Source organism: Plectropomus leopardus, chromosome 21 (genome assembly GCF_026936395.1).
Source record: "Plectropomus leopardus strain MGB_pleo_1.0 chromosome 21, ASM2693639v1, whole genome shotgun sequence".
In the NCBI taxonomy this organism is placed as follows: Eukaryota; Metazoa; Chordata; class Actinopteri; order Perciformes; family Serranidae; genus Plectropomus; species Plectropomus leopardus.
In genome coordinates, this window is record NC_142196.1 from 17,433,670 (window position 1) to 17,558,422 (window position 124,753).

General features: G+C 40.7%; 3 protein-coding genes and 1 long non-coding RNA gene across 5 annotated transcripts in view; 2 read left to right on the forward strand and 2 right to left on the reverse strand.

Annotated features, from left to right (window-relative positions):
- zic1 (zic family member 1 (odd-paired homolog, Drosophila)) overlaps positions 1 to 3,251 on the reverse strand; it is a 4,570-nt gene extending 1,319 nt beyond the window's left edge. The window contains exons 1-2 of the mRNA XM_042510152.2: positions 736 to 3,251; positions 142 to 305 (exon numbers count right to left, since the gene is read on the reverse strand). Coding sequence (XP_042366086.1) covers positions 142 to 305; positions 736 to 1,696 — 1,125 coding nt within the window. The 5' untranslated portion in view covers positions 1,697 to 3,251. The remainder of the gene's footprint in view (positions 1 to 141; positions 306 to 735) is intronic.
- A 2,132-nt stretch (positions 3,252 to 5,383) lies between these two features.
- zic4 (zic family member 4) lies at positions 5,384 to 10,312 on the forward strand. 2 transcript variants are annotated; one of them, XM_042510150.2, is made up of 3 exons: positions 5,384 to 6,173; positions 6,282 to 6,911; positions 9,049 to 10,312. In XM_042510150.2, the coding sequence occupies exons 1-3, from the start codon at positions 5,747 to 5,749 to the stop codon at positions 9,486 to 9,488; spliced, it is 1,497 nt and encodes a 498-aa protein (XP_042366084.1). In that variant the 5' UTR covers positions 5,384 to 5,746; the 3' UTR covers positions 9,489 to 10,312. The 2 variants fall into 2 exon arrangements, with proteins under 2 accessions (XP_042366084.1, XP_042366083.1); XM_042510149.2 differs by having other exon boundaries at positions 5,384 to 6,911.
- A 54,898-nt stretch (positions 10,313 to 65,210) lies between these two features.
- Positions 65,211 to 111,561, reverse strand: LOC148186048 (uncharacterized). Its single transcript, XR_015775405.1, has 3 exons — positions 110,622 to 111,561; positions 110,030 to 110,108; positions 65,211 to 65,363 (listed from the first exon to the last, which is right to left on the reverse strand). It is a non-coding gene; the product is annotated as an uncharacterized LOC148186048 (long non-coding RNA).
- On the forward strand, positions 108,366 to 118,221 carry LOC121960458 (phospholipid scramblase 1). Its single transcript, XM_042510153.2, has 7 exons — positions 108,366 to 108,459; positions 109,083 to 109,172; positions 112,487 to 112,529; positions 112,641 to 112,861; positions 113,030 to 113,191; positions 113,689 to 113,850; positions 115,567 to 118,221. The coding sequence occupies exons 2-7, from the start codon at positions 109,104 to 109,106 to the stop codon at positions 115,594 to 115,596; spliced, it is 687 nt and encodes a 228-aa protein (XP_042366087.2). The 5' UTR covers positions 108,366 to 108,459; positions 109,083 to 109,103; the 3' UTR covers positions 115,597 to 118,221.
- The last annotated feature ends 6,532 nt before the right edge of the window (positions 118,222 to 124,753 follow it).

A 124,753-nucleotide genomic window follows, 5' to 3' on the forward strand; every position in this document is an offset into this window, starting at 1 on the left:
GAAAAAAAGCTTTTCTCGTAACATGACACAATATGGATATTTTTATTCTAATTTCCAGCAATGCTACAAAAATATATTGAAGCTAAAAAAGCAGTTATGACATTTTATAATTTTGTCAAACAAACCAAATCTTTCTTTTACCTTCATGTGTTTTCGGAGGGAGCTGGGGTGTGTGTATGACTTGTCGCACATTTTGCACAGATAGGGCTTGTCCGACGTGTGGACGTGCATGTGTTTCTTGCGGTCACTGCTGTTTGCAAATCGCCTGTCGCAGCCTTCAAACTCACACTTAAAAGGCTTCTCACCTAAATCGAGGAAAAAAATAAATGCAATGTTTAACACTGGATGCCTAAATTCCACAGTATACATTATTGTATTTAAGTATTTTAACGTGTGGAAACAGTCGGTTATAAATTATAAGAAATAAAAAGGCAGTCTTTTTTATTTTTAAATTTGACACATTTCAAATTACTTACAGACTGCAACTTAATTTAACTTAATTCACTTAGGATTACGTATAAATACATTAAATTTAAATATGTATCATCATTAGGACTTTTGGCATAAAATAGCAAGACTTAAAAAAAAAAACATGAGATATTTTCTGTTGACAACTGCACTGAATCACATGCCAGCAAAGAGACTGCAGCTGCCCAATAAATAATAAGCCGGATCGCATGCATATTTTGGATGTGATATTGTCAACATGGCAGTAAAAAAAGCGGTGAGCCTTACCGGTGTGAGTCCTTTTGTGAATTTTTAGATTTTCCGATCGAGCAAATACTTTGCCACAGCCGGGGAACGGACACGGAAAGGGCTTTTCTCCGGTGTGAACTCTGATATGATTCACAAGTTTGTATTTGGCTTTGAATGGCTTTCCTTCTCTGGCGCAGTCCTCCCAGAAGCAGATGTGGTTGGTCTGCTCTGGTCCCCCCACATGCTCCACCGTCAGATGGGTCACGAGCTCGTGCATCGTGCTAAAAGTTTTGTTGCACGACTTTTTGGGGTTCGTCAGCTGCTCCGGCTCGATCCACTTGCAGATGAGCTCTTGTTTAATCGGCTGCCGCATGTATCGAAAGAAGGCCCCTGCTCCGTGGTGTGCGGCCATATTCATGTTCATGGGGCCATAGCCGTGCAGCTGGGTCGAAGCATAGTGGTCGGAGCGCGGGCTCGTAACGTGGCCGTACTGGTCGGCCCGTCCGTACATGTCCCCCGAGAAGCCCAGCCGCATCTGGCTGTTGACCACGTTGGAAGACGCATGGCTCGCCGCTTGCTCGTGCAGCCCTGGGAAGAGCAGGTGCCCCGCTGCATCTGAGTGTCCATGTGGCCCTGCGAAACTTCCGGAGGCGAACAAACTGTGCTGCGCCCCGGTGGCGTCCCCGAAACCCCGATTTCTGAAGAGAAAGTCCCTGGTGGAGTTGAAAGCCGCCGTGGAGTAAGAGCCAACGTGGGTCGGGTGGTGATGGTGTCCCAGGGCGGCTGCTGCGTAGCCGGGCGCCTGGGAGGAAAACGCCGTCTGTCCGGAGCCAATGTCGTGGGAGCTGTGGTTTATTTTGAAGGCGCCCATCCCATCCGCGAACGGATTTATCCCCAACGCCACTTCTCTCTCTGTGACTTCGCCTGTTGAGTGATGCCGCGAGGAGCCGAAAGTAGTGACTCCTATGGTGGGATACTGCGGTCCTGCGTCCAAGAGCATCTTCAGTCTAGACTCGCCGAGACGACTGAGAGCAGAAATCAAAAAATCACGCACAGATATTCTTCCTCCCCCTCTCTCTATCTCTTGGACCTCACTCGACTGAGCAAACTCTCAAATCCACCGATTTTTCTGTTTACTTTTTAAGACGCGAGGAATTCCCCTATACCGCTCATCCGATGCGCACGCAAAATCATGTATACATGCAATATTGTCTTTTGCGGTTTATCTTCCTGTGGCGCAACTTTCACCTCCTCAGTCAGGCGGTGAGCTCTAGACTGATAGTCGCAATCATTCCTGCAGATAAATGAATTGAAAAGACAACACAGTCCAGCCCTGATGAATGGGAGAGGAGGGGGGTAGTCATGTGGGCACGGAGCCGCGCGCTCATTGGCGGAACACCTTTCCCCCCAATAACATCCACTCACCAAATAACAATCCACGGTGCAGGGCCCACACTTCTATTGGCCTCTTTGCATCATCAATCCCAGATATTGTGAGATTGCTGACTGTGGATTTGGTTAAAAGGCTGAATAACAGCAAAACAAAAGTTGTGGAACACAAGGCGACAAACTGGCCTTGTAGAAAGTCAAAGCACGTTTTGCAGCCACATAGTGCATGAACGCTTTATAAAGCAACTGTGTCACATTGTCTTTGTTAACCTGAGGGCATTAGATCACCAAGCACAGCGCTTTGGTGGTGTAATTGGTAACGTTTTTACGCAATTACGCACTCAGATATTGTCTTTGTGTGTATATGTGTCTGTTTATCTGTCACAAACTTGACAGATAAACAAACACAATGCCAGATGCACTAAATTAAACATAATATCAGCCATAATTTAGTCAACTATAGACTGACAGGATTGTAAACACAACTTATTGCGTTCAAACCTTCATGACGTGCGTCAGGAACAGGTATGGAGACACAAGTTTACGTATTTTGACCCCCATGGGAAACCTTGAGGTTTTTGATATGAAGTCTGCTCACTGTCACCACTTTCTTTATGACTCTGTTATTGTAAACTTATCTTTTTGAGTTTGAAAGGAATCCACACTTTGTTGTGTGACTCTCACTCTGCGTTGAACCCAAAGTGTGCGCGTCCACTGGAGCTCACACTAGTGGAACATCTGTGCTTTAGATTTCCACATCATCACGCTCACCAGCGCACCCCACGTTCACAAAGGTTACCTTGCACATATAGGCCAGTATTTAACTTGGATCCACCACTATGCCTAATGTATCCATCACGGTTTTTGGCTGTGCTTGTGCAACGTACTCATTTCTTTGCAGGGCCAGTGATGCATAGCCTGTGTGTAAAACGTTGTGGGTTGTCGAAGTTATCAAGTGGGATTTGCGGCGCTCTCTGCAGGAACCTCCGGCTGCTAGAGTTCAAAGCCACATGCACAGACGTGCCATGCGAACCATTAAAATATCTTCTTGGCTACTGGGCTAGTTTCTTACAAGGCTTTTTCCAAGTCAGTCTTTGGAGACCAAGGGAAGAGGTTTTGTTGTTCTCAACTTAACAAGTAGCTACACCTTCAACCTGATCCGGCGTTTTAGGTAGCCCACTTCTCTACTATGCAAAATTTGGAGGGATCTTTCAACAGGTGGAAAACGGTAAGAATGCATTGGAAAAAGAAGGGGGAGAGTCAAGCCTGGAGGTCATTTGCTCAAACTTGCAACATGTGAGGATAACGTGGAAATTGTGTGCAAAAAAAAGTTTGAATTATACATAACTTTGCGAGTTAACGTTTCTTATGTGCATAATTAAAATCTGTTTAACTTACATGCGTAAAAGATGCGCCCTAATCAAAACGCCATTAACCGTTCAGTGTCATGATCCTAATGCGCTGGAGTCATACAGTAGAATTTAAGATGGCTACCTGGAGCTCCTCAGGATTTACAGTGAAAGCAGTTAAGCCAAAGCAGCAAAAAAAACAGTGTTTTATGAGACCACTCTACAATATTCAGCTTTTTTTTTTAGTTTGGGATCTCATACAACTCCCCTGCTTACTTGTCTCTGAGAGTGAGTGCATGCACAACTTGGACCAGAAATAGCACTTCAAAGTTTAGCATTACGCTGGTGCTGTGATGCCTCTGAAGGCTACAGCTGTGAGCCTCATGAAACCCCACGCGTAAAGGCCATTTAATAAACATCTTTTGGATCCGTCATGTCTCAAAATATTGACTCAATTTTGAAACGTGCTGGATATGACGCTGTCAGCAACGATTTTGACAAGTCAATTCAGAGAAATAACTAATGGGAGTATAGTTTTTAAATTATTGTTATATTAAAAAATATATTGGGCAAGTGAGTGGGTGTCCTATATTTTAGTTAATCACATTCTATCTGAAAACAAAGAAATATCACATTATGTCCAGCTGATTTTCTTATCAACGAAAATTTAAAAAAAAGGTGTGAGGAGGGAGAGATACTCACGAGCGCCTGTGACAATAAATTTAGGTCGTCCTTCACAACTTAGAATCATCTCAAAAGTTAAATAACACATTTCGCATCAAAGTGATCAACACTGTATGAGACCTTCTTTAAGGTCGCTTCACGCAGCAATTTATTTTTCTCTGTAACTACAAAGATAAAGCGTTCAGTCTAAAATCCACCCCCAAAATTTAAAGCGTTCGGCAACACAATTTTAGGTGAAGTTACAACGCACTCAAAACAATAAAGTCGCAACTGTTAATTATAGAAGTACAAATACAGCAAAATAAGAAATATATGCTAAAATAAGTTGTGATATTAAAATCGATGTTACATTTTTAGCTAAACATTTTTGCCACACTGACAAAAAGCTCCACCGTGCTAAAAACTATAATCCGTGTACAGTAACAACTAAACATTACTCAACATTTTAGTGACTACACATTGAATTTTTAAGAAAGTCCTGTTTGTTATGTGATGGTTAAAAAAGTCTCTGTGAAAACATAATAAACAGATACAATACACAGCGTGTTGTTATGATCCATAACTAATACTTTTAAATATTCACACACAAAAAAAAGGCTAATAACCACTAAGTCTGAGGATAATATTGCAGTAACCAATACTTACAGTAGACACACGTTTTATTTTGAACTTAAGTCTGCAACGGCACCACCTCCTGTGACCCTCATCTGCTGCCGTCCTGGGTCTAAAGCAAAATTACCCCGGATCATAACAACAGGTCCCGTCCATTACATTTTCCCCCCTCGGGACAATGGCCGCAGCTCGCCCTATTCACACTTACTACACACACGGATCCCACCGAGCAGAGCACGGACTGCAGTGCGCGCTGAAGGGCGAACGACTGGATATGTAAATATATCAAAGCGCATATTAATGGTACGTACTCCGGACTATTTTAAACTTCCACGTGGAGTTTTCCTTTGATTAAAGTTTTTCTCCGCTGACGCCGATCTATTACGCGCGTAAAGTTGTGCGTAATTTGTGCGTAAAGTTGTCCTTCACACGATGCAGGGCGAAATGAAGATATCACTGCATTATTTATGATCCTTGCAACTTTTATACTGGCAATATGCACACTGTAGCGAAGCAGTCTGTTTTGTAATAGCAGGATCAAAGTGGGGAAATTGCAGTTTCATAGCCGCGCAGCTTTTGTTCGCTGCGACAAAAGAGAGACGACTGTATATCTAGATCAACTTTTTGGGACTTTTATTGTACAATAACCTTTGCATAACAACTATTTTTCTCAAGCGTTGCCTGAGGCACTGCGCATGCGCGCTGGCTGCTTGCTGTCACTAAAGACATTTTTCTTCACGTTGGAAACTGTCACTGGTGACGTCAATCACCGAGCTCTGACCAATTAGAGCGCAGGGTGATTGTTTAGCTCCACGGGCTGCAGCGCCTACCATGAATCTCTATTCAGTATCAAAGCGTCCTGCTGCTGCCTCTCAACCGAATGGGATTCCATGTAGTCTGCAGATAGACTTAACTTTATAAAGTCTTTTTTCTTTATTTTTCATTGCGATTAAAATATATTTGTCATCATCATTATTATTTTGCCTGCTGTCAAGTTATTCTAAAATTAGGAAGTAATGAGCGTGGATGCATTGGGAAGCCCCGTGATGGACCCTACGTTTTCCAAACGGAACACGGCGCTGAGATTAGTTGACTTGGCAGGGGCTCACCACCATCACCATCATCACCACCATACCCCTCAGAGCGTGACAGGCTTCCCGGGGTTCAGCAGCCATCCACACTCAATGGCTCACTCGCACCCTGGGGAGATTACTGCGGAACCCCGCCTGGGGCCGAGTCCATTCGGGCCAGAACACATGGGGCACTCCGCGGCCCTCAAAATCAGCCCAGCCCATCATTATCCCCACCACCATCACCACCACCACAATCATCATATGGCAGGCCACAGTGAAGTGGTCTCCAGTCAAACGGGAGCTTTTGGCCCGGTTCAGGCGACATCGGTCCCCTATTCTATGTCTCACACGGCCCAGGCTTTATCCGCAGGTAGGGATTTCCTCATCCGGAGAGATCTGACAGCTCAAGCCATGCCAGTACTGACTGACCAGACTGCTGGTTCAGCCTCTCACCACGGAATGTTTGTCTCAACAACAGGTAGCTACCCCGGACACTATGGTCATCACCCTGACGCTGGGAACCATACCCTCTTCTCCGGACTCCATCACGACCAGCCTTCTAGCGGATCACCGGGTGGCCAAGCGTTGAATGGACAAATAAGGTTAGGACTACCTGGAGAAATGTACGTTAGGTCTGATCACTTGAGTCAAGTGGCAAGCTCCAGGGCTGATCCGTTCTCCGCCTCGCCGTTGCACGGCTACGGTGGTCTGAATCTGAACATGAATCTTAGCGCTCACCACCACCACCACCACCACGGAGCCGGTGCCTTTTTCCGCTACATGAGGCAGCCGATAAAGCAAGAGCTGATTTGCAAATGGCTGGAGCCGGAGCACTCGCCGAAGAAACTTTGCTCCAAAACTTACAGCACCATGCACGAGCTCGTAACGCATGTGACGGTGGAGCACGTCGGAGGACCGGAGCAGGCGAACCATATATGTTTTTGGGAAGAGTGTCCGAGGGAAGGCAAACCATTTAAAGCCAAGTACAAACTTGTAAATCACATTCGAGTGCACACCGGGGAGAAACCGTTTCCATGCCCGTTCCCTGGCTGTGGCAAAGTGTTCGCAAGATCCGAGAATCTAAAGATTCACAAAAGGACGCACACAGGTCAGTGGCTATATAAAGATATATATATATATATGAATTTTAAAAATGTTGAAGAAACGCTCTATAATATGTTAAATAAAAATGATGGAGTTGCATGTTCAAATTCAAATATATTGCAAGGTATAAAGACGCAAGTGTTATTTTGCATAATTTTCTGGATGATTTTTATTTTCTCTTTCTTTAATTTTACGCATTGAAAATATCATCTGATGGGCAATAAATGAATCTGTGCTGCTGATACGATGAGCACGCAGCAGCCCACCTGTTTGTTATGAGTTGCATCGTAAGTTTTTGCACAGGGTTTGAGCTTTGGGGGATTATGGTACAGCTCACTCAGGCGTTTGACGGTTCGACCTCTTGTTTACACCACAGCACAAAAGACTGAGGCCCACGTCAGGACCTGTCCATGTAGTTTAGAGCATGCCAGACATGACTGGCAGCAAAGTTGTGCATCTTCACATTCAGTGTGACTGATATGATGATGCTGTTTGTTTGTTTTTTACATCCACTTGTTGCTGTGTTTATTACCTGTTTTATATCTTTATTTCAACTAATAATAACAGTTGCTTGGGTTGCATGATTAGATTTAAAGCTGCAGAGGTGGGGGGAAAGTTTTTTTTTACACATATGTATTTGAGTTGAAGGCTGATATTATTTTCCAGCAGAGTGATATGACATGTGTGCATGGTGAAATTGTAAGCCTGCTCCTGGAATGATCAGCTCTTGATAGCCTTTAGCCAAAGCAACAAGTTGACAAGTGCAGACGGCTGAAATAATTCACCAACAGGTTGGCAGAGCGTATACCTACTGACTGACGTGTGCACAAAGCTCTGATTTAACTTTTTTTTAAACACATATAATGCTATAACATGGCTGCTTGCCTGTGTGACCCAATGACGTGCTGTGGAGCCAGTGAGGGGGTAAAAGGCCTCAAAATGTCGAGTCAGACTTGTAAATGAATACAATGACTACATTCCTTTTTTTTCCCTTCCTGTTGGCTGCATGGCACTCCCCCCTCTGCTCCATTTCTGCACCCTATGTATTATTCATATAATTTGCTCACATTACCTAAGTACAAATCTGTTAAATTATTTCTGTGTGTTGACTCCCAAGGGGCCTGGTCTTTGGTATCATGTTTAAAACCTATCCGAAAGTGTGGTTATGACTGGGGCTGCCCCTGGGGTCTGTTCCTAGACGGTTTCTTGTACTACACTAATATCCTTGATTGGCTCTCTCAACCCAACAGCTGAAGGTCAAATTGATATTCAACCCGCAAGTGTAATTAGACAGAGGCAATTACATATTCTCAAAAGCTTTAATCGGAGGGAGAAAAATCAGCAGTGGATGATTTCCGTGTAATTTATTCAGACCGTCTTTTTTTTTTTTTTTTTTTTTTCTTGTCATAATCAGGTAGAAATACTTATTATTAAGATGCAAAATTAGACCCAGGTCCATAACCATTTGCTAGATTCAAATAGCAGGCAGGCTGCGTTAGCACTCAGTAGGTGTAGCCTGGCTGTGGCAATACTTTCATTTATCATGATTTTCAGTTGGTTTTAGGCCTGCTATGTCTGTGCTCATAGCTTGTCTGTTTTGACGTATGCCTTGATGCATGTAGACGCCAGGTATAGACCCAGGACAGTGGGGGTTCAGCCCTCCTGTTTACACCAGACTGAGGCTCGTGCATGAGTGTAATGTCTGGTGTAAACAGGAGGCATGTCTGGCCAAGTAGGTTCACTTTTTAAAGTGTATAGGGGGAGAAGTGTATTTGGTGTAAAAACCAAAAAAATAATATGTACAATTATATATGGACATTTCTGGGGAAAAATAAAGTGTATGTAATTAGATCTGCTTTAAAAAAATATATTTTATTTTATTTTATTTCTTGGGTCACAGATACTTGGATACTTGTTGCTTAATTTATTTTAAGCCTTGGTATGCCCATTAACATTTAACATTAGATATTTGAAGTAGTTGGAGGATAATACTAATATAATAAATAAACATAAACAAATAAATAATTAATTAAATAAATACCATGATGCCTTATGGTGAACATTAAACGTTTTTGGGTTTTTTTTTATGTATGTTATTGATTTACAATTCATTGTGCCACTGTTACTGTCACTGTTAACAGGTGAGAAACCCTTCAAGTGTGAGTTTGACGGCTGCGACAGACGCTTCGCCAACAGCAGTGACCGAAAAAAGCACTCCCACGTCCACACCAGCGATAAGCCCTACAACTGCAAAGTGAGAGGCTGCGATAAGTCCTACACACACCCCAGCTCCCTGAGGAAACACATGAAGGTGCACTGCAAGTCCCCCCCGCCCAGCTCAGGCTACGAGTCATCCACCCCGTCCCTGGTCTCCCCCTCCTCAGACTTGGGCCGGGAGCCAGGAGGCTCCTCGGTGCTGTCGGAGCCGGTGGGAGCCTCCCAGCCCGCGAATTTAAGTGAATGGTACGTGTGCCACAGTTCAGGTGCCAGCGGCGCCCAAACACCACCCAGCGGGCCCTCCACGCCCGACCCCACAGACGAACCACCTTACAGAAACCCAGAACCGAGGGACGCGTTTTAATCCAATTGGACTCAAACACGGTGCCAGAAGTGACAGAACACATTTTCACAAGCTTAACTATTAAAATGGTTTGGCTTCGGTGCCTATATGCCTGTAAGGGCCCACTGGTCCCCTTTTGGATGAGCCACCAAACAAGACACCCAGAGCCAAGAGACGCATTTTAACCACATTGGAAGGAAAAAGTGCAAACCTTAAAGACGTGCTAATTTCCAGGCACAGTTAAAAGAATATATTTTCAAACCTCAGCTAAATGGTTGGCTCAGTGCCTATGCGCCCTGACGGCCCACTGGTCCACTTGTGGAGAGTCGTGTAAATCCGTTAGACTATGTGGTACATTATTGTAGGGTAGGCATGTTGGTGTAAAATTATTTTGTAAATTCGAGTTTCAATATGTTTTTATTTATTTTTCAATCTGATATTTTGTATTATCGAACCAAAGTGCATGTTTCAATTAGGACGAAAAAATTGTACATTTGTAAATTTTGTAACTTTCGATGTGTTGATGTTGATAGTTTTGTAAGGATCTGCCTCACGGCAGTTTCTTACCGTTTACTGCAGTTATTTGTACAAACATTTTATGTTTACAGCGTTTTTCTTTTCCATTTGTGCAGAGGGTCAACAATTGAACTGTTTCATAAGCCTGCAGTATTTGATATACGACCGTGAAATTATAAATGTTTTATCAAAGTGGGCATTTTGTGATTTTGTATCATTGTCGTCATTTTTTTTTCTTTTTAAATATCTGAAATCGAGCGGCACTCAAAATGCGTACCGAATTGCCTTGTAATTTGTGAGTATTTTGAATAAATCTTGTATGACTAAAGTGAAAACTCTGCTGAGAGATTCGGGTTTATGTGGAATCTGCAGCCGGTTATTAATTATCTTGGAAGTGGTTACTTTTAGAGGGAAATATGGAAAATGTATGCATTGTTTATGTCTTTAAAAATAATATTTTAATTAAAAAAAAATGATGTCTCTTTTACACACTACTTGTAGGAAAGGTGCAGTAAAAATAGCCTAAACGTTTACTAGTTTCGGATAAAACTGCTCAAACACAAAGAAACAAAATATCATTTAAAAATATTATTTTCTAACGTGTTTCTCGGTGAAGTTAAACTGCGCTCCACTTGCGTAAAGTCTTACTTTCTCAGCTTTTGGTTTGATGCAGACGTGGGCAGAGTGTGATGAAGGGCTACAATATTCTCATCCAGACTTCAAAGAGCATTTCGCACAAAAGAGCCATTTTTTTCACGACGGTGAATCCTCATGGTGAATTAAGATTTCTATAGCAATAGCCAAGTCAAACTCAAATGATATGGGGCCAAGTCCGTGGACTCAAAAGCGCGCTCTAAAGAATGTAATATTTGCTTCCCATGGGGTCGGAAACGGTAATCTATGTCCTTTATATTGCAGACGAGGGCAGTATAAAGAAGAAAAATATATTCTTTTGCTCCAAGCCTACTTTACGACAATCAAAGGAGAAGCCGCTAAAACGCAGTTGTCCCACACCATAATAGACTTGCATTGCGAGAGGGCCGAATGGATAAATTTAACCATAATCATATTTTAGGCTCTGTACACGAAAAAAAAGCTTAACAGCTTAAAACTTTGAATTAATTCTTTAAGCTTTGGGCACCGTTTGCAGATTTTTTTTAAATTTTTTTATTTAAAAAAAAGTGTAAAGTACGCTTAAGAGGAGTGAAAACGTGCAGTTAACCAGGAACCTGAAGAGCTCTGCTGCGTTGGGAAAACTTTTGGCTGAGCGGTAAAATGTTTTACTCTCGGCCTCAGGCAGAAGTGGGTGGAAACAACACAAGTCTCTGATACGTTTATAGGGTTTGGTTAAGTGCATGACAGTTTGCTCTGTGGAAGAAGCCCAGCTCAGAGAAAAGAATAAACACTAAATAGAAGAAGAAGAAGATGATGATGCCTCTTTTGGCACCAGCTCTTGTGCGTAAAAGGAAAAAAAGGAGGAAGGAAGAAAGAAAAACAACAAGATAGTTGGATCTCAATTGAAAGTGGGAGGCTTTGAAGTGGAAGTTGATATCAGAGGGATTCTTCTAGGTCGTCTGAACGAAGTTGATGACACGGAAAGCCTTTTGTCACCGATTTGTTGGGCTCCTCTCTATTGGGCTCCTCTCTATTGGGCCGTCTAAAGCTTTTAGTTCCAGTCGTCAATATGGACAAGAACTAACTGAGTCGCGTAAAAACATTTTCCATTCAGCTGCTGAAAGTGAAGGATAGGCACCATTTAAAGGGCTGTTTCGTTAGAAAAAAGAAAAAAGTGAGAGTTAAAACATGAGTATTTCTGAATTTGATCTTTAGTGCACTATCAGATCAAAGGAAAAAATATGCCTTGAATTCATTTAGAAGCCACAAAGAGAAATAAAACCATGCACCAGTGCTGCACGTCTGCTCTGCTACACTCCACTGACCTTTACATATATTGTGACCTTTATAATTTATGGTTGAAACCAAACACAAACACACTGCTCCCAGTCAGAAATTACAAGTTTGGCTGCAAAATAACTTGGACCCTAAGAGTTAACTCTGCGTGCTTGTACAACAGCAGAGATAAAATGTGATGACTGTTTGCTTTTATTGTAAAAGTTAAATTCCCAGCGTGCAGACACTGGATACCGCAGGCACTTCGAGCTGTTAGAGAGGATCTTTAACAACTGATCCCGTTGGGTTCACTCATCGGGGCTTCCCACCTTCAGCTGAGCGACAACCTCTGATCTGATATCAGCTATGGGGTCAGGAATCAAGAACAGGTGTGTGTGTGTGTGTGTGCGCGCATGGCTGGGAATTGTGCGAGAGTGTGTGTAAGAGAGAGAGAGAGAGAGAGAGAGAGAGAGAGAGAGAGAGAGAGAGACTGAGCAGGAATGAAAGCCCAGAACAGGAAACTGATAGGGATAGGAAACACCAGAAGCCCCACGATATGATATTATCACGATATTTTGATACAATACGATTGCATTTATTTCATGTAAGTATCGCAACAACCTAGAATGTGATATATTGCAATTTATTACTTTTTTTTCAAGTTATGAGAAACTATGTCAGCATCTGTTTTCTTTTTTTTTTTTTTCTTTTTTTTTTTTGCAAAATGTAACACTGTAAAATCTGAGATCTTACTGAAAATAATCCTGGAAACCAATTTCCTTAAAAAAGGAAAGTAAATATAACTATAAATCATAATTTATGTTTACATTGTTATCTAAGTGTTAAGTATACTTGGAATGTGGCTGTATTTACTTAAGATTGTGAAGTTGTTGCAACTTTAAAATAACAAATGAAGTCACCTTGTTATTTTTAAGTGTAAGCAACTTCAGTAAATCAAGTTTGTCTGACTTAACTTGATCTGAAAGTTCTGTTTTGTTGACATGTTTAAGAAAATACAAATAGGATTGACTTGTTTGGAATCAGCAGAATACGGATATATAGCCTAATACAGTAAACTTAGTTTACTGAAGTTGCTAACACTTAGAACACTTGATTTAATTAAACTCGATATTTTTAAGTTGCAACAACTTCACAAAATTCAGTAAATATAACTACATTTTAAGTAAGCTCAATAATTATATATAAAGTTAACTTAAGTTATGATTAATACTTACATTTAGCTACTAACATTTTTTCAAGGGAGTTGGTTTCCTAGATTTTTTTTTTTTTAAATCACCTTGTCAGGGTTGGCTGAAAAAGCTTTTTTCCTTCTTTTTTTAAATTGTAGTAGGTTACCATTTTTTTGTTTGCAATATTAAAACATTTAATTCAATGTTGTCCATGCATTGATACAATATTGCCACACAAAATATCGCAACACTATGCTGTATCAATTTTTCCTCCCACCCCTAGAAACTCATGGCAGCACGGCACTTTCACAAGAAATGTGCATTAATTACAGAGTAGATGATGCTAGCAAAAGAAAATAAAAAGGGAGGTTTTGAATCTCCAACGTGCAACAAAAAAAATAAAATGAATCCATTTCTTTCCCAGCAAGGCCCTCTTACCACCACTGCTGCATCCTAAGGCTCATTTGAGTGTGAAATATCATTTCTTTGTAAAATAATGGAGGCGGTAATCCTACTTCCGGAAACTGTCCGGCATTATTGAACAAAACCCTTTTAATAGGGGGATTAGCAGTCTAGGAGTAAAAGCCTCACTCACCCCCTCCACCACACCATGCACCCTCATCACCCCCCCTTCTCCCTCCACGCCCACCCCACGCTCCAACACCACCGCCATCAGCACCTCCAACACCATCCAGGTCATAATTATCAGGAATGAAGTGGCCGAAATTGGCATCTAAAATAAAGAGGAAGACAGGTGCAATAGAGCCACCAGACGCAGACCGGAAAAGCAGGATAGTGTTGTTATAATGGAGCCCGGAAACACCAGCGAAGACAAAGATGCCTTGATTTTATTATTTATTATAGTAATTAAACACAAATAGTTTAGATGTATACATTTTAGCTAAATTATTTTTTTTAATTTTTATTTTTGTGACTGTAAAATCTAATGAGTTGATTTTACTTTAAAAAATGCTAGGAAACCAACTGTCTTGAAATGTCAGTAAATATACCTACTTAATTTATGTGTTTGTTGTTTTTTAGATGTAATTTCTAAATTTACTTAAAATGTAGTTTATACACTTGTGTTATTTTTTTTTTTAAGTTGTTACAACTTAATAATGACAAGTTTAATTAAATCAATCTTTATAAGTTTTGGGCAACTTCAGTAAACCAAGTTTATTGTGCTCTATATCTGTATACTGCTGCAAACTCACTCATATTTGCATTTTCTTAACCATGTTAGTGAGACAGAACCTGCAGACACTTAAAAAGAAAAAAAACAACATATGTCTACTTGTCTTTTTTGAGGTTGCAACAACTTCACAAAATTAAGTAAACTACATTTTGAATAAACTGGACAACTAGATATAAATTAAACATAAATTAAGATTAAGATTAAGATTAGTTTTTCATGGTAATCGGTTTCCAAGATTATTTTAAGTGAGATCAGCTTGTCACATTTTACAGTGCAAATATTTTACAGGATTATTCTGTGTTTCTTTGTAAAGGACCATTCCACTTTATTTCTCAGACTTTGATCGAGTGTGCGGAGAAGCAGGTCAAACGGCAAACCACACAAACCCACGAGTTAAGTACAACCATAAAGCTTGTCATGAATATTGAATATTTTTATTCTGATAACGTCCAAGGTTAGTTTCCGAGGGGATTTACAAGATCACATGGCTGTGATGTATAGCCTACGAGCTTCCGTCATAAAGATTTATGACAACCCTTTAAAGCTAAATTAACTGTATTCCGCATATAAAAAGGTGAGCAAGCAGAGTTAAGGCAGGTTTAAGGCTACACCCCTGCGGTAGCTTTTGTATATAGCAGGCAAACCTCACATAAGTCACCTGGAGAAAAAAAAAATCTGTGCCAGTAAGAGCTTATACACCGCCCCCAGTCTCCACCTCCACCAACACCACACTCCCCAGGTTTTCGGATTACCGTCATCCAAAGATTTCGAGTTATTTTACTCCCATAGATGAGCGGGCTCCCTCCAAAGCGAATCAGCCCCCTAGTAGCCTATATGGACCCGAACACGGATTTCTAACAACCGCCACATTATATGGCAGAATGTGCCACATACTTCACACCTGCACTCTGAATAGCAGCTCCCTTTCAGTGTATGATACGCCTGTTGGCCTTGGACTCAATGCAGCTGCATGAATGAATCAGCGACCCGCTTATTTGGTCTCTTTTGATCTGAGATCTCCTTCTCATTTGATCTCGCAGTCTGAACTATCTAGTTAGCGCGAGCTGTGATAACTTCCTTCCTTAATGCACGCGATTTTACATAGACCTTGTTGCAGCAACTGGAGCAAAACATATAGGTATTGTTGAGTCTGCGAAACATTGTGCATAAAAAAAGAGAATCGCGCAATTATTTTTGCAGCAGCACAAACAGTAATCTGCACGGATTTCTTCCTGCATGAGTCGTTTTTAAAATATATTTATAATTTTTTTCACATGACATCAAACTAACATTTATTTAATTATTATTTTTTAAACTGCATGCAGGCTCGTGCAAACTCCAGATTCCCAAAAGTGGGCCATGCATCATGCAGTATAAATGATTCTGAATTTGAGGACTTGCCCTTTAGCGAGAGTCGATCTGACCTACAGTAATTTATCATAACTCGAATTTATCATCTTCTGCTGACCCCTGTGTGATATTACTGATGTTATGTTAATGTTACAAAAGCAGCGAACAGGTGTGCTCAGTCCAACAAAAATACTGAATCCAACCAAATGTTCCAGAGGCCTACAAAGTTTCAGCACTGCACATAAAGACATGTATGTGCTGTGAGAAGTTGAGATAGCCAGAGCTGCAGAAATAAAAAATAAAACAACGATTTTCTTGGAAGTGGTTCACAAACAAGGAAATGGACCGTTTTAGGACACAAAAACCCTCCTACTGATTTAGTTCATGCCATAATGGCAAAAGTGCGTTTATACACTCGATAAAAGAGACAGTATATCATCATATATCAAAATAATACAGAGTATTAGGAGATGCAAATGCTGCCAGCATTATGAATCATTGGTTTATCTGCACTATTTCACACGTCAGATGGAAAATATGTTCTGAACAGACAAGCAAACGCACAGTTTGAGAAGAAACATAATGCACGTGATCAGTGTAGCAGTATCGAAGACTTTGGGTCATTTCGCCATCTCCCGCAGGAAAGACATTATGCCTCTCATATTTACATACTCTTTAATATTTGTCAAACATTCATAAATTACAAACTAATGAAATGTTCGACGGTCCTTGGAGATGGAGCTAATGAAGACATAGACTTTTGCTTTTGACGTATCTTTGTTAGGTCTAATACCATTCTCTCTATCACGCTCTATTAACTATTATTATACTTATGTCAGGCCACCGCTGACACGTTACGACATCAGGATCACCTGCTGGAGGTGGGCACGCCATGGGATATAAATGGCCTCCATCTATAATGCCACTAGCCAGTATATTAAATGTTAGTGAGATTATAAAAAAATGAATTTAAAATTTGTAGGAATTACACTGCGCAAAATTACCAAAGAAATATATTATTTATTTAAAAAAATAAATCGAATTAAAAAAATGAGTTTTTGTTTGAAATGTTTAGATCAAGTTTTAAGAGTGCGTAATTATCTTGCTTTGATATTTTCCACGAAATAATAATAATAATAATAATAATAATTCAACACTGTAATGAACGATTTGTTCAAATTGATATTTTTTGCAGTGCACGCAGCTTGTGTGACCACCATCAAGAGGCACTTAAAGGACTGAACCTGTGCAACGGAGAAAGAGAGAAAGAGGAAGAGGAGGGGGAGATATTAATTATGAAGCCAACGTAGAGTTCATTTCCGCTCGGGCCAAGCATTTCTTTATTCATTCATTCGTCCTTATTATTTTTCTTCCTTTGACCCAACATTTGCTAGTGGCGCACATCCCCGCACAGCACACTTGATCAAAACGATACACGAACTCGAAACACTTTGAAATTCAATGAATGGGACGTATTGTCAGCGTAACAATATAGATCCTTGGAGACGTGTTTATTTGACAGAGCAAATCCCCAGCGTGTCAAGGTTGTCATATTCCCCTCAATGTCCGATGCAAATGCCGCGGCATAATCAGATGCAGCAGCATGACGCGTTTATTACTTTGTCAATCATTTTGATACGACAGTATTGAAACAAAGCGAGCCCACGTCCGGTAATAGAATTAAAGAAACCCCTTTCAGCGGCAGGCAATTTCAGTTTGACGTGTAAACCATATGTAGGCTAAAGTCCCTCTCAGAGGGGTCAGCGGGTCTTTATCTGTCCCTGAAAACTTTATTGACACTGTTATAATAATAATAATAATAATAATAACAATAATAATAATAATAATAATAATAATAATAATAATAATAATAACAATAATAATAATAATAATAATAATAATAATAATAATACCGTGTTGAAATTAATAATACATCCTACGCAATAAATTAACGCAAAAATAATATATATTTTATTTTTGGAGAGTCCCCAAAAACTCAAAATTAAAGGCACTTGATTCTGTCCAAAGCAACACAAAGCAGGACTTTCTTTTAAATTATTCCTACTTCAGCGCAGAAGGCGCTATGCGAGGCTTATCCTCCTTGTCCATGAGTTAATTCATCAAAAGGAAAAGTTTCAATAAGATTTTTTTTCTTGCTTTCAATAATAAGTCGACCACTGCGACATTCTTTGAGCTTAGGCTATCTTCATAATACTGATTTGTGTAGCCTAGGAAACTACTCAGACCAGCGCAGAGCCAAGCCCAAGGGATTTTTTTGCCCATTTATTTCTCCAAAATTCACTATTAAGGCTGGATAAAATCACCCACTACTAGAGCTACATTTTTTATTCTAAGGAATATATATGCTAAAAAAAAATATGCACACGAGCAGACAAGGTAAGTGTCGTTTTCCTTCACATTATTGCACATATTGTAAAAAAAAACCAAACATAAAAAAACCAAAACGCACATGCGTGAATGATATGTGAGAGTGTGTTAAGAGCTGTCAGGAAATCAACCTCTGAGTCCTTACCCAACGTTAAGGCTGTCTAATTTCTAGGCATAATTAACTTTATGCTCAAAATCAATTGTTTCCTGTACACAGCCAGGGTCCAGGACGGCAAGCAGTGAGAGGCCTATTTGAGCATGTGAGAAAGCAGGAAGCAGCCCTACCTGCCACTCATTAAGCCCACAAAAACTCAATACAAAGAGGGGGGAAGAAGGATTAGACCTGCTCGTTATACCTGCCGCGCAATTAACACTACTTATTCTTCTAATCCCTCTGTTCTAGAAATAATTGAACTTCCAATAATAATAACACCAAAAAAGCAAGCACGGCCCAATGCTTAAATTGTAGAAAATGCATATTTTGGGGGCATGATAATTATTATAATAATAAAATGTTTATTATAGCAGGAATTCAGCTTTCTTTCAGTGTGCGTGAGGAGAGAGTGTGGAGGGGTGGGGGTGCCTTTAAGGAGCCCAAAGATTCCTGCTGCTGATTTGTGGAGAATACTCTTCCTCTTAATTTCATCTGAATCAAGGTTGAGAATCAGCATCTTCCTCCTCCTCCTCCTCCGCCATAAAGCGAGGGTAATCACATCCCCTTTAGAAACGGAGGTAGCTGCAACTCTTTGTCCCCGTTGTGTTGTAGTTGAATCGGAGCACACTTGAACTGAAAGAGGACTTGACCTTTGCCTTTATGTTTTCCCCCCAATGTTTGTCTAAATCACAATTGTCTTTTGTGAGGGGACATGCGCTGCCGTGACACGTCCTATTGAGCGGATGGATGTTCGCAGTCAGACGGGCTGGAGAGGACGTCAGTGGCTCATAGGTGTTTGTAAACTTTATTTTTTGGTGATCTGCTTACGTAAAAAAATAGCCGAATGGAAAGAAAAGATGGAAAAAATGTGCTGCAAGTGTCAAAACAAACCGAAACTAGTTCCATAGCTGATTAATTTCTCGCTTCTTTGTACCCCCAAACGTGTTTAAAACGCAGTGGAGGGCCCCCGTGAAGCTTCTGCGCGCACATGCTTCATATTGCGGGGAGGGATAAACTTGTTACCATTCATGTCACCGCATAGGTCTACCTGCATCTCTGCTGGATGGACATACGGGTCAGTGGAGCTCTCGGAGGTGGGATTCCTCCAGGTTTTCTGTCATTGTTCTCTCATGAGTCCACAGTAAACAAACAGTGGCCTACATGCAGTGAGGTGGTGCGGATTTAAAGGTGTAGAGTCACTACAAGCCAAAATAATAATAATAATAATAATAATAATAATAATAATAATAATAATAATAATAATAATAATAATAATAATAATACTTAACAAAGATTTTTAAAAAATCTAAAATAATCTTCAATAACACTTAATGGAAAACTCAAATTTTCAAATAAAATAATTAACTTATTTTTATCTAAATAGGGTACTAACCTATTTTGCCAGAATTTATATTAAAGGCGCAGTCAGAAGTCAAATTTTTGACCTCTTCCGTGAATTAACCACGCTATACTGTGTAAAGAAAGTATATAAAATGGCATACAAATATTTTCATTTTAATTTATCATTTTGTTTTTCTTTTTTTGGTTGTTGTTTTAGTTTTGCTGTTTTCTTGTTGTTTTTCGTTTCTTTTTTTGTTATGGATTTTAAATTGCTTTTGCTTTATTTTATGACTTAGTGTTCACTTGTGTGAACCCCAGGAGGAGCAGCTGGTACCATGGTAGTGGCTAATGGAAATACAAATAAATAAACAAATAACTATAACTTTAAATGTTTTTTTTTTTAAAATAACTTTGATCGATTTACTCAAAGCAAGGCTTGTCAATCACCCAGACCCCAAATCTTTCCACATGTTTTACATTTAGCTTGGACTTGACATTATAGCGCGATTAAACCGTGCAAGAAATACGACTCATGTCAATACCTTAAATACAGTAAATCAGTCAAAGAAGAGAAATGCGTGCACGCAGATATGCGCAGCATCACCAGAGGACTTATTTAGATGCACGCAACAACAGCCCAGCGCGTCTGAGCCTCCTTTCCAACCGGCATTTGACGCGTTGCAACACTCAAGTTGTCAATTTTCACAGTATCTTTATTTCTGTGCTGCTGTTACTCTCAGCACTCACTCAGTAAACTGCGGGAAAGTTGCTTGGGAGCGATAGAAATACTAACGGAGCCAGTAAACGACTGCTGTTTATGACAGGAGGGACATGATGGCGTTGCTCGCAGCCTATAGGGGAGCAGGAATGTGTTCATTTATCATGAGTGGCAGCTTGCGATACGACATGGAAAACAGAGACAGCAGAGCCACCTCCCCTTTCCCCCCCTCTTCATCATAAAGCTTCATCAAACGGCTCTATATGATGATAATTACACTGCTGAGTGTTGGAGATGTCTTTTGTGATTTTGCTCATACGTGCATGGATTTACACAATATACATGATGCAGCGTTGAAGTATATGTGATGTTAATTTGTGTCTTTGAGATTCAAGGGGGTGTGCTGCACCACAAGAGTGAGGCTCATCCAACTTTTTGGTGAAACTAAACTGTTATGGGCAGATAAGGGTTAACTGGTTGCAGCAATATAGCAGTTTTAAGGTATACCATGAAAATTGGGGGTATAGTCGTGTCTAGCCGGACTAATTTTACAAGTACATTGACACAACTGTTGAAAAGTTTGTCCACACAGAGTTATTCATTTTTATTTTTTTGCACTTAAATATTGTTGACACTTCATACTTGCTATTGTAGTACTTTTGGAGTAAACATTTCTTCAACTGAGTATCTATGTGTTATTTTACATTTGTCTGGTGTCACTCTGTTGTGATTGGTAGGTGTTTTTCTCTTTTCATGTAAGACACTATAATGTAATTAAAGGTAGTGGAAACAAAAATGGTAAATTAAAGCTATGCCAGTGCCCACAGCAGCACTTATACTCCATGCCATTCCTGCACAAGTCAGTGCCCTACTTGGGCCAACCCCCAAAAAGGACACACCACTGTCACACCGACAATATTTACTTATCTACAATACTGAAGAAAAAACCCCCCCCAAAAAACAAACAAAAAAACAACAAGTGGGCTGAGAATAACCATTATTTTAGTTATTTTACTTTTTACGTAAAATACTTTCTACGTGTCATTGTAACTGATAGCAAAAAATGATTCTGTAATATTTCCTGAGAAGGTTATCATTCTGTGAAAATCTCGTACTGTTCATTCCCATTGGTACAAATGCATGCTTCAATACGCAGTTCTACAAATTCACACTGAGCGGTTCTTAAAGGTTCCCTACATCCCTGAATTATGAAGAAATACAGACCTATATCCAAGAATAAATTAGTAAGATATCTCAAGTTAAAAAAAAAAAAGTCTGAAAATCACAAAAATCAAAACATGCAACTAATAATTTTCCATCTTTAAATGCATGTTTAGGCTCTCACCACTCCATCTAATAAGTGTGCAGAGTAACTTTTAAATCATGACCTCAGAGCACTTAAACCGTCATCTAAGGATGTGATTTGCCACTTCACATCCCATTGATACAGTGACTTCAAACGTTAAATTTGGAATATTTTGCCACCAATAATCTGTCACTAATACACACACTACTTTAGCTTTACAACAGCAGCCCTCCAACACATTTCAGGGGTATGAGTGTTGCCCCAATGAGGAGCTATAGCACCCCTTACAGTACTCACTTCCGCATGTTCTTATAGTTTGGCTCAGATGTGAAGATCAGAGGGTGAAAACAAGGATTACACAGACTGTGTCAAATGTAAAAGCCCCCGCGAGACTTGCAGAATATCATAATTAATGTTTGGGGCAGATTTGAAATGTAGACTCTGACGGCCTTAAGGGCAGAAAGGGAATGTGTGGAATTTCATATGCCTGCAGAAAGACCTGCAAATTGAGTTACCGCTCGAGGCCCACACTTCCTCTGTAATATTTTCCCTCTATGCACAATAATTACAGGCTACAGTCTTTTATACCTCGTTCAGAAGATGAAGATGTGAAAACACTAGATGTAGTTGTTGGAATCTCTGCAAAGAAACAGTGCCATTGGACTAAATAGTGAGTTTACTGTAAACATTGTGCATCTCCTGCAGGACTTTTTCATTGCATATAGCAGCAGCTTGATGCAGATGAAGAATTTAATATATTTAACGCACAATAATATTGGCACATCATCGGTATTGGCTGATATTGGTTGATATTGGTTTTTAAAAATTAAATATCAAAATTGGCCAGCATGCTGATTTTTGCTAACATCACAAACTGATTTATTTATTTATTTATTTATTCATTCATTCATTCATTTGTGTAATTTACAAAGTGAACGTGTACAAAACATTAACCCTAAGCTAAAGTATTTTTCTTATTGTGCGCAATTAATATTGATTACATTAAAAAGTATTGCATTCCATGTCTGCATCTGGAGGGCCCTTACAATAAGAGTATGCATAAAATGATGTTAATTTCACAACAGAAGAGACTTAATTATCACTAAAAATAGGTATGGAAAAAGTGTGTACATCATATTGGTATTTGTTATCGGCCAATGAGTTGTTATATATCGGCTTATCAGTTATCGGCAAAAAAAATATATATATATATATTTTTTTAATCCAATATCGCGTTACATAATATGTGGGCTGCATAAAATGATTAATTTGCATGAGAGATGAGAGTCCTTGCAAACGTTTTATTTATTCTTTATGGCTTGTACTGATAATCAATTTCTGTCTTTCCGCTTTTATCAAACTAATGGGGGGAGGGAAAAAGTAGTCCTCCTCCATCATCTCCCTCTCTCCATAACTTTGTTCCTTTCGGTCTGCAGATCAAAGGGACTCTAAAATTGGTGTCCCGAAGATGTACATTGTTGAGATGACAAGGCGACAATGCGGAGAGAAAGCGTGGTCTATCAGACATGTCAGCCCGCAGAAAGGAGAGGGAGGAGAGGGGCTGAGAAAGGCCTGGGTGTCGATTTAATATCCCAACTGGAGGAATTTGAAGCTTTTAGCTGTGGCCAAGTCTCTCCGCTTAGTTAGCATCTGTGATCCATGTCGGTGGGGTATTTGCAAAAACATGGGTGACAACAGGGTGCTAATGTACAATAGGATATGTGAGAGTAAATACAATTTATTATTATTTTTTTTAGGAGAGACTGATTTGGAAGTCATATGTTACAGAGAAATATTCATTATCAATATTTTCTCCAAAAACGTGCAGGTCATTTTGGTGACGCAGCAATAAGTGCAGGAACTTTGGCCATGAAGTGAAGCGCCAAAAGCCGAAAAAAAGGAGGCCTGGAGTCAAATCGTGCGGGAGTGAATGTGAGAGAGAGAGAAACACACACACACACACACACACACACACACACACACACACACACACACACAGAGAGAGAGAGACAGAGACAGAGAGAGAGAGAGAGAGAGAGAGAGAGAGAGACATGTCTGTGGAGCGTCTTGCAACCTGCTGCTCCGACAAAGACTTTAATAGTTTGAAAAGCATCCGAAGTGACTGCAGCTCACACACTCACAGAATAAATATTTGTATTCATTTGAGAAATGAGGATTTGAACAAGGACACAAAAACCCGACAAAAGGCACACAAAAAAAACAAGCATGAATGCGAGTATTGTCCCCCCGGCTTTGAAATTCTGATTCACCATATCATAACCCCTGCGAGGAAAAAAACATCAATATCCCCGCGGAAAGGACACGTTTCTATGGGAAACTAAAGAATTTTAGCGCATAACAGATCTGGCGCAGGAAAAGGGGGGAAATCAAAGGGATCAAAGGCTCGGCTCAAGGAGGCTTTTTGCGTGAAGAAAAGATGGACGATGTTGACTTTTAAGTGTTGGCAAGATTTTGGAGACCGTTTTTTCTGCAGCCTGTCTCTCTGAAAGTGGCATTAAAAGCACTTTGCACCATAGTTTCTTCATGGAAAACTTATTTTTGAATTGATAAATCTTGATCAGCGATATATTTTATTGCAAAGTTACACTGTAAAATCTGACAGGTTGATCTTACTTAAAATAATCTCGGAAACCGATTGCCCTGAAAAAGTTACGTAAATATAATTTATCTTAATTTATGTTTACTTTATATCTAACTGTTAAATTTAGCTAAACTGTATCTGTTGCCAATAATGAAGTTATGAGATCTGTGAGTTTTATTTTGTTAACATGTTTAAGAATATATGACTGACCTGCTTGCAGCCAGGAGAATAATGATACAGTAAACTTGGTTTACTGAAGTTGCTACAAGTTCAATTCAATTTCTAATTTTTAAGCTACAATAACAGAATTTTAAGTAAACTTAACAGTTTCATCTAAAATAAATATAAATGTAGAGTTATTATAATATTTAGCCTGCTTACGTTTTTCAAGGCAGTTGGTTTCCTAGATAGAAAATGAAACTCAGATTTTACAGTGTATTAGTGCTTTAAAACAAGTAGATCTATTCATTTTGTGTTCAATCAAAGAATAAAAAAGTGATATTTGTGACAATTAGACCCAAATCTAAAGAAGATTTACGCACTGAAATGGTTATATTCTGCTCCCTTTAATCGTACTTTTACAAATCAAGAGTCGATGACGCGCGGATGAGGACGCATCGTTATCTCAGGAAAAAAGGTGCATTTTCGCCCTTTTATTATACACAAACTATTTTTAAAATGGCCTAAGAACACTCGGAATAAAATATATTCATCTAAACTTCTCTTTTCTCCCGATAATAAACCCGACAGCACTCAGGAAGCTTGTGGCTGAAATGTCTCAATTGTAAAGCCTACGCACATTTTTCTCCATACGCCCTTTCAGGTACCCTGACACGCAGGCGGCATAGAAACAACACTAAAGTAAACAGGACTAACAGGAGACTAGTCCCTTTGTTGTGCCAAAGGCAGCTGCCCAGCCCTCTATTATCCCGGAGCAGACTGACCGCATCCTTCCCACTGCCCCTCACCAACCCACTGCACAAAAAGAGAGGGATGTTCTGCTTGCATGGGTAACACTGTCGTTCCAGCCCTTAGCAGTCCTCTTACTCTCTATTGAAAAGAGTGGGAGTAGTGGACACAGCCTGATCTGCGGAGTACAAAGGCGCTCCGTAGAGTCCCATTGGAGTGAAAGGAATGAAGGGGCTGGAGATTTCTGAAAGAGGGGTCGGAAGATTTAGAGAAAGAACGGAAGTTTTGTTGTTGTGCTTGATTTCCCTTCCTAACTAGGGATGGAGTGGCTGGATAAAGCCACTTAAACTCAGTTTACTCACCTTTTAATACGCAGTGAGGAGTTTGTTCACCTGTTTAGATACACAGGGCCGAATTTTATGTTGCATTATAATATTTAATAGAGCTCAAGCCATGTTACTGCTTAATTATTAACACCTGATATGATATAAAAAATGTGTCACTGGAACTACAACACAGTTCAGGTGAAGTCAGGTAGATTGCCAAACCATCAGCGAAATCACTACATATTCTGCAGACTTTAAGTGTCACTTTTAGAACTTGTTATGGATCTTTGTTTTATTTCTATCATGGAAATTTGTTGTTTGAGTACAATTATTTAGAAACTTCAAGCACATCAAAAACCCCTTCCTCACTCCAATGTGTTCAGGTAAAATGGGACAACCGGTGAGGTAAAATGGGACGATCATGTTTGTTTTTATAAAAAAATTAAATCCATTTATCAGTTTAGTTATTAATTTATGAAATCATTAATTTGACCTTACTATTCATTAAAAAAAGATCATCAAACTTTTCTGCCATGCTTTCCTTGTTCTTGTGTACATATTGTCTCTGGCAGGTGTGTAACACTGATGGCTAGTTCTACACTACTGTGGCTTACACAGTCACTTCATCATATTTAATATTTTTTTAAGTGACAAAAATATAATGTGACACAGTGGCACACAAGAACATTATTAGTCATACTTTTATGACACCTGGTAGCTTAAAAACAGGCTGATTTCTCTGTAGGAAAATGTCCTACTTTTGTTTAATTGTATTTTACCCAAATCCATTCACAACTTGCTAAAAAACTTTTTTTTTTTTATAAAAACATAGGTGTATTTAAAAAAATATTTTGATCATAAGTCACACCTTTAATAAAATGCAACATCCCACAACCATTCTCATTGTTTTAGTTGCAGTACTGTAATTACCAAAAAGAAAAAATCAACATGCCACATGGCAACTCCTGGGATCACTAGTTTATTGACTCTTTGCTCTGCCCATTACTACAGAAAATGACTACTTCACATGAAGTACATTTGCAGCAATAATATAACATGTTTGGTGGTTGGCTGCAAATATTAAAAGCACCCATTTATAAAACCTTATTTGTTCAATTTTACTCGATGTCCCACATTACTTGACTTTACCCTATATTTGTCATTTTTTTTACTGCAAATCTAAGCTGTCTTAATAGCAGTGGTCAGGACCCAAAACAACAAATATATTTTCCCTCTATTTCCTCTCTTATAAGTCAGATTTCTGTATATAAATGCTTCAGTCCAAAAATACAATTCCTCAAAGTTGAGCATAAACAGCAGAAATAAGCTTAAAGCATTTTAATCAACAGTAATGAGGTAATATTGGACACAATTAGAAGAATTTGATATTAAACTGCTGCCTGGCAGAGATGGGAAGGGGAGGCCGGCGTGCCCTCGGGGAGTCCCATGCTGGCAGGGTTTATGTGGACACACACACTTTCAACAGGGATTGAATATGACCCTGTTGTTTCAAAATGGCCTCCTGATTTATATCCATCAAGCTTTAAAGGGCCTGTCATGTCTGCTGAAATAGAGGTGTTGACAGCCACACTTGACAGCTTCTCCCTCATACTGTTTTAATGTTACGGCATTGCTGTCTCATGCGCTGTGTACTCGCCATGTCCAAGTGTTTTGGGCTGAGCGACAATACAGTTGTGGCTTCCTGTCTTGGCTATTGTGCATGCTTTGTGTGAAAGTTTACAAGTTTTTGCAAAACATGAAACGACTGCTACTTTTCAGGGCCTTGAATGGGGACCAGGACACACTGAAAAGGCACAAGAGGGACTTTATGCAGCTTCCTTGTGCAAGAAAAGGCAGCACAGACCAGGTATGACATTTCATATTGCAGTATCCGTGTCACAGTCTGCTATAAATTGCAGGGTAAACTCAAGTGAATAAACGCTGGTTTAACACAGTGTCAAGGGAGTGAAATCCTCTGAGAAATTCAGCCTGAGAATCCTCTTTGCAGGCACATTCCATAGGTCACAGTGCACACACCGCACAGTCGAGCCGTTTCATCCTCATCAACATTTGTGTGGGCCGCACAGCCGCCCTGAGGCCAAAAGAAACGCGCTCGGGATTTCTCATTCTATAGTTAGCAAAAGGCCAGCTCCTCTGGCTCCAGCGAGCAGGGACGGGGCTGACATCAGCAGGAGCCGCTCTCTGATTGGTGCAGGGACTGAGCAGGAAAACAAAAAGCTGCCTGATTATGTTTCAATTTATCCTTTGTGCACTATTTAAACTGTAATTGAGACTCAATGTTAGGGTACCTACACTATGCACAGCAGGTCTGGCACGCATTGCGTACTTAAAGGCGACCCTATGTTTTGCTAACAGGTTACTCCGGACTCAAACGTGTGCTATTTTAACTGTGTGCATACTGTGACGGTTCACGCACTTATAAAGCCTCTTGTGTTATAATTACATCATCTTGAGCCTTGTCATTCAGACACTAGCATGTGAAGCATGTAAACCCCATGGCCGGCTATATATCAGCCTGCTTTGTTTGACATTTATACACAGCCATGGTCTTGTGTAATTATGAGCTTACTGTTCTGTCAAATATTTAATGCCTTGTAAAACAGCTAGCTATTTATAATGTACAGTGAACGGGGCAATGCTATTTGTGAGAGAGAGGACGAGGCAGAGGGGGGAATATAATCTTTGACACATGGACTGTAAACATGATTAGAGTCGTAACTGTGTGTACATGTTTAAGATGCCAGTGGACAACTATAACTCATCAAATTTAAGTTTACACTCAAAAAATAACACCCGTATATTATGGAGCTCAGCTGAATGATACACGCTGCATTTAGCAAATGTAAAGAATGCTATGTCACATATTTTGGAAGCATTTCCAGACTGTTGCTGCCATAACTGACCCTGGAAAATGATATACAGAGGAGCCCACTTCCATTACTTCAGAAAAGCAGCAATGTTTAATATTATTAATTATTAATATTGTCATTTAATGCAGGTATCAGGCTTATAAGTAAATATAAATTAATATAAAAATATATCTGATTCCAAAGGACCTACTACTATATCAAACATTGTTGCAATGCATTTATGATCTTTTCATATGTTGCAATGTGCATTTTTCTTTATAAAGTAACTATCGTTCCCTGCAGATGTCAGGTTAAAACGCAATAGTTTGCCCTCAAATCAGTCACACAGAAGCATGCATAATGAAAAGCCTACATTTTACATGAAGTAGAGGTGGGTATCTTTTCATTTTTTTTATACAACGCCGGTACGATATCTGATTTAAGCACCGATTCCATAACTTCTTATGTATGTCTTTCCAAACCTTACACTGAGGAACAAGCGGGGCAATAGGGAGAATATCAAATATCCCAATATTTTTGACCAAATAACTCAATATCAGTATTGTAAAGATATGGCAGAGGTGACTAACAGTTGCTAGAACTCAAATAAAATTCAGTCTTAAAGTGGCGAAACTGTGATTTAGAACAACAAATATCTGCTTTACAGATTTTGATACTTGGTGCTGCAGACACATTGTGTTTTGCTACTTTTCACTTCTGAATATCTTATATAACATTTAAAGGCAAGTGACTTAATCGCTGCCTCTATCCACATCTAAGAAAGACTGTGGCCTGGTGGTCAGTGCTAGGGCACAGAGAAAAGTAATGCCGAACACATGGCGGCTGATTATGTTAGCTCAAAGCAGTGTCCGGCTCGACTCATGTCGGTTTCCCACCGCGGGGAACTTGACGTGTGGGAATAGAGGCTCCATGCATGGCTGCCATGCATTGGCCCTTACGTTTTGCACATGTAGGTAAACAATCCCGCCTTGTCTACTGAGAGGCCTGCGTTTATACATGAGTGCAGAACATGTGTTGCGGCCAAAGTCGCATCAAAGGTCACTAAGCTATGCTTTGAACACTTCAAAGCCGGGGGATGAGACTGTAGCTTTTAAGTTTTATGGCAGGTGTAAGCAGGGGTTGCTGACCAGCCCAGGGTGGTCTGCTCCCTGGTCTGCATGAGGCTGCTGGTGCTTAGCGTGGTCGAGGTGGTGGTGTGGAGAGGGCCAAGGCATCGGGGGCAGGGACATGACCAACCGAGCAGGCTGTGTCCAAAATGTCTTCATGCAGAAGGCCACATTTGGAGTCCTTGGATCTGACAGGGTTTGTGGGAGCAGACTGGACACAGGCAGACGTCCACTTCAAGGGTCTCTAGTTTCAGAGGACCTCAGCAGGGTTCGTCTCAGGCCTGTGTCAGTCCCATTTGGAAACAGATACATTGGCAGAGAGAAGTGGAGGGGCCAAAGCCTGTTGACCATACCACAGAGTGACCACAACACTGCACCCTCCCCTGACGGACCAGAAACAGACCCTGTTGCAAGTTCAAAGGATCCAAAGAGGTCTTGCCAAAGTTCATTTGCTGGAGTTCATTCATCTCAGCACCTGATGTGGTTCACTGCTTCTGCTTTTTGGGAAGCAGTTCAATTAAAAGTGTGACACTTCAAAGGTGCCAAGAGTTCTTATTCAAAAGGAGTCTGCATGATGTTAGACGTCTCCTCCGAAACTTTTCCACCCATGGAGGACCATCCAATTTGCTGTTAATAATGAACAAAAATCTACTTTCAGACATTACTCTTCTGAGCTCATTCCTTTTTTGCAATCAGTATGTGATGCGGAAAAATATTTGAATATTGTGACAATGTGGTAGAAAGCATGTTAAGGTTTCAGAGATTTTGTTGATTTATAATGGATATTGCTTTGACTGACTCTGCTAACAAATACTCGCATCCTGCCTCGAGCTGTACAAGTCCATGTTCTGCAACAGAGCTCTAAATTCACACAGTCGGGTGTGCTTTAATACGCCACATTATGAACATTGAAATCAACACAAAGTGGCTTAATAACTCCTCTGGTGACAGAGCCTGCTAAATTGATCATTTTGAATGCTTTACAATATCCATAATTATGCAAGCGGAATACAAGGTGCTGTGCGTCTGGTTGATGATCCTGGAATGACAGGTCTATAACAGCCCTCGCTCCTTGAGATAGTCGGAGACCCACATGCACATTGAGAAAAGCCATTACAAGCCCAGGGTGAAGCAGGTGTGTTTGCGGCACTCCACAGATGGCTGGGAGCGTAGTTAATGAGAGAATAGTAAACACCAGAAAACTTTTATCTTTGATGCGAGATTGTTTTACCAAGTGCACAGCTCTGACTCGTCAACGCAGAGGAATGTGAGGTCAATTCACACATATGATTTGATTGACCCGGCTAATAAGATCCTGACCGGATACTTTAGCACTCTGTTTATGGACTCACTGACGCACACCTTACTGGCAGAGACAGGACCAAGTCACTGTTTTGCAAGTCGCAAGTGAGTCTGAAGTCTATGTACTCAAGTCCCAAGTCAAGTTCCACGTCCTAAACTTAGGGTTTCAAGTCCTAAACAAGTCATATAAAGGTTTGATGAAGTCCAAGTCAAAATGTGTTCTTCATCAAATGTAATGCCTTTTTAAAAAGCAGATTACCAAACAGTAAGAATCAAGACTGAAAAGTGAAGTCAATGCGGAAGTACCAAAAACTGCAGTTCCTCTAATGGCCACTTGAGGCCGGCTCAAAAACAGAGTAAATACCCAAAGACCACCATGTGAAAATGCCTAACTTTACAGCTGAAATAAACATCTTTACAGCCTGGTACAAAAAACATTCATGACAGCTGTACAGGAGGTAATTTTTTATACGATTCATCCCTTTACATAAGGTCCAAAGTTAAAGGTGGGGCTGCTTGAGCGACAGGCAAAGACTGTCCTCAGCTTTTAGTCAGATCTACCTCTCACTCTTCCACACTCACAATGGCAACAGTCAAAATACTGAAAAACTGCAAAACTACAGTCCATAAATCAGTAGGTGACGTCACGGTAACTACGTCCATTATTTATACAGTCTATGTTTATTACTAATCTGATTAATTTACAAAAGAAAACAAAAGCTTATTTTTAATATTTAAAGTTATTTGTTTAACCAAATATGCTGAAGGAGGTTTTGTATCCGTCTGTAATTTTGCAAATTTTACAAACTTTGGTATACTTTTTTTCCAACTGTTTTTCATGGTTCTCTCCTGCTACTTTATTGGATGCTATTGGATTTTAAGTGAATCTGGGGAATTAAGTGTCGACTTACTGGGAATGAACAGTGTTGATGTTAATCATTGGAGGAAATGAAGAGTAATGAATTGATTCATGGCAAACTTTTTAAATAACATACTTTTTAAGCTTTCAGTTTGGGGGAACTACTACTATTTACAATGACAAATGAAGTTGGAAGTTGTTGGGTCTTCCTCTGTCATTTTCAACCCCGACATTTTCCCTGCTTTGCATTTGTTTTTTTATGTTGACCATTGCATAGTTTTTGGACATCAATGAAATTATATTTGGTATATTTTTTTCTAACTGGCCCTCAGTTATGTTATGTTATTTCTTTGTGGTACTTTCTTGCAACTTGACTGGATGTTGTTTGACTGGTCCAGACAAAGTGGATCATCTGGGGAAGCGCTAATTTGGTGGGAATTAATAGACTTAGCCTTAGATGACTCAGGAAGTTAAGGGAAATTAATTGACTTGTGGCACACTTTTTAAGGTATCAAGTGTTTTCAAGTCAAAAAGCTCAAGTCCAAGTGAAGTTATGAGTCATTGGTGACTCAAGCCTGACTCGAGTTCAAGTCATGTGAGTTCCACACCTCTGGTTATTCAAGGTATAAGTCTTTAGAAGAGCACCTCATCTGCTTTTTAGCCACATAACAAATAGCACAAGTATCACAAGTGTAGTCCAAATATGGCAGACCTCTTAGTGATTAATTATTAATCGTGTCTTATTAAAATGGATCATTTTGCAACATCCAGAGAAACATTATCCACCCAGAGAGTGAAACTTCTCTTTATTTCACTGTTGTACTGAGACTCTGAATGTAAGATGATTAAAAGTGTATTACCTGGACCTGGTGATTCCCTGAATGAGCTATGCTAAATTGGTTGTTTTCTATGCTGTGATTAATTGAACTACGAGAGCCACATTTCAACACGCTTTGTTTTTCTGTCCCCAGTCATCACCTATTATTAAAGACAAATTTTCAATATCTCTCTGGGAGTCCAATTAAGGATTTACATTGTGACAGTATTTTTCACTTTAATTACTATACGTAGTGCAAGCGTCGACGCATTTCCTTATTTATCAAACAACACAGTGGAATGAAATTCATCAAGTAAACGGATAGTTAGATTCTGTAATTGCAGCTTCTGTTCAGCTGAGCAAAAAAAACAGAGATCCAAAATCTGATGAACAATTTAATAATTTCTCCTCTGGAAAATGACTACACAGCATATTGATGGTGAAAACTAGCCTGCAAAGAATTGTAGCTGGAAGAGCATAATTGTATTAGCGGCGGATTTGTATGCAGGTAAAAAAAAAAGAAATGAAAAGAACACATTTTAAATATCATTATGATTCTCAAATACAGTAACTCAAGAATTGCTGTATTATTACGCCACAGGTTTCTGAATCACAATAGCTTTTGGGACAAAATGTATGGTCAGTGCTATTAATTTCATTTTGCCCCACATTGGGCAAACAGTTGGAATCCTGTTGTAAGCAGGAGTGTTGTAAAACATCAGTGGATGCCAGCGTTCACACTGATGCCTCGTGGCCACTGCACTGGACTGGTAAGCAGCGTTTGACACTGGCACTCTTTGATTCACTCTTAACACTTAAAACCTAAATGCCTCATTGTTGGAGACAACTGCAATAGTGCTGAAGTTAAGTGGCTTCAAATTGAAATTTCCTGTGGGTTTTTAGCCGGCATATGGAGCCAATAAAAGTCCTGTGGCCCAGAATAAATGTTAATTTTTCTTTTTGTGGGTCTGCAGGGTAAGAGAGATGATGACAGTTTCGCTACTAAACATGCAGATATTCTGTGAATAATCATCTCATTTCTTGAAAGAAATTTATTAAATAAAAAATGGCAATGCTCTTTCTGTGATGGTTCCCTAGAAGCAAAGCCTGAAGTAGTTTGAGGCTACCCATGGCACCCTGCTTAATGCCCAATTTTCATTCAGCATCTATACCACCTCCTTTGTGTGACCCTGCAAATATCCTCTGGGCCTCTTCATTAGTCTACGGGGCCTGTGTGCAAAGGCTCTCTAGTTAATTTGCCCCGGCAGGACTGTTTCCCCTACTGGAGCTCAGCGAGAAAAAAGCCCGCCACAGTCACTCACAGATGCACAGAGGCACGCTTAATGCAAATACATATAACTGGTTTCTGTTTCTCCATTTTTCACGTATTCTCTTCATCCATTTTAAGTGCTCCAGCAAATCTCTCACACCACTCATTGGCTTGTTTATGGCCAGCTTTCTGCTCTGATCTTGTCATGCGCCGGTGATACGAGCGCGGTGGTGGATCATGGCTATAACGTTTTTTTTCTCTTTTTTCTGCATTGTTTGGCCGACCACTTGCTGCTACAATTGACCTGCGAGTGGAGCTGATGACCAAGATGACTAACCCCTGGGGAGCCCGAGTCAGGGAAATCATGCGAGAGATGGAGAGAGACAGAGAGGGGAGAGCAAGAGACCAAGACCAACTTGCACAACGCGGGCATGCAATCACACGCAAACACACACTGTGCTGTATTTCCACACGGCTCTCAGCGGCCGGGCGCGGTGTATTTCTGGTTGAAGTGTCTGCGGCGAGGAGAGATGCCACATTTATGCAGCACAAGGCCGTCATTTCTTTTGGGTTCAGGAGCTCCTAGTGAGATGCTGGCATGATGCGCCTGGCTCTGACAGGTGCTGCCATCCCGACAGCGCGGCTCGGCCACCAACCAGACAAGAGTTGTCTGCTCAAGCCGCAGAAGACCCAGGACCGTGCTGGGAGCGTGATCCCAACTTGGCACTGACCACAGCACCAATCACTGGAGCTGATTTAATTGTGTCACTCTTGGGGAAAAAAAGAAGTTGGGGGGGAAACAGAAGTGAAAAGCATGGCTGCACATGAAACCATGAACACAACATTTATTGTTAGTTTAATACGACTCTAAAATCTCTCCTCAGCCTCCAGTGGGGACTGTTTTTTGTTTTCCCAAATTGTAAAGGTAGGGCGTGTGCTGGAATAGGTGTAATGTTGTTTGCTATCAGAAGCAGACGGGGGAAACTGAGTGAAGGAACCGCTTTCATATGAGACAAACTCTCACCATGAAACATTTGGAAACATGTCTTTCTCCGCTGCAGGGTTGTGAGGTTGCACATGGAAAACATTACGCTCTTTACGGATTGAATAAGGATGGGCCAATAAATGTCAGGAATTTCGAAAAATCAGGACCCAAATCAAACAGGGTGGGACTCCATCACTTGCCTCCAATCCGACGTTGCATTCATTATGAGAGCAAGCATTCCTCACCACATCCCACCTTGCAGTTTGCTGTCTGCTCTGTAATTAGCTCAGGCAAGCTATTGTTTCCATGACAGCGAGAGTCAAGCAAGAGGCAGACAAAACATAGACGGGGAAATAAAGAGCGAATGAGGAAAATACAGACCAGGTGGAAATTTCGGGACACATCTGTAAAACAGTAATGAGACATTCACAGTTCACCTTGCAGATTTCTCAGTGCCACTCATTTCTAAATGGAGAACAGTGGGGTTAAAGCTGCGTAACGAGAGAATAAAAACCTTTAAAAGAGATGAGATTAACATGGTGCTGCAAAGAGATCAGGTGACAGTGTGAGAAAGACACATTAAAAATACCATGTTGACGAGATTGAATGTGTCAGCTTTAATTTGGGGGGACTTTGGCTTAGCTCATGCTGCAGATGATCGCGTCTATACTTTTGCTGGACGCCGTCCAAATCTGTCTCTCCTTGGAAGAGTCACGCAATGGGACTTTGTCCAGACACCCCAAGGAAGGAAGCACTACACCACAGTGCTTCAGATGGGCTCAATTTGGATTGGTTGCAAAGGGTGGAGAGGTTTCTTTATGATCAAATATTTCTGCGTGGATTGTATTTTATTATCAGATGCAAAAGTTGGCCTGCTGGTTAGGACAATCTTTTGCTCTCAAAATTAGACAGTCAATTTTTGTTCTTTTTATGATTTTTCTTCCCGTAAATTGCAGTGATTCCTGTGATTTGTGAGTTATACTTATTGAAGAATGTTACAGTGGACACTAGTTAATAAGTATGAATATTATTTTGACTTTCCCAAGGTTTCAGTCAGGGTCTTTTTGCAAGGATCTCATTAAGGATCCCATGCTTCGCCTGCTCCTGTCCTATTTGCCCATTCAGATGAGCGATAACACATTCTTAAAGTTTACTTCTTGTACTTTAACTTTGAGCAGTTTAGATCATAAAGTTGTGCTTATCAAGTGACCATTTTTCTGCTCATCCTTCTGCTCCGAGATTTACGGGGGGTCGAATCGTCAGAGTGAAATCATAGGTCTACAGATGTTTTCAAGATGTTTTTTCTGTCAGTTGCAGATTATCCCCTGTAGCAAAATCTCATTAAAGTGCAATTTACAGAGCTGCACTGATGTTGCCATCAACCAAAATTAAAGGCATTAATTTTTCAAAGAAGTTCACCGAAGTCCTCACAATAAATGATGTAGCACTTTGTAAGAAATGATTTGCCAAAGTATTATTTTGGAGGAAGAAATTAACTCGCATTAACGGAGCGAGGGGATTGGACATAGGCTGCAAAAAAGATGTGCAAATGTGGCCATTTAGTCTGAGCGTGTCGGTACGGAGACATGCATATTAAGGCTACCATGCTGGGACAGATGAGGGAAGAGGGAAATATGAAACCCTGATGGAGGTTATGACACAGACTCATAGAGAGACGTGTACACTGGAGGGCTGAGGCGCCCACTCCTCTGTGCTCACTCTGCTTGTGAGCAGGAGGCCTGAAAACAGCCAAAACTTACATGAGGTTTAGCTGAAGAAAAGCTTTGTACTCTCAGGTGTCAGAAAATGTAAAGGTCAAAATGCAACAATAATTTTCTGGGTTGGATTTAAAATGGTTGCTGTTTTGGTGACATCTTTAAAATCTGTTTCCTACTTTTTAAGTGAGTTACATATTTAAAATAAATGCTTTATTGTTCCAAATAAAATAAATAGATTTCTTTAAATTTGAAACACTTTCACTTTGTAGACTGAACATCTGTAAAGACATAATTACAAATAAAACATAACTGTAGACATTTTGCCTTTAAGAACATAAAAGCAGGCTTAATGTCTTTGTTTTTCTGTTCTTATTTTTTTTTTTCTAAATAAACCTTTGGTTTTATGAATTATTAATAAATTATGACCCCAAATTACATTTTAAAATACTTAAATTCTTCTTTAAATTCTACTTCAATTATTTAATTTCCTAGATATAAAAATAAGGGACCAAATTAGAACCAGAAAATAGCAGTTACCATAAAAATGTAATTTCACTAATTTATTTGTAACTTTCAAGATTTCAAACACTTTAAACTGTCTCACACTTCACAGTCAGTGTCTACTCTTTTTAAAACTTGACAAATATTTTGACTGCTTGTCAAATGCTTGCATATTCAATAAATTAAACCAGTAATTCTTAAGATTGAAGTTGAAATAATATATCTTCAATGGGAATTTTATTTTGCAATTTAATAATTATAACAATGGTTAATAAAAAATAATTGACATTTTATAAGACATTTTTTAACAAACCTCTCTGCCATCGTTTATTTCAATGACATATCAAAGAAATTACAATTACCCAGGCCAGATTTTAATATACCGCAATGCACATTATAAGTCATGATTGATTATTAAATGGACATTGAACATGGGAAGTCCAGCTTCATCTTTTATGTACATTAAAATTAATACCATGAAATTGTCTGTAAGCTGTGGAAAATGTGCGGGCATCGTTTGGTCCCTGCAACAGTCCTGGAAGCTGCAGGGATGTGATTTATAGTGATGAGGATGTACTCCTGCAGACCACGTAGGGGACATAAAAAGTAGAGCATAATATTGTATAGTCCAGTGATTTATGTTGGTATTTATGATTCGGAAACGGTGCAATTAACATTCATAGACTTGTGGTCTGGATAAATGCAGCCTTGCATGAAGCCTATAGGCCTGTGCAGCTCAGCAAAATGAAGAGACACTTTAATTAAGTTAGTTACAATTATAATTATTATTATTATCATATTCCTACAATTTTTTTCTATTTATTTTTTTGCTTTTTCCCTACAAATGAAAAACTTTTGTTCCGTGAAAGGCAGTCGCAGGCGATGGCAGACCTTTATTTCAAAGTTAAAGGTCTGTCTGGGCAAAACAATGTAAGGCGGATATAGGTTTAATTAAGTTAACTCTTGAAAAAGATGTCACAGCATGCAGCAACCAGCTTGCCCGCTGCACATAATGTAGGGGAAAGAGCAAATGCAGGGCTTTCTTAAGGCTGACTGTCTCTGAGGCACTTGTTTTTGTCCTCAGCTCACACCGTCGGGGCGTCATGCCAAAGCCTATCAACTAAATATCAAAGATGCAGAGTGTCGGATCTTTCCACTCTGCATTTTTACCTTATTTCATCCAATCCCACCTGCTGTCATGGGTTAAGTTATTTAAATGTAGCTTCTATTGGGAGGCTGCACACGCATGCACGCTCAAAATGCCATTGTCTCTTTTTTTTCCTTTCATCCTCAAATACGGAAATCATTTGCAAGGAAATTATAGGCCTCGCGAGGGCAGGTCTTTTGCATACTAATTTTGTTAGACTTACCTCCCGTGGTCAATGTTCGATGTGACCATTAGCGAGAGCACTAGAATTTATTTTATTCGATTGAAAAGACAGTGTTTAGAGTAATGTGGCGGAGGCACCTTACGCCAGCTTTAAGATAAATGGCTGAGAAGTCTCTTTGTCTGTTGCTGGACTCGGGCCTGCTGCAGATATGCCTCAGGAGTGTTTGAGTGGCGACTTAAAGAGATTTAAGGAAAACACGTGGCCTTTGTGCAGGCACAATGGCCTCCTCATCAGGTGCCTCCTTAAATGTGAGAGAGCCTCCTTTTCTATCGGAATAATTAACGTTGCGTAACTTGAAACAGGATATCCTCCACAATCACTGACCATTTGTCTACACTGACCTTCATATCTGCAACACACACCTCTGCTTGAATTACACAGGCCCATATTTCTACTCAAATTATGTGGGCAGCTTTTTAAAAGGTGAAAGGAAATATTTTTTACAGGCTAAAAAATAAACACTTATCCAGCTTTGGGATTTGTAAAAGAGAAAAAAAAAAAAGGCTGGGGAGTGAAGCTAAGGCAGGGGAGATTTTACTGTTGGTTACTTTGGGGGGTTGGTGGGTTTGAATGGCAGAGAAGGGGAGGGGGGAGACGGCTTCAAAAGCTGCTTACCAGCAGGTGGCGGCAGCATAACGTTTGAGCAGCCCCACCCCTTCAGCTTGTGGGTTGTGGACTTTCTGGTAATATTGACAGGTGTTTTATCCTCCAGCTCAGGAGAAATTAAAACTGTCAACGTGTCAGCAAATGGGATATTATTGATCATCGATGAGTGAAATTCAAAGCTGTTCTTACATGTTGTCTGGAAGATTTATTAAAAGAAATAAAATCTTTGGTCAGTAATGATCATATCTGAATTGCAGACCTTTTGCACTCATGTGTCTAGTTTGACAATAATATATTTCTTTGCTTGTTGAGCAAATCATAACAAAGTCTCAGCATCAGTGGCTGACACCTGGACAGACAGGAGAGCCATCAGGGTCCTTTGTGATGACTTATCCCCAGTGGTCAGCTCCCTTGTGTGCTGGGAGTCATTCAGAAGATGAATCACATGATGCATTTTTAATTTCCCTGCCGTGGCCCCAGTCCAGCACTCGGTGGGTCACATGGAAATGAGCGCCGGACAGGCCAGTGACATCAGCCGACCAGGGCTGCAGCACTTAAGACATGATGTACGACGGTCATTACCGGAGGCAGGTCAGGAGGGAGTCCAGGTCATTCTTGCCACCAAAGAGAAACAGCAGAGGCGGCAGAAAGTGTCTGGCCAGTTTAGAAAATGCCATCTTTCCTCAGACCGTCCCCGGGAACGCACGCAGGGGCCCCTGATGGGTGAATGGTCCCTCAAGACAGCAAGGGATTATTACCCATTCTCACCTCTGCTCTTTGTTCTTGTACAGTATATGGCTGTAGCACTCGGCATGCTCTTTCTCTTTGAGTTGCATCACAAATAATGGCTTGACATATGTGCCACTTATCAACACGTCTGCAGACAAGTTGGCAAGTCACACATCTATTTCAGTTTGAGGTTGGCTGATTAGTGGAGCAGATTCGGGACTGAGCACATGTGTCACTTGCACTCTTCACGTTGGCATGGTGTAACTTCAGCACAGTAGAAGCTCGGGCTAATTACCGCGCGTCTGATGGCCTTTTCTTTCTCTACCTTCCACTGAAAGCTTGACCTTTGCCTCGTGTGCCGTGTTGCTAAATGGCTCTTCTTTGTGAAACGCGGCTTCTGGGTGGTGCACGGAGCAACGGGGCCGCAGCAAAGGGGCCTCGGTGTTGTGTCTGGTGTCACAATATTTGGGGTATCAGAAAGAGCAAATAGATTAGAGCAAAGCAAAGGTGTGAATGTCGATGAATATCGCCGCATGTATCTCTGCGATGAGATTTGATAGCTTCCTTATTATGAGCAAAGGGTTATTCAAAATTAAACAAAAGTGCCTGACAAGTGGAAAGTTAATTGCATTCAAAGCCAGTTCAAACCTCGCGTTCGGATTGCAAAGAGAGGACAGCATGTCAAGGAGATTAAGAAGTGAATCAAGCAAGGAGAGAAAAAGGGGAGGAAAAAAATGAAAGGAAATAACCAAAATGAAATAATGTGCGGGACCACCTCTAGAGCGAGTACAAGCGTGGCATCTGTGTCAGATGTTGTTAATTAATGTCAGTATGTTCCTCGCTGGCACTTGGCTTCCTGTCCTTCGTTCAGGGCAGATTCGAGAGTAGAAGTGCTTGTGCGTGTGTTTGTGTGTGTGTGTGTGTGTGTGTGTGTGTACGTGTGCTGAGGGTTGGGTAGGGGGGCTGTGGGGTTAGAAACAGCAGTGGTAGGGGGTGTTAATCCCACTCATTATAATTCCAGTCTGTGGCCTGTCTTGGGAAAGGGACTACAGGGGCCTACCGCCGCATCTTATCAATATGTATTTCCCCTTTTTCACCTCTCCAAGTGGCCCCTGACTGCACTGTGGCTCTCTCATCGTCTCTCTTTGTCTCTTTGTCAGCGTATGATCCAAGTCATCATCGCAAGACACATGATGCAAAAGATGAGGAGCAATGTCAAACACAAGAAATTGGTGTGTTTTGCACAATTTTGCACATAAATCAACGAATCTTTGTGCACATATTTGCTACAAATTCAAACTATCTCATCTACTTTGTGTTGTGTATTTGTAATATTTACCTCTCACGTTCACAGGGCTAAACTACAGTAATGCCGTTGTCAAGAGCAACATAATGACACATTACTAATGCAGGAAGTGACCCTGCCTACTGCACACCGTTTGCACGGTGAGAACACATGCCTTGAGTATATGTGACGATAGAATACATGTAGCTAACAGCAGGTGAAGGCAGCAAAGGTAGAATTATAACACTGAATGTAGAAAACAGCAGGTCGAAAAGTGCACGATTCTTTAAAAATGTACATAATAAAAAAAAACAATTTGCGATTGCATGTTGTCTAAATAAAAGCATGCACACGATTGTGACTTTAATGTGGGCTGGCATCCATTGAAAACTTACATAACACCACATGCAGTAATAAATTCTCAAACATAACTAGTGGGTGTTTTTAAGTTTCCTCTGCAGTGTTTTCTGTAGTTTTTTTTTTTTTTGCAACACAATAAAATGTCAAGTTGTTGTACATTGTGTCATGTCTTTGGGGAAATCAAAGACTTTAAAGACAGTAAATTATTTTTAATGCTTGCACAAAAATAATAGGCCATTTTCTAAATGATGTGCCATGCTGGCGCCTAGGATCATCAGGATGCCAGTTTTGCCTCCCTGTTGATCGGCTAATTTGAGACTGAGCGCACCTGGTGTGTCTTATTGCGTGCCGAGAAATGGCACTCCGTCTACCGGGTTTGGTTATTTCCATGCAGGGAAGACGTACTGACGATGTTAGCATTAACGGGCCATTAAAATGAAGAAGGATGAAGTCATTGCAGCGAAAAAGTTGCTGCGCCTTGCTAAATGAGAGATGAGATAAAGAGGAAGTGGAGCTTTTCAACATGGCCACCATGTCCTGTAATGACCAGTGTTGAGCTTTTATAAGCCTTCCACTGAGCAGGGCCTCAGATTAATGTAGACAGGAGCGTGACAGCAGCGGTCTGAATGGACTGCTGTAGGGACCCCGTTGGGGCTTGTTTCAGGCGGCCCACGCCTGATGGTAAAAGTGAAATGGCTGCGACATGCAGATGTTAGAAGGATCTAGAGCTGTTCTGTTTCCAAGAAAAGCTCTAAAACCTTTAAAAGGCATACAGTGGGTGATGGTTCTGACTATTTGAGACTATATATCTGCCATTTATCACTTTCACCTGCCTTTCATGGAGTGCCGGAGCCGGCAACAGCTTCCAGGGGAGCTTATCTTTTCAACAGGTTTTTGGGGTTGTTGTTGTTGTGGACAGCGAATCAGGGGCAGGCTCAGCGAAAGAGTGGAGCGCAGTTTGGGGTGGCGCCACACCTCGGCACTAATTTCAGGGTTAGCAGAACGCCCAACAGGAGAACAGGATTGCCATGGCAACAGTTAACAGCTAAAAGCACTGTCTACAATCTGATAGGGGCCCCAGATAATCAGTCATCACGACACACAGACGATTATAGAAGCCGTTTTCAACGCTGAAAATCTAGGTGAGTGTTGCATCTATGTTTTAACCTTCTAAACATTTTATTTATACAACACTAGCAGCTCTGCATGTAAAGAGTGGAAGGTTTAATCCCTTTTTTTGTGCAAACGCTGATATTATTTAGCATTTACCACCACAAAGTAACACAAACATGATATGCGTTCCTCATTTATTTTTTTTTAGTAGGTAATAAAAACACCGTTACATGTGCCTTCCAAACCAACCAAGCAAATTTACTCCCTCCACGTCCGTACTTGATATTGTAATGATTCTTTTTTTTCTCCTCCCAGCACACGAGTGATATAAAAAGTGAGAGTAGATGGCAAATCAGAGAGAGAGGGGGAGAGAAAGAGAGAGAGAGGGAGTGATAGTCAGTCAGGGGCGACCACAATACACTTTCCATCAGGATCTAGTCAATTTATCAGAGGAGAAATGTTATTAGCTTCCAGATAGCTGCAGCAGACGCATGTAGGTATTTTCCTCCCCATCAGTCTCCTTTATATTTTTAGATGCTTTTTATGTGAGTACAATGGCCTCAATATCAAACATTTTAAATGATGCTTGAAATACCAGTCACTTGACTTTGATGTCACAGGCAATTAAATCCAACCTTACCCCTTTCCACCGTTAATAACAGCAATCTCGCCCGGCCTAGTGCCTAATTAATATGTGCTATTTGTCACTTTGCCTTGACACATGTATATCAAAGTGGGGGTGGGGAGAGCGGCTGAAGGGGTGAGGAGGTGGTTTCAGAGAGGGAGGGTGGGGAGGAGTGGGAGGTGGAGGGCAGTGGTGGAAGAGTGGTATGCTGGGCTTTCATTAGGTGGCAAGGTATCGCTCCTCCTCTCTCCATCTTCTCTCAGTTAAGTGAACGGCAGGTGTAGTGTCGTTTGACTTCATGAGGGGGCATAAAGCGAGATACTTAGACTCTGGTGAGGTGGTCAGAAGTCAAACAGGGATGGTATTGATTTATATGCTGAACTGAGTCGTATTAGAATTCTGAACAGGTGATAGAAAATATTCAGCCATATCAAATAAAGATTAAAATACATTTCTTCAGTGATTTATTCTTGCCTCTGTTGGCGATTATTCAAATTTTCACATGGTGGATGCTTAATTTTGGACAGGAATTCATCATATTGCCTATTTGTCTGTAATTCTGCGCCTTTTCCGAAATCATCATCCTTCACTGGAGTTTGACTGTGGCAAAGCGGTGCTTATAATTAGCCGTGTGTTTGTTTGTGTGCATGCATGTGTATTGTGCATCTGAGCACATGCCTTGTCATTGCCAGTTTCCACTATGGCTCTGCGGGTGGGAGGGCAGCGCTGCAACATTGCAATGAAATCAATGATCCATGGTTCTTTAGATGTGACCAACAAACTAAGTTGTCATCTCATTCCGAAACAAAAGGGGTGACGGGGGGAAAACTGAAAGCACAGTGCACCGAAGCTACGAAGATTACATCGCAAATGTGCAGGGGGTTTCGTGCCAGTCTGGTTGTCAGTGGGGTCAGCAGACAAACACCAACAGTCATACATGTATAACCACACTGTACATCTCTCTCTAAGCCCCCACCCCTTCCGTCCTCGCCCCACTTTCCGCCTGAAACCTTCTGCCAAATGCTGCCAGACTCTCACATCTGTGCCGAAAATGAATTGTATCCCAGAGCCCTCTGAGTCAAGGATTCACTTGTAAAGAATGCAGTTTTATTGGATGAACAGACTAATGTACCATGCAATGTAGTTGCACTAGCATTTTATGCCACATTGAAAGAGTCAATTAATTTGCATAATTCAAACGAGCACGTACTGCCACGTTGAAGGCATGGCTAGGCATCTTCTCTAGTCACGTCAGTTCCTCTATTTCTGATATATTAATCATTCTTGCCGTACAATTAATTACATTTATGACAATTTGAACCTTTGTCCCACCCACCGGCCCGGCAATTTTGAAGCCAGGCTGCAATATCAGAGCATCCTGATGAAACCGTGGTGATTTAGTGAACACCTTAACAGAGAGCCCACGCCTAGGGCTGAATAAAATTAATATTTTGTTTCCCATCTGGTGGAATCAGCAGAATTAATGAGGGAAGGAGGCCCGTAGCTACACAGAATCCAGGGATCAATCTGCCTCTCTCCGCTGGTTGCTACTCTTTGCTGGAGGTGTGTGTGAAGCTAGGGGGGTGGGAGGATGAGAGGCGGGCGAGATGAGGGAGATAGTGGGTTGTACACTTCTATACATCCATCCCCCACAATGCACTATGGTGATCACTACTGTAAATGAGTGATTACAGCAGTGCCAGTCACTCCTCGCAGCCCCTGACAGACAGCACAGTTCCTTACCCACCACCACCCCACTGATTAATTTTCAGTCGTGGCTGCCCGTCTGTCTGTCTTTGCCTTTGTCACATGTTTACAGCCTCTAATTGAATTGCAGTGGGGCAAATGTCTCCGAGCTCGCCGGCATGGAGCGTTTGGCGGTACAGTGACGATGTGCTGTGGCAGAGCGAGGCGAGTTGTGTGTGAATGGCTCAGCATCTGGGCTGCATGTGGTCCTCGTCGCCATGGGGATGGCTTTGGGTCAGAGGGGTTTTTGATGCTGTCAAAACAGGAAGAAGGGAATTTGCAAACTCCCTCATTGTTCAGATTGTTCTACGATGTAGATTTTTCTAGATTTTTGTGGGTCAGAGGGCTGTTTTGTTTCTTGATGGGAGGGTTTTTTGCTTGAAAATAGGGAGAGGGAAGTTTAAAAGAATGCTCATTTTTCAGGATTTATTACATTACATTTTTGTTGGGGGGGGACTTTTGTGGGTCGCTATTTTTTATTATTTTTCTGAACTTTGATACTGTTGAAGAAAAAGATCGGTATTCACACACTCACTCAGCATTAAGAGCAGGGATACACAACTTTCTTTCCTTGGGGGCCACTTTTGCAAAATGACAAGAGGCCAGGGGCCCATCGCAGCAGCCACATACATACTTCTAGGATTTTAGGACATTTCTAGGATTTTAGGACAATTCTAGGATCTTAGGACAGTTCTGGGATTTTAGTAAATTTCTTGAATTTACTTACTTCTTCTACTTTACTTATACTTACTATATTTATTCAATTACAGGATTTAGGACAATTCTAGGATTTTAGGGCATTTCTAGGATTTTAGCTAGGACCTCTGTCATGAGGTGTGGGGGATCCTCCACTGGCACTTTTTAAGATAAACAAACTCTATTTTGATGCTCTTTTGTGCACTCTGGCACCTGCTGTACAATAAAAGTACTAAAACATTTCCAGTGTGAAACAGTTCATGTTGAGTATCACTGCTTAGGGTTTCAGTGCTACCGAAATTGGAGGACAGAAATTTGCAAAATCACTCCTTGCTCTGTGGATTTTCTGGGTCAGCAGGGGATTGATGGAGTCAAAGCATTTCATACAACATATTTTTTTTGTATTTTCATACATGTGTAATTTTGGACCACAGCATGAGAATGATATATTTGCGGCAGAAATGATGAATGAATGCTTCACGGTAACCATGTGACCCCATTTGTCAGTGGAAACAAATAGTCATGAATAATGATAAATGGTTGTGTGAATACTGTAAAAGAGACATTAAATATATGCAAAATAATACATTTTTTGATTTTGACCCCATTAACACCTTTTCCAGACACTGGCGTCACTATGCATAACAAATATTCTCGGCCGTTTCATGTGAGTGGAAGCATATCACCCTCCAAAATCATTCAAAACTTTCCTCTTTTTTCAAATACTTTAAGTTTCATTGCATCATGAGTTTGTCTGCACGTTACGCACGCTTGTAACAGGAAATAGCAAAGGCATCACATGTTCAATTCATGTATTCATTAATGCCTGAGATGCAATTTGGCGTTTTAGCCATTTACTAGACAGGAGAGAGAAAGAGAGGCAGAGAAAGCACTTGTATGACAGAATAGGCACTCCCACAGTGTCATCCAATCTGGGCACCCCATTACCTCCTTCTTCTGCCCCCATGTGTGTGCGCGAGTGTGTGAAGGTCTGTCTGTGTTTATGCGCGGTGTAGGAACTGGTGCCCCCCCCTCCCTCCCGTCTGTCTTGCTTGCTCCACGCGGCGTTTTGCCGCCTAGAGAAGGTGGTAGTCGTCTCTTTGAAGTATCACTTCAATTACGGGGTTTAACCCCACAGGTCAGCCCTTGATTATTTACACAAAGCTGGTGTAATTCTGCTGGAAAGCCTCGCCTTTGCCATGAATACAAAGCCGGGCTTCACTCTAATGGAGTGAATTTCACATCAACGCTCGGCCTGTTTTGACCTGCATCTGATAGAGTTACATCATGTTTGGAAAGTTGCACCTGACAGAACTTACACGTAAAATGTGGACGGAGATGATGCACAGAAACATAACGGGGTTATAGATCGAGTTAATATCTTCTTGTTCTGTAGCTGTATTGGATTTAGTAAAAAAAAAAAAAAAGCATCCTGATGGGCATTAAGTAGTTTTATTTGAGTGTTTCTGATGATGCTTACAAGCAACTTGTCACCATCAAAAGATATCTCTTTTTTTTTTACCACATTGAAAGCTTGTTTATGCGTTTTCTTTCTGCTTGGCTTGCTTGATAAATTGGGGCCATGTAAAAACTGATCCTGCCAAAAATGGCATTGAATAATAGATTGTTTTGTTGATCAGGTTGCTGTTTACTTACCCTTTCAAATCCCTATTCTATCTCCTCTCAGCTGGTGGCCTTCTATTGACTTGTTGTTATTTTTTCATGAAGTGAAGTGGGGCCAATACCAAGTGCTGCTATCACTCCGTCTTAAATAATATAAACAAGAGAACAACAACAACGAAAAAAAAACGGGTAAGGTCTAAGTCATCTTCCCTGTTAGTTCATTTCAGCCTAGATGGCCCTCGTTCGCTGGAGCATGATGCGTGCAATGAAAGTACGAGGGTCCTCTTCTCTCGGTGGCCCTGTGTGCACAACACCCCCATAAAAGTTGCAACTGCCAGCTCAGGTGGAAAAATGTTGCAGAGTAAAAGATGTATTCAATAAATAGAGAGGGACAGCATGGGGCCTGGGGAAAGTGCGCATGAGACGGAGGTTTGGAGAGTGGAATAATGGAAGAGAAGGTAGATGGGGCATGAGTGTACATTAAACAGTGGTGCTTGACGCCTGTGAGAGGAAGCACACTGCTGGGAATATAACTCTTAACTAGCATTGTCTCCTTTCAATTTAAAGGAGGAACCAGGGCTGTCATCTATATCATATTTTCTTTTTAAAGGAGGATATCACTGAATTTCAGCATTCAAATGTAATTTTTGTGCCCTGAGATATTTCAGCGGACACATTTCGAGCATGTATTACTGTTCCTTCAAGCCACATGTGACCTAAAAAATAATAAACTTTGCAAAAAATATAGTCGAGAGCAGAAAACGTCACGTACAGGTATAAGATGTGCATCGACAGGGATTTTAAACCACCTTTGCTTATGAAGAAACTACCTCAAGATTATTATGTAGACTATAAAAATACTGAGCGTAGCTACTGTGACGTCATTTATCGGTTTGTTGAGTCCCATTTTGAAGCTTCCACAAAGGCATATTGGTTGTCACCATCTTTTTTTTGTTTTTTTGGAGTCAGAGGGGCAAGGGCTGGATCTGACTCATGAACTTTTTTCACACAGCCTGTTCAAGGTGGGAATGTCACACCGTTATTCTGCCTCGCCATTATGTGTTAAAAGGGACACCCAGCAGGACGGGACTGATGCAACACTCTGATAACGTGTTAAATGTGTGGCCAATGGCCGGAAGATTTAAAAAGCAGCTAGTTGTAGTAAGCAGCTAACTAAAAAAAGAAGAGCAGTGACCAAAAATATCTGTAAATTGGGTAAACAATGAGATTCAGGAGCTCCAAAATATAGCAACTACAAACAGCTAAATGATTGTTGTTGCACTATGCATACGTCAACCTATAGGTCAACCCTGTTGTGTCACACATCACACCATCACACCACTGTTGCTTCTGGAACAGCAGCATGCTGTCTAAAATCACACACTAGGCCGGCATTGTGCCTGTCTTTATTTGTTCTATATAAAAAAGCATTGCTGCGGGGCGACCTCTACCTCACCTGGTAAAGTGTGCGTCCCATATGCTGAGGCCAGGGTTCATTTCTGCCCTGTGGCCCTTTGCTGCATTCCCCTTCTCTCTCCCACGTTTCCTGTCAATCTACGGCCTACCTATCAAAAAAGGGAGTTATGTCTAGAGCCAGACTCAAGTGGTCATTCAAGGAACTGCAGGTTTTGGCACTTGCGTGTTGGCTAAGTCATTGATCACTTAAGAATAATTCTAACCAGTTATGCATGTCGGTCTATGAGTTACTTTCACTACGCTTCAGTTTGCTGCACTGCACACCATCCAGATCTGGTGGGAGGCCGATACCTGGCTCGCTAGTTTACATGAGGAAAGATAGAGTGCGCTGCTCGCCCTCCGCTCTCCGCTGGTTAGCTCGCCTTGGTCACTCTGCACTGTGCACCTGACGGGTTTGGTGGGAGCTATTAGCAAAGCCAACGCAAAATATGATAAAAGGCAAGACATTTACATTACAAAATCTTCAAATGTATAACAGTTTGAAATGCGGTGCTAAACATCACAGTCAGTCGCGTGCCATACCAAAAGGCCTCTTGTATTTCAAGTCATTTTGTGTTTTTTTTCTTAAAAATGAACTTGTTAGTGGCCAGTTAATGGGTGTTCTGCTATCAAAAGCAGACAGAAAGTGACATCCCTAGCTGAAAATACTGAATCGAAGCTAAAAGTAATGCATTTTAAATAGTTGGCCAAAAGTAATGGATAGATTTTAGTTTAAAAATGTCAAGCTTCTGTGTGGACATTTGCGGCTGCAGTATGAATAGGAACTTATTTGTGTAGCCGTTTTCTACACTTTTTACGTAAGGCCAAAAGGCATCGAGAAAAGATAGAAGATGAATACAAGCTAAAATTAAACTGTAGCATAAAATTGCAGTACAGTGTATATGAATAAATTTGATAAAAAAAATAAATGCATTCATATTCAGTCAATAGTGTTAATTGACTTACAGTTTAAAATAAACTGTAACGTAAATAACGGGGTGATTCAAAGAGCTCATCTGATCTATACATACATACAGCATGTGACTTTCCTATCTGAAAAAAGTGCATGCACCTTCATGTCTCACAATGAGGATGATTACAATGGATCTTTGGGTCTTGATGAAAGATTTCCCGTAATGCCAATCCATCACGCTGATACACACCCGTCAAAGAAAAGAACAGAAATGTGCCATTGTAGTCATGTGGTCGTCACAAGACTCGACATGGCGCGGCTGGTGATGGGGCTATGAGTGACAGCTGGTCTGTTGATTGTCAGCTTAAAACTCCCATGACCTCCCATGAGTGTGTCTGTATGCCACGCATACAGTAACACAGTCCCCTACCAGCTACAGATTTCACATAAAGGAGAAATGATTCAGACGATATGCGGAGATGACAGTGTGAATACTGAAGAAAATGACAGTCATTTGAATCTTTTGTCCAAGTTTCAGCTGTATATAAAGAGGAATTCAAGCAGTGTCATGGAAAATACATTTCAATGTAGTCTGATTGACTAAAATAGCATAAAGAGCGGTTTCAGAAATGGATGCTTTCGTCCAAATTATTATCTCTCGCTACAGTAGATGGACAAACATTTTCTCCAACCACTTCTAAATTTGAATAACATAAACAGCTGGCCCTCTGTGCTTTAAAAAGCGAACCAGTCAGAATGCTCCTGAGCCGAGATCTCACAATGTCCTGGTGGCATGTCTTTGTGTCACCGAAGCACATTCATTACACCTCCTTCTGTCTATTTCAGACAAGGCATCAATTTGAAGATGTGAGGTATCACAGTGCAGGAAATGTCACATTTTCCCTGTCAACGGTGCCAATGTTTCTCTTTCCGAGGCCCGGATAAAAGGAGTGGCCTCGGCATGCATCTATGCCATCTTTCCATTCCCCACGGAGATATTTGAGTGCAAGATGAGTCTCCCCTCCATGCTGTGTACACAGAGAGAAAAGAGAATTGGTGCCGGCGTATACATACTTGGGGAAGAATAGCAAGTTTTTCCTCAGCGATGGAAACAGAGCAAAAGTATTCAATTTGCAACATCTGCTTCACTTCAATAATTCATCGCATTTGAATGTTTTATAAGTAAACTGTGTTATCGTGAGGATGTGGCATTCTGGGAGCTATTGTGGCTTTGTCTTTCATAAACAAGGATGATGATGTATTTATCCACACTGTTAACCCTTTACGACTTGACCTCTGACCCCTATTATATTTTTACAAGATATATTTAGAAATTTTAAGCCAATGATTTAGCTTGAGCTGCCGAGTTTTGCTCTGTATAGTTGAGATTTGAATGATTTTGATGAAACTGAATTATGACGATTCCACCGCACATTACAGTTGTTGTCATTACCGCCTGAAGACAATAGCCTAATAGGATCAAAGATGAGGCAACAGTGATTTCAGCCACGCAGCCCAGCTTTATTAACATCCCTTTATCTCTCATATCATCAAAAGGCTATCATCAACTAAAAGTTAACAGCACAAACCCTGAGCTCCTCTATCTCCTGAATGCGACGCACCATCATTTGCTGCGTTTTTTCTGCCCCCGTGACTGATTATCATTACCTTTTCTTGCAAATACCATGCTCATTACGTTAGTGTACAGCCAAAACATTAGTAGAGGGAGCCTATCTCTCTCCCATGAAGGGAGAGGGGAGGAGAAGAGCTATGGAGGCAGATTTTCCCCTAGCCTCAGCAGCCAGCCCTGGCGCGCTTGGCTATTAACCACAATGAACATGGGCTTTGTTATTAACATCTGTTCATCAGGGATCGGGCCCAGGCCTAATCACCCCTCACACCTTCTGTTTCTGCACAAGAAGAGAGGCAATCAAGGGCATCATTTGGCAGCTGGCTGGAACTACTAATGCTTTTCTCCTGCTCTACTCTGCCCCCCTCCCTCCCTTCATCGCCTTTTCTCTCCTCACTGCCATCATTTTTTCCTCTCTTTTCTCCCCTTATCCTCAAAAAATGTCTCTCCCATCCTCTTATGGGATTATGTTATTTGAGAAGAAAACACACAGACAGGCTTGCACAGAAAAACATGAACACACACACACACACACACACGTACAAACGGACACAGAGGCAGAGAGAGAACCTTTGATAGCAGTCAGATGATAGATTTACTGATGGCCGTAACAGTCCGGCACCATGGGTGGTTCACATGAACTCAACCTCATCTCAGTCTCTCTCGTCTGTTCCTCCCACTGTATCGCGGGCAGATGTTCACAGGTTCATATCAGCGCCCCAAAACAACGTTCAGACAGGGTGTGAGGGAAAAAGACAGACACAGGAAGAGATAGAGGGAAAGATGTGAGATCCAACAATGGCGAGAAAGCAAGAGATAATAGCGAGATCGACAGATTACCAGTGGGAGATACTATATGTCAATAAAAAAAAAAAAATTGCTGCTGCAGATTCATTTCCAGCTAAAGGAATAGGTTTTTTTGAAGGTAAAATATGTGACACTCATACATCTAGGACGGCAAACGATTAAGTTACTCCGCAGCTTCTTTCATGATTTTTTTCTTTTTTTTTTTGACATTTCTGGCTCTGTGCATGTTTGTCTGTGTCAGGGCTGTTACGACCATATGATATGTATTTTTCTGCTGCGACTTATGCCAGAGATTGCAACATTTGTTGTCGTCGGATTAATCCCTTTGTCAGCTCCGGCCTCTTGAACACATTGTGTCTCCTTCTGTTACCCACAGGAAGGAAGGACTGGGGCATCTGTGTTTGGGTTGGCTATGTCTAAATCAGCACTCCTTGTCCTATCGCAGTAAGGCTGCACGCACGTACGCGCACACATACACACATGCGTGCATACACACACACACTCTCTCTTTCCTCTCTTCCAGTCTCTCTGAATGTCTGTTTCTAACTGAGAACAACATGTCCTCTTCTGTCTCAGTAGAGGGGCTTCACAACACAAAGCCCTTTCATGTGTGGATGTGGGTCTGTGATGGCTGTCACATTCTGGCTAAGTTCTCGAGGGCTGTCAGCTTGAGAAGATGTTTACCAGGATGCTGCTGTCAATCAAAAAAAGTTGCTATTACTGATATTGCTTTGCAATATTTCTTTGCTGTTAAAGGGTCGGTCCACCTGAATCGCCGAAAAAAACTTGTTTGAGAGGTTCGATATTTCAAAACTTGGGAACACAAACTCAAACTGTGCGTGGCCAGATGTTACTGTGCTTAAAAATGATTTCATTCATTAAGTTAAATTATCACTAACTCGCTGTTGTCACGTTTGTTGGCCCACTTAAAGGGAACATACCATAATGCAGTCATTTCCTACTGGAACATGTTTACATGTTTAAATGTGCAAAAACACTATGTTCGTTATACTGTCTGTACTGGGACACCTGTATTCACCCTTTGTCTGAAATGCTTCACCCCTCCCAAAAAAAGCCCTCTCTGCTCTGATTGGTCAGTGTTTCCGTGTCTTCTGTATCTCAGTGTCTCTGCACCATTATTGCAACCTAGAAATGGCTGTGACGGAGTAAAGTGGCGCTTTCTGCCACCGAAAATCATCAATAAAAGCTTCTAAACCAAAATCTTCCAGCAGGACTATTATCCAAAACTGGGAAGACATTAACAACAGCAGCAAGCACGGTTACATGTTTCCCAAATGTTAGCATATACAGCTAGCCGTATGTTGGACTTTATATAAGTAAACGCTTGCAGTAGCGTACCTGAAGTAGATATCCCCACAAACTGACGTCAGTTTGTGTCAAAAGCAGAAAAACATCTATGGAAACACAGTATTCAGAATATTTTTTGCTCACGGGGATTAAATTAAATGATTAAATTTACACACACACACACACACACACACACATATAAAACATAATAGATCCCATTTGAATTAGCCAGCCCCATGCAGCCTCAATTATTTACCACAATATACCTCTAAATAGAATTTCATATGTGAACACAAGTTTAAAATAAAATAACTAATGAACACATTTATAAAACTATGTGGTAAAAGTTTAGACAACCCTTTAAACTAAAACTTGCACACCAATATTTTTAAGGGCAAAGAACTAATTTTTAAAATTTTTGTACCATATCATATCATGTATTTTGCGTATGAAATCAAATGGAGATAATTCATATTTCATTTTAATCCTCCCCTCATATGAAGTTTCTGTTCTATCAGTGAGTTAGACCATCATCCATCCATAACTAAAGATTAATACATCCATGTGTTAGCGAGTTAATTCAAACTATCTCTGTATCAGTTTGCCCTACTGTTTCACAGATCTAATTGACTTTAGACATTTGCACCAAGATTTAGCTAAAACACGCTTTTTTACAGCATACACAAACATGATCCGATCCCTCACACCCCCCACCATGTGTACTACTGCTAAGTGTGAGCAGGATTTGTCTAATTAGCCTGTTTGCAGGCTTGGAGCATCACTTTTAATGAGGTATCAGGTCCTCAAGGTCATTTCCGTTTCTCCAGCTTGTGTGTACATCTTTGTGTGGGCGCGAGTGTGTTTTCTCTTCCCCTCTGTTTGTTTGTGTTCTCTTTTTTAATTGAAAAATGTTGACTCAGGTTGTCTCCATCTGTTAAGTGAGGAGCAGCATGACCGCAAATAATTATGACCTTTGCAGTCTGTCTTCTCCCAGAATGTCGTTCTGTCATGGAGAGCGCTGCTTGTGAAGGGAAAAAAGTGTTTTGCACTTTCTTTATGAATACAAATATATTACCTGAGGATACTTACTACTGTGCGATCATTTAGAGAATTGACTCTGAATGTCTAAAGACTCATTTCTTTTCCTTCCATTGCTATACTACCACGTTTGTCTGTAATTCATATTTGCTTCCTCCCTTCACTCTGTTTTTCCATTTCTAGCCGCAGGGGTCAAAGATAACGCACTCGGTTCACGTTAGTCAACAATAGCTTTTTGGTCATGGCTCACAACGTCCACACTTTACCTCTACAGACAAGGGTCGTCAATTTTATTGTTTAAAAGTCATTCTGCCTAACATTTATTGACTCCATTTTCTTTCATTTCTTGACCTAACTACCCGTTCAGTTCTCGTCTCCTTCTCACTCAATGGCGTCAGTGCATATGTATTCACCACGCAAGACCTCTCTCATTTCCAGCGTTCCCTCCATCGTCGTCTCATTCTTCACGGACACTTCTATTTCTGTAATGGTGCATGGTCAACCATTATCTCTCTATCACACATTTGTCTGTCTCAGGCATTTGTCCATATACAGATGGAGCTTTTCACCTTGATGTCACCTCGACATGCTTTTGTCCACATTTCTACCTGCCTGAAACCTCAAACCAAGCCTCGGCTTACAGAGCTAGCACAGCTAGCCGAGCCAAACCGCCACCCACATAAATACCTGTGATTCAATGGGAGGAAGCGTGCCCACAGTGGAAATGATAACAGTGGAACTGGTCTAGGCCTATATAGCCAGGGGAGTGCTAGTGTCCCTCCTCTGTCAAAGGAAAAACAGTAAGGTGCTAAACACCTTCCATCCCAGCAGTGGCGGGGGGCTCACAATGCCATTAGAAAAAGTGTGGAGAAACACTTGGAGTGTCAATTCCTCAGGCTGGTTATACCGCAAGTCTCTGTGTGTCCAGGGATGCTATCGTCATGCCAGTAGGACAGAGACAGGGGGTGGGTGCTCTGGGAATTATATATTGAGGATCAAGGAGAGATGGGGGTTAGGGGGTACAGAGGTGGGGGGATGTGAGGGATGTAGTGTGCTACTGTATATGTGGTCTGACCCCAGGATGGCTATTTAACTGCTTACCGGCAGGCGAGGTGTAGTGACGAGCCCACCAACACAAACACAAAACTGGAACATGGCACTAATGACTGTGCACGCATTAACATACATACAGACACGTGCGCACGCGGTGACAGAACCATACACTACTGCAGACACACACATACACAGTCGCATGTGAGAGCAAAGCAAAGTAGACCGGGCCTTGATGGGTTAAATGGCCTTGTCCCCCCCTGTGTTGAGGGGGAATGTGCTCCTGTGCTGTGAGCGATCGCTTCCTCTCTCTGGGGCTCCAGCATGGGGCCAGACTGGTGGCTGTTAGCTAGAGATGGATGACTTCTCATCCTGCCTCTTCCGACAAGCAGAGTGCACGGGCAGAAAACAACACAGAAAACCTGAACATGCAGCCGGGAGTAGTACCTATTTATACAGTGGACAGTGCACACTGCTGCATGATTTTTATGGAGGAAAAAAAATCAATTGAAAAAAAGTAAGTGGATCAAAGATGAATCAGCTTCAAGATTAAGATACTGTATTAATTAAGATAACGTTCATTGCTTTATTACAGTTTCTAAACTTGGAGGATGATCAGGGTTGTTTGTATTTAAATGTTTCACTAAGAGTGGGAGACAAAATCTTCTATCGAGGTATGCGTTATTTGATATTGTGGTATCAATGTGTGTATTTTGCTAAAGCTAAATTACGTACAGATTCAGTGTATGGATACAAAAAGCAGATGACAAGTGCAAACACTTTGTTTTAGCTAATGCATTTAATCGAGCTGCAGTTTATCACTCGCAGGGTGGATAACTGATCAATCACAACTGATCTGATCAGATCGATGGATGTGAGGAGAAGCTCTTGGTGACTGAATGCAACCTTTTAGACGCTGCCGCCACAAATAAATGAATGTGTGGGAAACCCTGCAGTGTAGCTACCTCATGTAAACCTGCAAAATCGCTTAACAGTTTACCCCTTTCTATTGTGTCATGTATTGCAAAAGGTCACATGTACAGCCCACCCCTCCCCAAAACAGTTGCTGTATAGGTCGCCTGTGCAGGAAGCTTATTACGGCCCATATTAACGTTCATTGTGAGGTGGCAAAACCTCCTAGCCATAGTAATTATGACCGGAGCAGAGGAGAAGGCAGGTGTAGTAGTAACAGCAACAAAGTCAACATGGAGAGGAGACTGGTCATGTGGACGGGTCAAACAAACATAGGACTTTCGCCCAGTTAGATTGCCGTCTCTGTCCAGTGTGGAATCAAAAGTCAAAACATAAATTTACTCTAAGCTAAACCACGATCTATTTTCGAAGCCTAAGCAAGTAATTCTGTTGCGTAATCATGGCCGCTTCCCAACATTAGCCACATGTTAAAAGCTGCGATCATTAGTACATGCGTCTGTCACTGATACTTTACAATTTCCATATACTTACTTGGCAAACAATCTATTCTGTTGCTTAAGGTTGAGGATGTGTCGTGCATGTATTATGTTGACTATAGAACCCTACTGACTTATTACAACTAAAAAACTAAAACAAATGCTTAGACCAAAAGGTGTCCGATTAAAAAGAAAAAAACCACATTCTGTTCAGTTCATGTGTGTGACCACATGAGTTACTGCACTTCATCTTCACTTAACATAGTCCAAGAACGGAGGTCACCCTCAAAGCCCAGTACAAAGAGCGGACTGATCCTGTGGTGTTGACTTTAACATAATGTCCCACCTCTCCTCCAGTGTTCAGAGAGGCCTGAACAATGTATCTAAAGTGAAGTTCTCCCAGCAGGTGGAGGTTCAAATGGGTCCCAGACCAGAGGCACCTCGGGAGGGATCGGATGGCTGCTGCCTTAAGTCCTGGCCAAAGTTTGACCTGCACTAAAAAACAGGCCTGTTCCAGACCATTGCTGCTCTCCCCCTGCTAAAACAACACCAGGGAAAGTGTGCGTCAATATAGGTATGGGTTCGGGTGTAAATGGGGTGTGTGTGCGTGTGTGTGTGGGTCTATGAGTGGTGAAAGAAGGGCATGTAAAGGTGTATTTGCACCTGAAAACACTGACCCAAACTTGGGTAAACACACAAATGACAGCCTCGTGGGTTTCCTGCTTTGAACTCATGTGACGTGCGGCTGAATGTGTCAGTGCACAAACATATGACCCGTGTGTGAAGCATTCTTCATGTGAGGTCAAAAATGTTATAGATCTACATGGAAGCACAATTTTGAAGTTGATCACACTGAGTTTGATACACAAATTATCAAAACTTTATGAAAACTTAAGAGAATTTTACGTTTTAGTTTTGATTAGGATGCACATCGTTTTCCCCCTTATATTATTCTTATGACTCCATTTCAGCGTAATAAAAGGACACTACAAACACTGCAAATAGGTCAGACATATGATAGGGCTGGGACTACTGAACATCTTAGCGGCCGTTGATGGCCACCAGCTGCTAGGCCCCGCCCTTTGTTCAGTGACTGATGGGCCAAACTTGACCTTCTCTCTGAGCTGCAAGGGGTACGGAGCTGGGGGATTGAAAACATCCACTCGGACTGATGGCTGTTTCAGGGACCGGAGACATGAGAAACATGGCCTGCCAGTCACACACTCTCCGTGCTATCAAAAAGAGCCAGCAGTGGCATGCCAGACATGTCACCCATGCGCCAGGCAAACTTCTCAGGCCAACCTGAGCCAGCAGGACACCACTGGTCAACTAACTTAGATGGAGAGATAGAGAGGGGTTGTATTTACAAAGAGATAGCAGCAATGTGAGGTTTTTAAAATTCTCACTCGTCATCTATTGCAAAAACGTGTATGTATATATGTAGTGCAGCTGAGCAGGCTGCAGAAATTGAGACTGCTGTACTGTGGATTCTGCTTCTTGGATTTCATCCAAGATTCAGCAAGACATCTGCTCTATTGACAGGAACGCCATAGCCTGGTGACTGACAAAAAGAAAAGTACCTACGCGCATGCATGCACAGAAATATACCTTAAAACTTCAATTAATAGCCAAGTCCCTATCTGACGCCGGGGCCCTTTTTAGTAGCTGGGTGCACTACACATTTTGACAAACGCAGGTCCCAATTAGACACCGGGTCTGGCTATCAGACATTCATTGGGTGTGAATGCCACTTGTATCTGCACTTCATAATTTCAACATACTTCAACCTACAAACTCCATTCAAACATCAAATAATTCATCTCAATTAGGACATGGCTGCCCTCATTCAACTGTTTTATATCATTCGTATTTTCCAAAATATTAAATGTTTTTCAGGCATTTTTCCCAATTCAGAGTTGCAAAAACTTCAACTTTTTTCAATCATACTCAACTCCTTTCTACTCATTCATAGATTCACCCAGAAAATCCACCTTTAAAATATTCCACCTCCTGTCTACATTCATACTTGCATTCAACTTTCAAACAACATTCATACTTTCTAAAATATTCAAACCTTTTCAGAGCATGGTCAAAATTGCCAATTTTACAATTTAACATGGGTGTCTATGGGTTGGAATGTTAAGACTTGACAAAAGTCAACTTGTTTCAAGCATTTGCAAAATGTGTCTCCTCCTTTACATTTTAACCTAAAAACTCCATTCAATTTTGAAAATATTGCACATCTTGTCTAGATTAGAGCCTGCATACAACTTTTCAATATCATTTATAGTTTTTGAAATATTCAAACTTGGTCAAAAGGTTCACTTCAAGATTTAACATCGGTCTCTATAGGACGTAATGATCAGAGCTATAGTGGAGGACCCATCTGCCAGAGTGCAGACTGCCCCCCAAACTTTTATCTATAACTCATCATCACGGCTACAACTTTTGCTCAAAACACACCATCTTTGGTGAAAATATAGTAAAAGTCTGGTTTTTCAAATAATGTGACTCTGGAAGCAATCGGACTTGCACAGATCCTACAGTGAGCGCCAAAGTGAAAGAAAATCCACCAACTGCCCCATATTAGTCAATGTAAACTGAGCCCAGAAATCTCTGCAGAGCAGAAGATCATGCCTGTCTTTAACCTCTGACCACGCTCAAATATTTAACTCATCAGACACAAAATTAACAAAGAAATGTTCATCAGATTCTCCTCTTCCCTACAGTATATGTTTAAGTGACTTGGAGGTATTATTTTTGACCGAGGGCCGGTAGAGGAGCAGGTCACCTCAAATCTCTGAAACAGACACGCACACACAGGATATGGGACAGTCTACTAGCAAAATCAGACAACCAGCTGCTCTGCAAACAGCTTTTAACCTACACCAACACCTTTCAGACACACTTCTGTGTATTTTCTGGGTATTATTCAATATTTCAGCCATATTCAAAGTAACTAGACCCCTTTAAAGTCTTTCAACAACTCTGATTATTTCACCATCTTTTAACAAATTCAAGCAAGCATTGCAGCGTAGCGTAAGCTTTTAAGCAAGCTTAAACATATTCCACATAATGAGTATCATTCAGCATATTAATGACATTCATACAAATTCAGCTTTTTCAGGTAATCACAATACTTCACCATCTTCAAACAAATTCACGCGAGCATTGCAGTGTAAGCTAATTAGCATTGAGCATTGCATCGTAGCGTCAGCTGAGCATTCACACTCACAGTTTCTTCAGAAATTGCATTTTTTAGCTTAATAAAGGACATTTAAAGCCACTTAAAGCCCACTGGTTTGTAGTCTACCCCGTAAGAGTTAGTTACACTGTTTAGAGAACAACAAACCAACAAACGAGACAAAAAAGTGGCGACTCCCTACCTTTGCAGCGGTCAAAGTCCCAATACACATCCGTCCCTCGATTGTTTATAATCCTTTAGTCCACAAGTGTCCACAGATCAAAAAAATCGAAAGGGGTTTTGATAAAAAAAGAAATAGATAATCCACGTTGTAAATATTGTCATATTAAATCCGTCGTTCACGGTCTGCAAAGTGCTAACATGCTAAATGCGTTAGCTTACTGGCTCCAAAAAGTGTCCCGTCCTTTCCTCCATTAGTTTTCACCTCTTTTCATTTTCGGTACGCCAAATACGCTCGTCGCTGGCAGACAGGTGGGTCTTCGTGCGATAAAGTAAGCAGATTTGTAGATTTGTTAGCAATATGCCGGGTGTCGTAAATTCCCGCGTGCCGTAAAACGGACCACGTTCACTATCGCGAGAGTGACGTTCACGTTCACTGCCGTCATGGCGACGCGGACAAAAAAAGGTTCGCTCGAGCTGACCTGCGCGTCACCGCAGGCGGCCGCAGCAGGGGGCGCTGACAAAAAACTGCGATCAAGTCAGACGGTTTTTTGACTTTTTTTCCATCAGCCTTCAGTCTGTACACGACGTCACAGAAGCGCATGTTATTTCCATTCATATCTTATTAGATACGGTTGTTAGTTTGTTCACAGTCTCCAATTATTGTATTAATGACAATAATCACAACTTTTAAAATATTACACAGGCGATCTGTAATTTCTGTTCATGGTCCAACCTTCATTTTAGATGAATTCTCCTGTAAATCAGCATCATATCAGTTTGCTGCTGTACATAAACCCGCTGAGTGCACCTTTCACACTCAAACTTCATCAACACATCAAAAACATCCCAGCAGCTTTCAGGTCAGAGCAGACACACAGCCTTTATTCAGGGTTTCACATCTGTAGCCTACAAATGTTATTTTAAGAATCCTCACATCCCTCTCAGGCTACTGACCACCAGTCTTTCTGTTGTTTAATGGTCCTTAAAATAATTAAGACAGCCCAATGTTATTTTACAATTGACTATGTATAGCCTAATTCATAATGAATGCATTTAGTTTCACTGACTGCAGAACGTCAATAGCCGCCTTCCTGGCTTCAGGGTGTTTTGCAGTGCTTGTGCCTCCTGTCTGAAGCCTCTGTTCTCATCAAGGTGCATTTATAGCAAAATTTGTGACCAACTGATTTAATAAGAATTGGTACTCAGTAGTACAAACATAATTTGGTTTTGGACACAAAGTAAGTCAAGCGTTTGGTACTAAACCCTAGTAAATACATTTTTGATTGGGTCATTGAGCAATTATCTAGGAAGCAAAAAAAGGATTCTGTTTAATTTGGATTTAATTTAATTTGGAAGAAAACTTAATGTAGCTCACAAAGCGGATCAGTGGCCCTGGCTGGCCATCCTTCACTAAAGGGTTAATAATGACAGACATAAACCAACAACATATTAAACTAAAAATGCTGTTGCTAATGCATGGATTTCTATTGAGGATTCACCATATATCATATTCTGTAGTTTAAGGTAACAGTGAAAGTGACGGCAGAGGGAAAGGGTGAGACACCAGTGAAAGTGCCTTTGATTGTAATTGACAAAAAGCCCATTTTGGGGATATGGGGGTGGGTTATATGTGTTTCGCACGTTTGATTTGCTGTTGATTTGCAGAGTTCCTGCAATTTAAATCAGCAACATACTCTAAAAGGCATCTGGGTGATTTTGCTTTTTTTTTTTTCCTTTTTGTGAGCCATGAATGTGAGATTGAATGAACAGATCTAAAAATATTTTTTTCCTCAAATTCGAACTTCATATTTAGCTATAACAATTGATGTGTGGGAAAGTAAGTGATCACAGGGAGTTAAGCGGTCTAATTCCAGTTCGACAGACTCCCTTTGCCACCTCAAAAAAAAAAAGGTCATTTTGGCTTCTCTCTGTTTTCAGGCGATAATGAGGAGCTCAGATGATCAAATTGCGGGCTGTGGTTGGTGGTGACCTAGCAGGAAAAGTGACATGTGAAAGTGTCACAGAGCTCTGGAGAGATTTCTTTTGCTGCTGAAGCAGGTATGACATAGCGAACTGTGTAGCCCCAAAATAAAAGAAGCTATACGTGACTTGGGGATTGGGTTGAGTTAGCCACATATAATGTTAAGGGGGACATCTCCTGATAGTCATGCTTGAGAAACGACATGAGAAAATGATGTGCACCCAGGTGGTCAAATGCTCTTTTTGTCTCTCAGCAGACAACCAGTGCTGCTTTTATTGCTGTTCATCACTTTAAAGGAGGACCCATGGCGGGTGTTTACGGTTCCTCGCTTCCCCTCGGTTCTGCATGCTTCCATGCTCCCCTCCCAAACGAGCAGGGGCTTTTGTTGTAGGAGGGGAAGTGAAAACTTGTAAGGGCTTATAGTATATAGCGTGAATATGTGTTGTGTGAGTAATAAACCATACATCTATTCACGTCAAGTTACTTGCAGTCTGCAGGATTCTGCACGCTTCTCATGAGGACCCCATATGGGCACCCAATTTAATTTATACAATGACAAAAAACAACCCTCAGTTTATTTTACGCCATATTATATGTATACAATAGTGGTCCTGTTGGGGACACAGGCTGGAACATATTGTTGCCAGTCATTAGGCCCAGATTAATACTACATAGATATACATAAAAGCCAACAGAATGATATTGCTGCGAGTTGGCATCCATAAATTGTGGAGATATAGTGTCGCCAGATAGAAGGCATATGGTCATGGTAGGACACTGCTCCTTGTAATTGAGCAGCAGAGCAAGCAGTCCATAAAGATGCCAAGACATTGTTAAATATTTATGTAGATGAATGGAGTAATAAATAAATGGTTAAATGAATAATGGGCCGACTAACGTGATCGCAATAGATAAGTCATGTTTTATTCAGGACCTCTAACCCGTTCAGAGAGGAAAGAGGACGTTATTCTAATGAGTCGTTTGTTTAAATCCCTCTGAGTGAAAGTAAAGACATTGTATTTTGACAAAAGTGCATTTTTAGTTATCAGTTTAATAATCTAATGCCATTAATAAAGTTGTACATGGTGACAAAGTTGCTATGAGTTATTTAAGGTAATATTTCTCTAGTTTAAATCCCACGTTTAAAAAAATCCACTGCTAAATGGCTATGTTGTAAAATCTGAGTTAATCAGCTCCGAGCTTCATATTGTAATATTAGTGTTCTTCTATCCAGTAAAACCATTTCCTCCCTTTATAGACAGATGAAAGTCGCCCTGTGCTTTTCTTCTGTGGGGATATTGTATGTCTCTGGACTCCCCACTGAGCTGGACCAGATTGCTGTTTAGGCATGCCCTCTACAGGCTAAACGTGGAACTGAGAGTCCACAGATTGGAAAACTGTCCTCTGAGATCATCTTTTCACGAATGGCTATGAAGGGATGTGAGGAGGCATTATTAATCAAAAGAAAACATTTGGTTGTCCCGTGTTCAAATCGACAAACAACTGCTACAATCCAAACTGTCCTTTGTTTTGCATTCGCCAAAGTCAAAACTCAAAAAGTGGTCAGTGTTGTTTGTGCATCACGCCAAGTCAGAACCTTTGAGATACTTTCCCAGAGTGGACACAAGGGAAAAACTGTCAGCAGCAGAGACACAGAGTCCCACTGTGAAGTCAGGACCACAGCAGACATGACGCTGTCCACAGCATGCCTTCAGGATTTCACTCTTTGTCCTTCAGATTCCTCCCTCCTCCACAGACACGGATGAAAAAAAAAATCCATTGTACTATTTCAAAGTCACAAATACAGTTTATCATGAGTTGTCTCGTATCAAGAAATCTCAAAGAGATCCGCATGAGTTCAGAGTCACAGTAAAAGAAAACATATTGGATTTAACAAGGAGACAGAGTACAGAGCATCTGATGTAAATATATTCATCATAATTCTGTAATTAATAATTTCCATTTAATTAAGGTTATTATCATTTTGCTGGTGAATCTCTTAATCTCCCTGGGGCCCTGGGGGTCCCTAGATAGCCCAAATTTTAAGACACTCAAACAGTTTCATTGTTTTAAAATAAGTTGCACAGATGCAAACATATCTTCTATATATACGTATTTGCAAAGCAGCAGTATTTCTTTCAAAAATCAGGAGAAAACCTCATTTTAGGAGAAGTTAAGCAGGAAAAAAAGAAGAAGAAAAGGTTGAAACGCAGCATGATTTCATGATTTGTGTGTAAAAACTGCATGATATTTTGGTGGTGAAAATAATTTTTCGGGGGGGCATTGTTGTTTGTCTTCATGTGCTTGTTTGCCTGTGTGTTCCTGAGTGTGTGTATTTGTCTGTGTATGGCTGAGTGTGTATTTGTCTAGCCTTTGAAGGCTCTGCCTTCCCCTGTGTGTCTTTATTGTGGGGCAGCTGAGGCCCTGCCTGTAGCTCTGTCCAGCACCGAGACTCAGACACCAGCTGCATTCACCGTCACAGACCTCTGCCGGCTTTTGATGTCCACCCTGCTGCCCAGCCCCTGACCACAGCGACACTGCGTATCCACCAACCATCTCAAGTAAAAAAAAAAAAAAAAAAATTAAAAAAAGACGGAAACAACTCACTCCTATTTATATGTTTTTATTATCTAACGGGAGAGGAGAATTTGTTTGATATCCGTGGACAAAAAACAAGCTGTTCGGGTCTGGGCACTCTGGGGTGTCTGACTGATTGACTGCATGGGCAAAGTTCCCAGGGTCTGTCTTTGTGTCCAACTGCTTTTCAAACAGCCCCAGGCTTGAGAGAGTTTTGCCTCGGGCAGAAAAATGATAAATTAGAATTACATTTTCCCAAATCAGAGTGTCTAGGTTTGGACTAGAAAGGTGCAAGAATGAAATGAGATAGGCTTTTATCGTGTGGAATCAAAGGACAATGGCGTTGACGTGAATGTATTTGTCCGTCGGAAGAGTAATCATATGAATATGCAAAATAAAAGACAGGGCTTCCCGCTGCTGTGTTGATGCAATTGATAGGACACTTTTGAATTTGATTTGGATTGTAGTTTACATTTTTGCACATTAGCATTGAGACGTGCAACCTAAGACACTGGATTCTAGCTGCACTTGATCATGTGGAGTGACTACTGAATGAAATTACCATCAATTATATTGGTGTACATGGACTTTTTCTTTTTTAAATCAAATTAGTCGAAAGATTTTAACCACTTTAATGCAGAATTAAGCACGATATATACATGTGAACAAAGTATACATTAGATTTATTACTACTGCCAGTGAAATGCATTTTTCAAGTTAAGGTCAGAACTTTCTCTCTCTTGTACTTAGCTCCTTATAAAGTGTAGACTGTCCTTCAAGACAGCGAGGTAATTACAGAGCTGTCCAGCTGGCGATGACTGAAGCAGAGGGACTGGCATCAAAGACGTGGCCTCTTAAGAGAAAGAAAATGAGTAAAAGAAGGAAAAAAGAAAGAGAAAACATTATGTACTGATCCCATAATCCTTTGTGCTTTCATAACAGAGGTTACAGAGACAATATTTGTACCCTAGCTTCTCAGAAATTCCCCACCTATAATGACATTTTCATCACAGGCTGTGTTGTATCGCAGACGGATGACACAGACATCCGTGTAAACCCCCGGATAGCAGCTCGCTTCACGATCGTTGTTAGCCTTAAAGCCCTTGCGCAAGCAACTCACAAATGCCTAATGGTCTTTATCATAAATATCAGTACTGCAAAGGTTATAGTTAGATAGATATGTCCCTGTGCCCCATTTAGTTGCATAGCAGACACGTTTGACTGATGCTGCTTTCAAATCGGTAGAAGCACATTGATAGAGGAGGCTTAGAGCTAAATAACAAGTGGGTTACTCTCGGGGTAATCTTAATGCAGGTGAAATATCTACTCTTGTGTAAAGGTTATCTCAATATAACTTCTACGTTGTTCTCTCAAATCTCAGCAACCTCCTCAGTTAAACTAATGGAAGACCTTGCCATTTCACAATAGCATGACTTAGAGGCGAACTTAGAAAAGAGTCCGCATCAACACAAAAGCCTCACAGAGACTCCGCAGCTTTCTCCTCAGCTCAGACACACTGGAGAGACTATTTAAGTTTTGACTAATGGTTTACTCGACTGAATTATAATCACATGATAATATCTATCGACTGTCATTGATTTGCTATTAGAGGACTAGTTTAACCTTGATTTATAGCGGCACACCTGTCGAGTCAAAGGCCATAAAGGGATCATTGACAAGCAGCAATAGCCCTCCTTAACATGCCCCTAAGGTCCCCTTCAGCAGCGGATCAATAGCTGACCTCTATAGCCATTATTTACTGGAAATAGCATTTCACTGTTTTCTGAAAATGATGTACAGTGTCTGTCAGAGTGGAAAGGAATACATGGTCTTAACCTTAACCATGACCTGATCTGGAGGGAGAAATAACGGCAGGTGAGGAAATTTGATATTATTTCTATTTATCTTTGACTATACATTTAAAGGGCTGCAACCAATGATTATTTCTATTTTCTGGATTGATCATTTTGTCAATAAAGTATAACAAAAAATGAAGACTAGTGGTTAAAGACACATACCATATACTGTAATTGCGATAACGGGTCCACTTCTGGCAGAGGACTTTTGTCTCATGTCATTCTCCATCTCTCTCCCCAATGTTTTTCAGCACCGATTTTGATTAAAGACCAAATAATCAAAAAATAGATATACAAAGCTAATAATGAATTTGAAAAGTGACTTAAAATTGCAAAAAATAATTAAATAAAATGCATTTATCAATTTTCCAGTGCCATCCCAGAAATGTATTAAAATTGCTCATTTTGTCAGCAGTCCAAAAACCAAAGATATTTAGTTTAGAATGACTGTGATTACGTGGACATGAGTGGCCCATTTATGAGGTTGATCCCAGTTATGATCATATTCGGGATATGGTGTTTATGTGGGCACAGAGAATTTGGATTACTCATATTCCTTGTATACACACTGGTACTCTACTAGTACTGAGTACTCCAGCTAACACTTTTACGTTTCTCATAGATGGAATATGCTGTTTACATGCTCAAAAAACACAGGATACTCCAAAAACCTGATCATAAATGTGTTATTCATGTCCATGTAAACACACTCAATGATCTCAAACTGAAAAAAACTCCTTCTCATTTAAGAAGCTTGAAAAGTAACTCAGCTAGGGCTGGGCATTATGAAGAAAATCAAATATCATGATATTTTTGATTTAATATTGGTGCTTTCACAAAATATTTATGCAACATCATTTTTAAATTAATAATCAGTAATGTGGATAGACAGAGTACGAGTGTAAAGGTAAATAATATAACAGCTAGAAGAGCCTGGTAACTTCAGAAAATCACAGCACTTTACTGTAATGCAGCATTTACAAACAGGAAAACACACCAATATTACAATATCTTATAAAGATTCAGAGATTATGTTGTGGGTTTGTGCATACAGAGGTTACACATTCAAAGCAAATTTTAAGTGGGGGGTGTTGACAGTAAACTTGCAAAATGTTTCTTCCTTTAAAAGGACTTCATTGTCATATTTTTTTGTTTTTCCAAATCACAAAAGTTAGTATACAAAATGTTGATTAAAAAAAAATCGATATTGAATTGGTTAATGTGCAGTAGATTACGTACATGCTGGAGTGAGTCAGTTGAGTGCACTTGGTTATAAAAGTGACGGTGGCTGCCCATTAAGGAGTACCTGGGGGGACAGAGTATCTCTCACCGAGTGACCTTTATTATGAAAAGAGCCTGTGGGTCATTGGATGTGACACATATGTATTAGGCTGATTAGGGCTGCGGCCCTGACCGAGGTCCGCAGGTGTCCAGCAGCGTGACACCAGCCTCTCTCTCTCTCTGTCCGAATTAAGAGTAAATGACGGAGGCATGCATCTGACCTTTTTAGTTAAAGGAGGAAGCGACTTTACTTGCCATCCAGTGTGAGCAAAGGCCAATCTTTTGGGTGGTGCATTATTTTTCTTTGGTGAGAAATGTCTTCATAACAGCTTAGATTGCACATGATGTTGGAATTGCAAAAGGAATTTTTTTTTGCTTTCAACTTTCCTAGAAAGTACCCGTGCACATGACTGTTCCCGGGTACACGTCTGCATGCGGTGTGTGTCTGTCGGTCAAAAGAATCCACTCAGACAGGTGATGTGGGTGAGTAATCCATTAGAAGGATACAGAATCCCTTCCTCAGCAGTGCACAGTTTGAGTGCACTCAGCAAGACCTTGACGGGCCCCAGAGCCAGGGCCTGTCAAGCCAGGAGGCAGAGTGATGGAGAGCCCCCACCGTGGTGCACTGGACCCTGGCTCTCACCCACGCACTGCCACTGAGGCCGCACACTCAGGGGCCTACGGTCACTGCAATACAATCCAGATGTACTCTACTGTGCGTGTGCAGGTATGCTGGGCGTACACGCACATGTTCTTCTCACTAAGGGTATGGGACTGTGCCAACAAAGGGTCAATGTAGATTAAGATATTTCCTGCCAGTCTCCTGTCTGTTTGTCTCGGGGGCTTTGGATATTTCCATTATTGCAGGAAAATTCACTCAAATCCCTAAACCTTGTCAGCCAATGACATGCAGTCCCAGAGGACATCGGGCTTTAACTCTGAGGGACATTAATGAAAAGGCAGCTCCCTGAAGACACACCACTCACGCTGCACCAGATAATGGCCGAGAGAGACTGAGAGAGGGGCTCTTTCTTGCACAGAAAGTTGATATTTTGTTTGTTAAGTCATCATGATTGCTGATTTCACATAAGCAAACACAAAAAGTTCAACAAAACCTAATAAACACAGTAAATTTCTTGTTTATTTCCTGACAGAAAACTAATATCCTCCCAGTAGATGTATCTTTATTTGTGCGCTTCATTGCCCTTGTACAAGATCGTCTGTGTACATATCCATGATGTGTGACATACCACCTGAATGTTCAGTAACACAGTCAATGATTTCAAATTAGCAATAAGCCATCGCAACAGTGAACACAGCGCTGCTCTTATTATAAATCAGATCTCGCAGGACTTATTAAAGCAGAAGGAGAGGCTCCAACTTCACTAATTGGTGCAATGATTTTTTAAATAAGTGTGTGTGATTCCTTCATCACCAATTGCAGTGAATAAAGACACTCTGGGTTGTTAGAAACTGAATCAATAATGTAGAGCACTGCTGTGTCTTTATTGCGTATCTGGGGAGTCACCGATTCATAAAAAAAAGAAAAAAAAACACATAACATTATGGGATTTGCTTGCCCAGGGGTTTGGGTTATTCGAATTAAAAAAAAAAGTCTGACAAAGTCTTTTGTAAATATGTCTGTTAATTTATTGGTGCACGCATCTACAATAATGATTCATTAAAGATGTTATTAAGAAGGTGTTCATAGTCGCTGATCGCAGCAGTGTCTGCAGGAACACTCGAGTTAAACTTCGACAAAACATAGTTACGTCAAAAATGCAATACATTAACAAATTAACATTCTATCAACGTGTCATGATATTGCCAGGTTTTTGTGTGAGTGTGCGTGTGTGTGTGTGTGAGAACCCTGCCAGCCTGAAAATCAGTTTGGGCTGTGAAATCCCTGTCAGTGCCCAGGGCTTAGGCATTCTGATCTGCTTGGGAAAGCTGCTACACTAATAAATGGCATTCACCCGGAACGGTCACATTGTCTCACTGTAAATGTCCTATTCATTTTTCATACTTCTGCATGCAGCGGTCCCCCTCCCTCCAATATTTTCTGACAGAAGTCAACAGCACGAGATCATCACATCAGCTGCATAATCTCTTGGTAAAAATTTCTTTATCTATCAAATAAGAAACCGCTGCCTAAGAGGATTGTTATAGGAACGGTCTGACATTTTGCTTCCAAAGCATCTTCTGATGAGAAAAACAATATAGGTTTTCATGTGTTTAGCCCAGCTAGTAAAAAGAGTCAAAGCTAGAGGAGATAGAAACACCTTCCAAAAACTTAAACACTGTGACCACATTGCTAAAAAGAAGTCAGATGTCCACCTGGATAAGCTGTCGGCCTAATTACGACCTGTCTTTGCTCTGGTTCACTTGTGACATCACTGTGTTTTCAGATAGCTATAGCCTAGTGAGAATGAAAAAAAAACGACCAATGACCGAAAAAATTAACCTTTAAATTAAATGTCCAGAGTCTTGGATTTAGGGGGACATTTTGACAGAAATGGAATATAATGTTCATAATTATGTTTTAATTAATGCATAATCGCCTTAAATATTGTGTTTTTGTTACCTTATAATGAGTTGTTGTTGTCTGCATTAGGAGTTCGCGATGTTGTTTCTACTGTAGCTCAGAATAGACAAACCAATACTGGCCATTCAGGTTTTTGCATCGGCCACTGTAGTTATTTTTTGTACTTGGCACACGGTAGAAGTTTCAGGTAGTTGCAATCTGCATTCTCACCACTAGATACCATTAAATCTTCCACACTAATCCTTTAACTGGAATTATCTTCAAATTACTGATTGTATAATAAAGGTGGACGACATGAGCGCTTTCTCAGCTGTGAGTCACAGTCTCCGCCCTCTTATGTTAGCAGATGGGACATGGGCCAAACTAAAAGATAATAGTAAAATTATTTTTCCCCCAAAGTTAGTTAGTTTGTGTCATTTAGCATTGTTTTTATCACACTGGTGTATGTTCACCTGTTAATTCTTATAATAAGTTTGGTTTTAATTGGTTATTTGATGCGATAAAAAGGGGTTTTTATTTCCTGATTGACAGCTGTGTGTGTTAATCGCATATTTAGGATTAACGGCACTCCTTGCTATTGAACAATCGGGACGCAATAACGCAGAGACTGGGATTGCACAGACTCTGGCTCCAAATGACCAGTGCAGCAGTGGCCATATCTGGGATATATCATATCTGTCTTTATTTTGTACAATGGGACTAAGTGGAGACGTGTCTTCAGTCTTTATATAAACTAGAACTGTAAGAATTTGATGTTTAATTGGTAATTAATTAGTTAAATTTTATTTGGTTCATCCATTGGAAAAAAAAAGTCAACTATTTTGATAACTGATTCACAGTTTCAGTGGTTTTTCCAGCAAAAATGTTAAGCATTTTGGGTTCTGGGAAACTGTAATGAGCATTTTTCTTTATTCTTTTCATAAAAATAACCGGCAGATTAGTCGCAGCCCTGGCATACAGTCATGTGTAAAAATAAAGATGCATTTAGATATTTGTGTGTGTGTTTTTAGGAGCAAATATGTGCTTGCTAAGATGCATCAGGGACACTAATTGCACATGTGTATGAGTCTCATATGCTTTGGTACATCTATTCATGAGCCCAAGTAATAGTGAATTTAGTGGGGATTAGCTTCTAGAAAACAAAACATGAGGTGTATATAGCTCCATCTTATATTTAATCTTGCTTTGGAGTTGTTTAAAGGTATATTTTATTTCTCACCTTTGATAAATTAAGGCTTACAGTTCACTAAGTCTTAACACACCATTCTCATTGGACTGCTGGTCTGATCGCAAAAATTCTCAAAATATTGGAGCGTTCCTTGAACCCCTTTGGGCTATCCACCCACATATTGTAGATTTTGACGATTTCACCATCACATATTTGTACAGCTGTATACTGACGGTTGCATAAGTTAACCAGCTACCATCAAAATATCATTAACAATAATTGAAACTCTCCGTGGATCTCTGCCCTCTAGGTGTTAGAGCCGTCAGAGTCAGTTATGTAAAGGAGGACATGATGACAGTGGATGATGCGTGTGTCAGTGTGTGAGCCTGTATTTGTGTGTGCGACTGTGTGTGTGTGTGTGTGAAAGGTGAGTGTGGTTGGTAGCTTGGACAGTTCGCGACCCAGCGGGGACATTGGCGCTCCGGCTGGGTAGGTAATGATATCAGATGCCACACTCCACAACAACAGGTGCCTTGGCACTGCCACCTTCTACCTCCACGCTGTGTCAATGACATCAACACCGACCCACCGGTTAATTATAGATCACCAATCCCCTGCTCTTCAGTGTTCAGCCATGAGATGATCGGGAGGCTATGGGGGAGATGTTCTGTTGAAGCGGGTTGACAGGTTTGGTGAAGAACATGACACAAGTTGGCTTTTTTTCTTCTTTTTTTCCCTCTCATCATGAGATTTTTTTGTGTTCATGTCAACATGTCCTGCACCCACTGAAACTGCCATCCCAGTATCACCAGAACAACCTCCAGCACATCCAACTGTGTAATATAAGGCAAAAAATGTCAGAAACTGATAATGTAACCTGCATTCCCTAAACTAAGAAGTGAGTTAAACTGTTACCATTTAGCTGTCACAAGTCAATAGACCCAACCATTGGGGTGCTTACAAACTTAAGAAAATTAATGATGGCATCTGAATAACAGCTTCGGTTTTTGTGCCCACAAATGTTAAAATACATCAAAGGTGTCTTGATAAACAATAGAAAATAATCAGTTGGCTCAGGGCTGGGCAATATATCAATATTATGACATGAGAATAGGGTTGCAAACCATAAGCACTTTCCTTGATTGATTGTTGATAAAATTAACAATCAATTCGTTATTTGAACTTTTTTTTTTGCTTATTTCAAACAATACCAAAAGTATTTTCTTCCTCAGTCAAAGCTCACAGCAACATACTACACCATACTTTGACTATACATCATACCCTGTCGACTGATTGACTGATTAAATATCATAAGTTCAATTAAATTCTTAACAACCAGTTAATCGATTGTCGATTCATTGTTATCATCCTTGCATGAGACTATATATCCTCTTGGATTCTGGATATCATAATATAATCTTTTCCTGGATTTAAAGGCTAAAAGGCCTAAAGTGAAATCATTTTCAAAACTGACCAGACTGTTGTATTATTTGCCTTTAGCCACTTTGTTATTATATCTGAGAGGTCGATCAGTATTGGATTTTTGAAGGCGAATATAATGTGATGACAAATAATTATAATTATGCTACCACAATTACTTTAGAATGTTTTGAAATTGGTAAAAATGTTTCATGTAATTTCAAAAAATGCTTACGACAGGTGTAATTTTGCATTTTCACAATACTCAATGATTTATAAAACATAAAAAATCAAAACCAGGTCAAAACCTATTACGCCTATATGGCTGGACTGCGTATGAAACACATGAGGTCTTTTATTTTGAATGTGGGCTTTTAATGTGAAACAGGAAGACTCAGTCTTTTTGCTTCAGCGCTGTTGCAGTCCAGGCAGAAACTTCATGTAAGTACACGTTAAAGTGGAGAATACATGCTCTCTCAGGAGTTGTACCCACTAATCAGCTTAGTTCCCACTGAACACTTCACTTCCTCTTCAGCTCATGGTCGGAGATATGAATCCTGGCCTGAACGGTGGACGTTGCACAGCCATCTGCGACAATCAGGAGCAAGTTCTGCCAGTAACGATAGCTATTAAACTCCCTACTGGTGCTGATTTATCAGACTGTAATATCCACATTGCTGATTATCATGAATCAAAAATGTAAATATTATGTAAGAGCTCCACTAATCAACCCTACAATATTACTGAAATATTGATATTGAGGTATTTGGTCAAAAATATCGCGATATTTGATTTTCTTCATATCATCCAATCCTTAACTGGCTATCCTTTTTTAAGCCTGGTCTGTTAAGTTGCATATCAGAAAATCCAGTTTATTATCCCCTACAAAATTCCCAAAGTATTACTTATATGCAATGGCAACAAACTCGCCCCCCAGTGCAAATCATGGTCTGTGAACTGGATCATTTGCCATGTACACAAAAGTCAGTAGTCTGAGATGCAAGAAATGTGAATGATATGTTTACATGTTTATTATTTTTCCCATGAAGGGCATATGATTTTTGTTGTCTTGTAGCTCATATGCTCAGAAGCCTTGTGACTAATTCAGTAGAAGTGCTCAGCTCCGGGGTGGAGATTGGGAGCAGATTTAGGTGCAGCATTTGGATGACCATATGGAACTCTTTGTGGCGCCAAGAGACCATGCAGCTTGGAAACCTGATCACCATCTCCCTGGTGACAGCTGGAGCCTTTACACCATCAGAACATTTGTAGACTTCTAATTTGTCATAACCACCTCCTGTGGCAAAGAAATATGCTGCAAAAATTAGGTAAGCAAAGTTTAGAATTTCTGGGACGGAGCGAGATTTCGGAAGCAAGGCCAAGGGAGACAGCGAGGAGGAAAAAGGATGTGTCAGTGCACGCAGGAGTCTTATCTTATCCTTACATAATACATACATAACACCCCTTTCCTATCTGAGTGTTGAAATCATGGGGGTGTTTTCACGACACGAGACGAGAAAAGACAAAGATATTGTGTGTGCAGCCATACGCGGACATTTTTGTCATGTCTGCTGCATTCTCAGAATACACACAGAGACCGCTCTCAGCGTCCTCTGGAGGTATGAGAGGGGCCGTCCTTGCTGCTGTCCAGTCATAATTTCACAAGTGCGTGAGTGTGTTTCTGTGTCTGTGTGTGCAGGTCATGTTCATGTACCTCTGCACCTAGTGGTTGTCAGTCAAGCACAAGCTCTCTCTCCCTGAGGTCCCTGAAGAGAGCTGCCGGTTATAGAAGCTTGTCAGTAAATATATCCCATTAATATTTCATGGAACTGTTTTTTGCTGTTGTTGTTGCAGCTTTCTCTCAGTGTACCTTGTTGTTTCTCCCCATTTGTCTGAATGGACCATGTACCTTATGCTCGTCAACCAGAAAATACCCTCCCCTCATTCCCCATCTCCAGTGTGTAAAGTGTTTTCTGCCTGAAGGCACAATTCTCTGTCATTGTTGTACACTCAGAGCCTTGTTGCCGTGTGATGTAATTGTTTTGCTCTAAGACCTTTCACGTCGCGTGCTGAAAACAAAGGATGGATTCACGATCTGTGCGAACCTCTTCAACTCGCAGTTAGAGATCTAAAACCATGATTGCTTAGCTAACAAATTAATGACTCTCTAACGAAGGCTCACAGTAACAGAACAGTAATTACTTGAATACAACTTGTGTATCGGTGGTCAAATTGGTGTTGAGGGCCTGGAAAACCGGCAGTAAACAGAGATACAAATTCTTGTTGCACTTACAAGAGCTCTGGGAGAGGAGTGTAGGCTAGCATTTTCATGTGAGAAAAAGCCAGAGTGTTTTTTTGCTGCGCGGCGGTAATGCTCTCTAATGCTGATGGTTGACTCTCTGCAGGCAGTCTCACAATTCTCAGGTGGGCCTTCCTAAAGCACTAGCTGAATTAAGTGGATATGGCTGCGAGATTTTTTAAGTGCGTCATAGCATACAGGCCGCTGGTCTACCGTGACATTACTTGGTTGTTAAGTGTTCTTTAGCGGATTACAGCAGGCTTTGGCATGTTTCTGACAAAGCAAAATGGGGCCATCAAAACCAGTTGGCCTGATAGTGGACAGAGAAGTGATAGATTCTGTTTCTGTTAATTTGGTTCAAGCTGGCTCCTCTGGGAAAACAGCAGACAGCCAAGTGTCCAAGTGGGCATCAGGGATGGTTTTAAAGACAATAGAAGGGAAGCCAGGCGTTAGGAGGCATAAAATGGAAGCTGTGTGGTTGTGTCTGGTCCACAGTGAGTGTGATGGAAACTGTTCCACTTATAAAGCCTCAAGGGCCATTACTGTACATCTGTGAGGCACATTTCGCCAAATAAAACAGAAAATTGATCTGTGAAAATAATGAGGATGCACTGATCCGGATCAGCATCAGCGCCAATACTGACTTTATAAAGAAGAGCAGATGTAACTTAGTCACATGGAATATGATTGTTTTGTGAATGTTGTTAGTCAAGATTTTATGTTTGGGAAAAGAAAGCTCTGGTATCAGATTGGTACTCTTGCTGAGAGAGCTGAGGTATTGAAAGTGCTAAACGTAATGTCAAATACACAGTTTTTTCTGCATGTGTTGTACAGGATGATCAACAGCTGTGGTCACATGCACACCAATATTCCCCCTATTATACAGAATATGACAATATTCTGAATTTGATGTGGTCATATGAGCAGCACACTCCATTTAAATATTCTGAATTAGGCCGTTATCCAAATTATGCATTTTCCCATTAAGACGTGGGATATGCTGGTATTATTTGGGATTTGGGAGCATTATTGAGGCATGTATACAGCCAATTCAGAATAGCCGTCTACACTGGGGTTTTCGCCACAATTTGAGACACAAAACTTCTTGTCTGTTTACTGTTAGCACTATGCGTTGTCATAGATACGTTGTACACAAACCAACTTGCCAAAGCTGTGGGGTAGAGATGCATGCAAAAGAAAGTCCAGAATTTCTGGTTTGAAGAAGACACACCCCTGCTTTTAAACTTTATAAAAGACTTAGATATCAGAAGGTTTTTGGATATGTGCAAATATCACAGCAGTGACCTTTTGGTGAAGGAAGGAAAGAGAGAGTCCAACACGTCTGCCATCAGTATGAAACAGTGAAAAAATTCTGTTTTGTTGCAGGATGTAAAATGACGAGTGGCTTGACTTGTTCTAAGTTTCCATATTTGTATGCGATAAACGACATGTAAGGGTACGTTAATCAGAGTATGCATGTCTGCATGTAAACGGGAGAGTATTCATTTTCATTGGTCATGTAAACAGCTTAGTAGGAATATTGTCTTGAATGAGGGCAAAAAACTAACTATTTTGTTTACTTGTAAACATATTAACTGAAACAGCTCTGACACTGAGCAAGGCAGTAGACTGTAGCTGTGATTGTTACCTCTTTTATTTGTTCTCAGTTTTCTAAATAAAACCTTTCAAACAGCCGCCAACCTTCAACTGTTTCCTGTCGCTTCCCGACGAGAAAAAGAAATCTTGTTCTATGTTAGCAGCCAAGCACAAAAGTCAGGGTGAGAGCAAAGAAGAGAATAAAGAGAATGAAAAGGACTGGCTTTAGAAATGCTCAGCTTCAGTGGCAAGCTAGCTGGACTGTAACTTAGATATGTAGTTTGGAGAGTGAGAGAGAGAGAGAGAGAGAGGGCTATGGATTTTAATCCGTCAGTCGATAAAGGTCAGTGCTCGAAAGGGCTTTATTCCTCAGCTCCACATCAAAGTGTAAATCCGCTGATTGCAGGCCCTGAATGGGAAGACAACAAGGCTCCATTTGTGGTCTGTTTCTATGGCTCAGTGTGTGTAAGACCCCGCGTGCGCGGACCCATAATACAAGGGGTTTCTATCAGGGGCCCCCTAGATCAATGGGCCGCATGACCTTTGCATTGTGCTGCCGGCTTGGCCCGTGATGTCATGCCATCTATCCGGTGCTCCACTTAAAGGGGCGAAAGAAAAGCAAGGCAAAGTCCCACACCTTCCTCCCACTGAGCCACAGAAAAGACAGCATGAAAGGCATCATCTGCAAATGTATCCACCTGAAATAGGATTTATCCCCCTCAAAACACACCTTCACAGATTAGGGAACTCTCTGAAAAGTGTGTAGGTGTCACAAATGAGATGCCTGCTGGTTAAATGCTGGATTCTGCAACGGCGACTGAATGTTATTGCTGAATCACTATTTGAATGCATGTTTGCTGACTTTAACAAAAGTCTCGTCGGCTGATTCAGATGAGCCCTACCACTACTGGAGTGTTGTTCCACATTGATCTATGGCTATTGAAATTAAACATGGTGCGGCGGAGACTCCGGGCCAAGAGACAAGAGAAGCCGTCTCATTGTTCCCGAGTGAAAGGTCCTCTTTATAGTGAGGAGAGACGATGGCAGCTGGTAGGTTCTTCCCTCTATAGAAGATAGAGCACTTTCACAGAGTTGTGGAGTGCATTTGAATGGAAATCTAAAGAGGTAGGCGTGAACCATTTGTTTTGCTATGTTTGTGTTTGCTGTCAACATGTCTGTCTGTGTTGTGGGGCGGCCCCTTTTTACTGCACAAAGTGGCTAACCCCCTCCAACCCACACGACCCCACCAACTCTGCATCTCCCCCCTAGACCCCAGACATAATCGCGGGGGAGGAAGAGTCGCCCCAAAAGAGAGTGTCGGAGCCATCTTTGCAGGCAGCTTTGTCATGGCGACAGATGTTGTAATTGCCAACTGATGGATCACTTGTCAAGGACGTCTTTAGGATTTTGGTGGCCGGGCCCGTTGGAAGAAGAGAAGAGGTTAAAAGAGGGACTGGGAAACGATGGAGGTGGCTCAGGCGGGAATGGATGGCAGACCAGGTCACATCTATCAGCCTTTTGACTGCAGCCGTGGAGGTTAATAATGTGATTGGCCACGCGTTAGAGGAGACACCATCGAGGATAAAAGAGCCTCTGCTTCTGCCTCCTTGTGATGGTATGAAAAGTTTAAAGATGGGGCGTAAAAACAAAACAAGCTCTTTGTGGTTTTCTATAAAGCCGCATAGTGCACTCTGGGATCGTGCTGCAAGCATTGGTTTTGGCTCTGTGTGACAAAATTAATTTTAATGGCATCAGAAAACAGAAAATATTAAAAAGTTTAACCACAGCTTTCAATTCCAAGTGTCTTTTCAATGTAAAAGATAGCTGGGCCCCCAAAGAGAGCACGTCGAGGCTCCTGAGGGGCCCGATCCTTGAGAGAGGCTCTATTCTCTGGTGGCACATTCAAGGTCATTAAAGCAAGTGTCCCCACGTCCTACAAAGTGTCACTCCACACCAAAGTAAATTGTCAGTTTGTTTATACGTGCCACTTGATTGTGTAAGGCACCCTCCAACGCACACATACATACACCCACGCACACTCATACGCAAACACCAAAAGCTCCCCAGAGATCAATTAGTACAGACAAGGGGCTTTCAGACAAAGGGTGCTAGTGGCCCAGAGCAGCCAAGGGAACCACATAATTAACAGTTATAAAGTACTTTACTCTGTTAATTTAATTAGTTAATCCTTTTATCAGTGATTCTTTGTTGAAGGGAGTCATTACAGGGCTCCTCTTCCAGTGTTAGGCCAGCGTGGCTGGTAATGGAGCTTCTGAAGTGATCTGATCGGCGATGGCTACAAAGACGCTCAGTGTGCTGGGAGAATTATACACCACATCAAAAGTTTACGGACTTGCCGGCTAATGACATCAAGAAACTGTTGTCATGTGTTAATTTTCCTCATTAACCTGGAATCTTGGCCTCGGTGAGGTGTAGGGATGTTACAGCCAATCAGCGTTTGAGACGCTTCAGCTATTTAACTTTGGATTGTACAAGCACTCAACAAGAAAAGAGACATGGAAGGATCAAATGCACGAGCATATGAAATCACAGGTTTCTGGTGTCTGATTAAATGGGGATGTTTGAAGTCAAACGATCATTTTCATGTGCTGCCAAGTCTCATCCCTTTGTCCCTCTTGGAACGCCACCCCCTCTGCTCCAAAAACCCATATCTGTCTTCGCACTCTGAAAATTATTCAAATGAGCCAAGCTTGCTATCACATTTATTTTACAGCACCACTTGAAGCGTTAACAATAATGTGCATGTAATCTTATGTGATGTAGCTGCACACGGTGTCACCTCTTTTCAGGTGCAGCACCTTTGAACATCAAATCTTTTTTTGAAAATGTTTTAATAATTAGCTGCACCGTCCCCTGTCGGGCAGTGAACCCGGCATCCCCGGTTCAGGGGGAGCTACTACACGGAAACCCTCCGGCCCTCGCCTCGCTGTACTTACACAAGCATTTAACTCGCACCTTAAGATAGAAAAACACACAAATTCAACCTCAGATCACTCCCACAAATATGCATGGGGAAAAAAAAAATCATCAACAGGCTCTGTGTGTGCCCGCCGCCACCCCCCATTCCATATTAAAGCGGTACACAAGGTCCTGCTGATTGCTACAAGCCTTACAGTCACAGCATAACACCATTACAGATGAATGTGCCGGGCTGAAGACAGATTTCATAGCTACTGTATGTAAATATTCTGCCATGCAGTTTGCAACACCTTCATATTTGCTACGGTACATTTTATTAACAAAACACAAGTGGTGAGTGAATGTTGTAATGCAGTCGTGCAGTAGGATGGACCACTAAACAGCAGTTATTTAAAACACTTATTTCTGTATAAAGATATCATTTCTGTATCGAAGCTGTAATTGCTACAGGATGTTTCGAGTGCAGTAGGTCAGCGCCAAGAAATCTAGTGCTGAGTTTGCAATCAAACAGAAACTCTTCAGCTGACCAGATGGCTGATTGTTTACTTGTGTGGAGACACAAAAAAGCATATCTCTGATTGCAATCACTCTCAGCCATCGCAGCTTCATTAGGCAGAGTTGGGGGAAATCATGACGATGGAGATGCAGAAACACCTGTTAGGTACTGTTAATGTTAATCTGGACCATGTGCATCCTCTGCGACATGTCGAGATCTGGAGACACATCATCCTAACACGGAGAATTAGCTCCTGGTTAATTAAATGCACCTGCAGAAGAAGCACCAGCGCCCTCCGGCCCTTTATCCTCGGGTTAACAAAATTTCTGCATATCACACAAATAAAAAAGATTCATATGTTTTCTTCGGCTATTCTCCACTTTCATCGGGGTTCTGTAAATAATACACAATGACACAAACAAAATGACTCACTGTTAGTACAAGACAGAGTCCTGAATTTTTAATGAGGCACTGCACACCTGAATGACACGGACTTTAAAACCTGAATGTTTCATGTTCACTTTGTGCGAAAAGAAGCTTCCGGTCTTCTGAGTGGTGGAGTGCAACTAAAATACATTTAGTACATTTTTACTTTTTACTTGAACTTCTCCTCCACTTTATTTCTGAGGGAAATATTTCTCTTTTTATTCAATTACATTTATTTTACAGTTATGAGTACTGGTTACCACGAAGAATAATATTATACACACAAAAGTGGTGAAGTTATAAAATATAACACACTTTTATAGATTAAACAACCAAAAAGCATATTATATAGTTCAAATTGTCTATAGCTCAACTATATTGTAAAAAACATACCTCCACATGAAATCAATGATAATATACTTAATAATATAACAATCAAAGGGCCATCAGGGCCATGTCTGAATATAAAACCCTGTTACTTTTTGCACATTTAAGTGCAAAAAGTAACAAATTATACTTTTGCACATTTATTCTTAAAAATAATATTGTAAACAGAAGGTTTTTAATTGTCATTGAGGCTTTTTTTCTTTTGTCTAGGTCTGGATGATATGAAGAAAATCAAACATCACAAAATTGTTGTCCAAATACCTCAACTGTGACAATTTTGTAGGGTTGCCTATTGATGCTTTCACACTATTTATACAATGAGATTTTTGATAAATAACCATCAGTGATGTGGACATAATGACTATATTGAAAAAGGCAGATAAAAGAACAGTCTGATAAGTTCATAAAAATTACAACACCTCACTGTAATTTTACCATATCTAAACTCAAAGGCGAAATCTTATCTCATATCATGCTATCAATTTATTGCCCACTTTTAACACTTTTTATTACAATTTTTAGCCAACAAAAGGTCTCAATAGTTTTTACACCACAGGATCTTAATGTATATTAAATCTAATATCTGAAAAAATAAGTCATTATTACTGGCAGTCTTACGAAAACTAAAACTGTCTATGACAATGTAAACTGAACTATAACCAGCATGTATGACTTCAGGCTATAGGATCAAGTTTACAAACTCCCCCAACCATGAAAAAATGGCTCTCCTATAATTTCTGGCAGTCTTTGATGGGGATTTGTGCCCAAATGAAAATGCATCCGAAATGAGCAGCCCTCTGCGGCCCCCACAGTGTGCAAAGATGGCATACAGCAATAATCTTAAAAAATGTAATTAAACACAGATAAGATTAATACAATCAGGGAGAGATGATTGAAAGATGCTGTTGTTGTGTAGGAGGGTGGTGAGGCCCCCGGGCCCCTGGGCCCCAAAACGAGGCGGCTAGCTGTGGGGAAGGGGGCCCTTCGCACTGGGATTAGCTCAGCCAGGTGGGGGAGCTTCGTGGTTGGAGCATTTAAATTAGCGGTGAGATGACAACCCCCATTAGGAGGGATTAAAGGCCTGCTGGCAGGCACAAATGCACTGGCACTGGCAGGGGCATCCGTCACACAAAACCCAAGGCGATGTGGCACAAGTCAGTCACTTGACAGCCGTTGATGTTCTCCTCATCGCACGTATGATGGTGTAATGCAATTTCATTAAATGTATATCAGCTTTGGACTCTAATTTACTTACATCCATGCTCTTATAGCATTATGTAGTGATGCAAAGGCACTTTTGGGTTAATAAGCAGAAGATAAACATTGAAATTAATCTTAAAAGTTCTTTGTTTATTGCATTTATTTGCTCAAATCTGCACAGGTGGTTACACTAAAGCAGTTTATCACCAAAGTTACATCAAGCCAAAGTTATGTTCTGACTGAATTGCAACTTTTTCTTGGGAACTCCTGGAAAAAAAATGTATTTTTACTGTTCTTATTTTTTATTTTTTACAGCTGCCCTTTTCATGGCTGCGTTTCAAATGTGTGAGATATGGTAGCCCAACTATGCAGCCTCTCTTAAAGTTAATTTAAAAGGACAGCACCCAGGTTCAGGGGTGAGATTGCACAGAAGCCCAATCACCGTGGAGGTCCCCGCAGAGAATCTGTCTGTCGGTGGGATTGTGCTAACGTCAAAAAGCTGCAAGAGGAATTACTGGCTTACTGCCACCTGACAATGGCACTTATTGTTCTCGATGCACTCCCAAGTTCTGAAGGCAGAGGAAAACAAAACAAAAACCAGCAATCCGATTAAAACAATCTCCTTGTGTCCTGATTAACATACATTTACATGAGAATAGCCCTCTGTGATTAAACAGTGGTAGGTGAGTCCAGCGCCCTATGTGGTGTTATGGCCAGAAGGAAGCCCACAATGCACTGCACTGCGCCGCGCGCCACAAGCGGGGAATCTTCCCTGCCTGTTTGGCCTGCACTGCTCATCGTAAATGTGTCATCTCTCCCACGGCAGCTTACAAACAAGAACTTTTAAAGCCCACCACCTGCTGGAATAAGAACTGGGATCAGTATGGGATGAGAGGATCGTATCTCTATGCAAACGAACCGATGACAAGTTCCAGATAGACACAATGACAGTCCAGAAATCAGAACGCCAAGTGGAGGGACCCTCCCTCTAAAATATGCACTTGAGAAGCAAGATTTATGATTAAGCATTTCATGCTCTCAGCGATTCCACTGTATGATAAACATACAGACATCTAGAGTTATGTCCTTACCTTATTAGTGAGGTGAGGCCTACAAAACAAACAATGACAAGCACTGCAAGTCAATAACAGCTTGAGATGGCGGAGGGGTAAAAAAAAAAAAAAAATGTAGATGACAAAAAAAGGAACTGTAGACAGACAACGTCAGATGTCACTGTTTGGTATTTCTACAAAGCTCCAGAGAGAGAGGCTAGCCCGGAGCCATCTCAGTGTTTGAGACAAATGGAGTGAGAGTGTGCAAGCTCCTGTGCCAACCTGGGCCTTCGCTCTTCCCCTGCAGAACGCCCAGCTCTCCAGCGGCAACAGGAAATCAAACAATTAGCAGGAGGGAAATAAAAGGTCCTTTTTCGCCCTCTGGCACTTGTAAACATGGCAACAGTGTTTGGAAAATGCTGCCGTCATCATGCAAAGTTCTGTTTCCTGCTGTATCTGGCAACGCCATCAAAAAACACATCCTGACAAAAAAAACCCCACAAAGGAATGCATACATTGCAAGTGTGTAAACTGTAAATTATTTATACACATAAGGGGTAAAAACACTATTTAAAAAGAAATTTCAAAACATATAGAGATATATCCAAATTTGCTTATTTTTGATTGCTACACTAACTGAAATTAATCATTTGCATATTCAATATAAGCACAATAAGAATTAAAAAAATTGAATGCGCAGATTAGAAAGCACTTCTTAATGTTTTTCTAATGACTTTTTTTATACACAGTTCTTCAGCAAATTAATCTCTCAAAGTTTATCTTGATACCACACAGCCTTGTGTAGTGAAATAATACTTGGAGTTAAATATTGACCCTGCATTAAATTAACACACTTCTTATGCACATAAATATATTCATCTGCATGGATTCAACTGAAGCTCTGACAAAATTTACAAATGTATTAAATCCTAAAAACTGCAGTAGTTTGTGACTTATTGCCCATTGTTTATTGTACTTATCCTCAGCCAACTGGGTATTGAGGCTACATTTAGAGCTACATGAAGCAGCTTTAAAGCACAGAGCAAAGAACATGAATCTGCCCGTATCGCGGCAGAGTTCAACGTGCTCTCTAAGTGGAATTCTTAACTATGGGACCCCTTCACAGCGAGGAGTTTCTGTTTACATAAAAGAGCCGGCCAAGGTCTGGGACATTGCACTCGGGACTGGGGCATCCCAGTTCTCCGTCTAAATGGAATGGAGAAAACATGGACATTAATGTAAAAGCAGAAAACAAGGAACATGTGTTTTTCTTCCTGAGATGAAAGTTTTCAAGGCTGGTTTTGTTTTAAGTGAATTGGGAGCTACTTCAATGTAGGACAATGTGCTGGACCTGCTGTTTTTAATATTTCTTTTCATACACATCTGTCTTAATTGCTTACTTTCAAGTAGTTCTGGTTGTTCTAACTGCACCCAATTATATATTTTCTTTTTAAAAAGTGTGTAATTTTTTGCATCAGTGTAACCGGTTAAATCTGGTGTTATACGTTAGAATTAAAATGAATATTAAAAAGCAAACTGCAAAAGACATGTAGATAGTATTGGTGCAACAGCCATTAAGGATATCACAATTAATGATCCTGTAAGACAAATAATGTAAGTAAATCTGCATAAATAAACTGTACAAATCATTAAAAGTAATGCCTCTTATTCGAAATGATTTGTAGACTATTTAGATAATATTGTTAATTGTCTTTATCTTTATGTTATAAAACATCACTGTGTTGTGACTTGAAAAACATTCATCCTATACAAAAATGATAAACTTTTTAATAACTTTGGACTTTTTAATTAGTATCAGAATGGCATATATTTAACAGCTATTTCAGATTTTTTAAATGACTTTCAATCTGGAAGCATAAGTATTCATATAACAGTGTGTCTGTACAGTATTAAATAGGGTTTAAGGCTCATTTTAAATTAAGGTAGATTATCGGCCAAATGCATATGAGGGGATTTGAATAATACATGTGACAGTGAGGCTGATGGATATTGGCACGATATCCTTACAGTATTGAACTGTTATTGAGAAAAGGATTAGAGGGTGTAGGTCCAGAAAAAAAAAATGACAGACGTACTTTTTACTTTTTCTTTTTCTAAATGGCTTTCAAACGGTGGTATTGAAGTGCATTGACTGGTCCTGGCTATATAGTGCTGACCTTAGATGTCCTTCTGGAAAAAGCGACGGGGAGTTGTTTGTTCAAAGGACAGAAAGAATAAGTTTATGATCAGAACGGATGTGCTTTAAAATCTGGGAGCTGGCATTTAATCTTAAAATTTAATTATGTTTTGAAACAGGGCGGTAAATGCCTCTTTAAAGTTGGTAATTTGCAATTTCATGTGCTGAATTCTACACTGATGACCACCATTAATATTACACAATATGAGGTTATTAAACATATTTTGAAATATTCTGACCCACTCACTAAATGCAAAAAAAAAAAAAAAGTAAAATAGTCATTTCATAGTAGCTTTCATCACTATTTTTCGTTGATATTACACCTTTAATATTCACTGCTGTTTATGTTTAAGTGGAATTATTTTCCCCTTTCATGTACTTGTTACAGTCTGTCTCCTCACATAGAGCTGTGAGCGCACATGCTGCACAGAGTCCATAGAGCTGCACGAGTCCAATGTTGGCCTGACCTGTCCACATTCCCCCCAGCCCGTCTCTGCGCTCCTAACATCCCTCTAAGTACTGCTTTACACTCGGGCACCCTCTGGGGCTAAGGGGGCCACTTTGATGGAGATGGATGCGCTGGTGCTCTACTGCCCTCCAATGGCAGCTGCCACACACACTCAGCGCCACTCCACTCTGCCTGCCTGCTAGTGCCGGGACAGTTAATGCTCAGCACTGAGAGGACGGACTGGAGACCGGGAGACTGGCCGAAGCGGGGGCCAAAGGAGAAGGGCCTCCACACAGGAAAACTAGTTCAAGCAGATGATACCATGCAGGAGAGGCATGTAGTGGAGAGCTGTGAACAGGTGTAGAGGAGAGTGCTCGTGTGATGGATGTTGAGGCCTGCCTCTGCTTCCTCCTGCATCCACAACTGCTGCTATACAGTATGCCTTATTAATTTTTACTCTATTACTTTCATCTCATTTGCAAAAAAGCACACAGATATACATGCAAATACACACACACAAGCAAGCACATATAGTTCATAGAGATAAATGTAGACAGTGTGTTGAGGCCCAGATGGCTCAGTCACAATGGCGGTGCAGGGCAGCCTTTGATGGGTGTGAGTGATTGATTTCAGGCTTGACTGGCTCTGATAGAGTCACCTCAGGAGGCGCCTGGCAACCACAGGCCCACGCCAGAGCCTTTCGGCAAGAAACAAGATGGAGCTGAAATACGCTGGATGCCCAGCAGCTTCATTCGCGTCCCCATAGAAGTCCAATATATTCTGGGTACTTACAACAACTGGAATTGGATGGATTTTTGTCACTGGCTTTCAATGGCAAAGCAGTTTACAGTGAAGTAATGGTCATTCAATATGTCACAGCATGTTACTCTCAACACAAAACATTTCATTTTTGAACTTTTTTATTCTCTGTCGAGTGTAAAAGCAACTGTGAAATCATGATTAACTATCAAATCTTCAAACAGAGTACAATTTGAGAGTTATAAAGTCTTCACAGAAATAATTTCAGTTTATTTTATATCCATATGGCTTTTCCTTTGTTGCTTTATGCTCCGTTGAAACGCTATAATTTGCCCTGCATGAAGATATTGAGCGATAGCTGTAATGGAATATGACTGTCATCTTGGGGTGACATTTTCAGCACTGCCACTGTGCTGCGTCTGACTCCGCTGCGCTCACCGGGCAGGAGGGCAGCGTGTTCACGAGGACATATTTGCCCCGGAGTCATCTCAGTTACCCTCTACACCATGACATGATTTGACAATCAATTAACCGTCCCCCTCGCTAAACAAGACTTCTCGATTCCAAATCCCTCGATACTGAAAAGCAGTCAGTCCGTGGTGTCAACATGAGGCTAACCTCCGCTGTCAGACATGTCAGGGTGAAAAAGTATGTTTGTTTATAGAAAATAATAAAACTCTTACTAATAAACACCAATCCTTTTCATATAGAGCCAAGAGGATTGCTTCAGCATTCTGCTTTTGCCTTCGTTTATTTCCTTGAGTCCAAAATCTTTGACAATAACAATCTAAAGAAATGTGACTCCAAATGCGATTTTTGAAATTGAACTATTAAAACGCTGGAGACTGTGGAGGGTCGTGTCAAAGGTTGCTAAGAGGAATGTGCACTAAAAAATGGAAACGGCCAATAAAAGTGAAAAATCTGTTTAAATTTGCATTTATGTTTGTATTTCTAATCACAGCGCTTAATTGCTTTAACGAAATAAATCACACTCTGATTCGCCATGGCAATAGCATTACCATGGTAATAATTACTACTGTGATGACATTGACATCAGGCAGGTACACTTTGCCTCATTAGAATAATTAACATCTTAAGAGCCACTGCTCTTTCTCCTTTTCCCTTTTTTTCCCTCCCTATCATCCTGCATTTCTGCTTCTAATTGTGATTTTATTAAGGAAGGGATTGATGAGGCCTATGCATAATTTACCAATTAGTTATACGCATTTATAAAATCGCATCCTCAAATAACACATGTCACATTTATTTAAGATTAAAGTTTAATGTGTCTTGTTGCTTGTGACTGAGAAATTAATTTGTCTAAGAATTTCCCTGCAGCTATTGTAGAGAAGAAATAAATCATAGTTGGTTTATGGTGAAATGCAAAGGGGAAAAGTATTGTGCACCAAATTCAGATACATTAAATGCATTATGACCAAATGAGGAATATAAAGACTTGGATGAACTGTTGATTATGGCTTTTTTTAATAAAAAAAATGAAGACATTTGAAAAACTAATAAAACTATTATTATAACACAAGGTTGCACAGAACCTTGGACCAATAAAATCACCCATTCAGTGATCTCTACTATAAATGTTACTGTTATGCAGTTTTTCAAACGCAGACACTCATATGCAAACATGATTTCAGCTGAGACTAACTGTCTTAACCTGGATATCTGAGAGAAGAGGCGCTCATGCAGCCCAGGCTCCAAACACACATATATCTAACTGGAGACAGAGGGGCGGGCAGAGAGGTGAGAGCGAGGGCAGGGCAGCTCTGCCCGCCTGGGGAGTTTGGCATGTGCCCTCCCCGGGCCTCCCGCGGACCTGGGGTCAAAGTAAATAAAGGGGCGATGTGGACCGCCTCCAGCAACCCCCTTACCAACCCCTTTTCCGCCCTTCATCCCACAGCCCGGCAACAGGAATCGGTCTCTTTATCCACTGACCACGCCCTCCCGTAGCCATCCATACCTCCACTGCCACATGCCGCCTTTTCTACATTCTCCAGCTCCATGTCCAGACATGAGGCCAAGGCCCCCTCTCCACAGTTTGTAACAGTCTGACACTGAAACACAGTCGGGTAGCTGCAGTATATGGGCTCTGGCGGTGGTGCTAACAGCGATTCTCCATGTGCGTAAAATATTCGCAAACAGACTGCTCTACAAACACACACACACAATGTACTTACATCAGGGTTCCCACACATTCTACCAATACATTTTCAAAACTTTCCCATGCCTTTTCCATAACATTTTACCCCATTTCTACAAAGTAGTTCAAATATGTTGCCCTATATACACAGATACAGCCACACATTAAACAGGCACTTCACAGGTGTTTGCAAATAACTGCTAGAGCTTGCAAACTTAAGAGTCTTGTTAGACATTCCCGTCACCAACTAGCTGCATATGGAAACAGACCAGCACGGCACACATAGGTTCATTGCAAAACCTCAGGTAACCCGTTACAAAACAGCTTTTCAGCATGTTCCTGTTTCTGACAGCATGTTTCTTTCCCCCAAAAGGTGGCGCTGCCTCAGCAATGACGTTATGCTGGTCCGGTCTCCACGGGATTTTTATGAACACATTTTAAACAATAACCAAAACAATGTACACTGTAACGAGAAACTATTTGTTTTCACTTAAAAAAGTCAGTGTCCAGGTTGCCTTAATGTTTGACTTGACTAAATTTGAGAAGACAAGTTGAATCATCACAAAATTACCTCAATTTGTCTTCTCAAATTCAGTCAACTTAAAATTGTATGGCAGCCTACAAACTAACTTTTTTCAGCTAAAACTTATTACGTTGTATGTTGAAAATGTTTCAAAAACATTACAGAAATTTCATCACTGTGGAAATCACATGTACAAGGATTACAACTGTAAGCATGCATGTAGCAACACGTGCACACATATGCACATATTTGCACACTGGGTTATCTTAAAGGCCCCATATTGTAAAAAGTTAGATTTCCCTGTCTGATTTTAATATAAAGCAGGTATAGGTGCTGTATTAATACTGTGAAAGCATCAAAATGCTCAGTTCACAGAGAAATGCACACAGCCTGTAGACTGTGCCTTTAAATGAGCCGGCAGAAGTCCCGTGAACTTGTGATGTCACAACTAAGGGCTGCTATAAAAACTGTTTCAAACTTAAACAAACATTTTAAATGGGTCCCTTTGTATTTCTTGTTAGAATGTTTTACATGTTTTGCAACATTTTCAATTCAAGCATGTAAATATGTTCTAGAAGAAAACAAACATTTACGTATGAACCTGAAAAGAAGCATAACATGGGAACTTTAAATTTAGGTTAAGGTGATTTAAAGTAGTTTTTTAAGAGTAGATGACTGCTGGATCTTGCATATAAACATATGGGAACACAGATACACACAAACTCACTAGTAATAAAATCCAGAGCTGCTTTCACGGGAACATAGGTGCAGAAAGTATGGGAACTGATTCTGAATTGAGGTGATGCTGGACAAAGAGCTCCAACTCCCTCCATAGATTACGAGAATGGGAAAATGCTTCACACGTAATAAAAAACAATAGGTAGCCATAGAGCTTGCTGAGCTCATAGCAGGAAACGCAGGATTTGCAGTGTGAGATCGGTCTAAGAGAGCTTAGCAGCTTTATAACTTCATGTTAAATGTCTATTACGGAGCAAAGGTTAACACTCTCACACACTGTTCCCCGTAACATGTTTAATGTACCACTAATATAACGCAACCTCCCTCGCTTTAGAATCCCTCCTCACCCAAATTTATCTCCTAACTTCCATACACCTTAAATTATTTAACCCCTTCAACAAGACACCAGCCATGTCTGACAAAAGGACAATATGCCAACATCCTCTCCAAGTTAATGTGAGGGCGCCGCAGACACATGGAGCCCGACTCTCTTCCTCCTCCTCCTCCTCCTCCTCCATCTCTCCATCTCCCCATCCCTCCTGCTGGAGGAATTCCCAACCCTCTCTGCAGGTAGCCAGCCAGCCAAGACCAGCAGAACATGTGTTTTTCTCCCCTGGTTGGGTCAAAGTGAGGTCGTTCATTCATTCCCAGTGATATAGCGGGCCCGGCTCACCCGCTTGCATGCTTATCATGCGCCGCACCCTCGCAACAGATGATGAATTCCACTCAGCCGATAGATAGATAGAGGAAGAGAGAGGGAGAGTAAGAGAAAAAGATGGAGAGAGACCCCCCTCCGACGCCTCCAGACGCATCTCGCCCCAGCCAGTTTGCAACTCAATCAGTGACATGTGCGATTTTAAGAGGGGAATTGTATGTTATGCCACTTTCTTTTTTTTCAGATGTTCAAGCCGGGGATGGTTTTGAACTTTGACCGCAAAGTTATGAATTTTCTTCTAAAGCTCAGAGGAACTTAAGGAAAACATTTTCGGGACAATGTACACAGGATATTCAGGTTTCAAAGCAAGTTTAGATTTCAATAACATTGGGAAGTCTGGCTTTTAACCATGCTGTTTCCACAAGTTTGTTTTGCTCATTCTTTAGAACATTCATAATATTGATGCAAGGAATTTAGACAACCCAAATACAATATTGTTAGACTGCTGATCACAGGACGCTTATCAGCTCATTTACTGGGGGGAAAATTTATTTGTAGTTGAATTTTGAACAACTTTATTTTGCCAAAAGACACATGAAAAAATCAGCAGTAGAAGCAAATTGTATGCTCTTATTATTGATCAGATGGCCTTTGCTGCACACAGCAGCCTCACCACATCCCCATGGCCTGTAATCATGCCAGAGGCAGCCAGGCAGGGGGTGTAATATTTGCCAGGAGGACCAAAGATGCTGGAAGGTATTTTTGTTTGTAACACAAGTTCAGGTGATTGACTCCCAAGCAGGAAAAACAAAGTTATCTGGAGTTTTCTTGGCTAATTAAAGGCGAAATACATAAAACTATGCATGGATTCCTGACTTAAACTATGTGTATGCAAAAATGCAGAAACGTATATATGCATTATTTTTGTCAGACTAACAAAGCTGTGCATATGCCTGATGCGGCTTCATAAATCTCAATCATTTTCACATATAGAAATGCTTCTAAACACCCACATGTGCCCCTCCACCTTTCATTACGCCTGTCGATGAGAAATACAGTAAGAAAAGAGCAGTTTCATCACTTGTGTTGCATTACGAGGTCAGTGCCAGTGCAGCTGTCATTATGTGCGGTATTGTTGTCCTTATTCATCACATTTCTTATGTCGAAACTGACTTTAGGAAGTGCTTCACAGAATAAACTTAAATGATCACTAACAAGGAGATGAATGTAAATTAAAAGCGATGAGTTCACTTGTAAATAATTTCAAAATAAGGTTATAAATGCTTATTTGAGTGACATTTTAGAGAATGCTGTGTAAGCTGCAAAAATGCTAACAAAATCGGTGAAACTGCCAAACAAAAACAATGTTATGCATCTCTCAACTTTGCCTACATGTAATTTTATCCGTATCATCTCACCTCCAGTAATCTCAGCTAAAACCGCGTGTTCGTCTGCTCTAAGTCAGCGTGAGGTGCGCACATTCCTGCTTTATAAATACCAGTTTAGGTGTGTGAAAAGGTGTTTTTTGGCGTAACATCATTTATGCATCAGGTCTCAGGTGATTAAAGCCAGGAAAAACAATGACTAAAGCAGTTTTACATTACAAATGAATATTTCTCTTTCTTTTGGCATGTTGCAGACTGTCCACAAGCACCTGCTAATGTGCGCTCACGTTTTTTTGAACCAGAATTTCAGGAGGATTTTTTTGAATTGTCTGTAGGAGTTTCCTTCTCTCCAAAACAACTGGACACTGTAATTTAAACTGTTAATGCAAAAAACGCAAATATGTAGGGCTAATGTTTTGTTTGTTAATTTTGGGCTGCTGTAGAAACATGGTGGTACAACAACGCAATCTCTGTAGACAAGGACCCGCTCCTTATTTTAGATATAAACGGCTCATTCTAATGTACAATGTTTTTGTATAATGTACAAAAACACAATGATTTCTGTTTTCAGGTGATTATATTATATTCCCTTCTTGCTAATATAACCCCCTAAATTGTATACACTGGACCTTTAAATCCCAGAGTCCATTAAAATCTGCACCCTGGGCGAAAGACAGATACTTAACACTCTCCTCTGGTCCAGAGAAAAGTCATCCCTAAAAGACAAACCTCCGTATCACTCCGTTATTTTACCAAACTACAGCAGCGGACAAGCTGAGCTGACTGTAAAACACTAAGGGGACATAAAATAAATAAACAACAATAATAACACTTAGGCATCACAGCCTGTACTTAATGTTTATCAGATGTCGTGGCGGCCATGACACCGTGCTGAGTAAGATTCTCTACAGGAGGCATCCTCTTGGCCCCGTCACCAGCATGTGGGCACCGACTGGAGCTGAAAAGGCGAGACAAGAGATTAAGGAGGCAAGCTTTGTCTGTGCACCCTCCCTGCCTCAAACACAACAACCTCTCCATACACCCTCCCTCTCCTAACCCCCCCAGCAACACACACTCACACTCCGCTCCCATTTTTTCTTATTACCGTAAGCACGAAGGGAAAAAAGGACAAAATAGTACTTACTAATGGAGTAAAAATGTCCCCAAATCCCTACCCTTTCACTCTCCAACAGCTAGAAAAACCACTCACCAAATCTGTTCTCAGTCTCACCATCGAAGACTGCATTTAGTCAATCATACAGTGCCCTATAAGGAATGGATTTCGGGACATCTTGTGAGACTGGGTGAAATGTGAGTTAATGGGAAGAGAGTCAGTGGTTGAGTGAAGAAGCCAGGCAGAGTAGGTAGTTAAAGAGCAGAACAGTGCCTTAGGGGTACTCAGTGTATCCAGACTCACACTGGGAAAAGTGTATTTATCAACTTAATAGCAGGTGTCTGATTGAACATGACTATGATTACAGTAAGTTGTTCCTTCTTTTGGCTCCTCTCCTCCTCCTCCTCCTCCTCGTCTTCCTCCTCATCATGCTCCCCCTAACCTCACCGCTGCCTCCTGTTTTTCCACTTCGCCATCCTCTACCTTCTTTTCAGAGCTACAGGAAGGTGGTATGGTGGGTGTTATCATTGTCAACACTGGCTGATTTAATTATATTACAACGGCATAATGTTTGAAAGGTGCATATCATTTGTAATTCAGTTTACGAGGGATGTCAACAACTTGTATGTGCAGCTCAGAACTGCTTCTGCTGCTGTCTTCTTCTATGTTGTTAATGAGAACTTTTACTATGTGCTTTATTGTAAAGTTTTGAGAAGACAGGCGATCCACACGTGTACAAAAAGCTGCAATATCACAAGAACGGTATTCTGAGTCTTCTGAGAGAGAAACAAGTGAATAAACACGAAGAAAAATCCGACTTGTGGAAGATGTGGAGCGGGAGTCATTTAGCTGATAAGGCAGGGAAGGCCCTTCAGGTGTCTCCTGCTCCACTGCTGTGTAAATGAGCTCCAATTAAACAGGCGGCCCCTAGCTCCGGGTCTCCCCGCAGCCCTCCCCAGCCTCCGCAGCCTCCTCCATCCCCTAAGCCTCCCCCAGCCCCTCGCTGCTCGCCGTAAGGCCCAACCCACCCCATGGCTCCTGCAGCTGCTCGCTCACTCCCACTCTCTGTTTTTCACTCACACTGCGTGACCCAAAGGCCTGCTTAACTCGTGTGTGTGCACACGGTTGTCTGTTGATGTGTGTGCTTCTCTGTGAAATGTCTGTGTGTTTGTGAGCCCTGCAGCATTTCAGCTTATTGTCAACTCTCGATAAGTGACAGCATGGTGGAAATGCAGCATCCCAGTGTCTGGTTGATTTGTGTATATTGCAGTAATTGCTCTGAAACTGGAAACTTATTCTGACTGTTGAAATTCAAACATGAAATGGATGAAATTTTGCCTGGGAACAAGACGGATCTGGGAGCTTTTATTTGCTCTGGCAGATGCGTCAGGTACCTCTCCGGATTGGACGGATTTCTAGCGGCCTGAGACGGGACGGGCCAATCACAACCGTTTAACTAATATGAGGCGTGTTTGAGACGAAGACCGTAAAATGGAGCGCTGTTGAGGCATTTTCGAAAACAACCAAGATCGCTGCAGCCGATGTGGAAGTTTCTGTTGAAGCCGTTATTTTGTCAGTATTGAACAAAATAGTCTGTATATTTTCACTAAAATAATGATGAACTGTAAAGCTTTCGCTGAGAAGAAACGTGTTTGTTGTACATTTGTGAAAATCTGGCAAAGTAGAAGGGCCGCCATGGTAAGCACAGAAGCCTCGGATGAGGGTATAGATCTAGGTGGTGGCAAATGTCGCAAATATTCAACAAAATGTTAATGTTAATGGCCGTTGAATGGGTCAATCAGTCCTAAGACTCATAATAACTCATAATACACCAGCTCATCTCTGCCTGCAGTACTCATTTTTCTGTCTCTAAGGCGTTATTTTTTTCTCTAAGTGCAAAGTCCCGCCCTAATGTGCCGTGATTGGCCATCTACACCAGGCAGACATGGTCACTGGTTGCTCAGTGCTACATCACACGTTGATAACCAGTTGATAATAAACCTTGGAAGTCGAAAATGAACTGAGAGCTTCCTTGGTCTAGCTATGTCAGGCTGGATAAAATAAGGATTTTACCGATCCTAAATTTATTCCCTAGACCTAATAACTGTATATTCCCAACAATTTGAAGCGTCTCTATCTGCACACTGACCAAACACAACATTAACAGTTTGCAAACATTGTCTGATTCCTCAGAAGGCCTTTGCCACGCAGCAGCGGGGGTCTGAGAACAGCGGGTGATTTGGCCAATTAGATGAGGCGGTGATTTAGGTGGCCAGATTGGGACAGTCACTGTTGGCAGCTGGCCAGGACTCTGGGGTTGCCACCCCTGAACCTCGAGAAGCCCAGCCACGAGTTCCTAAATGACCACAGCGAGGGGAAAGGAGGGAATGACAATTTGATGACAAGGACTGCATTCATTTTTGCAGAATATCTGGTTCTTGGTCACAGAGGTTCAGCATATGATTGCTAACATTATGGAGTAATCTGTTGATTGATATAGAAAAAAAGTCTAAAAAAAAGTGAAAATTGTTTATTGCAATTCCCAGAGACTGAGGTGATGTCTTCAAATATCGTTTTTCTTTGTCTGACAAACAGTGCAAAACTCAAATATATTTAATTTACAAGAATATACACATAAAAACACTGAAAATTCTCACATTTAGGGGCTGATGTTTGGCAATTTCGCTTGATAAATGGCTTCAACTATTAATTTATTATCAAAACTGTTGGCGATAAATGTCCTGGCAAATCAACTTATTTTCATTTCAGGACTACTTATTTCATCATAATGATGAAAATCCAGTCTGAGTTTAGTCTGAAAAATGTCATTGTTTACGATGGATGGGTCAGAGCTACAAGTCAGACTCCAGCTTGTGTGTAACAGATCGCTCCCTACCTCCTACCGCACGAGGAAAGCACAATTACCTGTTCTTGTCGCGGCATACAGGCCCTGTCAGCAGCGCCTCGTGCATAATACATACCTGACATTCTGCTAACGTTACCTGCCACATGTAACCAGTCACACTGTAAAAGGTGTTTGTCTGCTCCCCCGCCACTCCAAATGCTAGATATTTAAAATTAATGGCTGTGATTAAGATACTTTAAAACCCGCAAATGGTATATTTAAATATTAAGTCACATGTAATTAAGCAGGGAGAAATATTCATTCCCGTTGTTAGGGCAATTATAACAATTTCCATCAAGGGATTTCTCAGCTTGACTTTTGTTCTGAGCAATAGTGATTAACATTATGCTTAATTGAAGTCATTTTCCGAGTCTTGGGGTATTTCTTATTCCCTGGCCTTAGAGGAAAGGACGCTGGACAGAGCGGCCTGGTGGAGAGTCTTAATGACATGATTTTCTCCTCTGTGGTTCCTTCCTGTGAGCATATTTAACTGTGCGTAGGGGGGTCGTCCCCAGGTGGTTGAAGAGGTCAGTCTCCCCTGTGGGAGCGGTGAATCAGTGGACAGTCGGAGATGAGGACTCAGTGGGGAAACACGGCTCGGGTTAGTGGCCATTTCCTTACATCGCTCAGAAATGAAATTTGATGGTGTGATGTCCACCTTGTCGGGTGATAACAGCCTTGTTATAACACACCATGTAATGTTTTTTCACTCATCAGACAATCCCATTAAAACTATCAGTAATAAAGCTATCAACTGAGTGGACGGTAAAAGTTACGACTTAAACTTGGTTCTAATATATTAAAGTTCCCTAAGAATGAAAATTTGTTTTGCTTATTATGACTTTAGTTAGATGTTTGATCCACTGTGAAGAATGGTGTATGGCTGATTTTACAATCAACTGCTGACAGGGGAAAGTTTCTCACCTTTAATCTGAGCTTAATGATATATATCCAGGAACATGATTTTGTGACATCACTACTAGTCTGGAGGCCAATCATACAAGGTACAAGGTAGATTTATAAGCCATTTTTGAAACACAATGCAACTCTGTCTCCTAAGAATAAAGTTTGTATGTTACTGCTGCTACTGAAACAACGACAAAAACAACAACACTGCATTCATGACGCGTAGGCTTTGGAAGGAGGTGTTTGGGGAAGATGATGGGCGTACAAGGTGCAGGAACTGCAGGAATTTTGTGTTCATGTCCAGACTCCTTTCAGGGCTTTCGGCAAAATTGTAAACTGGCTAAAGTTTGGGAAAGATTGTGATATGAAGCAGGTCCTCTTCAACTGAGTCTGCCACACTCTAGTCTGGAACTGACAAATCACACACTGGCTCTGATAAGGCCATTTGTGTATTAACGTTGGCCGCAGTTCCCCTACAAGCTGATGGGAGAAGTTTCAGCTGCATTCTGCAACCTCACCGCTAGATGCAACTAAATCCAACGCACTAGACCTTTAAGGTAAGTGAAAGCTCATTATTTTGGTTAAATGCTGATTTAAAAAAGGCAATAAAAAATAATGTCACTGGAAAACAACTGAAATTCATTTTCCCGATACATTTAGTATTAACATTTTTGCCAGATACTGTAATTCGCACTGCACGTGTCCCTTAAAATGTATTTTTGTTTCAGAGGTAATTACCCATATAACTGTAATTTCTAGAAGACAGGGCTGGCAGAGGGGTGTAGGAATTTAATACACATAGGAAACATCTTATGTCTCTGTGTTAAACAAACAACATTTGTGTATGTTATAGATGTTCTTTAATTAATGTTAAGAAATTCTAACCTTGGAAAAATCATATCAGACACAAATTATAATACAGAGCAGAGTATTTTTTTATATGTTCTTTAAAAAAAAGTCAAGAAGTTGTCCTTAATATGACCAGAATTGCATCAGCTCGTATAGTTCCAGCACTACGATGTGTTGACAAGAAAATCCCACTTTCACACGAAGTTTGCCCACCGCCTGCCTCATGTGGCATCAATAACTGCCAGTGCTGAGATTAAGTTTTAATGGTGATGCGGTTGAGTGAATCGTATCACGCGAAGCAAAAGTAACCAAGGCTGACATTGTCAGTCAAACTGACAAACTGTTGGATTGGATTTCTTATCTGTTCATGCAACAATTTCTTTATTGTCTGTCATTTGCCAAAATTGACATTTCATTTCTCTAAATCTGTTTACATGATGATGTAATGATGTGCCTCCATATCAGCTAATTGCTCTTGTACAAAGAGCGTGCAGTCAAACGGTGGCCCCTCTGCTAAGATGCTCAAATCAAGACATAATTGTCCCCCAGCATTCACGCCAGACAGTACAACTCCATTTCCAAATCTGTCTCGGTGTAAGTAATACGCCTGCATACTGTCATGAGTGACACAGGCCTCTTCTCTGCGGCGCCATGACCCGTTTTAAAGATCAACGCCAGCCCATGAGCATGCACCCAGCAGTTGTCCTCCCTCTGAATGTTATTACAGAGGGAAGCAAGGTCAGATTGCAGAGATGATGATACATGGGAAGCACTTTTGAAATAAGAAAGTCCTCTTTTTTTTTTGCTGCTGCGTCGCATATTGACCTTGGCATTTCTGACAATAGCATCCATCACACACATGAAACCTTTCCAACAGGCAACACTGGTCTGCTGAGCAGCCAAGTGAATCAGATTAAGGAATAACACCAGTAGATGGATGCCTGACGTCAAAGCAGCGGAGGGATCAACCTCCCTGTTCCTCATGCATTCCACTTCCTCTGCACGCCCCCTGCACTGCCTGGCTGGGTTATGTTTCTCCCATTTTGACACAAATGATTAACGGCCACGGGATCACTGTGTTTTTGATCGATACTACAGCATTATGGCGGTAATTAATTCAGCGGAGCATTGAGAGGTTGTCGATTGAATCATCTGCCGAACCACGGTCCGTCAGTTTAGAAAAAAACTTCTGCAAGAGTCTATTACTCATGCATAATTTAATCACTCCCTTCATACTTTTTGTTTGTTTTTTTGTTAAACATTATTTTTATTGCAGGTTATTACAATTTACTATAATATGAAAAGCTTGCCTTGTAATAAAGTGAAACTCAGTACCTTTATGGGCTTTCCAGCTAATCACTGCGGGACATCCCTTATAGGATTAATGAAATACCCATTCACTGCGCAAACCTTGTTTTCAACTGTCTTGTATGCCTGGTTTCAATTTTCCAGAACCATTAAAGGTCGCTTTATTGTAAAATAAACATAAATGGATCTCACAAAGAAATTACTCATTTTACGGAGATCCCAAAGTAAGATTCCAGGCTGAATGTTGCTTTGCTCTGGGGTTTGAAAGCAGCTAGATCTCAGTTGTGCGCCAGTTAAGACACCGAATATCCCGCAGCACCTGTATAAGAGCAATGACGACAGAGGAATTAGAGAATCTCTTAAATAATGACTTAATCACTTGGCACTTTGACTTTAATTAAGAACATTATCTGTTATATTTTTCTGTGACTAATAAGTCCTCGGTATAGGCTTAGTAAACATAATTACAATAAAATCAAGCCACAAATAGAAAACACAAAAGGTTTTGGGTTAGATGAGAAAGTGTTTAAAGATACTATAAAAACATTTTAATGTCAAGATTGTTGTTCTAAGCAACAGTCAGCATTGCCTCAGATGCTATAGTGAAACAATTTTTACTGATTATATAATGAATGAGAAAAACATTCAGCTCAAGTTTCAGAGAGAAATGCAGACTACAACACTGCCAGAGCTTTGTGCAGAGTGCCAGCATGGAAAAAGACATTAACACAGTGCACGTGAAGATGTGTGTGTGTGTGTGTGTGTGTGTGTGTGTGTGTGTGTGTGTGTTTGAGACAAGGGCTGCACTGAAGTACTCAGCTGGGAGCATCCAGTCACTGACCCCTGTCTTTCCAACTGTGTGGAGAGAACTCTTCAGTGTGCTTGTATGAGTGTGTGTGTGTGTGTGTGTGTGTGTGTGTGTGCAGAAAGAGAGAGACAAAGAGAGAGCGAGATAGAAGTACAGCATGAAGAACAGAGGAGCATTGTGCGGCGCTGAGGCTCCTCAGGTCCAAGCACGTCGTCCACATGCTGCAGCTCACGTAGCACCGGCCTGAGGAGAAGTCCTGAACCGCACTGGCCTTTGCACTTTGCACCGACGCCGACTCACACAGGGCACGGTGGCCGCCGCGCGGTTATCTGTCTGGTCAAGCCAAGTTCGACACGCACACGTGGAGAAACAGCACACTCACTGTACGTGTGCAGTTGTTTCTCATTTAACATTCAATACAGGCGCACTACCCTCAGAATATTTATCTTCACAGGCATCTTTTTCAGTTATTTGCATTTAAATTTAATACCAAATCCCAAGAATGCAAGAATGAAAATCAATTGTAGTAAAATTAGAAAAAAAAGTGACACCCTAAAAAATAGAAATGGCAAAATATTTTAGATATATTATAAATTTACAAATATTGGAAATAAAAAAACACTTACTCCATCTCTTTTTATTTTATTTTTAAATAGCACTACATTTGCAGACACAATCTGCAGAACACACGTCAAATGTTACTAATTAGAACACGTCCATGCATCTGCGCTACTTGGTATGAAACATTTTTCTGTCAAAATAAAATCACTTTTTGATTTATTAATACGTTACACATAATTTAAATCTAAAACTAAATATGTAGTTACTCTCAGTAAGTAGAACATACAGATTTAGGAGGGAAAAAGTGAATGGGTGGAAAGTAAAAAAATAAAATCTAAATTAATTTTTATATGCTAAATATCTATAACTTTCCATAACCCTAACATTTTAGAAACCATATGTCATGAACAAATCTTTGTCTATAATATAAGAGCATGTGGCAGTGCAACTAAGTTGTTGTTTTTTTAAGAAAAAGGAGAACACTACAATTAATTAAATGAAGTTTCTGCACTTCAACAAACATTTGTCATAAATCTACAAGGCCTTCGAAAATAAATACAATTTAAAATATTATTTAAACAACAATTTTATTTCCTCCTTTGCTGGTCCAACCGAAATTTGAAAATAAAAACACCTCTTATTTTTCCTTTTATCAGTCTCAGCGTGATGGTGTTTTACACAATCAAGTTTTACGGTGTGCCAGCGGGACACCGTGTCCGCAGGGACTCTCCAGAGAAAGAGGTGAGTACCAGGTGCTGCGAATGCTCTCATGCTATTACCACCAGACTGTCATGGCTTTCTGTCCCATTTTACCTTGCGTACACCCTCCCCCAACCCCGCAAGACAACAGGATGGCACCACAACAGCTGCATGTTCTGCAGCTTTGTCCATTTACAGCATATTTCATAGTCTGCATGGACCCCCCCCTCCTTTAGTTTTGTGAAACAGAGACCGCCATGCAGCACAAAACATGGAGGACTCATTTTGTGTAGACAACTTGCAAGCATAGAAGCACAAAACTAAAATGGAGAGGGTGATTTCATTTTTTTTGAGGGGGTGAGAGAAGGCGGTAGTGTAGGGTTGCAACACACAACATTCTCCTCAAAAATGGACTTGGAGCACCCTCTACCCATCACAAGACAAAATGCAGGGCCTACTCCAGAGTCCTCCCATTACTACGTCTGTAATTGTCTGGGAGCCAGGCCTCGCTCCTGCTCTCCAGAATTTTAACAGAAACCATGAGAGGGGAGGCTTCTTTAAAGGCTTCATCAACTGTGACCAACCGCCGTCAGCAGTAACCCATGTTATACAGGCCGCAGTTATGACACCCTCAAAGGGCTGCCCCTGAGGAGGCAGGCGACAGGGAGGGGGGTACAAGGGGAACAGGGCCTCAGAAGTTTCCCACCTTCCCTTGAACCGCAGCCGCAAACCCTCGGCAGGAGGTGGACAGGGCCAGCTTTGAAAAATAACACCTTTGTGATCCCAGTGTTTGGGGATGGATCGTGGTCTGCAGATGGCTCCGGATACTCTCTCTATGGATGGATGGGAAAGACAGAGCGATGGAAAAAGAGAGCAGACAACGCTCTTTTGCATTCAAGTTCCAGTGGTGCCATGTAACAAAGTAATAATGCTTCCTTACAGTACTTGAGTATTTTTTGGGGAGTATCTGTAAGTTACCTGAGTTTTCATATATCTCGCAGCTTTCACTTTTATTCCACAAAATAAAATATTTACTTTTACTCAGCTGCATTTCCCCTACAAAATAGGGAAGGAAAGGGGGGGGGCGAATGAAGAAATGGGATGGAGAGGAAAACTAGATTTTGTTCTTTAAATCCTTTAAGTGGAAATAAAAGTTTTTCTTCAAGTGTAATGTAAGCTTCATTTTTGAGGTGGAATGTGTTAAAAAGAAATAAACTTCATGAGTCTCAAAATTTAGACCACTTTTTATGAACAGCATGTACTTGTACCTTTACTATCAATACTTTAGTATATTTAATGTTATAAAATAATGTTTGATACTTAAGTACAGTTAATATTGGATATTTGAGACTTTTCCTCAAGTAATACTCTAATAGGTGACTTTAAATTTTACCAAAGTTGTTTTCTGGATCTGTACTTTCACTCAAGTATGGCTTTCAGATACTTCATCCACCACTGCCAAGTTCAAAAGGAGCACATATTTCAAGTATCATCTGTATATTTAAGTCATTTCGTAATTCTACTCTGATGATCGGGTATCAAGTTTGTGCATCTAGAAGGCTGAAAAAACGATTTTAAGGTTGCATGGACGATTTCCATGCTCAATCATGCTGACAACACATGCAACTGCAAACAAAGATGCTCAACAGTGAGCAGTTTTACAATAGTGCCTCTTCCAACACGGTCATGACGATAAAAATGAGCTGCAATTAAGTTATACAGAGAATCCGCCATCATCCTGAGAGTTCACACGTGTCCTGCATGTGGCTAGCTAATGGGCGTGAGTGCAAAACTAAGAAGCAGACGCAGGAACGGGGAGCCAACAGAGTTTTGTACAGGGGGGAATAAATTATTACAGGCCCGGCAATGGTGACAGCGTTTTCCCCTCAGTCTGGGGGAAGAAAACAGCGCGCTGAACTTCTAACCCCGGATTCTGAAATCATTTTTAGCTGCAGTTGACAGTCAGTAACCGGCACTTGACAGCGAGCTCACGAAGGCCTGGTGACACTTTCCTGCGGCTCAGCGGGGTCCTCGAATGATCCAGCCCTCTGTAAAGGTGATCGGCTGTTGTGCTGTTTTTCTTTCCCTCCTCTTGGCTCTCACTATGGAATAGAGCAGGTTTGATCTCTCCCCTCCACCTCATTTACATCTTTCTCTCTTCATGTTTGCTTGCTAGCATCATGGAAAGATCAAATAATTCAAAGGCAAATGTCACAGTGTGAGCATCCTCTTTTTAGCCACCTTAACGGCCAATAATAAATATCAGTGACAAAAAATTACAGTTTCTCATTCAAGCAAAATAGGCCGACTTGTTTTGGTAATATTAGTTGTCGTCTTTTTAACTTTTTTTTCACATTTCTTGGAAGGTTTTTCACTCACTAATTTAATGTGACGATTGTGTTACAGTATTCATATAACAACTCGGCTTACAAAGTCAGCATGAGCGCCAGTCTGGGAGCCCGGTGCAGAAGACAGTTCCTCGCGAAGGCTTGTGTTGCCTCCAAACAGCTGTGGTGCCTCTTTTGTGTTATTTGGAGGGCCTGTTGCCCCTGCTCTATTCAGGGCTTTCACACCAGTCTCACTCACTTCTCACTCCCTGGGTTCCTCCTCACAGGTCATAAATTAAGCAGAGGGAGGGAAGGCTTTGAGATCAGAGAAAAAGATCAGTCAGGACCTCATTTCAGTTCTTCTTTTATATATATATCACACATTCTGTGATAAAACAGAGCCAAAAGAGGCAAAGTTTCATGAGCAAAAGTAAGGAGCGAACCTGCTGCTCGGAGGGCAATTCTCTGATGTGGAGACAAGTCTGTGGATTAAGTTAAGACAGAGCATTTTGGGTTTATCCACTTGGGGCCACACTGCTGTTGACACTATATGTTATTTTAATGAGTGTTGCGGCGTAGTGGTTAATGTGGCCACAGCTCATGGCGCAGAGGTGCTGCGAGGCTGTGCATATGTGTGTATGTGTGTGTGTGTGTGTGTGAGGGACTTGGTGGGGGATAAAGGGGGAGGAGGGGGTCACAATATGGTTATGGTGACAAGCACTGGGATAACTCATGCCGCCTCTCCTGTCAAAACAAAGACTACTTGAAGTGAATGAGGCCGGCAGCGACGCACTTTACGGCAACTGGAGAAAGCTTTTGGTGCCTTCTATTTCCCCTCATGTGTTCACATGGACCTCATTCTCATTTTCACCATTCAATTTATTTTATTTTTTTTGTCATGATGGACATATTGTATTCAGCAAGGTCGCCATACTCAACCCAGCAGTGCATACTGTGACAATGACTTAATGACATGAATAGGGGAAATATTGCACAGTTCAGTGGCTTGTGATGCTTGCCATTATCCCTTTGTGAAACAGAAAGATCAAAATTATGAAATATCATGCGACACATGTGGGATCTATTCAGCGGTATCACAAAACTCCCATTGAAAAACGGTTAAATGGCTTTGCATGAGGCTGTGTACAGAACCATATGGACGCCTCCACATCTCCTCATTTCATACATGTTTCTTTTGACATCAATAATGCCTCGGTATCCAGTGGCGTTTGGAACGCATCCAAAACAATTATAAAGTTGCCGTGGAAACTGAGGTCCTGTGCCAGGGTGAGGCATACTGTCTGCGCTCAGATAACCGCATGGAAAGTCACAGCAAACAAAGCACTTGACAGGGGTGCAGAAATGGGAGAAATAAAACGAGGGGAGGGAGGTGAGGGATGGGCAGAGGTGAAGAGACAGAGACGGAATAACAAAAGCGGCGAATGTGGCAAATTTGGACATCCACAGAAGATGAAAACATGCACAAGAGATTTGCATTTTTTTTGTGTGTGTGGGTGTGAATTACGAACATAATGTGTCAGAAAAGAAATGATGGGGACATTTATCAAAACTACTGTCAAAACATCCCCTTGAAAAAAAATCAAATTTAAGCTGAGAATAAGCGTTATGTCGAGGTTCATCTAACGGTTAACTCATGGCAGGTATAGCAACACAGTGTGCGTGTTTGTGTGCACATGAGTGAATACTATCATGGCAAACTAACACACAAGCCCTCGGTGACACGTGCAATTTTGTGTGTGGAACATTGGGACCGGTGTAATGTATTGTAACCTTATGCTAACCTAATGAACAAGAGGATGAAAGCGGTGTAATGGAGGCATTTTTACATTCATCTTTAGGCTCCTCATTATGCGCCCAATATGACAACCTCGTTAGGAGTGCACGAAAGATTACCCATGCGGGTAAAGAGCACCACCTTAACGCAAAAAAAACTAAAAAAAAAACACACAAACACACAGAAAAATTGTAAAACAGGTAGGAATGTAGAGAGCACAACCTACAATTGGTATACACACACACACACACACACACACACACACACACACACACACACACACACACACACGCACGTACACACGCACGCACACACACAAACCCCTGGTGGGAGTAACTGGGCTCTCTGAGTCAGAAAGACAATCTGACTGGCTTTCAAAGACCCCTGACTGTCCGGTGTGTTTATTCAGATGGGAGCACACAACGCCACCATTTCAAAGTCATTGCATTACTTTGTTTTGATCTCACTGATGAAGAACATAAGTTTTGGGGTTGTGGTTGGACAGTTGGGGTGATAAAAAGGGCCCTTGGTGCTACCGACAATTTAGCTTTATTTTACATGTTATGTTTGAGGCTCATTCAAATATATACTGAAAAAAACAAAAAATGTATAGCTTTTATAAAAAATGCATACATTTGTTTATTTGTAGGGCAGAAAACCCACTACTTATTATATGCGTAGTGTTTTCTAGGTTATGTCAGGTCACTGTAAGCAATTACACTAACTCGAATCAATTAAAACATGTTTTTGGTTGTCTGTTCCTGAAGTGTCAGCAGATCTGCGTGCAAGTCATCATTTGTTCTCATTAGTGTTTCTTGGAGAAATCAGTAGTGCTTGAGGAAATCAGGTAATTTGTATTCGCAAATAAGGATACTCGGCCCAACAACGTCATGTCATTTGTAACTGGGAAGTAAGTGTATTTGTGTGTGTGAACTGTGTGTGCGTGTATGTTAGTGTGTGTCTATTTGGGACTATTTTGTTTAACAATGAAAAGGCAATTTCTGCATTAGTCTTAGTAATGGCCATGAAGCCGAGCATCATTAGCTCAACACTGCTCTCCAGTGGATACAAAATATAATAACCCATCACATGAATTTCAAGTGCACATTGCTTGAGTGCCTTCTCTTTAACATGTAGTTATGTTACTGCCTTAAAGTTTGTAACAGCATGATTTATTTGAACCGTTATAAACCAATGTTTTTCAGATATACGTGATGCATCGCAGAAGAAGATTCAAAAATATAACTTTAAATAATATTACACCTTGTTTTTCACATTAAAAAATTCCAGCTACTTCCATGAAAAATGTAAAAAAAAAAAAAAAGGGGTTAAAATGTTACTGTGGAAGCTCAGTGTTTATTTAAATTAGATTTGTCTTTAACAATATCACACTTAACATTGAACTTGTCAGATTAGAATAGTGAGCCCGCAGCTGACTTTTAACTTGCATGTCTCCATTGCTTGTGTGTGCAGCTGAGTGACATGGAGTACAGTTTTGTGGTCGCAGCTGTCAACAATTATTCTCCCACTGCATTGTTGGGGCAGCAAAAGTATAATGTCTCTCATAACGTGCAATTTGCTAGAATACAGTAGATGTAACACAATCACTGCCTGACATTTGATAGTATAAATACAACTTTAACAGACGACCAATGCTATTCTTGAAGAGCAGCATGGATTCAGTCTTCATGTGTTGTATTACATGTGTCATACACGTATGACACATATGTTGTCATCATTATACAAATGGTTTTTTTATGATTTTTATCAGCTGTTGTCAGTGTCATATTCTGCCCAGTATACGCATAGTCTCAAATTGTGATTATTAGGATCTATACAAGGACATAAAGAGTTAAAAACACAATATTCTCAGAACATTTGCATTGCACTTGCATTTAACTATAATAAGCTTATGACCTACATTTATGCTGGTGCACTGTAGCACACATATACACATTCAGAGCTTGCTAATTACTCTGCAGACAAGCGTTTCCTACAGTGGCAAGCTATGTAAAGGGTTAGTTTGCATTCACCAAAGACACACAATAACAAAAACAACAACATGTTCAGCAAACACTACTACCCCCACTACCATGATCTAAAATGAACGGCAATGTTCATTGTTACATCGCTCTGGCGACAAATACCTTAGGGGCCCGGTCCAACATATTCTTATAAGCAAATGTGGAATTTATTCATGTTTACAAGTTTTTACTCCATCACCATATTTTCCTTCTGCTTAGCATTCTCTAAATCAAATAACATCTATAAACACAGCAAAGTATCATATGACCTACAATAAAACTGTGGCTTATCGGATTGATCAGTACAAAACAACTGAAAGACTAAGATTTAAAAGAGTTCAACAAGATCTGCCAGCTTCATATATACTTGTGTGTCAACATGACTCCTCAATGATCACCACATGCCAGTTATGTTGTCTCCCACTTCTCCGTTAATACTTATATGGGTAATTTTAGCAACAGTGTGCATGTGCAACAAGGTCAACCTGTGCGGCAGATATAAAGAGGTAAAGAACTGAGTGTGGATTACATGCAATACAGCAGATTCTTTGGCAGAAAATGAAGAATGACTGCATTTTTTATTTAATTCTATGCCTTTTTAAAGATGCAAAACTAATTCACAATAACAAAACAACAATAGTGACCCTGTTATCTGAAATAAAATACAGTATATGATGTAGTTGTTGGGGTTATTACAATTATTGTTTCACATGTGACTTATTGGTGGCAACAAATAACATCTGTTATTTTATCATCACTATAAATATGTCTGAAGCCTACCCCCCCAAAAATACCCTTTTTGAGCTTCTGGCGTGATCAGAAATTCCAGAAAAATAATAACTTATTGCTGCAAAACTAACCTATACAATTCACTTTACGTTTTATGGGCTTTTGCGGGCTGTTAAATTATGGAAATTGGCACTCAATGACAATGTGATATGTTCTATTATATTGTGTTCTAGTATATTCTGATCTGCTCTGTTGGGTTCTCTTTCTATATCCCTGCCTTGTCATTGGCGCGTGGAAATGGGAAGTAGGGTGACGTCGACCAATGAGATCATAGGTTTATTCCAGAGGCTTGGTTCCGGAGTGGCCTGTTATTATTTTGGGGTAGCAGGTGAAATATCGGTGAGTAATCCTAATTTTGGAAAAACAGCTTTCTGTTTTATGTGACATGTAAACTGATGACGGAAAAAAAACGATCTTTTTTAACATGTCGCCGTTTCCTCTGAATGAAAAAAGTAGGCGGATCAGACGTCGGCGTGCGCTCTCTCCAGCAGATGAACATTCACTGGCTGTTAACATCACAGTCTTAATATAATCACTAACAGAGATCTGCACTGAGATGGCCTACATATCGGACGGGCGGCGCAGCGTGCGTTGGCTTTAGGCCTGTTTATGACGTGTAAACAAACGGAATAAGAGGATTTCTCATGGTGGTGTCTTCCCGTCAGAAGCGTCACTTCCAGATACAACCAGGATTAAATGTGTCGCCCACCGTGTCGCCCCTCAGCAGCAGCAGCTCCCCCACACTGTCCGTCAGCTGCCTCGCTGACTGTTTACACACTAAGGAAGCCATTGATAACACAGTATAAAGACCAGTTGTGATCACGGTTACTTTAGCATTAAAGCGGGCATACAGAGATAAATGTTATTAACCACGACTCACTCGTGTCCCTTTGTTTATGTGTCACCTACATGAGCAGCAGATGGCGCTGTATCTCAGTTTTAATCACTTCATTTATCAACAGGTCTCCCTCCAGTCCAGCAAAATGAATATGTACTCTGTGCCCACCCCGGGAATACCAGGATGTCCACCAGGATTAGAATACCTGACCCAGGTAAGGTTTTTTTCTTCCTTTCACGTGTCAGAGTCATTTAATCTAGTGCCCTGCTGCCAACATAGAGTCTGTTTATTTGCCCATCGATGGAAGAAGAAATGAAAAAATATAATTTACCTTCACCCCCATAATATAATATTATTATATCATCACAACATGCCTAGAATATCACCAAACACTTCAGTACAGAATACAGCCCAAGTATTCAGACCTTTGTTGAAATGAAAGTACTAATACCACACTGTAAGAATACAAGTAAAACTCCAGCATTGAAAATATGACTCAAGTAAAAGTAATATAATTGAGAACATGTACTTCAAGTATTAAGAGTAAAAGCACCCAACCTACATAAAATTTAAAAAATAAAAATAAATAAATAAACTCATAAAAACTAAAATAGACTGAAATATTTATAATAATATTCTGCCAATTGTTAATTTGATGAATGGACTAATTGTTTCAGCTGTACTTGTAATGATATTTTAGACACTTTTCTTATGCTTTTTATGCAAAAATCTTAATTTGTCACTTTATGGCAATGCTATTTGCACCACTGCATCAACACCAACACAAAAAACTGATCTTTAACAACAGCAACACCGTGAGCAGCGATTGCAGCACCACCATCAGGTCATCCTACATGTCTCCAAGCAACCAGATTGCACACCGACACATGGCAGAAAAAAACTTTTCATACAATAAATACAACCATAATATCATCACTGCACGGCCTTTAGTTCAATAAGAAAAATTAAATCTGTACCCAACAATACTTATCACACGCAACCAACAATGCACACTGTTGTATAAACCACAACAATACAATAACTTTATCTGAAAAAAAAAAATGCACTCACCCGTCACATCTGATGAAACGTTCAATGACCTCCTCGTGCAGTTGTGCTTCCTGCTTTAGATGAATGAGCAGCTCCTCATCTATGGAGACAGAAGCAAACAGTCGTGTTTGTCCAGTCTTATTCCTTTCATATGTTTTGATGCGTTTGAGAGCCCAGAAAGATCGCTCAACCGAGGCTGCGGACACCGGGATTGTCACGAAAAAGCACGTGAGGGCATAAAGTTGTGACATACTGTCTGCAAGCCCCGTGCTCCTCAGAAATGTCACATCACTTGGGCTCTGAAAGTTTTCACTTTGAGTTCAGCTCCTAGTCTGGGAAGGTCAAACTGTGCTCAGTAGCTGCCATTCAGGCTCCTGAGCTCTGACTCGGGACATGTCTGCTTGAATTGTGTTAAAAGTTGCGAAACAAGCAATGCAACAAACAGCAGCCTCTTGTGATCTGCAAAACGATTCTTAATTTGTGCAAGGATGCTGTTTGCAGCTCTCTGTTTGTGTGCGGCCTCCACTGTCTTCTCAAAGATGCCATAAAATTTTCAATCAGTGTTGCTCGAACTTTAAAAATATCTCTTTTACACCTTTTTTCACTGACGTACCTGAGGACATATGACAGCCAGGCAGCATTGCTGAAGTCTCATAACTGGTGCGGCTGGTCTCTTTCTTGATCGCATCATTACGCACCTCAGCAACAGCTGATGTCCCAGTAACAACGGCGGTGGTGACAAGCAGCATCAGTCTGATAGCAAAGGTAGTAATTCCAAGTAATTAGCTCGGTTTACAGAGGGTTTTTGTTTAATAGCAGCCTAAGTGAAGCTGTCCAGGCTGCTAAAACCAGAGCTATCCCAGTCCCCCCAGTGGTGTTAACCAGTAAACATAGCCAGCAAATTAGCTTGTTCCGCTCGGTGCTAGCTGTTAGCCACTGATAGCTCATAGCTGCTTTGGGTGAAATGTCGCGCAAAACCTTGAGTAAATCCATCCAGTTTAGGTGTAGGTCTTCCTCTTGTAATTATTTCTTTATTATTATTTCTTTGTGAATGCAGCTGCCATCCTGTTTCCCCTTCAGTACTTCGTAGCTCGTTTGCTAACGTCAAAACTCGCCAGGTGAAGCTCAAAACTGATGACGACACTGTCAACACATATCGTAATCTGATTGGTTGATAATACTGTCACTCAAAGTTGTAATCAATTTGTAGGTCTGGGCTCCAGCTAAAGGCTAAAACTACCACAACAGCTGGTCTGAGGAGCTGTGATGCATTGAAGTGACACAGGAAATCCTAGCACAGCCCCATAAGAGAAAAAAAACATATTTGTTTTGTGGATAAGTAGCACACTGAACAAATAATTACATGCAGACACATATCAGGCACATTTCTGTTTAATTATGAAAAACAAATTATGATTTTGATTTTCACAGGGCCAGCAGAGAAGGCCCTGGTCACCACTAAGTAGAAGTAAAAAGTGGCATGAAAAGAAAAGACTCAAGTAAAGTACAGGCACCTTAAATGTGTACTTAAGTAATTGAGTAAATGTACTTAGTTACATTTCACCAATGCAAATTAACTAGTTTTAAAGCATACCTAAAAGGGAAACACCATCTAAATTAAGAATTCCAATATGTTATTCCCATGGCTGACAGGAAAGATCAATACACATAAACATAAGATACTCTCTTAAAGTCAGAAATCAGAGAAAAGTAAGTCTAAAACTTATGATGTCATAAAATATAAAGTCTGAAGCTGCCCCATATTATGCCTGGAGGCCCGATTTTGAAGACCCATGCAGCGAACATTTGTTTTCTTACTGACACTAGGCTATAATGCATTCATGCTAAGAAAAGATAGGCCTTTTTCAAAAACACATGTTAACATGTCACAGCAGGAAAAGCACAGATGTAAATTATTAATTGCATGATGGCTCAGTTCCACAAGGCTGCTTCGGTTTCAGGGGCCCTGCTATAGTACATGCTACTCTACTGTCAAGGCTTTTACATAGTGCCATCGTTTATGTTATGAAAAACACCTGCATTTTTGCTATTATGCCAAGTCAAATTGTCTACTTTAAAAACAATATTTTAAGAATAGAGTTCTCTACCAGCCTTCACGTCTGCAGATTGAAAGCTCAGAAACCGCACCATGAAAACAATTTCTCTGCCAGAGCAAAATACTTCACAGTTCAGCGGTGCTTGAGAAGTACATGACAATGTCCACAGAAAAAAACAAAACAATATAAAGGTCCACTAAAAACAGAAGTGACTCCACTGCATATGCTTACGCCCTGCAGAAAATATATTCACATTTAAGAAGCTGGAATCAGAGAATTTTGATTCATTTTTTTCTAAGAAAAAATCAAAGTGATTGAATAATTATTAAATTAGTTGGTGATTAATTGAACACTAATAAACTAACTGATTCATTCTTATGCAAAAAACATATATTTTAACCCAGTGCTTTTGGTTTTCTAGGTGGATCAGCTACTCATCAAACAGAAAGTAGAGCTTGTTGAAGGTAATGTATGTTAAAAACGTCTTGAAAAAAATGCATAATTGATGCTGCAAGTTCAAGTACAGATGGTTTTGCAGGGTCTGTATAGTAATGACATGTTGTTTGTCCACACAGCTCTTGTGGGTTTTGAAAGCAACAACAAGTATGAAGTCCGTAACAGCATGGGTCAGAATGTGTTCTACGCCGTCGAGGAGAACGACTGTCTGAGTCGACAGTGTTGCGGCCCCTTGCGGCCCTTCACCATCCATGTCCTCGACAATTTCGGACAAGAGGTCATCACAGTCACCCGGCCGCTGAAGTGCATGTCTTGCTTCTTCCCTTGTTGTCTACAAGAGGTGAGTGACACCACCTTTAGACACGCTGACGCTCTGTCCGTGAAATTAAAATGTTGAGGTGGTTTTTGTTCACCACATCCATTATTGTTTACATTCAGTGTCGTCTAGTTTTTCTTGCGAGGATATGACTACAAATCACACTCTGTTCTCCCACAATCCCTCACTCAGCTGGAGGTGCAAGCTCCCCCCGGTAACACTGTGGGGTACGTTGCACAACAGTGGCACCCGTTCTCGCCTAAATTCATAATCGCGGACGAACACACCGAGCCTGTACTAAAGATCCACGGGCCCTTCTGTGGGTGGAGCTGCCTTCCAGATGTTGACTTTGAGGTGAGTTTATCTAAATACAGATCAGTTAAATTTGTGTAAACACAACATGGTAACATTCTCGGCCTCTGGGTATTTTTTTGTAAGAGATCCTCCTCGGCCTCTGAAGCAGGAAATATGTTTCCAATCAGAGTGGATGAAGGCGTCGCACAGGGCATGCTCTTGTGTGGCACAGTGTGGCCATTGTTCCACGGCTCAGCTGCTTTTATTAGATTGAGCTGTGAAGGGGATTTGGGTCAGTGATACAGACCTTTTACCAACCCAGAGGAGGGGTAACTGAAGCATGATATTACCATCCTGGTTCCTCCCTCGCTTCTTTGAAGTCATTACTGGGATAGAAAATTCAAGTAACTGTGGCAGCAGGCAAAGAGCTGAAATTGGATAGGATTATGAATCATTCCATGATCTGCTGCCAGTAAAACCAAACAATTTTAGGGATTGATCTTCATCCGAATGCAACACATGTCAACATTGTGTCCTCTCTGTAACTTCTGCTCCAGATTCTGACGATGGATGAAGTCAACAAGATTGGAAAAGTCAGTAAGCAGTGGACAGGACTTCTTCGGGAAGCGTTCACGGATTCAGACAACTTTGGCATCCAGTTCCCCATGGACCTGGACGTGAGAATGAAAGCTGTCATGATCGGTGCATGTTTTCTCATTGTAAGTAATGATCATTTCTATGTGCCTTTAACAGATACTTTGGCAATTTTCAACTAGCTTTGTATCATAATAATCTGGGTAGTATGTGTAAATGAACTGTGGTAAACCTCTTCTCCTCCCAGTCAAACTCCACCGCTGGTTTTCGGGCTCTAACTACAGGCTGTACCTCTGCATTTTCATACTGCCCGCCACCCATGCCGCCATCACAGACACAAAGAGTATAAAAAGTGGATCAAGAGAAAAACCCACCTCTCTCCCTCTTTCTCTCTCTCTAACTCAGTGGTGGACAAAGTACACAACTCTATTACTTGAGTCAAAGTATAGATACTCCTGGTCAATTCTGACTGCAATACATGTAAGAGTGGCTGAGTCATACTAAAACTTGACCTGAAGTACTGGAATACTTAATTTTAAAGTATTTAAAAAAAACTCTACACACTGTTGTGTATTGTCACAATTAGTTTAAAGAACACAATGAGTCTGCAATCAAGTTTGTGCGCGATGAACAGAGAAAACTTTTCAAACAACACCAATCATTTTTCATCTAAAAAACTTCAAACATGGACTTGAAGTATGGCCATGGGTGATCTGATGGTGATCTTTATCTCCATCTGCTGCTGTAGCTATTAAAAGCACCTCATTACCAAATACAACCGCCTACTGATGACCTCTCCTCTCTGCATGACAATGAGCTGCCCAATCTGAGTAGCACATGTGCGAGACAGAGGCACGAAAATACGGCTTCGACAAACAAACCACACACGGTACTGCATGATCAGTTTATGGACTTCTGTCCCCCGACTTCAAAGCAAATGTGAAAAAAATAAAAGCTGTCATAGAAATGTAGTGGAGACAAAATTACAATATTTGTCTTTCAAATGTAGTAGAGTGAAAGCAATACATTTACAAATAAGAACTTCTTAAGTACAGCACTTAAGTAAATGTGCTTTGTTATTGTTCACAACTGCCCAAACTCAGACCAAACTCTGATCAAACCGTAAATCTAATGTTGCCCAATTAAATATAAATCAAGATTCTGTTACTGCGTTACCTATTTTTCACCTAAAATGTTTTCAGAAACATGTTGCAGCTGTAATATGAGATTACGAGTGTGACGCTGTGGATTCTGGTGGTTGTAGGTTTTCTACCTCTTGAGTAAAAGATGTAGCCCCTTTTTCTCTGTATATTTGTGTCTTTCTACTACATAGACAGCCTAGCTTTATGAAAAGATCATCTTTCAGTTATTCAAATCTTTTCTAAAATCAACATGTCAAAAAAGTAACACAGGAACTTGTAAAGTTATATTTCTCTTTTAGGATTCTCTCAGTGCAAAAGAAGAGTGCCAAAATGTGGCTGTTACAGATGCAGTAGCCTCATATGACCCTGCTTTCATGGGGAACGATGTCTTCCAATTCACTGGTAGCTAGAAACTTCATGTAGCTACCACTTAATGCACCACTTAGCCTACATTTTGTGGGAACTGTGACCTGAAACCACCCCGATCACCACAAATTCAAAACAGCTTTTCAGAGCTACTTTCTGGAGAAGCCACATTTGCTAAAATGCTAAAATCTAAGGACTTTTTTCACAGCTGGTTTAGCAATGACATATCAGTGAATACATTTGCACCTCAGCTGATGTATTTTACCCTCAGTCTATGTCAATGTAATGCATTTTTTGCCTTTAACATTTGCCTCTTGGTGTTCTTCTCTACAGGATTTCATGTTCTTTGAAACAACTAACTAGGAGCCAAACAGGACCTCCAAGTAAGCGTATAAACATTCCCGGAAGAAAAGGCCACAAAGCCATTATGATCACTCCCAAATGCCCTAACCGAGAACAACCTTCACACAGATAGTTTAAAGGAAGTACCAGGAGGTACCTAAATGTTATAATTTTGCATGAACAATGAAATAGAAGGTTTGTTTTAGTCTTAGCTGCTCAGGTTGGTTGTTTGAACATGTTTCTGGGCTGTGAGTGCACAGTGCAGTGTTTTTGTGAGGAACTTCATTTGTGTTTACATTATGGCTGCAAAGCCCGTCTAGGCCCAGAACCTTTAGTTCCTACTGAAAACAACTTGCATTATAGGATAATATCCATATACAAGTAAATGATAACACTATCACAGGCAGGTGCTGTTATACAGTTTATAAAAAAAAGATTGCTGTCATGATCTTTAGAAGGGGGTCGCACTTGTGTAATTTGGTCATATTAATAGACAAGATATTTATTTATATAGAACACTATGCTTGTAGCTGCATATATTATGTGAGAACTCAAAGACTCATAAAAATTGTAGTTTGTAGTTCAAATATTCAAAGCCCTTATTTATGGATTTATATTTTAGTCTGTTACAATTTGTCAACATAAGAGTAATGTGTGTGTGTATGTGTGCACTGCTTTGTTTGCGTGTATGTGTGCTATGAGTGTACTTGTGTGTGTTTTAATGGAAACATAAACTAACATAGGATAAAAGTAAATTTTCAACGCCATAATAATTATGCATAGTCAACTCTGAAAAGGTTGTTTATTTGGGCGCGGGTGGGTTGTTGCTTGATGTACCATCCCAGTCTTGTCCACAAGAGGGAGCTAGCTTTTCATTTAAGAATAACCCAACATGGCCCAAATAGACAAACTCAATACCTGCTTATGCCATAGGTTTTTATTGAAATAGTAGTGTCTGATGACATTTATTTTTGGACAAACTCAGGTTAAAATGCATGCTACTGTATTATAGTGTTGGCTACTGCTGGCTCCAGGAATTACACACCTGCACCTCATACTATAAATATAAAGAGAGAAATATTTTGGAGGAGATTTTGTAACATTAAATTATCTAAATATCCATATCACGTGCACATTTTCTGGTATATCAACTACATATTGATTTCTCTCACTGCTGTATTGACATTTTGTGCCAGCTCCATATGTTAAAGTTAAATAAAACGTCAATTTTCATCAAACTGCAATTAACACTGCTGTGCACCCTGCTCTACTGTGAAATTCAAATATGACTGAACAAAGTATGGCCATCAGTCTGATTAGGGAAGGTATAAAAAAATGTAGAAAAGACTTTATCTATTATATATGCCACATCAACATTAACGATGGTTTGGATCTTTTGAAGTGGGGTTGCCTGAGGTCCTTATCCACATTCACAGGCAACCTTTTAGACCAAGCACAATTAAGTTTCAGTTTCACTGTGCCTGGCGTTCTACTGCTCCGTCTGTGCCCAGAATATGCTCTGCGCTCCGAGAGTGCAATGCATAACAAAACACTATAGATATATTCCAATAGCACTCCTAATGACAGGTTAAGCTTCTAAAATATAAAATCAATTTGTGGTAGCAGATGTTTCGATTGTGGTGGGCTGCCACAAATGAATGAATGTGCAGGAGTCTGGGAGTGATATTACAGCCTCCATTCCAGTTGAATATTGCCATCTGGCAGTGTTACGTGGTAAAAAACAAACTAAATATAGCATACACTTAAACTGAGGGCAACAAATCATTTCGTAGCTGACCCCTCCACAGCAGTACATTATTTAGCTTCTGTGCTGATAATCCAGCCCGCTTCTCCAAACAGGCAATGCGCTTACCGACATCCACTGTAGGTAATACGCTTACTATGGATAAGAACCCCAATTCAAAAGATCTGAACTATCCCTTTAAGGCCATCAGAAGCTCCTTTGTAGCATCATGATAATGACTTGCATGTCATCTTGGGTTCTAGAAAACTGTAAAAAAAAATCCATCTTAAGTTATTTTCTAACAGATATTACGCATTTTTGTAATAAGTATTAAAGAATAGTGTTACCTGTGTAGACTTAAATTTTCTTGTGTCAACAGTGTTTTATAATATATTGACTCGTGTTTATAGAATTACCATAAGTGGATTTATCTTACCCTTTATGAGCAGCATTTTTCAGAACTTGATCTGAAGACTAAATAATTATTAAGTCCTTAAGATGGGTGTTTTTTTTTGCAGTTTCTGTCCATGGCTTAAGTTGTTGAGAAACTATTCTGTTTAAGTATATTTGAATTAAATCCATGCCATTAAGGTTACCTGTATCATCTGGCATGTCTTGTTGGGTTGAACTGATCAATAGTATAAGATGCTGGTGCTAAGTCCTCTGAAGGCTCTTCGATTGTGTTTAAAAGCCAAAAATTCAAGTCAGAATGTGATACAAAGGGAATCTAGGCATTCCCAGTAAGTTATAGTATAAATAAAAATTAGAGTACTTATTCTTCTACTTTTGCACTAATACTGTGAACTTATTTGAGTCATGAATGCAAACTAACTCTGTGAGCTAAGCTTAAATTGTGCAAATAGTCCATGGAAACACTCCAATAAAAAAAAAAATGTTATGTGTGTGGTGCTTTTGGGTTTTTTGTTCCTTCAGTCACCAAATCCATTTGGCATTAAAAACTGCTGACCCTCAAAAACGTTTTTTTTTTTTCATTAGAGACCTTCTGAGCTACAGTCCTTTCATTACAGATAGTAACTGCAAATGTTACAATGGTCAGACCGTGTCAGCGGTCATGTAAAACCACTCAGCCTTGCTTGTTAATTAGTTGAGTTCAGCAGCTGCTGCAGTTGCCACCTTCACCTTTTTTTGAGCAACATTCTTAAACGGCTGTCATAAAATGTGAATGGAATTTATTTATTTATTTTTTGCTGCAAAATCCAGCCTGCAGAGTGGACTGATTACGCCACACACAGATGCCCTTGAAGGATAACATGAAAAGGGAAATGAGAACATTTAATTTTGTCCTTTTACAAGTAAGCTGTTAACCTGCAGCTGATAACCTTGCGTTTAACCTAAAGAAGTCCCATTTAAAACTGCCATTTTAAAGGTTTTTTTTCTTTTTAATCACACAAATCAAAAACATACTTTGGCACTGAATAAAGAGCAAGGCTTGAATGGTGCGCTAAATCATTGCAGTTTGCAGTATTTTTTTTGTTACATCTGTGCAACAATGTGACTTTTCATTATAATTTTGATTAATGACCGATTAAAAAAGCCCAGTGACGTCACTGTGGTCATGGATACTGTCAACACTCCACATTATTGAGTTATTATTCTTATAATACATAACATTTGAGGCCACAGGTCTTCTACATTTAGTCTCATGAGCACACTGCACAATCTCAGACTTCTACAAATTTCTGTGAGTTATGGCAAAGCCCCCGTTTTGTGATAATGATAGTTTTTACACATTGCTTGGCATGACTTGCTGGAATATATGACGCGGCACTTCTCTGACTGCTACAGTTAATTAAGCTGTGGTTGGAAAACAATGTGAACCGTGGAGGCGTGTACATGCAGGGCCAGGGAGGACATGGATAGGGATGATTTCTTATTCCATTTTCTCCTGATTACGGGAACAGTTTTAGTCCTAATATCAGAATTGCTGTCAGGACAGCAATCTTAGTCTGTCAGTCTGCCTCTTGGTTAGTTCATCACTTTGGTCTAGACGTAAATGCCTCGGAGAATATTGGTTGTCATAAAATTTGAAATAATCCTGATGGCTTTTCCTTAGCACAACCAACAGGTCAAAGTTTTCACTAATCCTGAGAAATATGTCAACATCTACTGGGTGGATTGGCACATAATTTAGTGCAAACAATCATGGTTACCAGAGGATGAAGTCAGTAAAATTTGGTGATACTCTGACAGCATTTGTAGTTTCAAGTGATGTGTCTTTAAAACTAGTGGACTGTCATTTAATTTGGCACAAACATTCAAGTTCCCCTCTGCATGCACCGAACAACAATCCCTTTACTTCCAGCCCAGTTCCCAGAATAAATTGTCTGCATTGTAAGTTTCTGCAAACCACAGCTATGTTACATTCGTACGCTTCATATGTATGATGTAGTTCAGATTACATTTATATGGCTGAGTTTTTCATCAGGAGGAGGAGGGATGGTGAGAAAACTAGTGAAGACGGCTGCCAAGTAGCAGACCACTGTTCGAGAGCAGCAAAAGAAGATATTTTTTGATGAATTCAGGACATTTCAAGCCATATTGGTAGTGACCAAACCAGGTATTTAAAGCTACAATATGGTGGTTTAGCAACCCTAAACAGATGGTTTTTTATATCTAAACCTAATTACACATTAATAACGCTTTGGTTTGCAGACATGTACATTACAAACACTTACTATTTCTGTCTAACAGCATCATTTTGATACATTTTATATGTGTTCAATTCATTTATTTACATCCAAGTACTCACAAAACTAATGACACTCCCATCAACCTCAGCCGTCCTTTGTGTTTGGTGGTCTTAGTAAATGTTAGGCATCAGTTTCTTTATGATGACAGCATTTTTAAATAGAAAATATAAACTGTTTCCTTAAAAAAAATAGGGTTAAAGTAAAAGAGTATAAATTGAGATTAGAAAAAAAGTAAGTGTATGAGCACTCTACAGCTTTGGCAGAGATGCGTACTCTCTGAGAGATTTCTATTCTTGATTAGATTTTATCTGCACCTGGATCCAGGTTTACACGCATTAAAATGCACATCATGACAGACAATCGAAAGACAAGCACTTGAATTTCATTCAAGTTACAGCAGAAGTTCATGAGAATATAACGTGTCCAATCTTGCTACGTTAAACATTTCTGGATTTAACCCAAAAACTTGCCCCCAAGTTCTCTGGTTACAAAGAAACTGGGCCAAAGTTAAAATCGGAGTATTGTGCTTTACTAGAGAACTATCTACATAGACTGTAAAACATGATCTTTTAGGCACTTTTTCTCTTGTTTCCTCTGCATCTGGACCATGGTTTATATGGGCACTGTAGTCTGCCATTAATTGCAGTTGTAATACCAGTGCTTGGATGGCACCATAAAGTGTTAAACTCTAACATTTGAACTCCTAGTGACCCCACATTTCAATTAACTCCACTGAGAACCAGCTGAAAGTCAGACACAGCTGTGTTCGGCCAAGATTAATGCGCATCTCCTCAGTGTGCTCCCCCTTACTGAAAGCACTGTGGATCCTTCCTGAGAATTCACCCCAGAGGTTTTCCGTAAGATGATGCATATTGCTGGATTTGCAGAAGTGGCGCTGTCAGATATTACTGAGAAATTCTCCATGTTTAGTACAAACTCAAACGCCCAGACCACACACAGGTGATGTCACTGATGTCATTCCTGCAGTGATTTGCTGGCTGAGATTTCCCACACTAGGAAAGACACAGATGTTTTCCTCAGCTACAGTATGCAGGGTTCTGTTTTGAGCAACACCCCATGTCAGACTTCCCTTATAATTAATACCACTTATAATTAAACACATATTAAAGCTTCAAAAACTGACAAATCTGTGTTATGTATATATCTTACAAATGACAGTTGGTTACACAAGTGAGATTGATGTCTGAGCGAAACAAACAATACAAACAACTTTAAAATGCTCTTCCTCTGTGATTGAAGCAGAAGAAGACAGTTGAGGCAAACAGCAAGCCTCTTGACTTGACATATTGTGCTCAACAACTGACACATTCAGGAGCTGCGGGCCGAGGATACTCTATTGTTTGTTTCACTGAACTCCTGGCTTGAATTACTGCACACATTTTTGGGTATTGAACTTAAAACCAATTTTATACGGCATTGTGAAGGCTGATTGGGAATGCAAGTCTGTCCCGCAGGGGTTTATGATAACAAATCAGTGAAACCAGACTCTTTATGGAAACAATTGTTCGGCTCTGCTTCTTGCCAATATGGAAGAAAATATACTCCTCTGTGATGACTTTTTGAGCCCAACACCCCTTGAGAAATGATATGTAGTTTACACACTACAGACAGTATACAGGATCTGGAAGTTCTCTTGCTTTAAACCCATTGAGATAAACAAATGGCTCAGGCAACATCTGTGCAAACGCAGACTAGGAAAACACCATATACACACGATGGGGGAAGAGAGAGGAGATGTAAAATAAAAAAAGGGGGGTTGGTTATTTACTTTAACCCTGACATTCCTCAGAAGAAACCAAAGAATGGAGACATGTTAGACCTCACTAGCACTTTCTCCTAAAAGACACTCAGATATGTTTTGTAGATGCATACTGCTGCTTAGATTATGTTTTCTGATTGTGTTTTTAAGCTTGAAATATAAGCTTGAATAAAAGGGGCCACCTCTAGCTTGCCTGTTACTCTGGGTTCACGCTGGATGCAGAACAGACGCAAAGCACACCGTTTTCCATGGAGCGCCGGCTACTTGCTTTCGGCACCTGTGTTGAGCTCCACAGCAGACTGAAAAACTGTCAACTGGATGTAACAGTTTCGATGTCTCGTCTATTTTTTCTACGAGCAAATGTGGCTGGACAACACACTAAATACTTTATTATAAACAAAGCAAAGGCTTCAACAATGCTTGCCAGTTGTGTCTAAACATAGAGGGAGGGGGCAGACACACAGAGTAAGGCAAGCACACAGGGGCGCGCGCGCACACACACACACACACACACACACACAGCCAGAGACACACAAGCAAACAGGGACAGAGAGACAAGGAGCTCTCCATGTGATCAGAAAGGAGCAGAGAAAGAGAGTCATAGTTGACCCGCATGAAGAAATGTGCTTCTGATGTGAACTGCTAATGGCCGTCTGCGTGGAAATTAACAAATCAGGGCGCTCCTGTGTCCAGTGTGAACCCTAAGAAAGCTGCAAGACATATCTCAACAGATTGCTTATCCTGGACTAATAAGGTGTGACAATTGACAGCCGATTCAAACTTTTGCCAGCTTGCCCTAAAATAAGCCTTTAAATGATCATCATCCGGGCGAAGCTCCTACAGCAGATGGTTGTGATTTCTATCTGAGGGTCTCATATTTCCACACAGATCTCTGTTTCCTTGTGTCCTGTCCTCCGGTGCTCTACACTGTCAATTTTTTATGCTATTCTGGATTTGTAAGTTTACTTAACAGCAAATTAGCGGTTAGCCTACGGACAGGCGATACCTAATGCCTAACAACGCTTAAAAAAGCAAAAAAAAAAGACAGCAACCTCCTCGTTCTGTCTCATTGGAGCCTAAGTGTTTAATCCAAACAGCATGAGGAACACAGATATCTAAAGCCATGGTGTCAAAGTCCTCAACTTTGTATATCTACCCTGACCTCCTCTCTTTGCCTTCTGGAAAGTATCAACATGTCAACCTTTCTGCACTGGAAAAATCACTGTCCAAGCAACGAGTACATTTTCTCCTAATTGTATTTAGCAAACCAAATTAGTGGTGTATAAACAGATTCTTTTGGGCGATAAAGATGCACTACAGGGCAGGATTAATGCAAAGCTGAGCCCTTTTCCCTCAACCTACTTCTGGAACGCTTTTGTGGTTTTAACGTGGCCACCTAATGATGACAGTCAAATGAAAGGCCAGCAACAGAGCTCATTATGTGTAATTTTCAAGGAACACTGCCCCAAAAAACTCCAGTCTATACAGAAGAAATGCAGATGTATAGGACTGAGAATGACACAGGTTTGAAAATTGCAAACATCTTCAAGTGTGCATGTTAATGTAATGTTCTGCTCAAATCTTTATGGTAAGCTCGGACTTGTAGTCTGAGACAATAGAGGGCAGACTGCCCATGATCAAAGTGAATTAATTCACACGTAACCGCTTTTCCCCTTTGTGGCCTGACTCTGGCGTGACATTAAAAACCGCACTTACTGTGCTTGTTAAAGTTCTCTGGTCTTTGATTAAACGTGTTGCTGATGAAACCCCTTTCTAGAAAACCCCTAGACCACACCCTGGGCCAACGGATGCCCCGTGGCCTCATAAATGGGACAAACGTTGACAGATCTGAGCCAAGGATGACGTAAAGATGCATTCTCAGGAAGACCAGCTGAGTGGGGGAAAGGAGCGCCGCCCTCTCCATTGATTTGGACTAGTAATTAAACCTTCTGCGGAGTGATGAAAGCATCTGGGATAAAAATGAAACCCATTCTTTAACGGTCATGTTGCAATTGTGGGTTCCTGAGCAAGGTTTAGGGGACCAAGTGTCTAGGATTTGTGAGTCACAAGTGCAATTGCAAAACCATCCGGTTGCACCACCAAAAGAGGGTTACGTCAAAAATAGAGAAGAAAGTAGAAATCCAAGGTGTGTCCAACCACTGACAGATATCGCCTAAAACAGTCCACTGACATAAGTGACGGGAAAAAGTTCTTTAGATTATATGCCCCACATTATTCGTGGCAGTCAGAAGGAAAAAATCATTGAATAAATGGAGAAACTATTCAGCTTCATTTTCCCATGAGTCCCTTTTCTCATGAGTTCTCTTTTTCCTCATAGGAATTTCTAGTTTTATTTTCATTATTGGGCATTTTCTTTATAGTCTGCCTCCCTAATGAATCATCTGTTTCTTCTTTCAGCTTTATTAACTTTAAACAGCGCCTGTAAACCCACTGTCTCCAGAACAGCGCTGAAAATAGAGGATGGTCAAGGAGGCTGCAACACTGTTTAGTCTTATACGAATGCAAGGACAGCTGAGGCTGGAGGCTTGTGTGTTTTATTTGGCACTGAAATAAGCCAGAATTAAAAAAGCAGGCTCCAAAGCGCACCACCTGTGCTATTAGAAAGTTCCCAGCAGTCTTTTCTTCCTTTTAAGGGTTAGATAAACAGCTGTATTTGCTGTATTTTCATGTGTGCTGCAGTCTAACGTCTGCTACTTTGTGCTGATACCCAGACAGATATATAGTGAGGATAATTATGTGCAGGTGTCCTGATGAGCTCCTGGCTTTCTCCGTCCTCACCCCACTTACCACAGCAGTCTCCCAGTCTGTGCATTCTATGCGGCAATTTTGGTGTAATTAAATGTAATTTTCTCACCCACACCACATGCATCTCAAATTAAAATGTGTCATCAGTGCCACCACCACGAGCACTTAAAACATCAC

Coding starts and splice junctions, on each gene's coding strand:
- LOC121960458 (XM_042510153.2), top strand. CDS start 109,104: ATGAATATGTACTCTGTGCCCACCCCGGGAATACCAGGATGTCCACCA. Junction 112,530..112,640: donor GAAAGTAGAGCTTGTTGAAG/GTAATGTATGTT, acceptor TTGTCCACACAG/CTCTTGTGGGTTTTGAAAGC. Junction 113,192..113,688: donor TTCCAGATGTTGACTTTGAG/GTGAGTTTATCT, acceptor CTTCTGCTCCAG/ATTCTGACGATGGATGAAGT.
- zic4 (XM_042510149.2), top strand. CDS start 5,747: ATGAGCGTGGATGCATTGGGAAGCCCCGTGATGGACCCTACGTTTTCC. Junction 6,912..9,048: donor TCACAAAAGGACGCACACAG/GTCAGTGGCTAT, acceptor CACTGTTAACAG/GTGAGAAACCCTTCAAGTGT.